Source organism: Saccopteryx leptura, chromosome 2 (assembly GCF_036850995.1).
Source record: "Saccopteryx leptura isolate mSacLep1 chromosome 2, mSacLep1_pri_phased_curated, whole genome shotgun sequence".
NCBI lineage: Eukaryota > Metazoa > Chordata > Mammalia > Chiroptera > Emballonuridae > Saccopteryx > Saccopteryx leptura.
Genome location: NC_089504.1, coordinates 295,056,990 through 295,201,168, shown reverse-complemented (window position 1 = coordinate 295,201,168; position 144,179 = coordinate 295,056,990). Strand labels below are relative to the sequence as shown.

Here is a 144,179-nt window from a genome sequence, read left to right as displayed (position 1 = left end):
CAGGGAGAGACAGTCAGACAGACTCCCGCATGCGCCCGACCGGGATCCACCTGGCACGCCCACCATGGGGCGACGCTCTGCCCACCAGGGGGCGATGCTCTGCCCATCCTGGGCGTCGCCATATTGCGACCAGAGCCACTCTAGCGCCTGAGGCAGAGGCCACAGAGCCATCCCCAGCGCCCGGGCCATCTTTGCTCCAATGGAGCCTTGGCTGCGGGAGGGGAAGAGAGAGACAGAGAGGAAGGCACGGCGGAGGGGTGGAGAAGCAAATGGGTGCTTCTCCTGTGTGCCCTGGCCGGGAATCAAACCCAGGTCCTCCGCACGCTAGGCCGACGCTCTACCGCTGAGCCAACCGGCCAGGGTGAAGTAGCTTTTTATACCCATAATTACATAAAGTCACTAACTCAAAATTTGGGCAGAAGGAAATTCTTCTTTATAGAGCTATTTGATCATTTTTTCTGTGTGGAATATGGTGATCTTTTTGTTCTACTTTCTGCCTTTAGGGAATAGAGTAGCTGCTGCCTATAGCCACCAGAAATGAAATACAAGGAGATTAAGACCATAATTGTATGCAATCTATGCTCAGTTTACTTAGTCACTTAAGGGTAGAAGAAGGGAAAAAGAAGAGCAGGTAATAATGCAGCACTGATTTTTGGCATACTATCTGTTTCTCCATCTCCGTTCCCCAATGATATTCAAAGGCCAAGCTCTTGTTGAGAGCAGACTGGAAGTAACCTCTGTGTGTCAGATGGAGATGGGCTTAGACGCTTGAGTGTAGTGGGAGGTATTAGTTCCTTTTCCAAGAGATACTTGGCTGAGAGGCTGCCAATTTATGTGTTATGAAGCTTTTAAGATAAGAAAATTAAATGATTTAACTTTGGCTTTAAGGAATAAGCATCCATCTCCATGCTTTCTAGCCCTGTGTGCCTGCTGCCATTATACATATCTTTCTAAGTTTTCTTTCCAGCATCACTTGATAAATACTTGATTTTTTATTGTCAGAGTGAGTTTTACTTCTCTAGAGTTTATGGACTTACCCAGCATAAGTGGAGTAAAATAGTATTATGAAGATGTAGTAACGTAATTCAAATCACCATCAAAAGTTTACTGAGAACAATATCTTCTTCATGTGCACTGTCCGGTTTATCATGCTAATGATTTTCACCAGAAAACTCCTCTAACACTTGAAGCACAGCAAAACTAAACTGTAATGGACACACTGTAAGGGGACCCCTGCCCCCCAGTCAGTCCTCTCTTTTTGAATGAAAGTAGAACCTGTGACTTTCTCCTACCCAATAAAATACGGCAAGGGTGAGGGGATTTCACTCCCTCAGTTAGGTTATACTGTATGGCAAAGATGATGGAATACCACTGCTTTTGTTAAATGATGCTGTGCAAGACTGCAGTTAGAGCTCCTCCCATTGGCCCTGAAGAAGTAAACGGGCACAGTTGGAACTCACTATGGGGAGGGCCACATGACAAGAAACTCTCCTAAGGTCTGAGGGTAGCATCCACCCCACAACCAGTGAGAGAAACTGAGACCCTCAGTCATTCAGCTGCAAAGAAATAAATTCTACCAGAAACCTGAAAAAGCTTAGAAAAGTGGATGTTCCCAGTCAGGCCTCCTGATGAGAATGCAGCCCCGTCGACTCCCTGACTGCAGTCTGGTGAAATCCTGAGCTGAGCTTCCAGTTTAGCTATGCCCGGACTGCTGATCCACGAAACTGTGAGATAACAAAGGTTTTTAAACTGATGTTTGAGGAATTTGTTACATATAAACATATAAACATATAAAACAAATATATAAACCTAAACATATTACTCCCTTTCTCAAGCTTCTTATATTTTCTTTTCATCATTTAACTATGTTTCGGTGATATTCATCTTTGATTTCCAAAATCAAGCAGCTAGCAAATCCTGGTGATTTTATATTTAAACCATCTCATGTGTAATTTTACTCTTCTACTTCCTTTTCCATTTTTCGGATTTATAGCATCCTTTCTTCCTACCTAGACCACTGAAAATCTTTTCCTTCCCTGAACCTTCACTGCGTCTTGATCCTGTGCATTGCTAGCACAGTTCTCTACCCAAAGCTGCGCTTCAGCCAACATCCTCTGCAGAGATCAGTCCCGTGCCGCATCCACTAGCACAAGCTCAGGGAAGGGGAGGAAGGAGCTGTTTGGTCCACCACAGTAAGCCTGCTGTATGATAAATATGTACTACAGAAATTATAAGCACACAGATCAGAATGTTTCTGGCAGAAAATTAAGAATATAAAAAAATAAAAGCCTGAATTTTTTTTTTTTTTTTGCTTCAGGTTAAAAGGAGTACGATAAATTATTTTCTTACTATAAGAGAGTTTAGAGCCCACCAATGACATGCAACAGACTTGGATATAAGTAGAATGACCATATATCACACTTCTGGTTCTCCTTCACACTGAGATAATTTTAAGTTGGTGGGTGGCCAATGAGGTGCTAGTCCCTGAAAATAGTAGCTACAGTATTACTATATACTAGTCAGATAGTTACATAGTGTTTCTAATTTAGGCCTCCAGCACAGGCCCCTATTTATTTATTTATTTATTTATTTATTTATAAATTTATTTTATTTTTAGTGAGGAGAGAGAGAGAGAGAGAGAGATAGAAAGTGAGAAGGAGGGAGGAGCAGGAAGCATCAACTCCCATATGTGCCTTGACCAGGCAAGCCCAGGATTACAAACCAGCGACCTCAGCGTTCCAGGTCGACACTTGATCCACTGTTGCACCGCAGGTCAGGCTACAGGCTCCCCTTTTAAACATAAATGAATTAGGAAGAAACGTAGAGACTTGTGAAACTGAATATTCTTGATTTGTTGTTGTTGTTGTTGTTGTTGTTAAGCCATTGCAGGTTGCCAAGTTCTTTCACCCTGAATGTGAATCGCAAAGGGAATTCAATCACATGTGCTTCTGATCAGTGTGCTCTTGAATTACCCAAAAGTTTTGTAAGAACCATCTGAAATACAAAAACCTTTGTAAAGCAAAGCTATTTAAAAAAATTAAAATTAAATTATCTATTCATTTATTTACTGGCAGTGTTGGGGAGAGGGAGTTAGGGGCAGAATAAAGAAGAATAATGGAATAGAGAGCTTTTAAATTTTAAAAGCTGACCGACGGACATCTTAGAGACCATATTTGTATTATTACCTTCCAGAAACATCTAGTATTTCTGTTCCTACAGAAATCGTGAGGATGCTTTTCTCCTAGGAAACGTATAATAAGACATTGTAATTATTCCTCACAGATATTTATGGAACCATAATTTGAATATTTCTGTTTTCTCAGGGTACTGAAAGAGAAAATACTGATTATGAAATATTCTGAAAGTCACCCAGTGCATTTAAAGCTAATAAAAAAGCATATTGTGGTCAAAGAAACAAAAAACAAAAACAAATGCACAACAACAATAAAGAGCGAGGAGAACAATGTGTTTTGAATTAGAATCAGGATCATGAGCAAATCTCCCTTAAAGAGTAAAATTCACAGAATAATCAAATTAAGTCTTAAAACATAAAATCTACGTTGTTCATATCAATAATGAGTGTGGCACAGTATAATTGCCTCATTTTTATTTGAAATTAATCTCTGCCAATAACTAGTATCCACATATTTTCATAAGTGTAGCATTTATATTTTATATAATATTAGATTTCAAAATGTCTTCTGTGTTCTACCCAGATTAGAATAGAAATGATTTTAAATGGTTGATTATATGTCATCGAATATTAATATAACTCTTTCTACATACATGAGTCATGAAAATGTCCAAAAGTAAGAGAGCAAGGTGTGTAAAGCACACTGGAGATGACCGGTTCGTCACTCTGTCTAAAGGAATGAAAGGTCCTTTATCAATTCGATGTGTGTGCAGTAATATCATCTCCTGACTACATTTAAAACTTAATGATTTATATAAAAAATAAAAATTTGTAGAATTATGATATTTTTAGAAGCATCGAGAGTGCATTATACCATATATAAATGTACACAGACAGCAACTTAGTCCTTTTGTCCAAATTTTGGCCTAAGTTTTAGTGTCTCAGAGGCACTTAGTATGCCAATGTGCCCGAAACTCAGGAACTGCTCTCCAACCCCATTGGCTCTGTTAATTAAAGGATATATTTGGTCCAGATTTCCTTCCTTGGTTATTGTGTCCAAGTATTATGGCAGATTTAATGTTTAATGACTTTAAATTATGAAATAAAACTGTATTGTGAAACATTATTTCTTAACTTTCTGAAATTTGATGCCAATATGCATCCAAGATCGGAGCATACATCACTTAGTGCGCAGCTCCCTGTCCTTATTTTGAGTCATCGCCCTACTGTATTCAACACCCTTTAATCTGGCACGAAGAACCTCACCACCACCATGGTAGAATTAACTTGCAATAAAATTCATGCTTATCACATTCTATGAACAGCCAGGATTTTAAAGAACATACTTGATTCCTTTGGGAAACATGTATTTTTGGGTTTCTGAGCAGATGCACTTCTGCAGTTGAAGAGCAGCTTGCCAAAAAGTTTCTGGAATCTAGCTGTTTTAATAAGAACAGCTAAAATAGTGGTAGAAATTGTTGACTCTCTTATTAGTGTTCTTATGGAGTATTACTGCCTTGGGTAGGGGGAAAGAATACAGTGAATCTTAGGTGCCATCTACTTCTGAGATTTTACTATTCAAGCACCTCAGATTCCTTTATGATTTCATGCAATTTATTGTAGTTTGTTTTGGGACTAGCTATGCATTGATTTGTGGTCATAAATATACTTCTCAAGGCTACTTCTCTATCTTTAATAACATCTCTTCTTAATCTCTGATGTTCAAATGTGTTTTTATGGGGGGAGAATAATATTTCCCATGTCATATTGTAAACAAGGTTTAAAACAAAAATCCTTTAAGGAAAGAATATACAGGAATTTTAATTTTCACTAAGGTAAGAATACTGATATTTATCAGAGCCCATTCAGTGAAAAAATTGTGATAGCAGACATTGGACACTCCCCCCATAGGGGAAGGGAGCCACGGAGATTAGACGGTGGAGAACTCCACTGTTTGCTTTAGAGTTGGCCTGTCTAGTCTTATGCTTCCTACAGGCAGAGAAGTGTTACATTTACTCAACTTTAGACTTAATAGTTAAGTACCCCGAAGTGTAAAAGATTATCCATAAGTGGCTGGAGTTCATTATTATTTTGCTCTACAAATATTGGAATTCATTTCACTAAGTTAAAAAAAGGGCAATCAGGCTACAAATATTTAAGCTTAGCACCGAATTTCATACTACAAGAATTGTAAAGAACTATGAAAGGTAACAGCCAGTTTTCAATAACACAGAAGAAAAATACAAACTAATCTTGAGACTAAATTGTCATTCAAATGAGTTAAGATGCAAAATTGCATCAAATTAAAAAATGTACTCCTTATTAAAAATTATTTTTCACTACATCTTCATTTATTGACCCAAAGTAGACTATTGTTTAGTTATTAAAAAAACAGTAGTAAATCCTGCTGTTTCATGTACAATGATAATATCACAGCAGAGGGGCAAATGGTTTCTGTTCGTTTCATGACCCTATTAGGAGATGTTTTAACTGCGTTTCTTAGCATTTTGAACAAAATATTTGTACTCCCTACTGAAAATAGCTTAATATGAAGTCCCAAGGGAATCCTGTCTGCCTTATAAAGTTACATTCAAAGTTCTGAGTTTCTTGCCACCTCCTTCCAAGTGCACATTGGGTATATATTCTAACTCCAAATTCAAGATGTAGATACTCTGGTTTCTCTTCAGATTGTATAAGTCTTTCACCTTTTACAAAGTCAAGCTATATAGAATAATATATTTGTCTTTCTAAATAGCAGACTTTGCCCAATTCTTTTAATAAAAGGTAATTTGCTAACTTTGGTGTACTTTGTAAGCATACATTTTTAACTGGTGAAATAAAATGAACTATTCACCCTGTGATCCCTAAGACACTCAACACAACTTCTCTTTTCACATGTGAGGATATACACACACTCTTAACTATCCATATATTTATATTAACCTGAAAGGCTGGGTAATAGGTTGAAACTGTGACCTCAAATTCCAGGCTTAGCCAGCTGAGTAACTTTTGGCAAGTTACTCACTGTAAGGATTCCCTCTTCTGGCCTCTAAAACAGGATCACAGTGGCAAGACCAGGTATCATTGCTGTGGGGAGTAAATGACTAGTGAACTGAGAGTTTGCAGCAGGTCTCTGCACGTAGAATGCTCCCTAGAACTGTTAACCATTTATTTCTCTATCATTAATTCATCATTTTCCTGGATTTTGTGAACTCCATCATATTTTTCTAAAACAGACACTCTCTGTTTTACCTAATAAAGCATAACTCTTGTGTCAGAATTATAAAATGAATGACAACCTGTGACCAAGGGCAGGATATATGAGGCCATTCCCTGATGAATGTAGGGTGCGTAGAGAGCCAGTCTAAACAATTCAGTATCTAATATGCGTATTAAGATTACTTTTTAAAATTCCAAGCATAGAACTGACTATTATGCGATATAATAGGAAATGTGGTCCCTGAAATCTTTGAATAAATGCATGCCTATGGCTTATAGTGGGCAAAGCACTCATTTTGATATTTTAACAATTTATTGAGATAAGAAAAGATAAATTCTGTGGGAAAGTGTTTATGATGTTTAAAGAAAAACCTCAAATTATCTAGTTCAATTATGTCGTTATGCATCAAATTCTGAAAGAGCAAACCAAACATAATTGAAGAAATAGGGATCATCATTTTTAAATCCCTTCCAAAAGGTTGTCTTCCAATCTCCTAGCGTGCTATCGATATACGGCATGTCTTCTTATGTTCTCTTTAATTTCTATCAAAAAACTTTTATACACATATTTTGTTGATTTATCCCTTAGATGTTTTATTATTTTATATTTTCAGTGATTTCTTTTTTTTTTAATTTATTTATTCATTTTAGAAAGGAGAGAGAGAGGGGGAGAGAGACAGAGGAGAGAGAGGAGGGGGGGAGGAGCAGGAAGCATCAACTCCCATATGCACCTTGACCAGGCAAGCCCAGGGTTTCGAACCAGCGACCTCAGCATTTCCAGGTCGACGCTTTATCCACTGTGCCACCACAGGTCAGGCTCAGTGATTTCTTATAAATTGATTTTCTAAATATTTGTTGCTGATAAATATAAAAATGGAGCTAATTTGCATATTGATTTTGTATTCAATAACCATTGTAAAAAGTTTTGTTCTGTTTAACAATAAATGCCTGGTGGATTTTAATTTTCTATATTAATTAAGGTAATTATATGGTTAATCTGCTAATGTGGTAAATTATATCAATTGATATTCTATTGTAAATCAACTTTGCATGGTTGAAATAAACCAATTTGGTCAGGATGTAATAATAACCTTACTATACACTGCAGGATTCATTTGGCTAATATTTGGGTTAGGACTTTCGTGTGTAGGTTAATGAATGTGTTAGCCTGTCATTTCCTTTTCCTTGTTGTCTTCAGATCTTGACATCAAGTTAGAGTATTAGAGAGAGAGTATTTCTTGTTTTATATTCCTTGGGAGAATTTACATGGTAGTGCAAAATATTTTCTCCCCAATGTTTGGTTAGAATTCAGTGGTGAAGTCATCTTTGTCAGGTGCTTTTATTTTGGAAAGAATTAATTTCCTTAACTCATCCACTGGTGTGCCACAACAATTTGTAAAACATGTAACACCTGACTATTTAGTCAGGGACCCTTACCTCTTTTCCTTTTGATTGTAAAATTTAAAAAAAAAATGACAACTACCAACCCAACAATAGCCATCTGGTGTAAACTATACCTATTTTTTGCCGAATTGGCAAAAATATATATATATTGGTGTCTGCAGAATTTTAGTAATTAGTTGAAGTGTACCATGGGGTGAAAAGGTTGAAAATCCCTGCTCTATTGACCATGAGTATTTGTTATTGTCAGTTCTTTTCATGTTAGCCATTGTAATAGTTATACAGTGGTATCCCACTATGGTTTTAATTTGTATTTTCCTTGTAACTGAAGATGCTGAGGCTCTTTTTGTATAATTATTAGTCATTTGAATACCTTCTTTGGTGAATTTAAAAATATTTTCCTTTTTATGTTGGATTATTTATATTCTAATTACTGAGTTTTGAGAGTCCTTTATATATACTCGGTGAAAGTCCTTGTCAGTTACGCGATTTATAAATACTTTTTCCCACTCTGTGGCTTGTCTTTCAAAAACAGAAGATTTTAATTTTGTAGAAGTCCAAATAATCAATTTTTCTTTTCTAAATTATAGCTTTGATGTCATAGCTAAGAAATTTTTTGCCTAACTCAGATTTTCTCATGTGCTTATTTCTAGAAATTTTATAGCTTTAGATTTCACATTAATTATTGACTTATTTTTAGTTCATTTTTGTATGTGAGATATGGCTTTCCTTTCCTTTCCTTTTTCCTTCTTTTTTTTTTCCTTTCCTTTCTCTCACTTCTTCTTGCTCTCTCTCTCTGCATATGGATATCAAATTGTTTCACTACCAGTTGTTTCTACATTGAATTGCTCTTGTATCTTTATTGAGAATCAATTGACCACATATGTGTAGGTCTATTTCTAGACTCTATAAATCTATCCTTTTAATAGTACCACACTACCATGCTCATATGTTTGAAAATTGTGTAGTATAAGTCTCCCAAGTTTGTTCTTCTTTTCAAAATTGTTTGGTTGTTTTAGATTATGGTTGAAATTTTATTGAGTTCGTCCATTTTGGAAGAACTGACATCTTACTAATACTGTTTTCTGATCCATGAAAATGCTATATTTCTCCAATTATTTAGCTTTTTTTTCTTTCATGAGTTTTATCTTACACATTTTGTACATGTTTTGTAGTTTTCCTAAAGATTTCACAGTATTTGGTGTTTTTAGTTTTTGTTTTGGTTTTTTTCAGAGACAGAGAGAGAGTCAGAGAGAGGGATAGTCAGGGACAGACAGACAGGGAGAGATGGAAGCATCAATCATTAGTTTTTCATTGCACATTGCAACACCTTAGTTGTTCATTGATTGCTCTCTCATATGTGCCTTGACTGTGGGCCTTCAGCAGAGTAACCCCTTGCTCAAGCCAGCGACCTTGGGTCCAAGCTGGTGAGCCTTTGCTCAAACCAGATGAGCCCACGCACAAGCTGGTGACCTTGGGGTCTCGAACCTGGGTCTTCCACATCCCAGTCCAACGCTCTATCCACTGTGCCTCCGCCTGGTCAGGTGTATTTGGTGTTTTAAGTGTAAGTAGTGCTGTTTTAAAATTTCAACTTCTAATTTTCCATTAATAGAATATAAAAACATGATTGATACATTTACCCATTGACACTGTAACCTGCCAGCTTGTGTGGAGAGCAGTTAGACAGACAGTAGCAGAGCCAAGACTATTGGTTAGGCACAGAGGGCCACCAGGGCAGAAAGTCCCAGGTGCCTAACAATGGACAAAACTGGGAAAACAAGGACCTTGCCTCCAGAGTAACTTTTCCTCCCCTAGCAAACTGCTGGCCATGCAGGTCAGACCCCCTTAACAGGGGAGTGAACTAAGGGGCCGGAGAACAACACTTAAGCATTAACCTCTAGGGATAACATCTAGGCCTCAGTTGTGTTTCAGCTGTAGGCCCAGAAAAGCAGCAAAATCAAGCATGAACACCAGCTTTCCGGTTTCACTTGCTTATCTCATTTATTGGATTTAATAGCTATTTTGTAGGTTCTTTGGGATTTTCTGTGTAGGCAATCTAAGAACTTGAGTAATAGAAGTGATAAGAGCAGATGTTTTTGCCCTATTTCTGATTTTAGGGAGAAAGATTTAATCTTTCACCATTGAGTGTGATATTAGCTATGTTTTATTTTGTTTTTCTTAAATAGATGCCCTTGTTAGGTTAAGGAAGTACCCTTCTAATCCTAGATTAATGAGAGGTACTTTTTCTAAATGGTCATTGAATTTTGTTGTCAATTGATTTTTCTGCACATACTGAGAAGATTTTATGATTTTTTGTTTTTTTAAGATGATAAATTACATTGATTTTCAGAAGTTTAACCTGCCTAGTACTCCCATGATAAACCCCATTTATCTCTGACATATTACCCATTTTATATATTATTGAATTTGATTTGCTAAAATTTTCTTAAGGTTTTGGATCTATGTTTATGTAGGGTATTAGTGTGTGGTTATCTTTCTTTGTACTGTGTGGATTTTGGATTAGAGTAATCCAGGACCCATAGATGAGTTGATAAGTATTACCTTGTCTTATATTTTCTGAAAGAATTTGTGTAGAACTGATATAATATCTTTCTTAAATATTTGGTACAAAGGAAATACATTAAAAAATACTAATAAGTTTAACAGTATAAAATTAGAAAAATTTTAAAGTAAAAAATAACTAGTAAATATAAAAGAAAAATTTTAAACTGTTCTTGAAAACTTTAAGTGTATATACAGTATTAAGAATTATATAGCTTTCCAACTTAATAACGCAATAGGGGAGTGGCATACTAAATTTAGAAAGAAAAATACATGGTTAAAAATTTTCTTACTATCATTAGGAGTATACGAAATCAAAACTGTGAAATCTGAGTTCTTTTGTGTCTTAAGTTAAGAAAGACTTTTATAAAGAGAACACTACTAACAAGGGTGTGGTTAAATACTGATACTAGAATTTTAAACTAACACGAATTTTCCTAAGGGCTATTTGGTGATAAGTAAAAAAAAACAAAAAAAAAAAAAACAAAAAAAAATTTATATATTAAGGGGGAAGGGTGTAAAAAGGGACAAATATAAGGTGACAGAATATTATTTTATTTTGAGTGATGACTATACAATATAATCAACAGTTTAAATGCTATAGAAATGTTCACCTGAAATTTATATACTTTTTGATTAATGTCACCCTGTTAAAGTTAATTTTCTAAATAAAATTTAAAAATTAAAAAAAATTCATACGTTAATCTAATTACAGAGATCTTCGGGTTACGGCAGTCTTGACATATGACGTTTTGAGTTTACGACACTCACTCCTATAGAAACTTTAAGAAATTAAGACATGAGTGTTTTGGTTTACGCCGTTAGTGTCATACTTATAGACTATGTGGGCAAACTAGTTCCTGACTAGCCTGGAACAAGTCTTTAAGAAGGTAGAGAGGCCTGCAACAGATCCTGCCAGGTGTCCCCAAACTACGGCCCGTGGGCCACAATGCGGCCCCCTGAGGCCATTTATCCAGCCCCCACTGCACTTCTGGAAGTGGCACCTCTTTCATTGGTGGTCAGTGAGAGGACCACTGTATTTGGCAGCCCTCCAATGGTCTGAGGGACAGTGAACTGGACCCCTGTGTAAAAAGTTTGGAGACCCCTGCATGCTCTACATCAGCTGCTTCTTGAGATGAAACACCTGTAGTACAGGTAGAATCATCTCCAGCATCTCCTGCCTGTTCCTTAGATAATCCTGATTCACCTGACCCAGTATCTCCAGCACCTTCTGCAGGTTCTCCTGCCTCTCCAGCTTCCTCCTTCCAATAGGTCACTCTCTCTCACCTTGCAATGTCCCTTCCAGTATGCAAGCCAACCACAGGAATAAAAGTAAGAAATTTTTTTTGTCATTTTTTCTTTTACTACATACAGTACACTGTACAGTACAGTATATTTATGTTCTTTTCATTTTTTTGTGGCTTAGTTGTGTTTTTATGTTCCAGATTATGATTTTACAACTATGTTAGGATAGATAAGTGACTTAGGCTAGGATATGTTTAGACTTACACCAAAATTTGGGTTACATCACTGTTGTAGGAATGGAACTGTGTCATAACCCGAAAACCCCCGTATTCTTATAGAATATAAGATCAACAAAATAATTTTAAATAAACAAAAATATTGCCTGACCAAGCTGTGGCACAGTGGATAGAGCATCGAACTGGGATACAGAGGACCCAGGTACAAAACTCTGAGGTCACCTGCTTGAGTGCGGGCTCACCAGCTTGAGCACGGGCTCACCAGCTTGAGCACGGGGTTACTGGCTTGAGCATGGCATCATAGGCATGACCCCATAGTTGCTGGTTTGAGTCCAAAGGTCGCTGATTTGAGTCTAAGGTCGCTGGTTTGAGCACAGGGTCACAGGCTCTGCTGTAGCCCCCTGGTCAAAGCACATATGAGAAAGCAATCAATGAACAACTAAAGTACTGCAACAAAGAATTGATGCTTCTCATCTCTCTCCTTTCCTGCCTGTTTGTCCCTATCTGTCCCTCTCTCTATTTCTTTCACTAAAAAAATAAATAAATAAACAGAAATATTTATGCACTAAGAAAGTAATCAAAATAGTAACATAATAAGAAAGAATAAAAACATACTAAATGGTTACTAAATGATTAGCATTGACACTAAATACTTATGTATAGTCACATGATAAAATACTGTATAACAATCACATGTAATATTTCTGACAATATTTGAGACATAAGAAAACGTTCAAAGTATAATGTTAAAAAGTAGGATATAATAAGACATGTACATTAGTCTGAAAATTTATAGAATTCTGGGAGTAGATTAGTGTGTGATTATTCACAGAAAACAAAAAGATTGAAGGAATTGCTGATAGTCTTATAGCAATAAGTGGTACTAAGTATGGGTGAGTTTGGATTTATTTTTAATTGTTATGATTGCTTGTAAATTTGTTTTGTAAAACAATGAAGTTTAACTACATAAGTTTGGGCTCTGAGTTTAGGCTGCTGTGTATTTGACTCCTGCAGTCATTCACTTGTTACTTACATGCCACTGCTCTAAAGCTACGCCATGCTTTGCCTATTATCTTATGCTCCATCTAAGGATGAGTGATTGTTTTTTCTAAAAGAGACAAGAGGCAAGATAGTAAATATTTTAGGCTTTGTAGATCAACAAGAAAAAATAAGGATACTATGCAGGTAAATATGTAAGAAGGGAGAAAACAAATTTCACAAATGTTTGATTGACAAAATTTAAAATATAGTGATAATAATTGAGCATCACTATTTTGTACTATCTGTCCACTAATAAGAATAATGGCATTCTTTTTCCCCTGTTTTTTTTTTTCATATTAGGGTTCAAAGTTAGAATTTTTTGTCATCAATATTGATCATAAATGTACATCCATTAATGTTGATCTGTAATGAGACTTTATGTATTTCACTTTGAAAATGTCTTTTTACACAGATAGGTATTGTCAAAGGCTGATGTCTATTCATGATCATAAAATTTTAATTAAACATAGTTATTGTTTGGAAAGCACTTATAGAATATGTTGGGCAGATAAAATATATTATGCTCACTTTGTTAAAGATGGCGCTGCCCACGTGGAGGCCGTCACCCAGGTGATATTAATGTGTGTTGGGGGCGGGCTGTGGGCAGGCAGAATCCTTGTAGCGTGGGGCTTGGTTTTGGGATTAAGCCTTTCCCACCCTTTTTGATGTGGGGTGGTACAATCCCATCATGCCCCAGATAAGTAACTTTGTATTAGAGACTTCCCTATTTTGTATATTGGATTAAAGGTTTTGATTTCTGCACTATAAAATGGGGACAGAACGGGGAGCTTGCTCTCTTGGTTCCTGAGATTAGCATTAGAGAGCAGAGAGCAGAGAAAGGCCACGTGGAGGAGGCCAGGGGAAAGCAGCCAAGATGGCAGAGTGTTGAGTGAGAAGCCAGTTTGTGCAGAGTTTGTTCAGGAAGAAGGAAGGAGATGGGGAACAGAGGTGAATAAGTCTGGTGAGCTAGAAACCTTTGATTCTAGGAAACTCGGATAAGTCAGTGGCTTTGTGAGCACTGAATGTGAGTGGGTTTTGGAGCCCAGTGTGTGTTTTTTACTTGCCCGCTGGGTGCAAACTAGGATTAAAGCTAATGGCCCACCAGTTTTTGGCTCCATTGTTTCTTTACCGACTGTCCGAATCCAATGCAAACCTGCATGGGCCAGGAGGCTGCTATGATGGTGGCCCTGGCTACTGGCTTTACAGAATACTATTAAATTCTTCACCATATTTGTTTTGTTAAATGTCATTACATTCCATATTAATCTCTTCCAATTTAAAGTTAGGTGGAAGCTACACAGTTGAATAGATTTTGAAATATGGATATTTACTTAACATTTGCATTTGGGTCTGAAAAACACTTCTGTAACTTTAGTCTGAGGCTAGAACCCATATCTGTTGTAAATTCGTATTGAATTTGATGTCTTCCTTTTTTAACTTTCAAGAGCAAAGAGGTATATAAAAGCAGTGTGACATTTCTTGTGATTCAAATAGCATTAGTTGTTATTGAAATTACTGACGTATATGTTTCACATATAAACACTGATTTGCCTTGTAATTTAAAGTAAATTAATTTGGAAATGTACTCAACTCTGCAGCAAATACTAATTTCCAAAACCGTTCAACATTTAATAACAGTGGCTAAGAGTGGTCTTTTTTCATCCACAAAAATTTTAGTCTTGGCCTCGAGCTCCAAATTTGCATAAAATTTTACCACTGGTAAGCCATTGAAATTCTGTCAAGTCAGCTTCTATTTCTGCAAAAATTCATAGAAATAATAATTAAGTCCTTGAAAATGAATGTGGTTTATCATTGATACTACTAAATCAATGACACAATACATTTAACTATTTTCTGCAAAGTACTTGCTGATTAATATTACAATGACAAAACACCTTACAGTTTTACAAATTTAATAATTGTGTCAAATAAGCTTATTTCTGCTTCATACATATGTTTACTATTATCAGTTCTCACATATCTTAGCATATTCTACTTCAGATTGACTTGAATTAGTGTTTTTCAACTTCTTTGAAAATGTTCTTGTCTATAGTTGCTCCAATGAAGATTATCCATACAAACTACCTCTTTAGTCACTCCAAATTTACTATTAACTTGTGAGTTATCAAAAGCCAAGGAAAACCATTTGAAATTATTTTGCCTAGTTTTTCAATTGATGTTAATCTTCATGTCCTTAACTGTTCAAGCAACTGTTCTTGTGAAAAAAACAAGTGTTAGACAAGTTTATTGTCTCTGAAAACTGGTCTTCAGTTACTGCAGTCAAATATGATTTGATTAACTCACCATTGATTAATACTTTTCTTCATCTGACTAACAAATGAACTAACTGTTCAGGAGCTTAATTTGGTTGCATCTTCATTCTTGATTTTTAAACTTTTGTGTGGAAGTTCTGATGTGATAAAATATTCTATTTTAAATCTTAAAATTTTTCTGACTCTTGCTTTCCTGTGAGTTGAGAATATTGTGACAACATCATAATATACAAATATCAGCATGTATTGTATTCTATTAGCATGCCAGTAGTGTCATTGCATTATAAACACGATGCTTTGCCACCAGACTCAATAACAGAATAATCCACACTCTGCTGTACTTTAATGATATGGCCTTGCATTTGAAGCCCACTTTTCTATTCTTGCTTTAACATAAAAAGTGTGCACTAGTAATAATAATGTGATAGGTGGCAGTATGGTGATATGTGTGGCACTCAAAACACTGTCCAGCTGTAACTGCTTCACTGTGATCTGTAGTGCCCCAATCAGACTACAAAGCAGGGAGAAAGCCACATTCAGTCTGTCACAACTACTCCGCTCTGCATTGCAGCGTAAGGCAGCCATAGACACTACTTATGTGTTCCAATAAAAAATTATTTATGGGTAATAAAATTTTAATTTTGGCCTTACCAGGTGGTGGTACAGTGGATAAAGTATCAAACTGGGATGCAGAAGACCCAGATTCAAAACCTGAAGTCCTGGCTTGAGTGCGGGCTCACTACCTTGAGCGTGGGGTTGCTGGCTTGAGCGTGGGACCATAGACATGACCTCATGGTTGCTGGCTTGAGCCCAAAGGTCCTGGCTTGAAGCCCAAGCTCACTGGCTTGAGTCCAAGGTCACTGGCTTGAGCGAGGGATCACTCCTGCTATAACCCCTCTGTCAAGGCACATATGAGAAAGCAATCAATGAACAACTAAGGTGTCGCAACGAAAAATTGATGGTTCTCATCTCTCTCTCTTCCTGTCTGTCTGTCCCTATCTGTCCCTCTCTCTGTCTCTCTCTGTCTCTGTCACAAAAAAAAGAAATTTGAATTTTGTATCATTTTCAAATAAAATACCTGAAATAATATTTTTGTTTTGATTTTTTAAAAAATTAATGCAAAAAGTATTCTTAGCTCATGGGATATTTAAAAACAGGTAACAGCTCAGACTTTGCACACAGACCTTACCTGCCTGCCCCTAGCCTACTTGAGTCAGACTCTTTTTGTTCCTTATATCTCTCATGCTATTTCTTTCTTATTTGCCCTGTTTCGATTTATGCTGTCTCCGCTACCTGGAATGCCTTTCATTCATTTCCCACCCCTACCTCTAACTTTATAAGATTAACTATTTTTACAAGATCAGCTCACTTATCACTTTCCTAAAATTTTCCCTGATCTGTTCTCCTCTCTAAGATTTCCTTCTTTGTTTTCATAACAACCTATATATAACTGTTATTAATCTTTCTCATTTTATAAGAGTTTTCTGTTTATGTAATTCCTTCCCAACAGACTCTACAATTGAAGGCAAGAACTATGTGTCTTTTTACAACAAAAACATGGGATTTACATATATGTGTGCATATTGCATACATATATAATGTGTATATTATAAATGTGTGCATATATTTACATGTGTGTATTGATATTATAGTTGCATGATTATATTACATATATAATTTTATCTATAAACATATATGTAAAATCAGTCTGTTTTTATCATTTCCATAAAATAGAAATCTTCAGCTTTATGATTTATTAATGTCGCTGCCTGAAGTTAACCCTATAAGATTGAGAAAATATTTGGAAAACTTTTTTGAGCCATAAAGTTAACTCTTGTGAGGAAAGCAAGGTTGAGAACAATGCAATTCCACAATTTCTAGGACTTGATTACAAAACTATATACAGATTTGTTTTGAGCTCATTATGATTATTGGGCCACCTATATATTCATGTAAAAATATACAGTTTTCTTCCATCTTTTTATGTGTCTTCTTTGGTATTTTCCTTTCTGAAAAACAGGTCATATGATTGGGCACATTTTAACACCCCAATTAGTCATAGATGTGGTGATTCATAGGTTGGCTTAAAAAGCAAAAGCAGCCTTGCCCTTCCTAAGCATTGACTGTTGGCAACTTTCTTTTTTCCCCTCTGAATCAGACGTGTAATTGTTTGAGTAATCAAGAAAGAACTGTCTGTCTTTTGACCTTAGAGGCTGGTGAAATGGAGCAACTGAGTGTTGTTGGCACAGGAAAGTTAGCAGAACAATGCAAATCTGTAAACCAGAGCGTGCTCTGTGTGGCCACTTACTCTGGGCAGACTTGAATGTCACACAGTCTCTGATTTTCGGCAGCGTTCTGCACCCTTTGCAGTAAACTGTTTTAATATAAGCAAAGTGGATTTCAAGTTTTATAAAAATAATTCTTAAACTGTCTGCATCTTATTGCATTCTCTATCATCTATTAGGACCTGCCGTTTTTCCAAAATGAGCATTCTGAATCCTAGTGTGATAAGAGCCAATAAGAGAGAATTTTACATTATGAGTGCTATTGGGAATAAAGCATATCAAATACCCTTGTTGGGGAATAAATGAATCGACCTAATGCAAATTTAGATGAGACAACTGGACCACACAGAAGGGATGAGTGAGAGAAGTGATCATCTGTGGGACCAAGAATTTTGACTGAATGGACAGGTCTGAGGTCAATAAAGGTAAAATCTGGTAGAAGCAAAGGCTTCACTTCTTATAATAAATTCACTCATTTTATTTGTCCGTTAACCAATAGGTGTTAATCAAAAGATATCAGTTGGAGGGAGTCCAAAATCTGATTTTAAGGACATCTATTAGACTAGTTACAAGAGAGTGTCCCTCTCCTTCTGTATCTCTTTAGGGGTATGCAGGAAGTTATCAGAAAGCCAGATCAAGGGACAAACTCTAATGTAGCAGAGCATCTCAGTGGACTTTTCCCTGCCTTATGTTTAACATTCTTGAAATCTATGTCCCATATCTTGATATTTTTAAACAACGTACAATGTTCTTTTTCTTGCCTCGGAAAACTTATCTTATTATCAAAGTTTTGCTGATTACACATCTCTTTTGACTCATGTTCCCAAGTGGCTTTATTTCAGATATAATTTGGTGATGGTTATGTGTAATATTTTGATATCTTCCTAAAAGGAAATTAACTTGGAAGTAAGGTCATTAATAAAATTAACTCAGGACAATGTACTCCGTAGATGTAAAAATATGAGCATTATTAGAAACCATACTGCAAAAATACCAATTATATTTACTGGAAAGCAGCTACAACAGAACAAAAATATATCTTTAAGGGGAGAGTAAAAGAGCTTCAATTTGAGAAATATGAGGTGGCAAAAGTTTGAAATAGTTATGTTCAAGTAGTTACTTAAAAGACAATTCTTTAGAGTCGCAGTCCGCCGTGCGTACGTTCGCTGCCTGAGACCCTTGAGCCCGCCAGCTGCTGGTGCACAGCCCTCAGCAGCGATGGCACTTAAGGACTACACGCTCGAGAAAGAAAAGGTGAAGAAATTTCTGCAAGAGTTTTTTACCAGGATGATGAGTTTGGCAAGAAGCAGTTCAAATATGGAAACCAGTTGGTTCAGTTGGTTCATCAGGAACAAGTGGCATTGTACATAGACCTAGATGACATGGCCGAGGAGGACCCTGAGTTGGTGGATTCAATTTGTGAAAACACCAAGCGCTATGCAAGGCGTTTTGCTGATCTGTTCAACAGCTGCTGCCCCAGTACAAGGAGTGGGAGCTGGTCAATAAAGATGTTCTGGATGTTTACATTGAGCACCGGCTGATGATGGAGCAGCGGAGCAGAGACCCTGTGGCAGCTTGAAGCCCTCAGAACCAGTACCCTCCTGAACTGATGCGTAGATTTGAACTGTACTTTCAAGGCCCAAGCAGTAATAAGCCACGTGTGATCCGGGAAGTACGGGCTGACTCTGTAGGAAAATTGGTAACTGTGCGTGGAATCTTCACTCGTGTCTCTGAGGTCAAACCAAGAATGGTGGTAGCTACTTACACTTGTGACTAGTGTGGGGCAGAGACCTACCAGCCGATCCAGTCTCCTACTTTCATGCCTCTGATCATGTGCCCAAGCCAAGAGTGCCAAACCAACTGCTCAGGAGGGCGGCTGTATCTGCAGACACATGGGTCCAAATTCATCAAATTCCAGGAGATGAAGATGCAAGAACATAGTGACCAAGTGCCTGTTGGAACTATCTCTCAGAGTATCATGGTGGTGTTGATGGAAGGAGAGAACACACAGATTTCCCAGCCCGGGGACCACGTCAGTGTCACTGGTATCTTCTTGCCAATCTTGCGCTCTGGGTTCCGGCAGGTGGTACAGGGCTTACTTTCGGAAACTTACCTGGAAGCCCATCGGATTGTGAAGATGAACAAGAGTGAAGATGATGAGTCTGGGTCTGGAGAACTGAGCAGGGAGGAGCTGAGGCAAATTGCAGAGGAGGATTTCTATGAAAAGCTGGCAGCTTCCATTGCCCCAGAGATAATATGGACATGAGGATGTAAAGAAGGTGCTACTGCTCCTGCTGGTGGGAGGTGTGGACCAGTCTCCTCGGGCCATGAAAATCAGGGGCAACATCAACATCTGCCTGATGGGGGATCCTGGTGTGGCTAAGTCTCAGCTCCTGTCTTACATCGATCACTTGGCCCCTCGCAGCCAGTACACGACAGGTCGAGGCTCCTCTGGAGTGGGGCTTACAGCAGCTGTGCTGAGAGACCCAGTGACTGGAGAACTGACTTTAGAGGGTAGGGCCCTTGTACTGGCTGACCAGGGTGTGTGCTGCATTGATGAGTTTGACAAGATGGCTGAGGCCGACCGCACAGCCATCCATGAGGTCATGGAGCAACAGACCATCTCCATTGCCAAGGCAGGCATACTAACCACACTCAACGCCCGCTGCTCTATCCTGGCTGCTGTCAATCCTGCATATGGGCGTTACAACCCTCGCCGCAGACTGGAACAGAACATACAGGTTCCTGCTGCACTCCTTTCCAGATTAGACCTCCTCTGGTTGATCCAGGACCGCCCTGACTGAGACAATGACCTATGGTTGGCTCAGCATATCACCTATGTACACCAGCACAGTCGGCAGCCTCCTGCTCAGTTTGAACCTTTGGACATGAAACTTATGAGACGATACATAGCTATGTGCCGGGAGAAGCAGCCTACAGTGCCAGAGTCTCTGGCCAACTATATCACAGCAGCATATGTGGAGATGAGAAGAGAGGTTTGGGCTAGTAAGGATGCTACCTATACTTCTGCCAGGACACTGCGGGCTGTTAGATTCAGGGAGTGCTGATATGCTGTGGCTGCCAGAGTGTAACTATTGAAGGAACAGGGAGTGCTGATAGGGCCCCTGTGAGGCTGAGAACAAAGAAGTTTATGTTTGAAATTCGCCACTAAGCTAAACCCGGCCCCTGTTGCTATGCTGCGTGCGACCTCCCTAGCAAATAGCTAACTGCCACATCTGCTTCTGTATAATGCTTGCTCACTTAGGATATATAAGGACCTAGCTGTAAGTGCCAGGCGCGACTCCCGTTTGCAGCTCCTTGTGAGTACGGTGTCTCCAGACATCTTGGGAGTTCGCCCCTGTGCAGGTTAAACTGGCCAATAAAGTAACATCTAAACTCCTGAAAGTCTCCGATGTTTGTTCTCGTACCCGGTAGATGCAACACTGGCTATTCTGCGACTGTCTACTGCTCTGGCATGCCTGCGAATGGTGGACACAGTGGAAAAGGAAGATGTGAATGAAGCCATAAGGCTAATGAAGATGTCTAAGGACTCACTTCTGAGTGACAAGGGACAAACAGCTAGGACCCAGAGACCAGCAGATGTGGTGTTTGCTACTGTCTAAGAGTTGGTCACAGAAGGCCGAAGTGTCCGGTTTTCTGAGGCAGAGCAGCGCTGCATATCTCGTGGTTTCACACCTGCCCAATTCCAGGCAGCTCTAGATGAGTATGAGGAATTAAATGTCTGGCAGGTCAATACTGCCCGGACTTGGATTACTTTTATCTGATTCCAGTCTACCTGAGACACAAGTCTATTCTGCATACAGTGCTTTAAGCCCTACCTCCTTTTCCTTTAAAGGCCTAACAATGCCCATGAGAAAGGAGGATCCCTTCTGTTTCCTGAGTTGCACTTGTTTTATTCATTTTTTTTTTTTTTTTTTGCTAATAAAGTGTTTGTAGATTGCTGCCTTCTGTTAAAAAAAAAAGACAATTCTTTATAAAAAATGGAACATAAAGGCTTATATGAAGAGAGTAAGAATTAATGTTATAAAAATGATAAACATAAATCGTGGTCTTTTCACAACCCAACATCTCCTTTTCTCCTGTCTTCTGTTTCCCATGTGGGAAACTTCCTTCATCATGCTAGTTCCCACGTTGGTCCCCCTACATGAGGGCTGAGAACTAGGCTCTGTTCCATGGGGATGGTCTAGGGAAGACCCACCATTCTCCAGCTCTTCCTTGGACTTATTGGATCCACCTCTCTGATGCAAGCGCCATGTGTTGGACACTAATTATGGCTACAGATCTAAAGCCAAATCCTTAAAACCGCCTCCCATGGGGCCATTGGACCGACTCCGTCTCCACCTTTCACTTGGTTTTGAATTCAAATGGGAAAGAGTTAAGTTGTTTTTAGACCTGGATAAAGCTCCAATAGTTAATTGAAGAAAAAAATTATGTGAGATGCAAGAGATGTACATAAGTATCACTTCTTAATTCTGGTTAATTTTTCTGAGAAGAAGCAAACTGGACAAAGAGTATAAGCCAGATCCTTTGATATTTATTTGTTATTCTAATGTATGACATCAAATAAGCAAAAGTGTAAAAGAGAACCAGAGGGGCAAAGGCAGCACTTTATGACATTAATTGACCAGAGAAGAACTGGAGCATCAAATAAACTCGAAGGGAGAAAAAAATTATGAAATTTGCTCTTCATTCTTTCTTTCAAAAGAAAGTAATTGCAAATATTTGAGAGAGAAGCATGGCCATACATGCTGGGAGGCCGTGCAGTCAAGTCAGATTCCAGACTAAGGGTATTGATTCCAGGATATAATTAAAGATCAGTCACAATAGGGCACATGCAACGCCATGAGTCTGTGCATGAAAAGCAGCCCAGTGGTCAGAGGCAAGGGGTTTTCTACTGGAAGGAGAGAGCTTCCCTTCAAGAAAGGAGAAAGAACTGAAAGAATAGTTATTACAGGGAAGCTAGAGGCTGGAGTGGAATTAGGGACAAATAATGAGAGTGGAAAATGATTTGGCAAAACACCGGCAGGGCAATTGAAATGCAGATCTCCAGTGGAGTATTATTTTTACTTAGGCTATGAAAGAAAATGGCAATTCCTTAATCATTTGTATTATAAATTGAGTATATCTCATTGAAAACCCTATGTTCATAGTAAAAGAACTCAGTGAATACTTGAAAGTCTTTATATAATTAAATAACAAGTGACTGAAATTCAGTCTTTCCTTAGCTGCTTTCTCTGACAAACAGGTTTTCCCCTCTATCTCCCACCTCTCCTCCTCCTCCCCACCGCACCCCGCAGTGGAGGTGGCCAACTCCTACTCATTCAGTACTCAGTTTAATGGTGTCTCCTCCAGAAGGCTTTTCTCCTCTCCTTCAATTCCCACTGACAGAGCAGCCTTACACAGCCTTCTCTCAGGTTTAGACTGGCTGGGCTAGTATGTATGAACTTGAGCTCTACAAGAGAGAACTGTGTTTGAAAACATCTCTATAGTTTTCCGTATGCATAATTTTGGAACAAGTTATTTAATCTCTGCTAGTCTTATTTTTTTCATCAATAAAATCTGGTAAATGATAGTACATATTCTATAAGGCTGCTGTGAGGACTGAACAAAACAATGTGCACAGAGCACTGAACACAGTGCCTGGCTCACTGAGAGACCCCGAGAGCAGGTGGTTGTGGTCATTGGGCCAGTCCTTCCCATTCTAAGCACAGTGCCTAGACACTGCATTTCAGCTGTCTGCCTGCATGTCTGTCGCATGTCTGTGAACTGGAAGTTGAATCGCCAGTGCCTGCTACATTGTGAGGCCCCGTAAATCAGTGATCCCCAGCCTTTTTTAGGCCATGGACCGATTTAATGTCAGAAAATATTTTCACAGACCAGCCTTTAGGGTGGGACAGATAAATGTATCATGTGACCGAGACAAGCGTCAAGAGTGAGCCTTAGAGAGATGTAACAGAGGAAATCTGGTCATTTTTAAAAAATAAAACATCATTCAGACTTAAATATAAATAAAATGGAAATAATGTAAGTTATTTATTCTTTCTCTGTGGACCAGTACCAAATGGCCCACAGACCGGTACCGGTCCATGGCCCTGGGGTTGGGGACCACTGCCGTAAACGTTTGCTAAATTGATTAAAAGAGTATGCTTACTCCATTCTCTATAATAATTAATTCTGATGTCTCTGGTTATATTTTACAAAAGCCGTGCTAAGCAAAAACCTACCAAAGCCAAACTATATCATTGCCTGTTTTTTCAAAAGATCTAAAAAAGGAAATTTCCTAATCTTCTTTGGTAACACTTTGCAGTCAGCATTGTCTCTAAGTCAAACATACACCTCTACTTTTAAATAAAAGTCTATCACTTAATTTTTTTACATCAGCGAACAAAGAAAACCAGTGCTTTCCTTCTCAATAAAATAGTCTCTCAAAATGTAAACACTCACACTGGCTCTCTTTCTCACTTTCCTCTTAGAAAAGTAAACTTACTTCTTTAAACATTATAAATAGTCTTTTTTTCTCAAGCCCTTTAACAACTATGATCTTGAAAAATAGTGACCACGAAACATAAAAATAGCGAAAAATATATGAAGCCTCAGAAGTGGTACATTTGCCACCTGAAGAAGGGACAGTCACTTAAAAATGAGCTATATTTATTTGGAAATAGTGGTCTTCAAAACATTATTATACCGGTAAATAAAGTCTCAGTAGTTTTAACCACTTGAACTAGTTAACCTTCCTTGCTTTTGTAAAATATATATCCAAGGAGTGGAATTATTAAGTGGTATATTAATAATCTTAAAATACTTAGTTCTTGAGCACATTAACTACATTTCTAAAAATCTGACCCAAATGTAGTCTGATATAGCTACAATGCAAAGCAGTATGTAGAGTCCTCAAAATAGTAAAAATAAAACTAATATATTATTCAGTAGCCCCTTTATGGGTGTATATAAGGTAGGGCAAAAGTTGTTCATATACAAAATAATACAATTATTAATAAATAATAATACAATAATAAACTGTTTTGTACTCACAATTGTAAATCTACTTTTGTCCACCTTATATACAGAGGAAAAAAAAAGGAAAACAGAGTCTAAAAAAGTATTTACAATTTCATGTTCACTGCAACATTATTTGCAATAGCCAAGATATGGAAACAACATAAATGTCTGTTAATGGACAAAAGGATAAAGAAAATGTGGTATATATCCAATGGGATATTCTTTAGTCATGAGAAAGAAGGAAATCATGCCACTTGAGAAATTGATGAACTTGAGGGTATTATGTAAATGAAATAAGTCAGATAAAGAAGGACAAATATTGTAGGATATCACTTATATGTGTCATCCAACAAAGCCAAACTCACAGAAGCAGAGAGTAGTGGTGCTTGATTAGTATTTTAAAGATTGTTTTTAGCCTGACCAGGCGGTGGTGCAGTGGATAGAGCATCGGACTGGGATGCCGAAGACCCAGGTTCGAGACCCCAAGGTCGCCAACTTGAGTGCGGGCTCATCTGGTTTGAGCAAAAGCTCACCAGCTTGGACCCAAGATCGCTGGCTTGAGCAAGAAGTTACTCAGAGTGCTGAAGGCCCACGGTCAAAGCACATATAAGAAAGCAATCAATGAACAACTAAGGTGTCACAATGTGCAACAAAAAATTAATGATTGATGCTTCTCATCTCTCCATCCCTGTCTATCCTCTCTCTGACTCTCTCTCTCTGTCTCTGTAAAAAAAAAAAAAAAAAAAAAAAAAAATTTAAAAAAAAGATTGTTTTTGACATTTGACAATGTTCAGGATACAATGTAAAATCTAAAAAAAAAAACCTTATCACCTGACCAGGCAGTGGTGCAGTGGATAGAGCGTCGAACTGGGACGTGGAGGACCCAGGTTCAAGATCCTGAGGTCGCCAGCTTGAGCGCGGGCTCATCTGGTTTGAACAAGGCTCACCACCTTGAGCCCAAGGAGGTCGCTGGCTCGAGCAGGTGGTCACTCAGTCTATTGTAGCCCCCCGGTCAAAGCACATATGAGAAAGCAATCAATGAACAACTAAGGTGCCGCAACTAAGAATTAATGCTTCTCATCTCTCTCCCTTCCCATCTATCTGTTCCTATCTGTTCCTTTCTCTAACTCTCTCTGTCTCTGTCATACAAAAAACCCACCAAGAAAAAACCACATACAAAAAAAAACAAAAACAAATCAGCTTATCAAATTGAATACTCAATATGAAAATTTTGCTTAAAACATTTTGTTTAATCATTTGTCACATATTTGGCCACCTATGGGATATGGCTTGAAATTAGGCTCAATATTATGAGCTGTCTTGATATCTGGTAAAATAAGGAGGACCTTGAATGGCATAACTGCGAGTTCCCCTCCTCACTTTGCTCCCATGGATAAATTCCTTTAGCCAACCTTAAGAGAGGTCAGTAATCCTTCTTATCACAAGGGCCAGGCATAGTTCCTGTTTATTCCTGAGTAGCAGAGTTCAGTTCCTTGTTATTGCATAGAATTATTTAAACAAGCCAATCACATCCTCAGCTGAATGGAAAGATCACTCTGCCTTGATTTTACCAAGTTTGCATCTTATGGTCCTGACTTGTTCACTTTGTTTCTGAGTGCAACTTCCATGTGGCCTTCCATGGCATGTAGTGTGCCCCTCCCCTAGGATGTGAGTATACGTAATTAGTAAACTGCTGTCAATCGCATCTGTCCATTGACAGTCTTCCTTGTAGCTAGGACATGTGTGTATGATGAGGTTTCCACTCTCTCTCGGCTACGTGAGACATTGACTTGGAATATGAGTGATTAGTAAGGTGGATCAATCGTCCTCCTTTAGGGACGATTCCTTCTTTTGTAAGTTCTGTCCTCCCTTGAAAAGTGTCCTCCTATATGTCCTTCTTTTTGATATTGGAAGACTAATCTGTCAATGTTCGTATTCAATTGATGCAGAGTTGATCCATTGTGTGTGATGTGATGTATTTGTATTTGACATGACGATTAATCAAGGATTAGTACAGTGAGGTGAGATGCTATTATGAGATGCATGCTCTCTGCATGGGAGACCTTGAGAGAGTGTACGATATACTGATTGTGCAAATGGCTTTGTGTTCTTCTTACTGAAACACGACACAGCACATATACAACGTTGTAGACTCACGATTATTTCTTTCTCAGTGAATATTCAATCATAGACAGGTAAGCACAATTCACGTTTTATTAATTCATTATCTATTTAATAATTTCCAAATACATATAATTTTATTTACAAGTATTTTCCCAAAATTCAAGTTTTAAAGTGGAAGTGTAACCTCAAACTATATCTATTAATAATGCATTTTGATTAAATAGTTGCATAAAACAGACGTTTTTTAATTAGAAAATGATAATTCCACCTGAATATCACTCCAAATTAGTGGTTTTGTTTGATATTTAGATTTACTAGATGAGTACTTTTTTCTTACAATTATTATTAAATATTAATAGTCATGTAAGCATAATTATAATATAAACTATTACAAATGTTTTTATTATGCATTTATCATATTATAGTGTATTATTGTTGCAATAAATGTTTCTTTTATTCATGATATTGTTTTCATCTATTTATTTTAGTCCTCCTTTTCATTGTAAAAATGTTGGTCACCTTAGTGATTAGGCACTCAGGGAAACGTGTTCTTAATGAGTGTGGCAGTGGTAGTATTTGATAGTATATTTACAGTGTGATGAGGTTCTCTTATTTAGTCCCAAACATCACAGTGGGAAGTTGTAGTGGTTGTGAATGTTGTAGTGCAATCAAAATGTGGTGAGATGGATGTGCTTAGATAGGATTCCAGACTGGGTGTCTTACAATATGGGGCCTCTGACTCTCCCATATCCTGTGAGGACCCAATATCTTTTTATATACTCCTTCACTACTTAACATTTTTTAAATTAAATGTATTGGGGTAACATTTGTTAATAAAATTATACAGGTTTCAAGCGTACAAATCTATAATCATCTGTGTATTGCATTGTGTGTTTACTACCCAAAGTCAAATCTCTTCCTGTCACCATATATGTGACTCCTTTTACTCCCTACCAACTTCTCCTTACTCCCCTTTCCTTTTGGTAACCACCATACTGTTGTCTGTGTCTATGAGTTTTTGTTTGTTTTTCTTGTTTGTTCATTTGTTAATTTCAGTTTTTTTAATATCCTGCATGTGAGTGAAAGCATTTGGTTCTTGATTTTTTTCTTTTTGACTTATTTTGCTTAGTGTGATATTCTCAAGGTTCATTATATTGTAGCAAATGGAATTATTTCATTCTTTCTTATGGCTAAGTAGTATTCCATTGAATATATATGTACCATATCTTCTTTATCCAATCGTCTATCAAAAGGTACTTCCCTTGCCTTTGAAGTCAAATTTATATAATCTTCTCTAAGACTAAGGTCCATAAATTTAGGACCTATGTTTTCTTCTAGGTAATTTATTATTTTAGATTGTATATTTAGGTCTTTGATCCATTTTACATTAAATTTTGTGTATGGTGGAAAATGGCAGTCTAATTTCATTCTTTTGCATGTGGCTTTCCAATTTTTCCCAGGACCATATATGTTATTCACAGCATAGTACTCTGACCAAAATAATAAATGGTGTTGGGAAAAGGAATTCAGATCCTAAAGAAAATGGAAATCTGAGACCATATGACCTGCTTATTTCTGAAGGACCTCAGTTAAAATTGTTATCAAATAATGAGATTTCCCTCTATGGCAAACAGTGGCAAAACAGCTAATTAATTCTTTACCCATGATTACTTGGAATGGCAGACTAAACATCCAGTGATCTGGAACAGTGGGATGTAGATGAGAAATACATGGAGTGCAGATTAAGCTTGCTGTTTCTAAGTGCATTGGAGAACTTATGGAAATTAAATAACACGTTCAACATCCAAAATTCTCGTCTTGATGCATTCAGTAGTAGAGAACTTCCTTGATCATACAAAATGATCTTTTAAAAATTTTAGTAATGGAACAGTTGTCGCTGAAAATAAAATTCAAACTTTTATCCTAAGAGTCACCAAATTACAAACTCAGTTTAACTTGTGGTGTGTCCTCATGTAAAAGTGAGGGCATTTCTTGAGTAAGATGGTAAATTATGTATTAAAATAGGGTTACATGATAAGAATCAGATTATGAGAGTATATAAATTCCTAAGTTCCACATAATCTTCTCTGTATGCAGGAGTTCACTTTCCTGCTTTCTGTCATGTGATTTTCCCTGGCTTGCTTGGAGACTTATAACAATCTTGCCCCAGATAGCAGCCTTGCAAAAGAAAGCTGCATTTCTTCAAGCCTGCCTGCACAACCTGTCACTGATGTTAGTATAACTAGAGTCATATATCAGCATGTTCTAGGAATAAACTTTCAAATAAAACAAGGAGCAGAAAATTTATATACCAGATAATTACAAATACTTTATTAGACTTCTGGTCAAGATGGCAGAACAAGTCAATGCTATTCTTGCCTTCTCTCATAACCACATCAAAATTACAACTAAATTACAAAACAACAACCCTTGAGAACCATTTGGAGTCTAGCTTAACAGAATTCCTATAACTAAAGATATAATGAAGAAGCCGTGGATCTAGTGGAGACTAGTAGGAGAGGCAGAGACCCAAACAGGCTAGGCTGGTCCCACACCCACATGGGCAGTTAAGAATCCAGAGGGGTATCTCAGTTGTGTAGATCTCTATTGAAGAGAAAAGAGTACTGGCCTCACACTGGGCTGCCCAGCCCTAAGGAGCAATACCAGGAAGAAGAGTCCCCTCAGTATATCCTGGTGAGATAGAGGGCTGCTGTAGACCCAGGCTTTCTAAAGGACATGAACACAGACTCACTCACTCACAAACACTTGCCCTAAGCTTCAATAAAGGGACAGTGGCTTGAAAAGCACCAGGGGCATATGGAGAGAAAGTGAATTGCCTGAACTCAGGACAAGGCTGGAGGGGCAGCTCTCTCCAGGACAGAAGTGTGGGCAAGCACCACTGTTCCCTGGCTGAGCCCTCACTCCACCTAACATGCAGGCACAGGCAGGCCCCAAATCTAAGTCTCTATCAAACATACTCGCCCAACCCTGATGATTCCATTGAATCTTACCCCTGTTGACTTGAACACCAGCCCAAACCTCTTTCAGTGGCTGTTCTTCAAAAGTAGCCAGACTCAATTGTTCTGAAGAATTTTCTAAAATCTCTGAAAAGTCCACAACAAGCCCTGGCCGGTTGGCTCAGCGGTAGAGCGTCGGCCTAGCGTGCGGAGGACCCGGGTTCGATTCCCGGCCAGGGCACACAGGAGAAGCGCCCATTTGCTTCTCCACCCCTCCGCCGCACTTTCCTCTCTGTCTCTCTCTTCCCCTCCCGCAGCCAAGGCTCCATTGGAGCAAAGATGGCCCGGGCGCTGGGGATGGCTCCTTGGCCTCTGCCCCAGGCGCTAGAGTGGCTCTGGTCGCAATATGGCGACGCCCAGGATGGGCAGAGCATCGCCCCCTGGTGGGAAGAGCGTCGCCCCATGGTGGGCGTGCCGGGTGGATCCCGGTCGGGCGCATGCGGGAGTCTGTCTGACTGTCTCTCCCCGTTTCCAGCTTCAGAAAAATGAAAAAAAAAAAAAAAAAAAAAAAAAAAAAAAAGTCCACAACAAGCAGCAATTGGCCTTGGCATGCCCTGTACCTCTGGCTAAGCAGCCCCAAGCCCAACTCTAGTGGCAGGTGACCTTAGTTCACAGCATAACTGCCCCAGGGGCCTCCAAGCACTACATAGGTAGCTACCAACTGCATATCACTTTGTAGCTCTTTCCAGGTGGCCTCAGGCCAGACACAGAAAGTGTCTGACTTTGGCCTTTACTAGAGCCCCTTGCAAGAGGCCTCAGATGCACTGCCAGTGGCTGGCTTCAGAACACACCAGAGTACCACCCAATTAGCTCCACAAATAAAACATCAAAAGTATAAACTCAGTAGGCATTAGAGTCCTGATAAAGCAAATTCCACTCTGTGGGGTCAGACCCCATACAAAAGCTCTCTGCTGTGGTCATGTCCATTCTTCCCAGTCAGTTGTTCTGAGTGTCAATGCCACCCACTGACATACCAACAGAAATCACATCTTAATGATAATAAGATGGTAGACAAAACTCACACAAGGGATATCCCTTGAGCAGTCAGCTAATGTGACAGGGAAGACTTCACCCCTGGGCCACACAGGACACCTGCTGCATAAGGTAACTCTGTCAAGGCTGGGGGACAAGATATATCTATATCATACATAGAAACAAACACAGGTAAGCAGTAAAAATAAGGAGACAAAAAAACATGTTTCAAATCAAAGAACAGGATAAAACTCCTGAAAAAGAACAAAACTATATGGAGGCAAGCATCTACTAGATACAGCATTCACAATACTGGTTATAAGGATGTACAGTGAACTTAAGGGAAAAGATAGATAAACTCAGTGTAAATGCATACCAAGAAATAAAAATCCATAAAAAAATTCTGAAATATAGAATACATTACAACAGAATTAGAAGAAGCAGAAGATTGAATCAGTGATTTGGAAGACATATATTTGAAAATATAAAGATAGAAAGCTTCTATAATCTGGTGAAGAAAATAGACACACAAACCCAGGAAGTGCTGAGAATGCCAAACAAGATAAGCTCAAGGAAGCCCACACCAAGGCACACCATGATTAAAATGCCAAAATTAAAGACAAAGAGAGAATCTTAAAAGCAGCAAGAGAAAAACAGTTAACTTATTTACAAGAGAGCTCCCTTAAGACTGACAGCTGATTTCTAATAGAAACTTTGCAGGCCAGAAGAGATTGGCAGAAAATATTCAATGTGATCAAAAGCAAGAACCTAAAACCAAAATTACTCTACACACTGAAGCTGTAGTTTAGAATCTAAGGATAGATAAAGAGCTTTCCAGAGAAGAAAAATCTAAAGGACTTCATCACTACAGAAATCATATTACAAGAAATATTAAAGAGGCTTATTTAAGAAGAAATTTTTTAATAATCAGATACATGGCCTGATCAGGCGGTGGCGCAGTGGATAGAGCATAGGACTGGGATGCAGAGGACCCAGGTCTGAAACTCCAAGGTTTCAGACTTGAGCACAGGCTTACCAGCTAGAGCATGGGATCATAGACATGACACCATGGTCACTGGCTAGAGTCTAAAGGTCCCTGGTTTGAAGCCCATGGTCACTGGCTTGAGTCTAAAGGTCCCTGGTTTGAAGCCCAAGGTCACTGGCTTGAGTCCAAAGTCACTGGCTTGAGCAAGGGGTCACTTGTTTTGGTGTAGCCCACCCCACTCCCCGTCAGGGTACATATGAGAAAGCAATCAATGAATAACTAAGGAGCAGCAACAAAGAATTGATGCTTTTCATCTATCTCCCTTCCTGTCTGTCTGTCCTTATCTGTCTCTGTCACAAAAAAACCATAAATAATAAAATGGCAATACCTATATACACCTACCAATAATTACTTTAAATGTAAATAGATTAAATATTTCAAACAAAAGACAGTATCAGTGAATAAATAAGAAAACAAAACTCACAGATATGTTATCTGCAAGAGACTCACTTCAGATCAAAAGATACAGACTGAAAGTAAAGGGATGAAAAATGTTTTATGTAAGTGGAAACAAACAAGAAAAAGATGAGGTACCAATACTTATGTTAGACAACTATACTTATATTTGACAACATAGACTTTAAAATAAGAGACAGAAAAGGACATTTCATATTAATAAAAGGGTCAATTCAATAAGAGGATATAACTCGTGTAAAAATATACACACTCAACATAGGAGCAACTAAATACATTAAGCAAATATTGACAGGGAGAGATTATTGAGATTCATGCAGTAATAGTAGAGGACTTTAATAGCCCATTGATATCAATGGATAGAGCATCTGGAGAGAAAATCAATAAGGAAACGGCCATTTAATGATATATTAGAGAAGATGACTTTAATTAATATTTTTAAAACATTTCACCCCAAAGCAGCAGAATATAAATTTCTTACAAGTTTACATGGAATGGTTTTATTTTGGGATAGACCACATGTTATCCCACAAAACAAGTCTCAATAAATTTATAAAGATTTTAATTATGCTAAATATCTTTTCTGATCACAATATTATGAAGCTAGAAATTAATTACAGAGAGAAAACAAAAACAAAACAAAAACACAAACAAATAGAGGCCAACTAACATATTACTAAACAATGAATGGGTTAACAACAAAATCTAAGAAATCAGAAGATACTTTGAAACAATTGAAAAGGAAAACCTTATAACCCCAAATCTATGGGGTACATAGAAAGCAGTTATAAGAGTTAAATTTATAGTAGCACATGCTTACCCCAAGAGACAAGAAAAATCTCAAATAAACAATCTAACCATATACTTGCTGGAACTGGATATAGAAAAGAAAATGACACCCAATGTGAATGGAAGGAAGAAAATAATACAGATCAGAGCAAAAACAAACAGAATACAGTCTTCTCATTTGGGACATTGAGAATATTTACATGGTAAATATTCATGATGTATGAAAAACATGATGCATAACTGTATAATCTTAATTACATAAAAATGGAAGCTTAGTTTTATAGATATACAAGGGACTTAGAAGGACATGCCAGACTGTAGACTGCTTGTGATTATGAATGCTTTGTTCTTTGCTTCCTGTGTTTTTCAGTTTCTTATTATATACACACACTAACTTAAAAAATGTTATTTAAAAATTTTTTAAAAATAAAGAAATTAAAAACAATAGAAAATGTCAATAAACTCATTAGCTGGTTCTTTGAAAAGATTAACAAAATTGATAAACCTTTAACTAGACTCATGAAGAAAAAAGAAAACACAAATAAAATAAAAAATAATAAAGAAGTGATAACTCACACCACAAAAATACAAAAAATTAAGAAAATACTATGAATAACTATATGGCAACAAACTGAACAACTCTGAAGAAATAGATAAATTCCTAGAAACATACAATTTTTCAAGAAGGAATTTAGAAGAAAAAAAGAATCTGAACACACCAGAAATTCCCTAGAAAAACTGAATCAGTAATTAAAACAAACAAAAAAACTTCCAATAAACAAAAATCTTAGAACAGATGGCCTCACAGCTAAATTTTGCTCATCATTAAAAGACAAATTCACATCTTTCAAATCACATATTCCAAAGAATCAAATAAGAAGGAAGACATCTAAGCTCAGGTTTGGTTGTTGTTTTTTTACCATTCTTTTGGTTTTTTACAGACATTACAAAAAAATAAAAATTATAAGTCAATATCCCCAATAAATATAGGTGCAAAATCCTTAACAAAAAATGAGAAAGCCAAATTTAACAATACATTAAAAAGATTACACACCATGATCAAGTAGGATTTGTTCCTGGGATAAAAGTTTGGTTCACTTTCTGCAAATCAACTAACACGGTACACCTCATAAACAAACAAACAAAAATAAAGCATAAAAATTATATGATTATATCAATGAAAGCAGAAAAAGCATTTGACAAAAATCTAGCATTTATCTATGGAAAAAAAAACTCTAAGCAAAGTGGGAATAGAGGAACATACCTCAACATAATAAAAACCATGTATGACAAACCTATAGCTAATATAATATGCTCAACTGGGGAAAGCTAAAATTGTTTTTTTTTTAATATTAGGAGCAATTAAAGGATGCCCACTTTTATTATTTTTATTCAACATAGTATCAGAATTCTTAGTCACAGCAATCAGAGAAGAAAAAAGTCATGCAAATTAAAAGGAAGAAATAAAACTGTCACTATTTGTAAATGATATAATATTGTATATAGAAAACTGAAGATTCCATCAGAAAGCTATTAGAACTGATAACTAAATTCAGTAAAGTGGCAGCACACAGAATTAATATTCATAAATGGGTTGCATTTTACACACCAATAACAAATATCACAATGAGAACATAAGAAAATAATTTCATTTACAGTTGCATAAAACAGTAAAATACTTAGAAGTAAATTTAACCAAGTATGCTAAAGAAATCTGTATTTGAAAAATTATAAGATGTTGAAGAAGGAAATTGAAGAAGATATTAATAAGTGGTAGCATATACTATGTTTATGGATAGGAAGACAATATCATTAAAATGTCCATACTACCCAAAGCAATCTATAGTTTCAATACAATCCCTATCAAAATACCAAAGACATTTTTTATAGAACTAGAACAAATAATCCTAAAATTTATATGGAACCAAAAAAGACCCCATATAGACAAAGCAATCTTGAGGGGAAAAATCCACTAAATTTAAGGTATCATGGTTCCCTATGATATATTATAATACAAGCCTATAGTAATCAAAACACAATTATCCTGGCATAGAAACAGATATAAACATTAATGGAACAGAACAGAGAGCTCAGAAATAAACCCACACCTTTATGGTCAATTAATATTTGACAAAGGAAGGAAGAATATATAAGTGGGTAAAGGCAGTTTATTTAATAGTGTCAGATAGGGAAGATACATGCAAAAAAAAAAAAAAAAAAACCCTGAAAACTAGACAACTGTTTTACAACATGCACAAGAATAAACTCAAAGTGGGTTAAAGACATAAATGTAAGAACCAGCCTGACCAGGAAGTGGAGCAGTGGATAGAGTGTCAGACTGGGATGCAGAGGACCCAGGTTTGAAACTCCAAGGTCTCCAGCTTGAGCGGGGGCTCACCAGCTTGAGTGCGGAGTCACTGGCTTGAGCATGGGATTATAGACATGACCCTCTCTCCCTTTCTGTCTGTCCCTCTCTCTGTATTTTTCTGTCTTTGTCACACACAAAAAACGTAAGAACCAAAAACATAAAACCTCCAGAAGAAAATGTAGGTAGTAAATTATTTGACATTGGTCTTAGTAATTCCTCTATTTTTGAATATATCTACTCAGGCCAAGAAACACACACACACACACACACACACACACTAACAAAGGGTACTATGTGAACTTAAAGTTTTTGCACAGTCTGACCTGTGCTGGCACAGTGGATAAAACATAAACCTGAATGCTGAGTTCTCCACTCAGGTTCAGAACCCTGGGCTTGCCCGGTCAAGACACATACAGGAAGCAACTACTATGAGTTGATGCATCCTGCTTCTTCTTCTCTCTCTCTCTCTCTCTCTCTCTCTCTTTTCTCTATCTAAAAATCAATAAACTAAAAATATTTTTAAAACCTTTTTGCACAGCAAAGAAAACCATCAACAAAACAAAACAAAAAAACCCTACTGAATGGGAGAAGATATTTGCCAGTCATATATCTGAATATCTGATTAGGGATTTTTATCCAAAACATATAAAGAACCCAAGCAATTTAATACCTACCCCCAAAAAGAATCCAAATGAAATTCAGTTAAAAAATGAGGACCTGAATAGACCTTTTTCCAAAAAAGCCCCCAAAACATACTGATGGCTAAAAGACATTTAAAAAAATCCTCAATGTCATTAATTATCATAGAAATTCTACTTAAAACCACAATGATATATTGCCTCATACCTGTAAAAATGGCTATCATCAACAAATCAACAAACATGAAAAACATTATGGATGTTCCTCAAAAAATTAAAAATAAAACTCCCATATGACCCACCAATCCAAATTCTGGATGAGAAGGAACCCAAAACACTAATTTGAAAAAAATATATGCATTTCTACGTTCATTGTAACATAATTTACAATAACCAAATATGGTACCAACCTAAGTGTCTATCGATAGACAATTGGATAAAGAAAAGGTTGTATATATGTATAATGAAATAGTACACAGCCATAAAAAAGAATAAAATATTACTATTTGCAACAATATGTATGGACCTAGACTAGATTATATTATGCTAACTAAAATAAGTCAGACAGAAAACGACAAATACCTTATATTTCACTTATATGTGGATATAAACCATATATAGAACCAAAATAAACAAACAAAACAGAAATAAACTCATAGATGCGGAGAACAAGCTGATAGTTGTCAGCTGAGAGGAGGTTGGGGGGGTGGATGAAGAAGGTGAAGGGACTAAGAAATAAACACTGGTAGTTCCAGACGAGTCACAGGGCTGTAAAGTACAGAATAGGGAATGTAGTCAATAATACTGTCATGATTATATATGGTGCCTGGTGGGCACTAGACTCAGCGGTGGGATCACTTTGTAATTTATATAAATGTATAACCACTATGTTGTACACCTAAAACTAATATGATATTGAATGTCAATTGTAATTAAAAAAGAACACTTTTTAAAGAAATACTTTATTAATTTGTGTTGGCAAAAACCTGGGGTGAATGTGGGAATAAATTCTGAAGGGGCTAGACTGGGATGGTGCTCGTTTCATGTGAGTTCATTTTTCAAAAATTCATTGTGTTGTTCATTACTTATCCCCTTTCTTTTCTGCATACTTTATTTCAATAAAGTTTTTAAACATCAATAAATCTGTATGTTCAATTAAATCTGAACATGATGCTAACCCAACTAAAGCTTTGTCTTACCATTTTCCCCCCTGAAAATTGCTCTTTGGTGACTTGAGTTTAGCTTTTATGCATATCTGAACCATTTATGATAAACACTCATTAAATTTATCTCCTTTTAATAGGTGCTGGTTTTCATAATTAAAACAAAGCAGTTCTTTTTATGATTTGAGCAGAAAAGGTTCCAGATATCTGGGGAGCGTCTGACTCTCTCCCCGGGTTTCCCTCCTTCTTGGGAGTCTGGTACATGAGGTGCTGATAGCACTATGACATCCCAACTTCTTACCACCTGCCTCCAGCACACGAGAGCCCTTTCTGTTGCTTCCACTTACAAAAATTAGACAGGATTATATTTTCAAAATAAATTCTACTAAATAGAAATGAAGTACAACCAGGTCATGGCCGGGTAGCTTAGTTGGTTAAGAGTCATCCTCGTATGCCAAGGTTGCAGGTTCGATTTCCGCTCAGGGCACATACAAGAAGTACCCCCTGAATATACAACTAAGTGGAAAAACAAGTCAACGCTTCTCTTTCTCTCTAAAAAAGAAATAAATAATAATAAAAAAAAAAGCACAAATATAAATCTAGAAAAAAAATGAAGCCTGCATTGAAGTTGTTGGGTTTCCAGTAGAGATTTGTCATCCTTTTATAACTAGCCTAATCACCCTCTCCGTCATTCCCTACAATTTTATATAGGAAGGGGAGGTAGTAGCTAACCTTAGTGTTTACAAAATATCCAAACAATCACGATGGAACTAAAAGGAGAGGAGGATGAGATTTGGACTGTCTCATATTAATTATTAATAGAGTGAGAGTGTTTTATTCACCTTATAACTAGTGTATAATGTTGTATGAGAAAACAGCATTTTGGAAGTTAATTAAGGAGGGGTAAGTGTTGGCATTGGCCAGCAAAGGCTAGTTAACATTAGCATGCCTCATATTTGTGGTTAACCTGTATGTTTTGAATACGCTTGTACACTTAAGGAAGTGGTAACTGTATTTCCCAGTCTCCTTCACATCTAGGATTTAGGCATGTGATTCAATCAGAAGCATTTATAAAAGTAATTAGGTGATTAAAAGCATCACTTTAAGGCAAAAACAATGGAGTTATGAAGCTTTTATTTTCTCCTGAAATACACTGGTTCTGTTTTGAGAGTGTGTTCTCAAGCTGGGATCTTTTTAAACCAAAAGAAAAGTATGGAAGTAGCAGGAAAAAAAGCTACATTTTATCAATTTCTGAAGCTGCATCAACAAATGAAAAACTTATATGGGCACAAATTCTGCTTTCTCTATACACCTATAGCACTTACTGTTTTAGGGTTACTAGAGTTCAGCAAAGAGTGTACATATCAGTATTTAAAATTCACTCAAGGACATTGGAGGACAATCCATGGCAATGCTAGTTTAACAGGATATATGTTATGTTTGTGTAGGTTAAACCATGCACTAACGAACTGAGTAGCATTTGTACTTTTAGTTTCACAATAGTCAGGTACAGAGAGGAAATGTAGGGGGAAAGAAAACATCCAACCCTGGATCTGGGAAATATTTTGAATCTGGCATGACAATTAATATGAGAGAAAAATAAAAATTTTCTAAAGCCTGAATTCAAAATTCCATAGGTTCTTGCCAGGCAGGGGCAAAGCTTGGTCCAGGTGCAATAGTTATGTGTGAGTCAAATGCTAAGATAGAGGAGATAAGAGTAACATAGGAGCCAAATATGTCATTTAAGAAAAGTAGAGACTTTTTCATGGAAAATTATGAAGTGCCCAAGAAGTCATGTTCATTATCAGAATGAAACTTGGTGCTCTGATAAATTAAACTTTTATCTGACTCCATGTCATAAAGATCACGCTATTTTAAAAGCTGTGCCCTTTCTAGTAAACCATAAATCAAAATCTCCAAATGGACACACATCATTTCAATGTATTTTCAATATGTTTAATTAGTAAAAGATTTGGGGGGCAGGAATCCACTTTAACCACTCATTTTTACTTTTCTGCAGATCAAAGGACAGTATTGGCCTCATAGTTGGTAAGAATTGGAGGAAAGTCTTTCTATGAAATGGTATATTTTTATGGGAGTCAAAAGAGTTAGTAAAGGGCCCTGGCTGGGTAGCTAAGTTGGTTAGAGCATTGTCCCCATTCACCAAGGTTGCAGGTTCGATCTCCAGTCAGGGCACAAACAAGAGTCAACCAAAATGCATATGTAAATGGAACAGGAAATTAATATCTCTCTCTCCCTTTCTCTCTCTCTAAAACCAGTCAATAAATAAAAAATTTTAAATAGTTGGTGAAAAACACCATTATCTCCAGTTGGCCCATGCAATCTCTTCAGTATACTTACGGTTTAGTTACTTGGCAAGAATGTCAGAAAAATAGCCTATTGCTACCCCTTTGTTCATCATCCATCAAAGGAGGCTTCTTAGATCCTCAGTAGTGGGTGAGTGTGTAAGTCAACTGCTTAACCAGAAAGAGTGCACCGTGTCATTATCAGTTCTACCTCCAGACTTTCCTAAAAAGGTGTAAAGCATCACAAAGCCCTTTGAGTTTTGAGTTGTTGCTGGTAGTAAAGGAGTAACCCATTTTGCCCCATTAGTTGTTTAAGGTTAGACCCAAGCATGGTAGTCTATCTATCCAGTCCCAGTTTGGGCTTTGCTATTATGTGTTCAGAATACTAAAGTCATGTTTGCAGTTGAATTTTATTATTCTGAAATTCTTTCTCACTGTCTGTTCCAATTGCCCAATCACCTCTTGATCTGGCCTGTGACTGCTAACAGGACACCTGGCAGCCCCGGGGTGGCATGCTCCAGGTCTGAATCACTCAGCAAATATTTATGAGCAACTGCAAGAAGCCAGACTCTGTGCTGGTTGCTAAGGATGCAGAATTAAATAACATCAACCTCCTCCCTTTTTGAATTGCCCATAGTCTAGTGGTGTGGAAACAATTTCTCTTGACAAATTCCTTGATATCTAAACGGGTTTGAACACTAAAATGAATAAATATTTCATAGAATTTACCTGGAGAGTTTCCCCAGTGTATATGAACTCTGATGCTAGAAATATGAAAAATTAGTCCAGCTGGCTGTTTACTTATTTACTAATGTGTAAACTGCTTAAGTTTCTCAATGTCTGTCAGCCTCCATTTTCTTATCTGCAGAATGGGGATGAAATTATTATCATTATAATAAGAGTTTTGGGCCCTGGCCAGTTGGCTCAGTGGTAGAACATTGGTCCGGCATGTGGATGTCCTGGGTTCAATTCCTGGTCAGGGCACACAGAAGAAGTGCCCATCTGCTATTCCCCCTCTCCCCCCTCATTTCTCTCTCTCTCTCTCTCTCTCTCTTTCTCTCTCTCTCTCTTCTCCTGCAGCCATGGCTTAATTGGAGCAAGTTGGCCCCTGGAGGTAAGGATGGCTCCATGGCCTCTAACTCAGGCATTAAAAAATGGCTTCAGTTGCAAAAGAGAAAGGGCCCCAGATGGGCAGAGCATCACTTCTTAGTGGGCATACTGGGTGGATCCCCGTCAGGGCGCCTGCAGGAATCTATCTCTGTTACCCCTCCTCTCACTATTAAAATTTTTTTTTTTAATTAAGAAATAAATATAATAAGATTTTTGTGAGGATTAAATTAAATAACATGCAAATGAGATATTATATTTTAAGGGCTTCTTAGTGCCTGGCTTTTGGGTGAACACACTAAAAATACTGGTCATTGTTAGTAGTAGCATGGTTAAGAATGGTATTATCAACACCATTTTATAATCAAGTCTACCTCCACTACCATTTTGTTACATCTTTCTTATATTGTGGCACACCTTGTTCCCAGCCACCTGCAGCTAGTGATGGGCCCCTGGGTCAGCTCTCTCCCTGTGTCCATACTCCAAAATTACCTTTGTTCATTATTCCAACCCTCCAATCACATGGTGGGGTCCTCTGGCAAACTCAGGTATGGTTGAAAGGGACTTGTTAGGAATAACTACACCTTTAATTCTCTCATTCCTTAGGAAAGTCCAAGGGTTTTAGAATCTGTGTCATGAACACTCACTGTTGTATGTCACTTACACTCCTGTTAATGACCCAGTTCAAACGTCGCCTTACTCTCTGAAGTCTCCTGTGCTCTTTTTTTTTTTTTTTTTTTTTTACAGAGACAGAGAGAGTCAGAGAGAGGAATAGATAAGGACAGACAGACAGGAACAGAGAGAGATGAAAAGCATCGATTATCAGTTTTTCGTTGTGACATCTTAGTTGTTCATTGATTGCTTTCTCATATGTGCCTTGACTGCGGGCCTTCAGCAGACCGAGTAACCCCTTGCTTGAGCCAGCGACCTTGAGTTCAAGCTGGTGAGCTTTTGCTCAAACCAGATGAGCCCGTGCTCAAGCTGGCGACCTGGGGGTCTTGAACCTGGGTCTTCTGCATCCCAGTCCGACGCTCTATCCACTGCGCCACCACCTGGTCAGGCTCCTCTGCTCTTTTTATCACTGCTGGTCTATCACACTGTATGAGAAGTACTTGTTTGCATGTCTGCCTCTCTCTCCCCACAGGTGAGCTTGCTGAGGCCCTGGGCTCTTGTACCCCTTGTAAACATCACAGTTTTGGTAAACTGGAAGTGACTGTTGAATAGGTGAATAATCGCAAGCTTGATATCTCTACAGGAAACTCTTCTCTGGTTGACTTGCTGCCATCAACTGTACCTAGTGACCATATCAGCTTATAGATACTGAAGGGACTTTTGTATCAAGACAAATTGTAAGTATTCACATAGATTACTGATCTTTCATGCCCCTTTTCTCATCACTCACCATATTTGGAAATACATTTTACGAGGTGTGTAAGGTAAATACTCTTACTTGTTTTTATAAATATTAATCAAAATCAGCAAGTGTTTTAATTCATTTTGCCAGATAAGTGCCTATTACTGATAAGAAAACCCATGTTTTCAACTTACTGTAAACAAATGAAGAAACGCGGTGGGAAACAGTCTTCTCACACCGGTTCTGACTGTGATAAACACTCCTGTCTTGCCATATTCTTTAGCCTTCTTCTTGCCATTAAAAATGAGATGCATTAGATTTTACATTTGTTCAACAGAATTGATAAAAAAACAAACAAACCCAGAAACAACAAACCTTTGTCTACGGCCACCGTGCATTTTAACCACACTTCTTTTCACGTCAGCTCACCAGTGGAAGGACTGCTTTTATGACCCAAACAGGAAGGCTGGGCCATCTAAGAGGGTCATGAAACAGACTTTCCTAATCAGAGACCTCAGCGCCCGAACCTGTTCAACTCGGTTCCTATCCCTTGGAGGCAATCTGATGGGAGTAAATTTTTCCACAGCAGGAGAGACACTGCAATTTTTCCTTATTTTACTCCAATTTCTTGAGAATGTGCATGAAGTCAGATGTTGAACTAAACTTGAGATTTCTGTCTTCTATTTCAAATACATTCCATCCAGATTATGGCACAACTGTAGGTTATACCACTCAGCCTCCCCACGCACTATGATTCATAAGGAAACCCCTTTTACTGGCTGCCAACACATCAAGAGCTTGGGACAGCAGGCTTGAGTGTGTGTATTCAGAGTGAGCTGGGCTGGGCAGGAACACAGTGTGCATTCCTGTTTGGCAAAAGTGTACCGATTACAACTGCGAGGCAAGGCGGGGCTGTCGCTGAAAAAAAGAGTCAAGGAAGCTGTAAATACTTAGTATATGAGCCCCAAAAGTGAATAAGGTCATCATTCTCTCTGTCTCTGTCTCTGTCTCTGTCTCTGTGTCTTTCCCTGTCTTTCTCATGTCTCTAAAGTGCTTTCAAAGCTGAGACATTGATTGGAAATTTCCCAGCGTTCCTTATTCTCTGTGTAACGGGCAAGCCACAGTGTCACACTTAGCTATTTCTGCAGCTGCATGCTGGCCCATCCCTGGAATCACCGCTGAACTTGTAATGTTGAAGGAGGTGCTAGTTTGAATCAGCATTACCATACAAGGCAGCTTTGAATTCCTCATGTTAACCTTTTATTACGCTTTCCAAGTTTCCCAAGCATTGCCAAACATCTTGAACTTTGTGGAGTGACTGTAAAATTCATAAACGTAAACCTCTGACTCCACTTTGAAACCTGTGAAAGAATGCCAAAATTATATTAACAATGCCCATTTCAAATCAAAGACCTGGAGTACCATTTTGATTACTTTGACCCTAGAAAACATTTGTTGCTATCGTGGGCAATTGAGAAATGGGCACTGTAACAGCTTTGCTGGTTTTCAAGATTATACAACCCAGAAGCAATGCTTGGGTTGCAAGCTGGCCTGTGTCTGGGTTGTTTGCAAATACCTCGGATATTTAGAAAGCTGCCCCTTTAAAATCTCCAAAACATTTGTTAGGAACACTTCATAATGTAAGTATGTTTCCTTTGGCACCTCAACAGGGCAGTTCTTATTTTCATCTCAGAACATGAGCGATTTGGTTGAGAAGTGGAAGGGTTTGTCTGGCAGCTGAGCTGGGGCTGCCTCGGGCCGCGTGGCTGGGAATCACTGCGGTGTGGAGGGAGACTTTCTCTTAAATGTGAGCGAAGGTGCCAGAAGATGCCCAGGTGCATGGAGGAATCTCTGTAGAGGGGCAAACAAACAGAAGAAAACTATTCTATGTGGTTCTGACATAGTTTGTGTGAAAGGGAAGAGACCTGTGCCCAGCATGGCAGTCTGGGGAAACGAAGAACTCAGACTTCAGGACCAAATCGCCAGAGTTCGAATCCCAGGTCTCACGCTTCTTCGCTGAGTGGCTTTGGTCATCAAATTACATAAACCCACTATTTTCAGTTCCCTTATCTATTCTATAGAATGATCTAATGAAAGCACCTGCCTCTGAGGATTCTTGTGAGGATGAAATGTGTGTGAATTCATAAAGCATGTAGAACAGTGACTAGCTCTGCTCTTCAGAAGAATGTTGAGGCAATTTTAAAAAGGAAGGAGTGACTAAGAATGAATTTTGTTTTTAAAAAACATTTCAGCCAAAATTCCTCTCACACGATCATGCTTGTCCTAGACATACACATACAGGGAAGGACATTCTAAAGCCATAAGCTCTTCCTTTGGGAAAACCCATAGTCAGTATTCTGATAAGGGCTCTGTGATTATCCCCCAAAGATCTTTTGGCTAGAGATATGGAATGGAAATTCTCATGCTCCTTTTATAAGAAGCAAGAATTACCCCGGCCTTTGATGGGAACACTGAACACCCTCCTCCCAGCTGGGGGGGGGGGGTAGGATGAGGGTGAGCTTTTCCCGCCTGCTCTCATCTCATGCAGCCATTGGAGTGGGCAGAGGGAACCTTAATAACTATTCAGTAACGATGATGCTTTCACAGTAGTGCCTTCAAGTTAGCAGGAGATTTTGTGAAACCCTCCAGGGTATTACCGGCCATTGGAAGACCTCGGGTGCCCAGCAGTATGGCGGGAAATCAGGGCGAAGCTCCGCAGGTCGCATGTCGCTGTGGTCCTGTTGTCCTCCAGCCTCTCTCTCCCCCTCCCCAACCCCCACTCCCTGCCCGTGGGCAGAGCTTCCCCAGGAACAGGGAGGTGGAAGACGTGTGGGAACAAGTAACGGACCACCTGCCTCCGTCAAGCAGCACTGCCAGACTAGCCACACTCCCTCCCTGCTCACTCCTACCTACACCCACGGACTTTGAAGGCATGATCCATAAATTATATAAGTTGCAATTCAAAGGAAGTAATTCATTTAAAAAATTATTTTAAAAAGCCATTTCAAGAAATAGGGTAAACCACTGATTATGAATACTATCATACACCATCATTCTTGGCAGACTATGAACACTGTTTGGGGATTCTCTCTGTTTGGCCACCACCGTGGGCTGCTCATTGGTTTCAATGCCTGTCTTCTTCATGAAACACGAGGTTGTAAACTTCTTGAGGGCGAGGCGTATGGTGTATTTAGGTTTATACCCACAGGACTTGGGAACTTGCAGGTGATGGGTAGACCCCCCCCACAATTTTTCTTAATATTTTATGTCTTGGAATTTTGAGAGGAAACATGGCCCTGTAGTCTAAGTTCTCTCCCCTGGAGTCTTCAACAGCACTAAAGGTGTTTCTCGCCTTGGCAACTGAAATGTTGAGGATTCCATATGGCCAGAAACAATTCAAAAAACTAAGGACTCCCCCATGGGCATGTAAGTCTCCTGCTTGCTTCCTGATCATGATTCTAAACGTTGGAATTGACTGCGTTGAACACAGGTGCTCGTCAGTGCTCGTTTCGCATCACGCATACTGAAATAGGGAAATAGTGCTCACCGGGTCTGCAGTGTCTAGATTATTATGAATGTTCCTGATGTTTATAAACTCTACAGATACAGATTATGGACTTATGTTTACTAAAATGCCACATCGGTATAAACCCTTAAGCAAAGGGAGAGGATGAGTGGATAAAAAAATAAAAGCACTTTTGTACAAATAGCACTTTGTTTCATGGAAGGTAAATTCATGTTTTGCAGAAATTCTCTTTTAGGTATCGAATAATTCTGTTAAATAGGTGTCACAGATACTATGACTGCATAGCAAGTTACCAAAAATTTTGTGGCATAAAGCAACCATTCATGTAAGTGGATGGAATCTATGGTTTGAGAATTTGGGCAGGACACAGTGGGTTCAGATTGTCTCAACTGATGTCAGGGCTTTCGACCGGAAAACACGGGGCTGGGGAATGGAATCACTTGAAGAGTCACTCACTCACCTGTCTGGTAGCAGATGCTGGTATTGGGCATGGAGCCTCAGTTCCTCTCCCTGTGGATCTCTCCACACGGACCCTCCAAATGAGCTGCTTTGGGCCTCTTCACAGGGTGATAACTGGGTTTCATGCCTTAAGACAGAGAGCCTGGACAGGCTGTACGCTAGTTATGACCTAGTCCTAGGCTAAGAAGGCACGCGGGCAGTTCTGTCCATTCACGTAGTCACAAAGCCCTTCTCAGGCTCAAGGGGACGGAAGGTAGACTCCAGACAGTGAGTGGCAAGGTTCTGGAAGAGCGTATGGGACCAGAAATAATACCATGGCTATTTTGAAAATGCTATCTGCCACACAGGAATTGATATTCCCATTTTATGAATGAGATATCGAGACAGAAGTTAAGTGGTTGTCCAGAAATTTCCATGTCTATTGTGGAAGCATTATTAAGCTGCCAGTAAAAGTTTTATTTCTCCAGAAAAGAGAAAGTGTACTGAACTTGTCTTAATTTTACCCTGGTGAAAAAATGGAGTAACATGAAAATCATTTCAAAAGTGTCATTGACATATAGGCACATTTCATAAGAAGAACAGGACCCTTTCTTGGAAGTTGGTATGAGATGCTAAGATGATTTTTATTCACTGACTTCTTTATATACATTTCCAATCAAAGGTTTATTATTATTATTTGAGATTTGGATTATAGGTTCCAAAATATAACCTTCCATCTGTCTTAAGCTTAGCATATCCTAAAGCAAATTCATCATTTCCTTCTCAACCCAGCTCCTTCATAAATAGATTTCCTGTGTTCAGTGCTCTGTTGGATCCCAGGGAAAAAAACAAACAAGACTGTATTTCTGTATTCAGATAGAGCAATGAGATAGACTAGTAATACAAGGCAAGTCCTTTCTGAGCGCAGAGGGTGGGCACAGACTTGGTGGGGCTGACAAGTGTAGTGGATCTGCTTCTCTGAGGTAGCTACCTTTGCCAGGTCAAGAAGGTATGAAAGAATTTACTCACTTCCAGCAACTGCAAGCATCTGGGTATGGCTAATAACAATGTGTAGGTACGGAGGAGTGGAAAGAGCCTACATCATTGTTAAATTTTTAGAAAAACAGAGAATGGAACAGAGCAATGTTTCTCAAAGTGGACCTAGACATCAGTATCAGCATTACTTGGGAACTGGATAGAAATACAAATAATTAGGTCCCACCTAAAACATGCTGAATCGGTAACACAGAGGGGTGGGGGCCAGTAGACTGTATTTAGCAAACCTTCCAGGTGATTTTGTTGCAGACTAAAGTTTGAGAACCATTGAATTAGAATGAGGTTGAGAGGATGAGACTATAGACAGTAAAGCCTGACAGGAACTTAAATATCCCTGGTGGGAAACAACAGGTTATCGACTAAAGTTTTGGTTATGGTATTGGAGAGGCAGGCAGGAGTGTGTCAGATAGCCAGATAAGTCAGCGTGGTGGGAGCAGCAGGGAGTAAGTTACAGGGTTTTTTTTGGCAGGTGGGGGGGGGGGAGTAGGAGAAGAGAGAGAGAAGTAATCTGTGTTTGAAAATGGATCAGATAAGAATGAGAATGAGATGGTGGGGGGAGCAAGCCAAGCAAAATCCAGAACCAGTCACCCAACAGACTTCATAGTGTCCCTTGCTCTGACTCCACATCATCCCTGGCTCTGTAAGCAGCATCCTGGCTAAGAAAGAGGTGCCCAAATGATGCCCATCTCATCTTACAAGCCAACATAGGCCCCAAACTTCAGAACTAACATCCGCCTGGTGATCCCATATTTTCCAGTTCAAGACTGAACTCTAAATGATTGATTGTGCAGAATGGTGGTCCCAGTCATTTTCCAATTCAACAGCCATTTTTTCTCTTCTTCCTACATTAGAAAATTATTGTTCTGGGTAGCCATATGCACAGGCCTCAGGGTATGAATTATGATTGGATAAGTCAACCATAGCTACAGTTTCTCTTTTCTTCTGAGCATGTGACCTAGTTCTAGCCAATGGAATGGAACACTAGGTAAGTCTGTTGGGGGCTCCGGAGAAAGATTTTTCTCCTTCGAGAGTAAAATACCCTTTTGTCCTCTCTCTGCTTTATACTTGGGGTGTTGTTATGTGAGGGAGTGGTGCTTGACTATAAGGACAAACCTGAGAATGAAGGCACACATTCAGGAGGGCAGAGCAGAGAGTTAAGGATTTTTCTGAGCCAAATTTGTGCTAGTGTATGTCTTGTCTCTAAGGCACTTAGCTGTGTTTTTAGTTACTTATAGCCAAAAGCATTCCTGATTACTCATCCTTCTCTAGGGAATTGTCAGGGCTAACCTTGGTGTGCCTCTCAGTCCTGTTTACCCCAGGCATCCATATTTTTTGGCCTCATTTGGAAACCTGATATCCATTCTGCTGCGTACATCCCCTAATCTGGCCCTGTCCCTTCCAACACTCCCTAACTTTGCCTCTGTGCCCTTGAAGTCCACCTTCTGTGAACTCATGCTGTGCTCCCAGCTGCTTCACCCCTTCACTCCAGCTGGTGCGTGGTTATCCTGTACGCTCTGTTTTGCCTGTGTTTCTGAGACCAGTCATTTTTCTCCCATGTGGGCATTTCACAGTGCTTGTCTAGTGGGGTGCGTGTCTTCCTCATTCTCCATTGTTATTTCCACTCATTCCCTTTTGTTTTCTAATAATTAAAGCTCTTTATACTACAGTATATGCCTCAGACTTTACCACTCATTTCTACCCTTAGTTGATAGCTTTTGTCAAATTCCAGGACATTCCATGTCCTTGATAACTTTAGCCTCTGGCTCACTCTTCTCTCCACCATTTTCCCAGCTGTTATTCTTGGTGACTTCAACAGCTTGATAGATGTCTATCCCACACTTGGGCCTGTTATTCCATAGACTCCTCGAATCTAATAATTTTTTCCTCCATACTTCTCTGCGGTGACTGAAGAGGGAAAACCGATGGGACTTGGCAGGTCCCTAGACTCCTAAACCCCACCCTCCTTTTTTGAACTATACCATATACCTTCACAATCAGTATTTCTGGGGACATAAACTCAAAGTGTCTCTGCCTTTGATAATGGCAGACTAGTAAAGATAACTGGGCATAAGTTGTTTTGTTGTTATTGGCTGAAGGTAAAGATACCTTTGGCAAAATTATCACTGAAGAACATTTATAGCAGCCTTCATAAATTTCAGTGTGAAATGCCATTCAAAACAAGTATAAAAGGTTAATATCTTGTTTTGATTGTTTCAAAATACATTATCAGATTAAAACTAGAAGCTACAATGGCATATTGTTTCCCATGAAGGCATGGTAATTAGCTAAAGCCTTTTAAGCATATAGTAAATATATGAAAAACAGATTCTATTAGTCAAGCAAGAATGTGTTGTAGGTTGTATATTCAAAATGCACAGGTAAACCCCAACACAATGAGTCCTTTTCATATATGTGACTATTCAGCATAATCAGTAAAGTTGTCATTGAACACTTAAATCAGGAGAGGTCAGAGAGGGGCAGGGAGCATCTAGTGAGAATTTGTGGCAAAGTGTTATTTTATGGAGACATTACTAGAGTCATTAATTTTCTAAGGAAGTAAGTGAACACCCAGAGGCAAGTTCAGATTTGCCAGGGCATCTTCAGATAAAGGCATAAGTAAGACTGATCATGAGTGGTGGTGTCTCTTTGGTAACCATGGTGAAGTTGGATGAGCTTAAACACTGTCTGTTGGAAATTCCTTAAGAATGAATCAATAATAAATCTTTTGCCTTTGGTGAAATTGGGCTGGAATACATCAAAGTTAGATTTGGAAATCTATGCTTGAAGACTTCAATCATAGAATTTCACCTAACCTTGATTAAAGAAACACAAATTCTTAGCTACTCTTGCCCCCCTCCACAAAAGGTTATCATTAAACAAATATGAAGGCGAGTGAGTCTCTTGAGCAACTGGTATTTCTTAATGGGATTAAATAATCCCAGTCCAATGATTTCTCAAAACTATCACTATAATTCAAGAGTTACAAGCAAAATTCTTCTGCTTAGAGATATGTACATTATGTGAATGAGTTCATGATTAATCATTCTAATATGGACTGTTCCAAATGTATCACCTCAATACACTTTAGCAACTGATATGTCAAAATCTTTTTTTTTTTTAACTTCCTGGGTCTCAGGAAAGAAATATCTCTACCCCTTTTGCTCATCGAACCCCTCGGTTCTTGAATACCCACTGCTGACTTGGGGATAAGGGAATTAGAAGTCATCACCATACTTTCCAATATCCCAGATGGTGGCTTCCGCAGCAGGGAAGACACAACTCTCTTCTAACTCTCTGTGGCCTTTATCATGTCTCATATTCTGGTACTCTCTCCCTCTTAAATGGGAATTGGGTAGAGAATTCCATTTACTGACCAATAGGAAATAAGAACAAAAGGTTATCCTTCATTATCACATTTGAAGAAAAATATGCATAAATCCAGATAAAAAAACTTTTCTTTCTTCCCTATCTTCCTCACTGCAAGAAAAGGATTTAACTTATTAACTATCTTATTCTCTTAAGTATTCACAGGAAAAGGTATTTGAAATAATCTTTTTTTTTTTTTTTTTTTTTTTTTACCTGTTTAACAATTTAACATGGCAGGGATCTTGGGAACCTCTCATATAGAATTCATTCTCTTATATTACAAGACCACACTAAAACTAAATCAGGGTAAGAGTCAAACCTAGTGGTTCTGTATCTTCCAAAGTAGTTTATTCTTCTAGGAAATTACTAATATATATATATGCATTGCGTCTTTGGTAATGAATCTAGTGAATCTTGGCTTTGGTCAAACTTCTTGGGCCTTTACACCCCCAACCAGTCTGATTCTACCTCAGCCCCAGAAGAATGGAGGCGAGGCAGGCAGACATATGAAGAGTGGTCATGTTCGTGTGCAGGAAAATTGTTTCAAGTTAGTTCCACTTAACCATGTCTGGGGATGGGGGAGTTGAATTTAGAGAGAACTATCAGCCAAACAAACAGAAACCGAAAACAAGCCCTAGTCAGATAGCTTGGTTAGAGCATCGTCTGGAAGAACAGAGGCTGCCGGTTCAATCCCAGTCAGGGCACACACAGGAACAGATTGATGTTCCTGTCTCTCTCTCTTTCTCTCTTTAAAATCAATAAATAAATAAAAAAAAAAGAGAGTCAAAAACAAATTATCCTGGGCATATGTCAGAGAAAATTGCTACTTCCTCCATGAGAGAAATACACACTGAGGAAGTACAATCTCATGACTTGCTAACAGGAGGAAGAATGAATCTATTGCTAGTCCACATGTGTTTTCTTTTCACAATAGGTCGCCATGAAAAAATTCTTAGAAGACCTAATAGATTGCAATTCGAGATTAAGAGTAATCCTTGCTAAAGTTACCTCGAGTAGTTTGCCCAACCTTCAATTAAAAAGACACTACTTATCTTTCTAAAACACTCCCATATAACTTAAAAACTAACAAAAAGACCTTGATTTAGTTTCACAAAACGTATCCCTTTATTATAAATGAATAGCCTAGTTTCTATTCTGTTTTGTCAGAAGCAGCCGGCTGGGTAATTTTGAATCCTTGGAGACAGCGCCCCCTGCTGTAACAAGTACTTAATAGCAGAAGAGTTGTTTTGCTCTGCAATGAACATAATATAAATAAAGGTACAATTATTAAACTGAAAGATTTTATTTTGAATAATACACGTATCATTAATTTCACTTAATTTTAATAGTGCATAGTGTATGTAAGTATATGGGGGAAAATAAACATTAGTAATACCTAAGCATGGAAGTATATGAGTGAAGAAGATATTTGATACACTTATGAACAGGCTGAGAAACATCAGGAAAGACTAAAAACCATGCAAAACATATATCCAGCTCACGGCAGGCAAGTGCAGTCAGTAAATTACAGTCTCTTAGTTATAAAAAGTATACATGTTCTTTGGGTTGAAAATATAATATAAATGAGTGGCGTGGCCTTTAAGTCCACGCGGAAAATTCTCTATAGAAGTAAAAAGTGTGGATGCCACATGTGACAACAAAATATTCAAGGCCACATATGGAGGTCACCAGCTTACAAAGAGGTGGGGGAAATTTTTGTTTTTAAAAAAGAGAGATGCAATAAAGCCACCTCTGCCTAAATTAGGAAGCAGCAGATGCCTCGGTATTGAAATGATAACAGCTCTCCACACTGCTGCACGTCCACTTCCTGTCAGAAGAATCCACTGTGCATCAGGACAGAGCTCAGCGAATATGACGAGGTGATGACTGTAGAGCTTCGGCGTTAGGGCAAGTTTAATTTCCTTTCCATTGTACATTAGCAGGAAACACGAATGCAGGACTAAAAATGCTCATCTCCATTCAGCACACTCACTTTCAAGTGTTTCACACACAGGGGATGGGAATATAAAGATTAATCAGACCCAAACTTTCAACTCCAAAGATTTTGCATCTGGAAAGCTAAATAAAGATAACCTTCCCCACCATTTTAAAGTCAAGTGCATAAAGCAGGCTTTAAATGTTGAGATGGAAAAAAAGATGGTAAGGCAAAAACAAAAAAGAAAGATACTTAAAATCTTCTGATTTCCTTTATAGTTTCGTTTTTTTGGTTAATTTTTCCAAATTGCATGGGACAGTAGAAATGCGGACCACGCTGGATTACTATGGCTCAGTACTGCTTGCTGCTCTCCTCCTAAGACATCCTCTTCTTACACTCCACAGAACAGAAGACCATGCCTTCCACAGGCATGAACTTCTGCCCAATGAGACACTTGCTACAGCAGGAGCACAGAAAGCACTCCGTGGACGCATGCCAGCTGAAGCTGTTGTAGGTCACCCGCTGCACTTCGGGATCAATGGCATTGTGGCATCCTTGACATACCTGTTATGTTAATGATACAAATAGGAGAATGAGCATGACCTTCCAGTTAATCTTTTTAGCCAACAACTGTTAATGGGATCTACATGCTGAGCATTGTGAGAAATAACAGCTGATGGCGAAGCAGGTGATTTTATGCTTGTAAAATGTTCCCAATGTATTCAAGGCAGGGTCTGGATGGCAAGTTCCAAAGTGGTGTACAGTGGTACCTTGAGATACGAACAGACCAACATACAAATTTCTTTTTTTAAAATATGAGCTGCGACTCGGTCCATATTTTTGTTTGAGATCCAAGCGAAATTCCGAAATTGTGATTCCGAGTTGTGATTCGGGAAGCTGCCGCTAGTTGGCACACGGGTACAGTACTGGCAATTTGATATACAAGTTGACTAACTTACGAGCTCAGTTACAGAACGAATTAGATTCGTATCTCAAGGTACCACTGTATTTGGTTTTGGAGTATTCTAACAAATTGTACATCAATGATAACATAAAAGTTTTTCATTTTTCCTACAACACCAAATTCTAGGGAGGATGTGGGACAATAGGAATGCTGTCACTGACAGTGGGAGTGCAAAGTGATGCAGTTTGGAAGACAGATTGGCAGTTTCTTACAAAACCAAACACACTCTTGTCACACAACCAGTAATTGTGTCCTTGGTATTTATTCAAAGAAGTTGATAACTTATGTTTACTCAAAATCCCGTACCTGGAATGTTGCCTTATTCTTAATTGCCAAAACTTGGAAGCAATATATTTTTCCTTCACAGCTGAGTGGATAAACTGTGCTACATCCAGACAATGAAATATTATTCAGTGCTAAAAAGAAATGAGCTATTGAGTCATAAAAAGACATATAGGAAAGGTAAATGCAAATTACTAAGTGAAAGAAACCCATATGGAAAGGCTACACCTTTATGATTCCATCTATAGCTTCCTAGCAAAGGGAAAAGTATGGCTGCAATACAAAGACCTGTGGTTGCCAGGGTGAGGCATGTGGCGGGGAGCGGGGGATAGAGACAGGAGGGCGTTCAGGGCAGTGAAAACACCTCATGACAGTACAAGGTTGTGTGTGTGTGTGTATTTGTCCATTCTATACATGGTCCAAACCCACAGGACGTACAGCAGCAAGAGTGAACGCTAAGGTAAATACGGGCTCTGTGTGTCGGTGCAGGTTCGTCCTTGGTTAAAATAAAAAGGGCCATTCCATTCTGATGAGTAATGTTGATAATGGGCGCACATGTGAGGATAACAGGTACGTGGGAGAGTGTGATCTTCCTTTCAATTTCATTGTAAACCTTAAAACTGCTTTTTAAAAAGTCTTAGTAGAAGACTTTTCTGCCCTCATTAAAGCTTTGAAGTAGTAATTTCAACAGTACTACTCATGACACATGACATTAAGAGCACTAATTTCTAGACAGTAGTAAATGAAAATCATGTTCAAAGTAATTAAGGACTTCATTAAAAATACAGTGTTTGAGATTAATGTTTGCACTAAATATATAACTTATAGTTAATTGGCTTCTGTTCTGTCATACGTCATAATTTATGAATAATCTAATATTATAGAATATTAGTAATTATATCCCCTGTACCAGTTTTGTTTTGTTTTCATTTTTTGTGACAGAGACAAAAAGAGAGACAGAGAGGAGAGATAGGGACAGAAAGACAGGAAGGGAGAGATGAGAAGCATAAATCTTTTGTTGCAGCTCCTTAGTTGTTCATTGATTGCTTTTTCATATATGCCCTGACCAAGGGGCTAGAGCAGAGTGAGTGACCCCTTGCTCAAGCCAGAGACCTTGGGCTTCAAGCCAGCAACCTTTGGGCTCAAGCCAGTGACCATGGTTCATGTCTATGATCCCATCCTCAAGCCAGAGACCCCACGCTCAAGCTGGTGAGCCCATGCTCAAGCTGGTGAGCCTGCACTCAAGCTGGCGACCTACGGGTTTTGAACCTGGGTCCTCTGCATCACAGTCCAATGCTCTATCCACTGTGCCACCCCCTGGTCAGGCTTTTAACTGCCTGTCTGTGGACTGGTCCAACAGTTAGTTCGTCCTGGTCTGGAAAAGAGTTAACCACCCAGATACTGTATGAAGATTAAAGACCCAATGATCTTAGTCAAATTTCCCTATGCTCAAAGTGATTTCTGCCTTAGTGGTCCCTGAATAATTCTATTTTCACCGGTCCCCAAGTGTAAAAAGGTTGTAAACCACTGCCCTGTACTATTTTAGTGTGTATGTATGTTACACAAATATATACATCCAAACCCACAAACACACATAATTTTCTTTTTTAGCTGAATATGTATGTAAAGAAAATAAATGAATTACCCTCCTTACACCAGAAGGCAAACTACACAGCTGAGACCTCCAAAACTGTTCATATGCCTTCTTGTTTGTGCATGTCCTGAATATGACTCCAGTTTTTGTTTTAAATATTTTATAACAAGTGAAGAAACCAACAAGACTGTGCAGTATTACATGAAAGTGAAACTTCAGCACTCTCGGTTTCTTCATATGGTTGTCAGGAATTCCTGAGATGAGGGGTGGGTGGGTGGAGAAGGGCCATCTAGCCTGAGCCTCCTTACTTGAAAAGACCTGACACGTGACCGCTGCTCCGCCCGTGGATGGCTCAGGGCATGAAGTGAGGCCTTGGTACAGATGCCCGTTCCAGGCCTGCAACGCACTTCCCACACCTTGTTTAGAGCAGTGGTAGTCAACCTGGTCCCTCCCACCCACTAGTGGGCGTTCAAGCTTTCATGGTATGCAGTAGCAGAGCAACCAAAGTATAAATAAAAAGATAGATTTAACTACAGTAAGTTGTTTTATAAAGATTTATTCTGCCAAACTTAGCAAAAATCCAACATAAAGTACTTAGTAATTATTAGTATATGCTTTAACTTGCTGTAACTCTGCTTTATAAATTTTATAAAGTAAAGTTACTTCCCTACTTTATAAATCATCATTACTGTAAAACCAGTGGGCGGTTAGAAAATTTTACTACTAACAGAGATACAAACGTGGGCGGTAGGTATAAAAAGGTTGACTACCCCTGGCTTAGAGCTTTCAATTACAGAGATTATAGCTGCTTAATTCACACATTACGTCGACCCAGTCTTCCCTGAGAAGGGAGAGTCTCTCTCTCTGCATAATCAATGCAGTAGTGTGAATATAACAAAAATGAATGTTGTAATTAGAACCACCCTCCTATTTTATAGCTGTACTATGCTTTTGTATATATTCATTTTCATAGCTTTTTAACTCATTTAGAATGTTCTCCTTTGTGGTTTTCTATATTTTATATTAATTTTCATTATTTTTACACTTATTTATGTAAGATAGAAGTACTTCACACTCATTTTTTTGTTCTCTTGCTTTTAGACCATGAACTATGGTCTTTATCTCAGGCTTCTAGTATTTGTGGAACTTTTTAATGATCTTTTAAAACACACATTTTAATCTGCAGTTTATAAAAGAGATCACTACTATTCAATTATACATAAAATTAATTACTTAAAGTATAACTAAGGGATACACTGAATTTAGGCTTTATGGCTTCATAAAATTTAACTGTACTAATAATTTGATTGACATTCAGCCCAAGGTCTGATTTATATTGATGTTAATTCCCTAATCCTTCCTAACCCTGGGAGCAGCCCAGCCCTCACCCTGAGTTTGGGTACCACAGAATCCTGAAAGGGGATGATGTGTTTCCTGTGTTCTAAAACCACAAATATTTCAGAATTCTTATTTCCCTCAAGCCCTCCTACCACTTTAGTTTATATCCACAGTGTAAAACAGCTAATGGCAGTGCTGTGAAGAGCTCTCTGGCAGCAGGTGAAACCTGGCAGGGGTGAATTCCAGAGGTGGTCATTTTATCTGGAAGCACAGAGACCGAGCATTTCCCATTATCTGCCTGATGGGTTATTTTTCCTTAGAAATGCCTTATTTTGAGTGGAGTTCTTGGATTTAGGTTAAAAATACTTTGTATCTCTCTCCTTTATATAAAAAACTAAAATATCTAAGTAAATCAATGCCCTAAACTAGATCAGCATCTTCAAAACTGTGTGTCATTTATCATGCTGCATGCTTTCTCTGCCGTCAGCTGGAATTTGTTTAGGTGATGGTATGTTCATTTTGATGTCAGGAAAGGACAATAATATATCTTACAGACGAGTACACCTTTAAAAGAAATCACACATTATAAAGCAAAATAATTTAGAGATTATCTGTTTTTTAAAAATCGTAACTGTGGTTATAATCCTCCCCACTGATCTGATACAATGTAATGGAGGGAAACTTGTAGGAGATTAAGAAAGCTTCATTATTTACTGACCATCTACTGTGTTGTTCTAGTGTTTTAAACAGAGCAGGAAACAAAGCAGACAAAATCTTCTGTCCTTGCCGAGTTTGCATTCTAGTCCTGAGACCAAGATCACACACCCTGCAACAGCACACACACTGTGATGGCCCTCTGCTGCAGAGAGACTGTTGCAACAATATTCAGAGAAGCAGTTTTCTGACTAAATTATGTATCGGGTCACACGGTGATTCAGCACCTTTCTTCCATGTTGACACCAAAACAAAAATAAATCTCATAGCACAAGTCCGTCACCGAAATGTTTCCCAGGCATAGACAGGAAGGATATGGAAATTGAAAGGCAAGCTCTATCCTCCAGCTGCTTACTATCTAGTGGAGACACAGATGAGTGACATTAACAATCACACACCGGGAACAGAGAGGCATCCAGTCTAGCCAGGGAGGAAGGGTGGAGCTTGGGGCAGGGAACTGGGAAAGGTGTTCTGAAAAATATGTAGCCTAAACTGAGTCTGGAGGGATGTGTAGGCAGGCAGGTGAAACAGGAACAGGAGAGTGTATCACACAAAGGAGTAAGTGTGAGCAGAAGACAAAGAACAGTTTATAAACTAGAAAATACTGGTAACTTGTGGGTTGGAAAACTAGTAGAGGCAACTAGACAGGCAAATGTTTATAAGCAAATGTTTAAGAATCAGATGTGCATTTTGAAAGAACATCTTCCATCATTATGGAAGGTAGCTTTGAACAAGATCAAGAATGGACATGGGAGCCCTGGCTGGTTGGCTCAGTGGTAGAGCGTCAGCCTGGCATGCAGGAGTCCCGGGTTCGATTCCCGGCCAGGGCACACAGGAGAAGCGCCCATCTGCTTCTCCACCCCTCCCCCTCTCCTTCCTCTCTGTCTCTCTCTTCCCCTCCCGCAGCCAAGGCTCCACTAGAGCAAAATTGGCCTGGGTGCTGAGGATGGCTCTGTGGCCTCTGCCTCAGGCGCTAGAATGGCTCTGGTTGCAACAGAGCAACGCCCCACATGGGCAGAGCATCGCCCACCAGCATGCCAGGTGGATCCTGGTTGGGCGCATGCGGGAGTCTGACTGCCTCCCCGTTTCCAACTTCAGAAAAATACAAAACAAAACAAAACAAAAGAATGGACGTGGGGAAACCAAATTTGAGGCCACTGCAATAATCCAAATAGCAAAAAATTAAGGTCTGAAGTAGAGTAGCTATAAATGTGAGGATCTGAGATATACTGATGAGGCAGAGTTGATAAAAAAAAAAAAACTAATTCTATCTGGGGACAATGGGACAAGGTTGAAAATTGGCATTGACAGAAAAACTTGTTATCTCATTTTCATAGTACCATATTCCTAGAACTGTATAAATATGTCATTTTACTTCTTAGCCAGAGTCTCCTCTACTCGACGGGATCTTCAGCTAGAGTGTATTTTTCTGTGTATGAAGAATTAAATGTCTATCCTTTTAATATCCTCTGGCTTAGATTGACCATGGGTACCCAACTTTTTAAGTTTACTAAATTACTAAATTATCTCTTGGTCATCATGCAATAGCAGCTCTTTGTAAGTAGTGTAGATCCAAGAAACAAATATATTCTCACATTGAATACTTCAATGTCTGGCCCATGCAAATAAATCATTAAGATTTACATAGGTAAATAGTAAATCATTTACATTTACCATATCCAAACCAAAATTTGCAGGTCAAATTTTATTACACTAAATCAATCCATGAGCATTTAATAAATAGTCACTGTATATAGCCTCCAAGCAGCAAAAAACAAAGTGCTAGTGGATGGTCTAGTAACGTGGACAGAAATCATACACATCAACATAGAGCTAAGAATGTGAATGGCCCCTAGAATCTGTAATTTAAATGCAATCTGTATGATCAGAATCAATCACTTAATCTCATTCCCATTAAGAACTATTTTTTACATGAGGATTTGATAATCGGCAGCATTTATAATCTACAGTGTTAACTGCACTCAACACATGCACTGCTTTTGAATTATCTGTGATGGGAATCTCGTTTCCTGTTTGAGTAAGCACTGTCTATTTCTCACTTGTGAGAGGCTTAAGTAAAGGCATTCAGTCAGTCGATAACAGGGCGAGTGGTGGCGTCCCCAGAGCGTGCCTTACCACGGCATGATTCTTCACATAGCATGGCTTGCACACGGGCTTGTCGCTGACCATCACATAGATTTCCCCAGCGAGGATGTTGTCACAGTCGAAGCAGCAGAAGTGTTTCAGGTGCCAGTTCTGGTTTTCTGCCTGGGTATACTCATTGCTGAATATCAGCTGGGAAGGAGGTAAAAATAAAGATGAGTCATGTATTTTTGCTACAAATAACAAAGCTGGGTTCTTTAAACAATAAGGGATTTAGATCCACAAGTATATTAACTTACTTTCTTGTCTGCAAATAACCTAAAGTTTAAATTTAGGTTTTCATTTTTAGTCCAAATCAATCCTTAGTCAACATGATTAACATAAAACTCAGAATGACTAAAACTAAGGTATTTTTCATTATTTACCTCCTTGGATGTAAATAATAAAGCAAGTGATCTTGGCTAATTCATGCTGCCTCCTGAAGGCAGCCTTAGGAGGTCAGGGACCATATGTGGGCACAGAGATGCGCCTGCGCGTGGGGACCCCAGAGAACACACCTCGTCACAGCCCGCACACCGGGGTTTCTCACTGTCGCAGTAATGTCTGCCGCAGTACAGCTTTCCGCTCTTCCAGAAATAAATCATGTCAACAAGGAGTTCGCGGCAGGTGCTGCACATGAAGCAAGCGGGGTGCCACAGCTTGTCGTAGCCAGCCCTTTCCGCATAGACGGCGGGGTCTCCTTCCTTCATACTCTGTTTGCAGCAGTAGCAGGACTGAAAGGGAATCCACCCCAAACAACCTCGTCACCAGCAGGCCGGCATCTCTCATCATCAGCTTTAGTAGAAATGCAGGGAAACAACTTTCAAGAGAACTTGTTTCTCCTGAAATGAGTAGCATGTCTGTGAGGAGTTAAGTGGTCAGGGCTTCTGGGGAGCAGTCTCTCGGCTCTCCAGCTGCTGAGACCCATCCCTGCACAGTGTACAACCGAGCACTGCTTCCTGCGTTCAAGTCACTATAGAAAAGGTGTACAGTAATTTTCACCAACACTTTAAGTGGGTCTCTAAAAATGATTACCTTAGAGCTTATTAGTCCCTTTAAAAAGAAGATTTTAAAAAGGACTAATAAGCCTTATTGGTTGGCGTGTTGATAGAATCTAGGAGAAATATGTTACATTAAGTTAGGTCTCATTTTTTGTTCACCTGTGTCACTTTTTTTTCAAGCCATGAAATATGACTTCAATTTTCCTCTCCAGGAGAGATTTTAAAAAACATGATTGAACATGTATCTGCATAAATTTAGGTATGAATTTTAGCTACAATGGCACAAGGAAAACGGAATTAAGCTAACCGTGTATAATTTTTATTTAAGGGAGAGCTAAACAACACGAAAATTATGTTTAGAAACAGTGCCTAGATTAATGTGCTGTATGCCAGCATGACACCAGTGCTAACTATGATTACCTAACACTCACAATTATCCTTGGCAACAAGTGATCAGAAAACCTGGCTTTAAGCAGAGGTGTCAAACATGATGATTGTCCAAAATCAGCATAAACTGAATTTTAATTCAATTTATTTTCCTCACCTACGCCTTTCTGGAAACAGAATAGCCTCCAAAAAGGTTTAAAGAAAGGGAAAGAAGTTGTAAACCACACATCTGGGGCCAGCGGTGTGACCCCTCTACTCACATACTGCGTCCTTCCGAGTTCGGCTGCCCTATCCTCCAAGGTCCCCACAGCGGCCGCGGTGCCTTGGTCTCCGCCGGGGGCGTGCATTCTGTTGGGGCCTTGCGTGACCATCTCCCGGGGAAGTTTGACATCGCCCACTCCCAGAGCCTCGCTCTTGTATTTCTTCACAAACTGCTCCATCTCCTTCACCTCTTTGGGAGACAACTCGTGGCACTTGGATGGGTCTTGGTCGTGCGCGGGGAGCTGCTTTGCCAGCTGCTTCTTTCGGTACTGGGCGCCCTCGGAGCCCGCAACAGGCTGTTTGGCCTTGGGCAACAGCTGCATGTACTGGCGGGCCTGCAGGTTGGACAGGAGCGGTCACCGTGCGCGCCCCCTGCAGGCCAACCACTGTATAGCATGCGTCAGGAGCAACCCACTCAGCAAAGGAGCTGGTTTTATCTATTACCGACAAATTATCTTCATCACCTAGCTATCTTGAGATAGTGACATATTAAAAACGGTACACCAAATAGATTTAGATCAGTAAAAATAAATACACTTTATGAAATTTAAAGCTTTTTTTCTTCAATTTATCAAGATTTAGGTTTTTATGCTAAACAGACAAAGTTGAAATTGTTAGAGAACACAAAATTTAGGCAGCATGTTTAAGAATGGCCTCTAGATCAGCAGCATTTTCACTGTAAAGAATGTCATCACAAGACTGACTCTAATGATTTAACTAACCTTAAAAGATTCCCACATGGCTCATCTAGTTATAATAGGAATGTCACACAAAATAACTTTTGCCTTACATAGTAAAATAAATAACGACAGAAAATTTATTCTTTATATATTATTTACTATCTTAAAAGAAATATTCTTAAAAGGTAAAAGAGTCACTAGAGAGCCCTGGCTGGTTAGCTCAGTGGTAGAGCATCAGCCCGGTGTGTGGAAGTCCCAGGTTCAATTCCTGGCCAGGGCACACAGGAGAAGTGCCCATCTGTATCTCTACCCTTTCTCCTCTCCTTTCTCTCTCTCTCTCTCTTCCCCTCCCACAGACAAGGCTCCACTGGAGCAATGTTGGCCCAGGCACTGAGGATGGCTCCATGGCCTCAGCCTCAGGCACTAGAATGACTCCAGTTGCAATGGAGGAACGCCCCAGATGGGCAGAGCATTGCTCCCTAGTGGGCGTGCCAAGTGGATCCTGGTCAGGCACATGTAAGAGTCTCTGCCTCCCCGCTTTTCAATTCAGAAAAATACAAAAAACAAAACAAAACAAAAAGTCACTAGATTTGTACAAAATATCTATTTTCCATCTAGTTATTAAGAATTTCAGACCATTCCTTCAAAAAAAGTAAACAGCCCTGGCCAGTTGGCTCAGTGGTAGAGCGTCGGCCTGGTGTGCAGAAGTCCTGGGTTCGATTCCCGGCCAGGGAACACAGGAGAAGCACCATCTGCTTCTCCACCCCTGCCCCTCTCCTTCCTGTCTCTCTCTTCCCCTCCCGCAGCCAAGGCTCCATTGGAGCAAAGTTGGCCCGGGTGCTGAGGATGGCTCTGTGGCCTCAGCCTCAGGCGCTAGAATGGCTCTGGTTGCAACAGAGCAACGCCCCAAATGGGCAGAGCATCGCCCCCTGGTGGGCATGCCAGGTGGATCCGGGTCAGGCGCATGCAGGAGTCTGTCTGACTGCCTCCCCATTTCCAACTTCAGAAAAATACAAAAAAAAAAAAAAAAAAAAAGTAAACATATTTTATAGTCAGGAAAATTCTATGAGATATCTAATCTTACTTTCAAAAGACTGGATAGGAATTGAAAGTCAAAGTAGTCATGGGAACCCCAGAAAAATAACAGACCTGAGGTTGATCAGGAAACTAAAGGAACTGCCCTAAGGAGCTCTGGAGTTTTAACAAAGGGACTCCCATTTACCAATGCCTGGTTCTGCACAGGAGGGGCCCATTCGTAGGTAACCGTATTGATGGAGACATCCTTCTTGGCAGCAACTGGATTGGTCAGTATCATAACATTGCGTTTATACATGGGAATTCCATCTGATTTTAGCTTTGCGATCAAGGTGGTGTACTTGGTGTCTTCAAAAAGTTTCCCCACTTTTCGATCCTCTTCATTGCTCAATAGGACATCATGTTCTTCTTGGCCGCATTTGCAGTTACGACATATTTTTCTATAATTTTGGAGAAAAGTAGGCAATGATTCATTACACCTAATCAGTAATAATGTGCATACATTTTATAATTCATAAAATAACACATATTCCACGTAATAGCAAAGAAAAAAAATTTTTTTGTGGGAGAAATAGTATGTATTCATAAATTTAAGTAAGGAAACAAAAATGTACATTTACTTTTTAAGACTTAAAAAGTTAAGTTTTGATTTAAAAATGCATGCTCAAGGGGGGCCTTCTTAGAGTAATCCTATCTAGTGTTCTTTGTTCTCTCAAATGAATGAATGAATGAGGTGAATGAATAAGTACAACCAGTAAAAAAACTATCACAGCAAGTGGTTTCATATTACTTTTGTATAATCACATTTCATAACCGTTATTCAAGGTGTTTTTGTTGTTGCATTTTTAAAGTAAGAGAGAGGAAAACTGATATAACAACTTTTCTTATGAAGAACCATAATCCTAGATTTAGGCTTCCCTTTCTTGTCTCCTTTCCAATTTCCTTTCCTTTCCTATTTTCCATTGTCTATTTCTTTCCTCCTTTCTCTGCTCCCTTCTTTTATTTCTCTCAACCCTTAGTGATTACCTACCATGTGCTCCATTATGTGTAACAAGAGATAAATATAAGTTTCTGCTCTTCTTATAGTTGAAGTAGACCACCAGCTCCCCCAATCTGGCATAGCACAGTCACATATTTATTCATGCACATATGAGTGTCCTTGTGCCTATAATTACATTTGTGACAGAGAAGAAAAGTACAGGACACCTTGAGAAGGTATAATCTTGACTTGAAAATGATGAGGAAAGAACTCTAAAACATCACTCCATTAAGAAAGTGATGTTTAGGTGGAGATTTTAAGGATGTGGAAAATATAGGTGTGACTGCATATGTGTGTGTACATTGAGGAAGGGGAAAAGAGAAGAGAAGAAAAGCCTCTGAACCTTCCGGCTAGAAAGAATATTTAGTGGTCCTACAATACATTAGGAAAGGATTGTGCCTTTGGGTTCCATGATCAGAGAAGGCTGGTATGACAGTAGTGAAGTGAGAAATGGGGCAGTGACAAGGATGGGAGGCAGCCAGGAGGTTATGCAGACTTGTCTGACAATTTAAGGAACCTGGCCTTCATTATAACAGCTGTCAGGAGGCACTACAGGCTTTTAGGTAACGGAATTAGATTATTAGATCTATCATTTTCTTTCTTTTTTTTTTTTATCATTTTTAAAAACTGTAATACCTGCCATGTGGGGAGAAGATGGGGATACACATTATTGGAAGTAGGAAGACCAGTTAACATGTCAATGGTGCATCGAGTTTGCAGTGGCATGATTCTAGGCAACAGGGATGCTACTGCTACTTCACAAGTGTAATGAATTTGTTGTGGTCCAGGTAAGATGTACTAGAGTTTGGACTAGAGTATTTGACAGTAGAAATATAATTAAAGGAACAAACGTAAGATATCTTTGAATGTAAAACTGACTAAATTTTGTGACTAATTTGGATGTAGTGATGGTGAAAGAAAGGCCTAGTTTGTCAAAAATTGATGAGGCCATAAAATGAATCCAGGTTTCTGAAATGAATAAGTTGCTAGGAGAAATATAATTTATTCAGATAGTAAATGCAAAAGAAGAGATCTGTGATTTGGGAAAGAAAGAGGTTGATGAAAGAACTCCAAAACTGAATTATTGTTAATTTTGAGATGCCTAAGAGACTGGGTAAAGGGTCTCAAATAGATAGCAGGCTACATAAATCTAGTGTTAAAAACTAGCCTGGTAGAAAATATAAACTCAAGAGCCAGGGAATGATACATATGCACGATGAGTTGAACAGACCACCTTCACTTTCCAGGGAAGAGTGGAGGGAAAAGCTAGGACACAGGGAGGAGTCTGGCAGAGGGCAGAGGCTGGAAAAGGTGACAAGGAAACTGGAAGTAAGAGACTGGTGCTAAAAACAAACTAGATGCCCAAGGGAACAACAGCATTTAAATCACAGGGAATCAGAGAGTTTTATCATCATTCTCATATCCTTCATTATCAGGAAGATAGTAAAGACAACAGATTAGCATTAGATGTTAAGTATGTGTGTTAAAATATCTAGATTACTAAAGAGAGAAATATTGGTTAGTTTCTAAACTAACAGAGAAAATAAAATAGATATGTAAAATGCAGTTAGTCAATAAGGAGTTAAACAGGAAATCAGGACATGTAGAAAGCACTAATTAAGATGGTTGTTATAATCCAACTATATCAGTAGTCACAATAAATGGACTCAATTCTCCAGTTAAAAGCTAATGGTTTTCAATGGATAATACAACAAAATTAAACTATATGCTATTGTGAAAGATAGTTAAAATTTAAGGACACAAAATGAATGCAAGTATAAAGATGCAAAAATATAATACAGGCAGTCTGACCAGGCGATGGCGCAGTGGATAGAGCATCGGACTGGGATGCAGAGGACCCAGTTTCAAGACCCCAAGGTCGCCAGTTTGAGCGCGGGCTCATCTGGTTTGAGCAAAAGCTTACCAGCTTGGACCCAAGGCCACTGGCTCGAGCAAGGGGTTACTCGGTCTGATGTAGCCCCATGGTCAAGGCACATATGAGAAAGCAATCAATGAACTAAGGTATTGCAACGAAAAACTAATGATTGATGCTTCTCATCATTCTCTGTTCCTGTCTGTCTGTCCCTATCTACCCTTCTCTCTCTCTGTCTCTGTAAAAAATAAAAAAAAAAAAAAATATATATGTATATGGTCTACCGGAAAGTTCTGTCCATTTTTGGAATAAAATACAAATTTTTCTTAGTCAATAAACTTTATTAAATAATATAATTGCCATTATTATTAATGATTTTTTGCCAGCGTGAGGGCAATTTGTATATCCCATTTTTTGAAAAATGTTTTATCCTTTGATGAGAAAAATTGATGCTTCTCATCTCTCTCCCTTCCTGTCTGTCTCTATCTGTCCCTGTTTCTGACTCTGTCAAAAAAAACCCTTAATGTTGAAAGAAATAATCACAATAGAAATTAAAACAAAAATATTTTCAGAAAAAAACTTCTTGAAACTTGTAGAACAAATCTAAAGGAATGCTTAGAAGGAAATGTACAGCTTAAATGCTCTAATTAGAAAGAAGCAATGATAAGCTACATGTTCAAGTCAAGACAATAGGAAAATGCAAAATAAGTCTAAAATACAAGGATAAAAGACAAAAATAACAGCAAAACTAATAAAGTAAATGTTAAAGAAGAGAACTTGAAAGAATTTTAAAAACACTTTCTGGGAAAAAAACCCAACAAACAGCATTCATCATACTTAGTACATTCATTTTAGGACCTGAAGAAAGCAACCTTGCTATTAGCACTTCATTCATATTGTCCTGTGGGTATTAATCAGAGCATTAAAAAAATTGAGGAAATAGAAGTTACAAGGAGTCATTAGAAAGAAACTATCATTATTCACAGATGCTGTGACTAATCATATCCAACTGCAATGTATTAGCATCAATAAGAATTTAATAAATTTTCTAGATTTAAAATTCATAAAAATTGGATTTCTCTACACCAGAAAGTTAGAACAAACAAAAACTCTTAAATATCTCTGAAAAATAAAAAAAAATAATTATAGATTTTTGTGTTCTGATATTTCTTGAGGTGAGTTTTGCAAACTTGAAGTTATTCGATCTGACTTGTACAGTTCCAGAAGGTGAGAGACAGAAATGGACAGAAACAGAGACACAGATGCAGATATATGGGGGGTGGGGCTGCCTCTCTTGAACACACCTTGGTCAGAATCTTTATTGGGAAAAAAGCTGCTGAAAGTCTGCATACTCCCTGAAAGACTCTTCAGTCCGATTATCTCACACCCCCACCTAGTGGAAATGAGCACACTATTCTGTCACAGTATGTTCTCCTCATTCTCATTCTTTGGTTCACAGAAATATAATTAGTCATAAAATGATCACACTGCTTTTGGAGTGTTTAAAATCATACAATCCTCAGGGGAAAGAGGTGGGATGGGAATTTGGTTCTTAATATAAAGAGATTCTTATGTGGCTGTGAATTATGGTATGCATCATAGTATTATAATTAGTGAAGTGTCTAATTAAAGAATAATGTTACAAGAATATGTGATGAATACCAGGCTTCCTTTGGAATGTTTATCGTGTAGTTCTACAGCTGTATAACATGTATGTACACCACCAAATATGGGGAGTTGGATTTTTAGAAATCCTAAGATAAACAGTAAAAGAGTAAGTGAAATAAAGCTTGCTGGTTTCTAAAGCAGGAACTGTGACAAACTGTGGCATGGTTAAATAAATCATATTTACAAGTGTTTTATATAAAAAGGTATATTTACCAGTGATGGCAGGGCCACCTGTATACTTTCTTATTATTTGTCTCGGCCATTATTGGAAGACTTTCACTCTCAGGAATTCTGTCTTCCCTGCCGACCCCCTTCACCCACCCAGCATGCCTCTATTATGCAAGTACAAATCAGGTGGACATAGAGCTCCGATAGCAGCAGTGATGAGGGACAAGAAGTAGCTAAAGAAGTCACACTATGCTTCATGATCAGTATTCTGAGTGGAGAAATGCATGATTGATTAGTTCTAGTATGTAACATCACAAATATATTATAAAGCTCATCTGCACCCTCGCTCTAACAGGTGACCCGCAGGAACAGAACACCCGGCAGGAACGGGACTCAGGAAGGTTAGAAGGGTTTTTCTGGCCGGAGCTGTCATCACTGAAGCCGCTGGAGTGACCACATGACTTCCAGACCTGGACACTAAAGCTTCATGTATGAAATAAAAAGGGACAGCTACAACCTGTTATGCAAGAAAGAAACCTATAAAATGTGAGCCGGGGCCAAGAGCTAAACATTGTGCAAATCTGTGGTATTACTCCTAATCTAGTTTTAAAACTTATTTTAAATCCTTTACAACAGTGTTTTATATTTGAATCTCCCATATTTAAATTGGGAAGTGTTATTTTTAGAAATAAAAGCTATCCAATATACTTATTAAAAGGAAAACCTTACTGAGGAACTGGGGAAAAAAAGGATACTGTGATCTTAGTGTCCAAAAGGCATGAGAAAGTACAGCATTTACCACATACTTAATTCCTGTCTATATAACTCAGATTTCATCCTTCTTAAGAAAATGAAGGCGTTTTAAAAGGTGAGTTTATGCCAAATGGAAACAAAGCAGAAACAGGACATGGGAGCACACAGTTCTCATACACTAGAGGCTGTCTGTAAGGTTGGTATAGGATCTTTCCTCATATGAGTCACAGATAATTTTTTATTGATTTATGTAAACTTACATAGTACATGTTTATTAAATTCAGTTGAGTTACAATAATTTGAGAGCCGGTTTTCAGTAGCATATGAATCAACTCCCATACTCAAGCACAGTTGCCAAATCTCTTAAATCTTCTGAATTGTCCTGTAGAGCAATTCTCTCCAAACTCTCCATGGGATGTTAATAAAAGTTACAGAGGGGAAAACAGAAGGGTGGGGGGAGATTCAGGATATAGTAGAAAGTAGCCTTTTCTATAACTTTATTCACTTTACAGAGGAGAGAAAGAGAAAGAGAGAGCAAGAGAAAGAGAAGGGGGGAGGAGCAGGAAGCATCAACCCCCATAACTGCCTTGACCAGGCAAGCCTGGGGTTTTGAACTGGTGACCTCAGCATTCCAGATCGACGCTTTATCCAATGTGCCACTACAGATTAGTTTGTTTGTTTGTTTTTTGACAGAGAGAGAGAGAGTCAGAGAGAGGGATAGATAGAGACAGACAGACAGGAAGGGTGAGAGATGAGAAGCATCAATTTTTGTTTGTTTGTTGCAACACCTTAGTTGTTCATTGATTGCTTTCTCATATGTGCCTTGACCGTGGGGCTACGGCAGACCGAGTAACCTCTATGACTTTAAAAGATGCAAAGGAAGACTGGTAGACTGGGAAGCTCTAAGGTGTTAGGCAAGGAGGGTTATTTGTACTAAAAGGTTTATCATACCAAAAAGTGCAGCACATTAACACAGACACATACGCAAGACAAGTCAAAACTGTATACTCACAGTTTTACATTACAACTTCAGTTTTTGTAAGAGTTTCAAAATTTACAAAAGCATTGCTTCAAAAAATAGAGTTTCAAACTGAAGGCATTCAAACTACCCCCACATTCTCCACCCAAAAAGAAATGATTTTTATATCCCAAGTTTTGTAAAATTTAATATTATACCAAGGCAAGCAGTGGCAACTGGAGTGCTCTGACATGCTGCCAGCATTCACAGTGGTTTAAAGAGATGTTCATGGCTCTGCTACAAACCATAACTTCAGAAGGCCTGGAAGCTGCCCTTTTATAACAGGGATACACATATATGGACTTAAGCGTGGGCCTCTGTTGTAGAATTCAACACAGGCATTAGTCCACTTATGGTAGGGAATTTTTAGTTTCAGCCAGCTCTACACCAATCAGAAATTCTCTGAACAGATGTATGCTATATTCAAATGAAAACACAACTGTTTAATTGGAAGAATTTATCAATGATAAGACAGAAGAATAATTCTGTTATGCATATGATAAATGATCTATGGTTTAAATGATGTCACTGTGCTTTCAATATAAAATAACTTGCTACAAACTTCCTGAAATCTTGCATTTATGTCTTACATTTCATAAATATTTGTTATGTCTAAATATTACTTGAAAGTGTGCCCAGAAGGTCACAGTTCTCATTTAGTGTCAGGCATTGTCAATCTTTTCCTCTCTTCTCATCTTGTAATCACTGGTGCACTGAAGACGGGAGAGCCCCTGTCCACGGAGATGTCTATGTCACACAAGTGGCACACATCAGAGAAGACAGCCTGGCCTCGTCTGACAGGCACTACTCATGAGAGCTTAAGCTGGGTTCTAACTTCCGCTCTGCCATATACAAAGGTGGTGGTGATAAGGAAGTTTTCAGCAAGCTTTGGGTCCAAATTCCAGCTTTGCCATCTTTAAACCATGTCTTTGGCAAATTATGTGACTTTCCTATGTCCTTGATTTCTCACATATAAAACGGGAAAACTACCACTTATCTCAAAGGTACAATCAGGTACATAAAATGTACCATAAAAAGGTACATAAAATGTTATGGTAAGCTGAATTTTAAGATGGTCCCTATCACCTTTAACCCCTGGTGTTACTTCCATTGCTATTTACTTTATATGGCAAAAGGGAGATTATTCATGCCAATCTAATCTAATCACATGAACCCTAAAAAGCAATGAGCTTTCTCGGCTGAGAGAAGAGGAAGTCAAAGAGGCTTGAGGGGCAGGAAGGACCCTAAGCACTGCTGTTGGCTGAGGATGGAGGTGGCTCTGGACAGAGGAAAGTGAGTGGCTTCTAAACCTGAGAGCAGCCCCTGGCTGGCAGCCAGCAGAAAACAGGAACCTCACCTACAACCACGCGGTAATCACTCCGCCAACATCAGCACTGAGTCTGGGGGCAGATTCTTCTCCCAGAGTTTCCAAATAAGGCCCAACCTGGCCAACACTTTGATTTTAGCCTTTTGAGACCCTAGCAGAGAATCCAGATAAGCCTGACTAGACTTCTGATGTTGAATTAAAAGTAAGTGTTGTTTTAACCTGTTAAATTTGTACAAGTTGTTGTGCAGCAATAGAAAGTTATTACATGTGCTTACTGGTGTGCAGCACATAGGAAATGTTCATAAATTATATTTTTTATTAATAACTCATAGCTCAAATAAGTCATTTTAACAGCCTTGGAGTTTAGTTCTTTGATACATAAAATGAGGTGTGGCTCGTAGTTATGTGACAGGTTCCACTAAACTTCCATGAACTAAGAATTCACTTTTAGCTCTTTACAACCGTGCTCAGGCCGGCTGGCTTTCTTCCATGCACTCCACAGATCCAGTCCACACCCTTCATTACCCTGCGCTGTGTCCCTGGAGGCAGTGGGCTACCTTCTCCCCGCAATGGAAGGGGCCAGCAGGATATGTGAGTGATGAATGGTTAGGTGTATTTTGCTCCTGGCTTCCTACAAGTGTACAACATACTAAGGGGAAAAATGATCCCTTATGGGGGGGGGGGGTGAAGTCAGGGGAAGAGGGTGCTACAGACTGAACTGCATACCTCAAATTCTTATGTTCAGGTCCTACCCCCCAATGTGACTGGATTTGGAGATTAAAGTTATATGAGGTCATAAGGGTAGGGGGTTAATCTAACAGAACTGGTGGCCTTCTAACAAGGACACACACTGAAGAAAGGCCATATGAGGACACAGCAAGAAGCTGGCCGTCTACAAACCAGGAAGAGGATCCTCACCAGACCCATGCTGGCATCCTCAGCCTGGACTTCTAGCCTCCAGAATTAAAGAAAAGAAATATCTGTTCTTTAAACCACACCATCTATTGTACTTTGTTACGGAAGCCTGAGCAGACTAACACTGGGGCAAGAAGGGCTTCTCAGAGGCGGTGTTTGAGCTGAACGTGAAGAACAGGAAGCACTTTTGTTTTCTGGTGGTGAGATGTAGGGTCTTTCCAGGCAAAGGAGACATGCTACAAGGCCCAGGAACTTCAGGGAGCAGCAGCTGTCCAAGCTGCTGGGGCACAGGGCTTGGAAGGGAAGCGGGAGAGGAGGCTGAGAGAGCAAGCCGAGGCCGACACTGAAGTTTAGCATCAAACGCCAAGGGCTTGGCCTCAAGGATCAAGTTCAGCAGGATAGCACCAAAGGTTCTCAAGCTATTGGGAAGTATAAAATAGCACTCCCTTCAGAAGACCATCTCTGTCACTGTGTGGAAGAACAGATGGTGAAAAGTGGAGAATAATTTAGATCTAACTTTCGCATTGTGCCTCATGAAGCCCCAAGGGTCCTGGAAGTCAAGGGTCACCATGGAAATGGAGAAGGAGGCTCAGGAGGCAGGGTTCTGGGACCCCACGCCACCTTAATCACAGCAGTTCTGTGGCCTCAGACTAGACCTGGAATCCTCGCTACACTCAGAACAGCCAGCCTAGAATATTTTACTTCAGAGACTACTGAACAATGCCTCATCTGGAGGTCAAAGGCACTGCCCTCAAAGCCTTTTAGTTGTGGTGGCAAAGTCAGAGAATTATCAAGAATTCTAAGAAAAAAAGTGCCTGGACCCCTGCCAGGAAGAAGACAGAATGAGTACCACGTGGACGGGCCATGCTGACTGCAGGTCATGCCAAAGCCCTGGTCTTCATGGCTCTTAACTTTCTCAGGCTCCACCCAGACAAGTAAACAATTGTGCAGGGAAACAAATTTTTCTTAATTTTCATACCACAGAAATCTACTATGGTCTGACGTATTTTTATCTCAAAATATCAGATAATAGTGATGTGCAATAGAAAACTAATATAAAGCAAACAAAAACTACTATAAACGAATCTTCTGGTTTAGAGAAAAAAATGCTAGTGCTTAGAAATGAGCTTGTAAAATCTCATGGCAGTTTTGACAACTGTACAGCAGAAGTAAAGACTATTTTAAGATTCTAAGGTAAGAACTATGCCCAGCAGAGGGCAGTGCAGCTCTCCACAAAACCTTATCAGCACACCCGAGATGGTGCGCATAGACTGAGCTGAAATGTTCTAATCCAGGAAAACTACGTGGTGTCTAGTGAGTTTACATTTCTGAAACATGTCAGACATATTGCCTAACTTCTTTGTCCCTTGAAAAGGTAATATGAGAGTGAGCTATTAAAGTCTTATAATTAAAAAACTCCCTAGAAAATCTTAACTCCTTACAAATAAAGAACTGTTTCATCATTTCTGGGAGGAATGGGGTTTCTGTTGTCTTCACTATTTAAAACAACTGCCTTTGTTTCCTATAACTTACTAAATAAGCTAGATTATAAAAGAGCCTAATATCCCAACTATTTTTTTTACATTCTTCTTTAATTTATGCTGTACACAGCCCCAATAGCTGATGAAATTTTTACTCTAGATAGTTTCCTATAGAAATAGGCAATACAGAAGTAGTTTCCAAGTATGATTCATTCTAACAGGCAGCTGCATCCTAATAATGTAAAATGATTATTTTTATTTTTTCCTTCTAATAATACTGTGCTGATTCTAGCTTTGAACAGACTTATGAACTACCATTATGGTCCAGACAGTCATTAATGAACAACACTTATGTTCTTCATAAGAACAGGTTTTAAATACAATTTGGGGTTTATATGTACACAACATTACTTTTAAAAACATGCAAGTCAGGCCTGACCAGGCGATAGTGCAGTAGATAGAGCATCGGATTGGGACGCGGAGGACCCAGGTTCAAACCCCTGAGGTCACCAGCTTGAGCACGGGCTCATCTGGTTTGAGCAAAGCTCACCAGCTTGAGCCCAATGTTGCTGGTTTGAGCAAAGGGTCACTCGATCTGCTGTAGCCCCCTGGTCAAGGCACATATGAGAAAGCAATCAATGAACAACTAAGGTGCCGCATCAAAGAATTGATGGCTTCTCATCTCCTTCCTGTTTGACCCTCTCTCTGTCTTTCTCTGTCTCTGTTGCAAAACAAACAAAAACATCCAAGTCAAATCTACATTTTTGACCTACTAACATTTGTCCTCCATAAATAGGCATTTGGTTCCAATCAAGAAATGGCAATGATTTATTTTATTATCATAAATTCAAGTGCTTCCAAGTTCTTCAGCAGTGAATTTGTAACTGAAAATTTTGAAGAGGCCTGGATTCAAGTTTCCTGACAACCTGAACCTGGATACTCAATTATCGTGCATCTTTATTGTTTATTGCAAATATACGAACAAAATGTGCAAAGTTAGCAATAATTATAGAAAGACTAATAATTAAATTAATAAACAGTCCTTGGAGACTACCACCAACTTATTTGTTACTCAGAGAAGAGACACACTCAGTATTCTAGACTCCCAGGGAGACTGAAGGACAGCAAATAAATCAAACAATTGTAATTATAGTCACTATGGCCCAATTAGCTCAAACTTAAGACAGGAAGACAGGATAGTTTTATTTTTATTCACTTCTTAGAAAAGAATGTAACAGATCTGCAGTTCTGCAACGAGGACAGAGCACTTGTACGAGGCCCACTGTCTGAGGAAGCACTGCCAGCGACCGAAATTCCTAATGTGGTTGTTGTTTTGAAAATATTACCTCCAGAAGTGCAGTTCAAATCCTTCACATTTTTCTTTGCATTTTAAACAGGGGGCTCCAAATCCTTGCTCATGACCCAAGCCCATCTGTTAAAAAGAAAACAATGTGGATTTATTATTCCATATTTTAAAAACCTAAAAATTTCAACAAAACACTCTTTTAATTCCACTTACCACTCCTGCTTATAAAACTTTCAAACAAATCTTTTACGAGTATCACGTTGTTTAGTCGACAATGACACCCAGGCATGTATATGGTGACTCTAAGCACAAACATAACATTCCAATTGCTTTTTTCATGAAAAGCAAAGCACCAGAATAAAACTATGTAGAAGACTACAAATACTGCAATTTACAAAAAGTCATGAATTGATACCTTTGGCCACTACGCGCCCTGTATATAACAGGTACAAGGAGTTAAAAAGTAAGCCTGGTCCCAGATGACATATTTTCCAGCAAATAAGAAATGTGTGAAAGGTTTTAGGCATTGCAATAAAAATAGAATTTTATATTATGATAAAAACAGTAACAAACATATTGAATGCCAAGGAACTGAGATAAGCACTTAGCTCATAACCTCGTAAAATGCTTATAAAGTAGGTGACATTATTGTCCATATTAGAGATGAACAAAAGAAATTCAGAGAGGTTATGGAACTTGCTTAGGATCAAATGCGATTAAGTCCGGGTCTGGACAACCCTGAGGTCTGTGGTTTTAGACTCAGGTGGTGGTGGGCAATTACTATTGCCCGTATTATGTTTTTCTTTACCAAATTAAATACCGATTCTCAGGAACTTGCTCATACATGACCTGAGGGCGGGGGAGGACATGAGGGAAGGACACAGGAAAGCAGCATAAGCTCTTTTACCAACTCCTGATATTACAGTAAAAATGATCAGCCAGCTTTGCATCAGCACATTTGAAAAGAAATAGCTTATTTTGTGTTTTAACTATCACATCAGTGACTACTGAAACATTCACTATCTGCTAGTGCCTGGAATAAGTGACAGCTGCTTCTCACAGGCCCTCCTGTAACCTTACCAAGCTGGGTTGTCACCAAGCATTCAAAACCACACTTTAACTTGTTCCTTGAAAGATCAGCTTGACCACAACCTGAAGTTGAATAATTAAATTAACAGGAAACCCCTCTTTCTTTTTTTAAATACAGAAAAGCCTTCCTTGTTTTTCTGAAGAAACTCACCACATCCTCTGACCATAACTAAGGGTATATTCAAAACAGGCTGGTCCACTCAGCTGCTTAGAAGAGGCCATGCCATTTACGCCATTTGAAGTCAGACTATCTCAAGCATGCTTTCTAATGGTGACAAGAACTGAGCAACAGTAAGTGAACTGCACCCTTTCAGCCATATCTATGTTACCAATGTTCAAAAGAATTATAATTCTCCAAATTGTATATTTAACTTTAACACTAGAATACACTTTTTTTTCTTTTGAGGAATCAAACTGCTTCCCAGATGACCACAGTGCACAGTGCACAGATAAAAGGGGCTGAGCAAGACCCAGAGCTGGCCATTTGAGTTTTCAGGTCTTCTGTAAAGAGCTGTGCAGTTAGAGTTTCATTCATTGTGACACCCACAGTAAAATGAACAGCACATCTAAATGGGTGTATTCTTCTCCAAGCCTTTCCTAGTCTTGCAATAAGAAGCTTTACCAATCCTGGACTCACCTGGAGTGCGGATTTGCTTCCTGCTGTGTTCCCTGCCTCTCCTGCTAAACTATGACCCCAAATGAAAATTAGGATTATATTATTAAGGCTCAATCACATAATCAGTTTAAATCAATTGCTTTTATATTCTCTTACATGGAATTCACATTAAGAAATGTTCTATCTTGCAACATAGTACACATACACATACACACACACACACACACACACACACACACAAACTTATATGTGTGTAAGCATGTGTAAATCCTGAAACAAAGACTTACTGGCCTGTCCTAGACAATACTGGGACTGGGTGACTTCTGCCTCTAAATTAAGTGGCCACCTAAATAAATTCTTGCCTGCTTTTAAATCTGACTTTAGAGTACTGAGCAACATTGGGCTCAGTACTCTAGTACCACAAACATACTGGAACACCATCGCGCTTCTGTTTCTGAATAAAACTTGGAAGCTCAGCTAATATCACCAGACCCTCCAACAGTCAGCAGACACTTAACACGAAGGCCTTGGCACAACTCACTGCTGATTTACAGTCAGTCAGCCTTGGAAAGGAGTAAATCGTTCCTTTCCTACCATTTTAGCTTCTTAAAAATGTTGCCGAATTATTTATTAGAATTATTAAAAGTGGTCGTGTTCCATGAACATGTGCTTGTTCAGGTGCCCACCACTTCCCAGTGCTGTGCAGGCCGAGGCGCCCTGGGGTGAGAGATCGGGAAGCTTAAGTCCAGAGGACGGGACCTGCTCCTGGTCACCAGTCAATGGCAGGCTGACCGAAACTGGGCGCCTGACTCCCGCTCGCCCGGGCTGGCTGACCGAAACTGGGCGCCTGACTCCCGCTCACCCGGGCTGCAGCGGGAGACCTCACATCATCCGATGGGAGCCCGTCAGTCTTCCAAGCAGACACCCTGTCAACTCTGCTTCCAGAAGAAGGACCACAGGCCTCCCCATGTATTAGACCTTCAGAGAACTTTACAGAGGGAAGACCTGAATCTGGCAGGAGGTTGGGAAAGCTCTTCTAAACAAGTGATGCTTGAACTGTGATCAAAAGGAGGGGCCAGCGAGGTCAGCAGAGGAGGAGAGCAGACTCAGGGCAGAGCGGACAGGCTGTGGCGAGGGTGGTGTGGTAGGAGCCACCGACATCTCAGGACGCCTGAAAGTGGAGAGTGGCCTTGTCACAGGCAGAGTGGGCCTTTCCTCCCTTTTCCTTTTCCCAAGGAAGAAATACATTTCAAACATCTGGCACCATGTCCTGTGCCACCGGGTTTAACAGGAAAAGGTATTTATTTCCAGAGACAGGATGAGACTGTAAAGGAGAAAGTGCTAGAAAACAGCCAGGCAGTAGCCTGACCTGTGGTGGCGCAGTGGATAAAGCCTCGACCTAGAATGCTGAGGTCACTGGTTTGAAACCCTGGGCTTGCCTGGTCAAGGCACATATGGGAGTTGATGCTTCCTTCTCTTCCCCCTTCCTTTCTCTCTCTCTCTTTCTCTCTCTCTCTCTCTCTCTCTCCCTCCCTCCTCTCTAAAATGAATAAAAATTTAATAAAAAAAATTAAAAAAATTAAAAAAAAAAAAAGAAAACAGCCAGGCAGTGGAACTGAGTGTCAGAGGACAAGAGCCCCTCTCACGGCTGTGCTGGAGCCTCAGAGGGCCCAGGAAGATGGGAGACCTGACTGAGGAAAGCAGACGTTTGAGAAATGGCTCTATCTCCAACCCTGGGAAGCTCAGAAACCTCGCTCAGTGTTGTTCCAGCCCCGCTGGCTTGCCCGGAGGGCCAACTCAATCTCCACACGGGCTCCTTCCGGCTCTGCTGTGACCCCTAAGAAAAGCACACATCCCTCCCTTTCATCTTCTTCAAATCCTCGGACATAAGGCGCGAGGGCACTCTGAATATATCTGTCCCAAAGAGGGAACAAGCAAATGAAAGAGTGAAATGAGGTCATGACAATATGGTACCCTCTCTCCTGTGATATCCTGATGGACATAGTTCTAATTAAAAATAAATACACACAAACAAAAAAGACACCTAGTTTCCAAAGCCACTGTCAGTAGCTAAAGCAACTAGAGTATCAGACTGGTAATATACTTACTTCCCTTGGGGAGTTTCATTTAGAGAAATTATTTTATCCCTATAGGCACACAGCTGTAACACTTCAACCTGACGCCCACCACTGAGGGTCTCTAATGCCACATCACTGCAGCACTGGGTGGGAACTTCTTCAACATTCTTACCCTCTTTATCAACCTGTTAGGATAAAAAAAAGCACAAAGCCACTCAACAAAGACATGTGGTTCATGTCTTCTGTTTACTACAGTACATGTTCCAGACTGAATTATAATCTAGATTACTATTGTGTTCTCTCTCTCTCTCTCTCTCTCTCTTTATTTTTTTTAATTAAGTGAGAGGCAGGAAGGCAGACAGACTCTCACATGCATCCAAACAGGATTCATACAGCAAGTCCCCTACCAGGCAATGCTCTGCCCATCTGGGGCTGCTGGTGCATTGCTCGGCAACTGAGCTATTTTAGCGCCTGAGGCGAGGCCATGGAGCCATCACCAGTGGCTGGGGCCAACTTGCTCAAACCTTTCGAGCCATGGCTGCAGGAAGGGAAGAGAGGGAAAGGGGGAAGAGAGATGGGGAGAGAAGCAGATGGTCACTTCTGCTGTGTGCCCTGACTGGGAATTGAATCCGGGACTTCCACATACCGGGCCAACACTTGACTGCTGAGCCAACCAGCCAGGGCGCTATTGTGTTCTCTAATCCTGTTAAATCCAATTTCTGTTATAAAACTGCACCAGAGCAAACATCTCTATTAGGGTGAAGCAAATTTCTTCTGCTTCTGTTCCCACCCCAATTTAGGCATCTAGGCATCTGCCATTCTCCCCTTCACATCACACACATGAGATAAAGGGAAACACTAATTCTACTTCACAATACAGTGGGTTTCAGAGCCAGAGCTGCCCCAGGCACATTTTCTTCAGGCTGATCCCCAGACCTTTGGGGGCAGGGGTTCCCAGGAGCTGGGATTTACTCACTTTTCCCAGCCTCATCTCGCCTGCCCCAAAAGCTCAGCCAATTTCCCTCCCACCTTCACTTTGCGGTCAGGATTCCCTCCAGTTCAGGACTCAGAATTCTTCTCACTGTGTGTCCTCCCTTCTCTTTATCCTCAACATAAACCACCCCTCTGGTCACGGTCCTTCGCCTTTCCTCAAGAGCCAGGACTGTTCCTGGACATCTAGAACTCCTAAGTGAGACTCTGCCAGGTGTCTGGGCTCACGAATTCTGGATGAGGGGGAAGAACAGGGAAGGTACATGGGTGGGCTGGTGGGGAGGAAGGGGAGCCGGGAAGGCTCCTCAGCCACAGCATCCTGACTGTTAGGATGTGGCATGACAATCACATGGCAGCATGCCAATCATGTCTTAATTAAAGTATCACATGGTTATAGATACTAGAGAACAAATCCGAGAACTGGGGAAATATAGACGGGTCCTTGTAGGAGATTCAGAAAAACCGGGACCCGGTCCCAAAATGCCATTGCCAAGTGCAGTGATTTTATAAGTCATTTTCTTCTTCTCTGGGCTTCATCTAGATGATGAATTAACAAGATCAACTCCAAGACAACTCTTAATTCTGTAATTATGACTGCAAACCATGTTTCAAATAACTTCACCTTAGTTTGTTATTCAACATGGCCATCTGCTCAATGTTTTAAACACTAAATAGAAAATAATTATTCGAGAAAGCAAATATATTGTTGGCTCTTACCTTCTAAAGTTAGCTTGGAAGAATAGTTTATGAAATACACAAAGGAAACAAAAACAATTTAATTTCTGAGGGATAAGATTCCCTTCTGTTGAATGTATTGAATAATTATTTCAACAGCAAGTGTGATACAGTATCTCCTGTAGAGTTAACACTTGGTACCCAAAAACACAGGTTTTTTCCTAACACCACAAGTACCAAAGCTGTCTACTTCATTTACTTTTAGTAACACACTCTGGCCACCATCAATACAAGGACATACTGATCAGTTTTTCTTTTTCAGTGTCAAAAAAAAAAAAAAAGAGATCCTTTGGATCAACTTTATTTGGAAAACCTACAGTCAGGCTTTGGGAATACTTATCAAGGTTCTTTGAAAAAATTATCATAATATTTATCCTGAAACACTAGCCACAAAAAAATAAGTTTTTAAATATCCTTAACTATAGGCTCCAGAGACAGAACTTACACCCACCTTCTTTTGCCAGCTTATTTTGGGACAGGAAATGGGAATGGAATCAGTTTCTCCATAGTCATAATTTTTACTCAACCAGATAGGCTGGCAACATTTCAAGTGACCCTTCTGACCCAGAAAAGGGTATTGCATATCAGATACTTTAAAGAAAAGAAGGGTAGGGTACATATGGTATTTCAAAGGTGGTCTGAGTTGATCTGCAGACAGTTTGGATCTGGAAGATATTATGCAGCAATTCAGGGTGAGATCATTCGATCATGCTGTTTTCATAACCAAATTTCTTTCTGGAGCAAGGAGTCATATGTTGTTACTAAGCAAGCTAGTGTTACTAAGACTTCTTTAATCATCTTGGAATGAAGATGACCAAAGTAGATTAAATATACATATATAATTTATATATATTACCCTTCTCTCTCTTTGTGTGTGTACATCTCTATTTATCTGCCTATCATATACATACACTTAATTATGTATGTATATATATTTTCATATTATTATACTCTTAAAGAGCATTTTAGACCCTGTTCACATGAATGAACATTCTGCACTATGGAACTACATTTCTAAAGAAATAATTCCTCTCAGCACACGGTTCTTAGAAATCTAGTAGAATTAATGAAATCCCCTCCCATGAATCAATATATTTTGATTAATCATCTCTGACTCAAGATTTCAAATTGTTTTAGATTTTTACTTCATTGCCTGTTTTCCAATCTTTACCAAGACTTACAGTGCCAAAGCAGGAAAGGTTGTAGAGAAAACCACACTTAAACAAAGAGGTACCCTTTAAGTTTTATACAATTTGGCAACTTTCCTAAGCAAAAATAAAAACTATTGTGATTAAGAACTCCTATTAGCCCTGGCGGGTTGGCTCAGCGGTAGAGTGTCGGCCTGGCATGCGGGGGACCCGGGTTCGATTCCCGGCCAGGGCACATAGGAGAAGCGCCCATTTGCTTCTCCACCCCCCCTCCTTCCTGTCTCTCTCTTCCCCTCCTGCAGCCAAGGCTCCATTGGAGCAAAGATGGCCCGGGCGCTGGGGATGGCTCCTTGGCCTCTGCCCCAGGCGCTAGAGTGGCTCTGGTCGCGGCAGAGCGACACCCCAGAGGGGCAGAGCATCGCCCCCTGGTGGGCAGAGCGTTGCCCCTGGTGGGCGTGCCGGGTGGATCCCGGTCAGGCGCATGCAGGAGTCTGTCTGACTATCTCTCCCCGTTTCCAGCTTCAGAAAAATACAAAACAAAACAAAACAAAACAAAAAAAAGAACTCCTATTAATTATTCTTAATAAAATTACTATATCCTTTGCTTATAAGAATAAAATTCACCATTGCCCCCTCCCATACTCAAGTCTGAAACTCATGAGGAAGAATGGAGAACGAGCCCAGGCCGGGAGGCCTCCTCATGCTGTGTGGCCGGGCTATGTTCCCATGCTGCTGGTCTCTTCTCTAAAAATGACACAGTGTGTTAATGAGCGCCATTCTGACTGGTGTGAGGTGTTATCTAATTGTGGTTTTAATTTGCATTTCTCTGATGATTAGTGATGTTGAACATTTTTCATATGCCTATTGCCCTATGTTCTCTTTGGAGAAGTGTATGTTCTGTTCTTTTGCTCATTTTTTAAATTGGATTGTTTACCTTCCTGGTGTTGAATTTTAGAAGTTCTTTATAAATTTTAGTTATTAACCTCTTATCAGACGTACTGGTGAATATATTCTCCCATTGTGTGGGTTGTATTTTTATTTTGTTCATATTGTCTTTAGCTGTGCAAAAGCTTTTTAGTTTCATATAGTCCCATTTGTTTATCCCGTCCTTTATATTTCACTAGCCTATGGAGCTAGGGTGTGGAGAAAGGGAACTCTCCTGCACTGCTGGTGGGAATGCAGCCTGGTGCAGCCACTGTGGAAAACAGTATGGCCTTTCCTCAAAATATTAAAAATGGAACTGCCTTTTGACCCAGCTATCCCACTATTAGGAATATATCCCAAGAACACCAAATTACTGATTCAAAAGAAGATGTGCACCCCCATGTTTATGGCAGCATTGTTTACAATAGCCAAGATCTGGAAACAGCCCAGGTGTCCCTCAGTGGATGAGTGGATTAAAAAGCTATGGTACATATACACAATGGAATACTATGCGGCCATGACAAGAAGGAAATCTTACCTTTTACGATGGCATGGATGGAGCCAGAGACTATTATGCTAAGTGAAATAAGCCAGGCAGAAAAAGACATATCATGTGATCTCACTTATACAGTATGTGGAATCTAAGGAACAAAATAAACTGAAGAATGAAATAGAGGCAGAGGTGGGGTCACAAGGACCAGAGGGACAGCTGTCAGAGGGGATGGGATCAGAGAAGGTGAAGGAATTAGTGCAATTATATATACATGACACATAGATAGAAATAACAGGACAGCAGGTCCCAGAGGGAAGGGGGGTGGGAGTTGGGGGAGGCAGACAAAGGGGATATAGGTAGGGACATGGGGGAGGGGGGAAGGGTGTTGTATTCAGTGGGATGCTTGAATCCATGTTAACACAATAAATTAAAATTAATTAAAAAAATGGCAGTTTGGTCCCTCCTGTCCACTACACTGTTCATGTTCAAACTTCTGTCATGTCAACCTGGGACCACTGCCTCCTAATTGACTACTCCCTTTGTATGAAGTCATATTGCTGCACCCAAAATACTTCAGTAAAACCTAAAGATAATCACAACAATCTCCTTGTTAGGTATTTTAATGAGCTCGTGAATTTCAGGTCAGCACAGCCACGAAAGGGCCTTTCAAGCTGGCATCATCCTGGCACCCACCACACCTTCCTCACGCCCCCTCCAGCAGGCTCTGCTTCCAGGGGCTCCCCCTGCCTGGACCTCCCTCCCTCGTCCCACATCTGGCAAAATTCCACTCTCTACAGAACCGATCTGAAAGTCAGTTACTCTGTGATACCTTTCTTCATCTATTCACCAAAATGTTCTTCTGAATTCTTATTTGGTCTTGATACAAATTCTATTTCTATAGAGCCTGAGATTTATAGAAATAATGAATTTTATTTATTAGCTGTTTTAATTACAAATGATCTTTAACATAGCACACCTTTATCCCAAGGAATCCCCGCTTCCAAGCACACACACAAAGGCTCTGGGCAGGGATGGTGATAATAATAAATGCAGCAGAAAACATTTATTTTTCTTTTATTAAATTGAAGTATAATTGGCATATAATATCAGACTAGTTTAAAATATAAAACAATGATTCAATATTTGTATACACTGAGAAATGAGCACCACAATAAACCTACTTACCATCTGTCACCTTAAATATACACAAATGTTTTTCCTGTGATGAGAACTTTTAAAATCTACTCTCTTAAGCAATTTTCAAATATGCAAAACAATATTATTTATTGAGCACTTATACTGCCAGGCATGGTTCTAAGTTTTTTACGCGGACCATCATATTTTACCCTCATAATAATCCTATGATAGTCTGAGGTATTATTATCCGCATTCATCCAGATGAAGAAATTACAGCAAAGCCTTTTTAGCTTGCCTAAGGTGACTGTACTGCAAATACCTATGCTTAACTACTAGTGCCTAAACACAGGCCATGAACATGGAAACACCCTGGTTTAGAAAAACATTTAATAAATCAGTCTTTTTAAAAATAGAAAAAAACAGAATTTTTAACTTAAGAATAATCACTTAAGGCCCTGGCCGGTTGGCTCAGCGGTAGAGCGTCGGCCTGGCGTGCGGGGGACCCGGGTTCGATTCCCGGCCAGGGCACACAGGAGAAGTGCCCATTTGCTTCTCCACCCCCCCCACCTCCTTCCTCTCTGTCTCTCTCTTCCCCTCCCGCAGCCAAGGCTCCATTGGAGCAAAGATGGCCCGGGCACTGGGGATGGCTCCTTGGCCTCTGCCCCAGGCGCTAGAGTGGCTCTGGTCGCGGCAGAGCAACGCCCCGGAGGGGTAGAGCATCGCTCCCTGGTGGGCAGAGCGTCACCCCTGGTGGGTGTGCCGGTGGATCCCGGTCGGGCGCATGCGGGAGTCTGTCTCCCCGTTTCCAGCTTCAGAAAAATACAAAAAAAAAAAAAAAAGAATAATCACTTAAGATCTTTAGTTGTCAATACCACTTATTCAGAAACAAATGGGAACAAAACTTCATTGCAGATTCCAGGGTTCATTTCCACCTCCCTCCAGCTTTTCAGTGTGTGAAGTATTGTACAAAGCCAGAACCTAATAGGAATCTATGTCACCAAATCCACAGTGAGCCAAATGAACTGACATCTTTTTGTTCACACACACTAGTAGATAGACTATTCTGTTATGGAGGAAAAGGAAATAGTGATCTTTCATTCTTAATAGTACTTTATAAAAATTCTATTCTGAAGGCACTGGGTCAGCCTTTCTGGAATGTTAACAAATGAAATAGACGACTCCCACCCCGTCTTCCCCTAAATCTCTTAAGGCTGTGTAGTGACACAAGGACCATCACAAAGGCAAACTGTCTATACTACAATCTGAGACATAAGCAGGTTAGCTAAGACATCTAAGCAACCTCAGTAAATATGATGATGATAATATATCTGACAAAGATCAGAGTATGCCTGACCTGTGGTGGCGCAGTGGATAAAGTGTCGACCTGGAATGCTGAGGTCGCCGGTTCAAAACCCTGGGCTTGCCTGGTCAAGGCACATATGGGAGTTGATGCTTCCTGCTCCTCCCCCTGTTCTCTATCTCTCCCACTCTCTCTCTCTCTAATGAAAATGAATAAAATCTAAAAAAGTAAAAAAAAAAAAAAAAAAAAAGATCAGAGTAGATCCTGGTGTGAATTTCTTCATAGGGAACATTAATTAATTTTAGTTTGGTAGAATATTTTTAAGCACTTCTGATTATACTTTTTTTATTTTTATTTTATTGATGTTAGAGAGAGAAAGGGAGAGAGCAGGAGAGAGACAACATCTGTTCCTGTCTGTGCCCTGACCAGGGATCGAACAGGCAACCTCGGTGCTTTAAGATGACACTCTTATCCAACCAAGCTATCTGGCCAGGGCATGATTATACTTTTTCTTAATGAGTACTGGTGGCTTTGAGGGTGCAGGTAGTAGTAGAAATACCTCAACCACCATCTGTTAAGCTGTTACTACCTGCCAGGCACTATATCTATATATCTATATCTATATCTATATCTATCATCTCATTCACTTCTCAAAGCAACCTGTGGGAAACTGTTATCCGTATTCACAAACAAGGAAACTTAGACAGGTACACATTAAGTAATTGTGCAAGACTGCCCATCAGGCAAGAAGCAGAGCTGAGATCTGAATCCAGGCATTTCTAACTCCTAATCCAGGGTTCTTAACTATAAAGTCATAGTGTCTTTTTATACAAAATGAGACTATGAAGCTAAGTAATAATTTAACGGAGTGATATTTCTCATCTGTACCTTTCCTGGAACAATAGGTTTTGATCTGAAAGACTATCTGTTTGTCACTATCTAGGAGTTCCTCCTTCCCAGAAAAATCTGAGAACTGATTATTATTATAAGAAACCAGAATGTCTGCATACCAGCTGTACTAACACTGAAGACCTGGAGTGATTAATTCACACACACACACACTCACACACACGGGCCTTCAAAATAATGGGGTGTGAGTCAAGGAAGATCCAGGGTCCTGATGCAAAACAAGTCTCATCCAATGTTATAGTAAGAGAAAAAGAAATACTCAAATATGAACAAATTAAATCTCGAGTTAAAAGATCTATTCAAAATATAGACTTGGCCCTGGCCGGTTGGCTCAGTGGTAGAGCGTCGGCCTGGCGTGCAGAAGTCCCGGGTTTGATTCCCAGCCAGGGCACACAGGAGAAGTGCCCATCTGCTTCTCCACCCCTCCCCCTCTCCTTCCTCTCTGTCTCTCTCTTCCCCTCCCGCAGCGAGGCTCCACTGGAGCAAAGATGGCCCGGGCGCTGGGGATGGCTCCTTGGCTTCTGCCCCAGGCGCTAGAGTGGCTCTGGTCGCAGCAGAGCGATGTCCCGGAGGGGCAGAGCATCGCCCCCTGGTGGGCAGAGCATCGCCCCATGGTGGGCGTGCCGGTGGATCCCGGTCGGGCGCATGCGGGAGTCTGACTGTCTGTCTCTCCCGGTTTCCAGCTTCAGAAAAAAAAAGAAATATAGACTTATCACTAGTACTGAGAACAATTTGTGATATTATATATACAGCTAACAAAGTAGGGAATATTTCAAAATGAAAATGAAGTTATAAATATCCCCTAATTTTTGTGAGCAGTGGCCAGGGATAATATAATGAGGCAAACACTGAAATATCAGTATTTCCAGTTTTTAAAAATCATTAATTTCTACATTTACAATGCAAAACTTCTGTATTAGTTACAAATCACCCCAAAACTTGGTGGCTGAAAATAACAATTATCATCTCACAGCGTCTGTGGGTCAGGCAGATGGGAGTGGCTTCACTAAGTGGGCTGGCTCAGGGTGTCTTGCAAGGCTGCAATAAGGGGTCAGCTAGGACTGCAATCATTGCAAGGCTCAACCACGAGGGAGACCCACTTTTAAGCTCCCTTGCATGGTATCTCATAAGGCCACTGGTTAGCCCAGGAGAGTGACCTCGGAGACTGAGAGCACCCAAGAGGGAAGCCAATGTCTTCAATGTCAGAAGTGACATCCCATCACTTCTGCTATGTTACACTCTGGTAGCAACTGCCCAGGTCTCGCCCTCATTCAGGGCAGGGAAACACACAGGAATGAAATCTAGCAGGTGGGAACCAGTGGGGCATCTCAGAGGCTGCCTACTACAACTTCTTTACCATTTGACTTCAAACCCAAAGACCAAGGGATTTGTTATGAGACATATTACAAAGGGAGGAGGAAGTGCAAGGGGTGATTTTCTATCACCATTGCCAGAGGCGGATTAAGGCCAGTTGAGGCCCCAGGTGCAGAAGAAAATATTGGGCCCCTTAAAAAAAAAGAGAGACAGGTAAAGAAAAATACATGTTAACCACATTTTTAAATAAATAAAAAATATTATGAACTATTAATGTTAAAATTGCACATTTGAAACTGAACTTGATGTCATTAGAAAAAAGTGTAAAGCCCTGGCCGGTTGGCTCAGCGGTAGAGCGTCGGCCTAGCGTGCGGAGGACCCGGGTTCGATTCCCGGCCAGGGCACACAGGAGAAGCGCCCATTTGCTTCTCCACCCCTCCGCCGCGCCTTCCTCTCTGTCTCTCTCTTCCCCTCCCGCAGCCAAGGCTCCATTGGAGCAAAGATGGCCCAAAGGCGCTGGGGATGGCTCTGTGGCCTCTGCCCCAGGCGCTAGAGTGGCTCTGGTCGCAACATGGCGACGCCCAGGATGGGCAGAGCATCGCCCCCTGGTGGGCATAGCGTCGCCCATGGTGGGCGTGCCGGGTGGATCCCGGTCGGGCGCATGCGGGAGTCTGTCTGACTGTCTCTCCCTGTTTCCAGCTTCAGAAAAATGAAAAAAAAAAAAAAAAAAAAGTGGAAAAAAAAAAGAAAAAAGTGTAAAGTTGGGGTTTTGCGGGGCCCTTCAGAAGTCGGGGCCCAGGGCGCGTGCCTGGTGATCCCGCCATGAAATCCGCTCCTGACCGTTGCGCCTTTATTTTTCCATTTCAAATATTAATATAGCTCTTCATCCAAACGGGCATAGTAAAACAGAATTTTCCACTTTTCTTATAAATATCCCTACTCCCTTCAATTTGGTAGTCACTCAGGACCAGGAAACTGCCTTCCAGAAGACAGGGTAGAATGTGATTTTTAGTCTCTAAGCCTTATACTCATACATGACAATACATATATATATTATACATATATAATATATATACACACACACTTGTGCGTACACTTATATACAAACATACCTGTGTTATAGAACTCAATCACAAGTCAGAATGCAAAATATCAGGTTTAACTAGTAAGAAATTTCTAGAAATATATTTAAGAGAAAAATGTCACAATTTTTATAATATAGAATACATTCCTAGTCCTCCTTAATGAACACATAATAAAAGTAAAATGGAAAAAACTGACATAAACTTTACGCTATTACACACATCTAGCTGGTGACAGAATTAAGTAAAATAAAATATAGCTCCACTCAGTGATATCCAGATGCAAATTACTTGACTCAAGACTGTCAGCAGTTCATAACTACTTTTCTTCTACTGCCTACTTATAATGTATCTTTACAGTATTATTAGGGGCAAAATCATTTCAATTTTTTTTAAAAGATCTGCACTTTGGGTAACCAAATGATAAAAAGAAATGTATACTATCTGTTCAGTTTATGGTGGTTCCTTATAATCAAGTTCCAGATTGAGTACTATCAAATTATTTTTAAACTATTGCTTAACCTGACCAGGCGGTAGTGCAGTGGTGCAGTGGATAGAGCGTCGGTCTTGGACTCAGAGGACCCAGGTTCGCCAGCTTGCTTAACCTGACCAGGCGGTGGTGCAGTGGTGCAGTGGATAGAGCGTCGGTCTTGGACTCAGAGGACCCAGGTTCGCCAGCTTGAGTGCAGGCTCATCTGCTTTGAGCAAGGCTCACCAGCTTGAGCCCAAGGTCGCTGGCTCGAGCAAGGGGTTACTCGGTCTGCTGTAGCCCCTTGGTCAAGGCACATATGAGAAATCAATCAATGAACAACTAAGGAACCTCAACGAAGAAGAATTGATGTTTCTCATCTCTCTCCCTTCTTGTCCATCTGTCTTTCTCTCTGACTCTGTCTCTGCCACACACACACACAAAATAAATAAATAAAAATAAACTATTGCTTAAAGGAAATTGCTTGTAATGTTCAACAAACACCCCTCCTGTGCTGAAACTGCTGCTCAGTGAGGACTGGCCAGCTCTGGCCCCACGGAAGGACGGCTGCAGCACAGACAAGCCCTCCAAACCTACCATTATTAGCTATAAAAGGGGTATTAAAGAACTGATTACAAAAGGCATCTGTAGGAGTCCTTTAGAAGACTTTAATCGTGACAAACAATCCTAATTTCATCTTGTGTCATTACCTCCAACTGGCTCCACAGAGAAGACCTAACAGCTGAATACTGAGAGGCCAGTATTAGAATTCTGCGTATCCCAAACTTGAATATTTGCATCATTTGTGCCAGACCTAAGGGCTGTAGTGTCATTAGGAGTAACCTGTTATAACAGGTGAGTGAGGGCAAGGGGTGGGTGACTGTTCAATTATGTGACTTATTGCCACTAATTCTCTATCGAATAAAAGCACATGCAAGAAAAGAGGACAGCACAGGTGTGGTTTTCACAGAGCAAAGAATGAAGACAAGGGCTCGGGCCCTGGCTGAGAGAGCCACCCAAAGAGGCTGCGGGGGGCGGGAGGGGTTAGGAGGACCCAAGGGAACCTGGAGAATAAAACCCCATGCAAAGAAGGCACAGGAAACAAGGACTGGAGGAGGGGTGTGGTATGCAAAAATACAGTCCTGTTTCCCACTTTTGCCTCGGATTGGCATCAGGGGCATTTAGAACAAAAACGAAATCTTACAGCACAGATAGGGGGGGTCTTGTACAAGGAGAGAAAGAGGGGAAGCCTCAGGGACTCTCCTGAGCGACGCCTTAGCTCTTACTTCCTGCCTAGCCTTTCACACATCCCCTCCTGCAAAAATTTGAATTGCGTTTGCACGGTGTGGTGTGTAAGCATAAGCACTTTAATTACTTTTTGACCATGTTTTGATTTTTCACCTATTAGAGAAATGGTATGATTTCACATACTTTTCGTTAGATGTTTAGACTATAGCCCACAGACTTCCCCACCACAAAAGGTACATAGATGTCATTTTATTTTTTTTAATTTATTTATTTTTTATTTTTTATTTTTATTTTTTTAAATATTTTATTTATTGATTTTTAGAGAGAGGGGAGAGAGAGAGAGAGAGAGAGAGAGAGAGAGAGAGAGAAGTGGAGGAGCAGGAAGCATCAACTCCCATTTATTGCCTTGACCAGGCAAGCCCAGGGTTTTGAACCAGCAACCTCAGTGTTCCAGGTTGATGCTTTATCCCACTGCGCCACCACAGGTCAGGCTAGATGTCATTTTAGATTTGTCAAAATTTAGGGAAAATAAACAACTTTCAAAACATGCCTACACCACCTTTTTACAACTAGGATCAAATTTCAGTTGCATGTTAATTTAATTTTCCTTCATCTTGAGGAACAACAAGCAAATAAATCAAAATTCAATTTGACTAGATTAGAAAGTGGGCCCATTCTCAAGTGACCAATGATGTCATAGAAGCTACAGTGCCCTGATTCTTGATTCTTTCATATGCACAGAGGGCTATGAGCATATTTCAGAATGGAAAAACCCTTTCTACAGCTCATTGTGAGAGGTTGAGAAGACTTGCGTGCTAGTATAGAACAGGTATGAAGTTATGATTTTTTTGCTTAAAAAATCATCTTTAAACATAGTGGCTTGTTTCAGCTGTTTATTCTGTAGTCTCAGATCATGATATTCCACTCCTGCTTTTGCTGTTTGGAGCCTTGGGCTGAGTTCAGCGGACTCACTGCAGGTGCAGTGGACTTGGGACAGCTGACCCAGAGGAGCCTAGCCCGAGGTGTTGCATCTATTCCTGTGGCCTGCCATCCTTCAATATGGTGCACGAGGCTGCTTCACATGGCAGCCGCAGGGCTCCAAGAAAGTAGTTAGAAGCAAAAGGTCTCCTGAGGTCCAAGCTTGCAGTGCACATAACATCACTTCCACCATGTCTATTAGCAGTCCCAATTCAAAGGGTAGGAAAATAGACTTCATTTCTCAATGGGAGGTCCTGTAAAGAATTGTGGCCATTTTTGCAATTTAGCATAAAAACTCTGAGGAAGATTCTGTTCAGAAAAATGTACCTGTTCCCAATACTGGACCAGAATACCTGGTAATGTTAAATTAGATGCCCCTACTCCAGAGAACCTAATTAATACTTTGGTATGCACTCAGACAAGTACTGGAAACAATTACTTATAAATGATTTAAAAACTAAAATCAAAATAATTTGCAAATTATAAAAAGGGAAAAAGTTAAATCCAGTAATTGAATACATCCAAACCATTCAACTTTAAAAAAACATTTCTTTATGCTCCACAAAGCACCAAGTATCAATAGTTTCCTGGAAAACATGTTGTCATGAAATGCTTGATAATATATTCACATGCCCTACTAAATGGTTTGGAGATCTACGACGGATTTTCCTCTCTCTACCTAGGATTTCCTGATAATGATTATGATGTGTCTATTTACTGTCAATATGCAGACACTGTACTTGGTACTTTAAAACCTTCACCTCTGTAAGGCCAGTAGTCACGACCATCACAGCCAGGCACGTGCAGGTTCCCATTAGATTCGGACAGACGGTAGAGAAAAGCAGAACAAAAACTGGTGGGCCACACCTTCTATTCTAGCCTTACATCCAGCCAGCGAGTAAACACAAACACACTGCGCACCAAAACCCACTCATTCAGTGCTCACAAAGCTACTGACACATCCGAGTTTTCCTAGAATCAAAGGCCCCCACTAGTTCAGTCACTTCTAGTTCCCCATCTCCTTTTCTCTGCACAAACTGGCTTCTCCTTCATCACCCCACAATCTTGGCTGCCTTCTCTCACTCTGAAAATAGGATCTCCGGCCTCCTCTTTCTTCCTTCTTCTTAAAACATTTTGGTGTGGCCTGACCTGTGGTGGTGCAGTGGATAAAGCATCGACTTGGAAATGCTGAGGTCGCCGGTTCAAAACCCCGGGCTTGCCTGGTCAAGGCACATATGGGAGTTGATGCTTCCAGCTCCTCCCCCCTTCTCTCTCTCTGTCTCTCCCTCTCCTCTCTAAAATGAATAAGTTAAAAAAAAATTAAAAAAAAAAACATTTTGGTGTGAAAATCCCTCCTCCAGCACACATTAGCATAACAAAACCCCCTCCCAAGCAGGAAGGTAATTAGCAGTATCACCTGGGCAGCATCATTCATGCAGGCAGCGCCATTTTTAACAATAAAAGTGAGCAAAATCAAATAACACAAATTTTACAAATTTATTTGTCCAACAATCTCCATTACCTTTATCCCTCTGGTAAGACAGATTTTCAGATAAGAATCCTGTGATTTCGAGAGTTAAGTAACTTTGCTAAATTCACAAAGCCAGTAAGTTCCAGGACTGAGAACTGAGCCCAGGATTGTAGAGCTGACAATCAACCTTCCTGCAATGCCCTCTAGTGCTCCAACCTGTAGCTTAAGGTGACCAATGCTCTAAGGGGGATGGAAGATATGTTGAGTCAACGGGATCCCAACTCACAAGGGGAGCCATGCACAGCCTGCATTAGCTAAACCCGGTGTGATATTCCCCCTTCTACCTCAAGAGATGACATAGTGCAGGGGTAGGGAACCTATGGCTCATGAGCCAGATGAGGCTCTTTTGATGGCTGCATCTGGCTTGCAGACAAATCTTTAATAAAAAAAAATAATAACATTAAAAATAGAATATGTTCTCATGTATTATAATCCATTCATTTCCTACCGCTCATGTTCATGGTTGCAGGTGGCTGGAACCAATCACAGCTGTCCTCCGGGACAACACCAAATTTTTATTGGATAATGCGTAATGTACACGGGTCATAGTATGGCTCTCACAGAATTACATTTTAAAATATGTGGCGTTCATGGTTCTCTCAGTCAAAAAGGTTCCCCACCCCTGACATAGTGTATTAAACAAGAATCAAAATTAGGAGAGAGGTATAGACCCTCAACTGTAGGCCCAGCTCCTGTACTAGCTGTGACACACTTCCTTTTTTCAAACCTGTGACCTGGAAAAATGACAAAGTACTGCTGATCATGGATCTCGGCTTTTAGAAGAGTCAAAACTGCAAATATAACAGTAAGAAGAGCAACAGTTGACTGACTTTTCGCAGCCATGTTCTTTGGCTCATGCTATTGCTTTTTCCTGGAATGCCTTTTCTTTTTTTTTTTTTTTTGCCTAATGAAACTGAATTTATCTTATAGGAGTTAGTTTGATTGTTGTTTCCTCCATAAAATACTCCCAAACTACACAAGTAAAGTTAATTACTCCTGCTTCTGAGACTCCTAACAGTAGTCTGCATTCCTGTTATGGCAGCACTACTCGAAGTGGGGCAATCCAGATGGGACACGAAGGAATGAGAGTAAGCAGTTAGGAATGATTAGGCAATGTGATGCACTTAATATATTCTTTTAATTAGCCTTGTATTTGTCTTTTTTAGTAAATTATTTCTTATTGTTTTTAAAAATACAGGCCTATGACAGATTCGGGTTTTTTAAAATGATTACGTACCACAGATAGTTTGAGAAACACCATATTACAGCATCTATCTCTGTCTATCCAGCATTGTGATTAGTTTACATGTCTGTCTTGCCCACCAGCTAGCTTCTACCCTGCTTTTTTTCTTTTACTCTGCCAAAGCTGATACCACAGTCTCTTGGGGGGATAAAAGCTCAACAGGCGACGTTGATAGAAACTGAATTGAGATTCCTCTCTGGTCTTACTTTTAAACTGTCCGTCTTAATATTCTTTATGAAAAACAAAGGCTACCTTTCTTCTGTTAAGCCCACAGCTATCTCTATTGTAGGCCAGCACCCCATAAGGAAATGGACAAAAAAAAAAAATCCAACAGATTTTTTACCTTTACTTTGTGACTCACTCTGTCAGGCTTTTATGATGTTACTCATAGCAACACAAAATCCACCCAGCATCTGCATGATCATTTAGCAATGAAACATGATATCACTTTATCTTCAAACAAAGCAAGGGAAAGTTTACTGCGGCTACAAACTTACAGACTCAGCACCAAGGCATCTGTCTGAGGCCAGCCTGTGTTTTGCTAGACTCATTGGTCAGATAAAAAGCTATGCAATGGACATACAAAACCCCTTTTTACAATCCTGCCAGTGGTCAGAATGCCACTGTAATAAACACAAGCTAAATCATTCATGATTCAGAGATTAACTCTATGTACATAGCAGTAGCCTTGCTGTCATTTAGCGATGAGATCTCAGCAGTTCTCACTGCCTGGCTCCTCATACAGCGCCTCCTTCACACTTTGCTCAAACCTGAGCAGTCTCCCATTCTTAGCAGACTCCCTGATACATCTAAAATAAAGGCAGTGATTCCAGGAATCAACCAATTTGTAAAACTATGTACTCAGTGTGACAGAAGCAGAAATACTTCCACAGCACTGTCCTGATTACACCTAGTGAGTTTCTTGTGGCTTTTTCCTCTACCACCTTCTGTTCTTTCCTAATATTTTTGGTAATAAACAGTTATTATACTGGCTGGTTGAGAAAGAAGAAAGAGAAAAGCAATTAAAAAGTCATTTTAGGATCATGGCATAAACTTGCCTTAGAAAATTATATAATATTTATACATACCCTTACTTCTTTAATTCAGCAGTACATAAGTAGAGAGCTGCATAGAACGGGCGCTTAGAAATATTTAAAACAAACAAGTCAAACTACTATAAATCTCCGCAGCCCATCCCAGTCCGGGGCTCTATCCACTGCACCACTCCCTGTTCAGAAAACTACTATAAATCTGATTGGAACTCTCTTACAGAAGAGTCAAAGACTGGAGCTGGAGAGCTGAAAAGCATAACCTCTAAATTTAATTCTCAACTAACAGTGCTTAAGAAAACATTTAATACACGAATATTCATTCAAAGAACAGGGGTGAACTATCAATGACCAAATTATTGTTCCTAATATCTTGAAAATCTATGATATTTTGAAACCTGTTTTCAACTTGGTTAGTCTTTTTTCTATTTTCCTCTCGTCAAAAAGGTTGATTTCATAATTTGTAATTTACATAATATCTTCTGAACATCACCATTTGTTAAAAGCAAAATAATTTCCTATATGTACTGTATATGAATGATCTAAAAAGTTTTTTAAAAATCATAGTTTCAGTTAATAAGGCAGTGAATACCAAACAAAAATTAGTAATGACTGCAAACAGGAAACACAACTCAAGAAAGACTCTTCCATACATATTTAATCAGGAAGAAGACTTACTTGTATACATATAGCTGTAAGTTTGTAATTAATGTAGTCTTATTCATTTATGAGCTTTTTCTGCATTTTAGTATATAAAAGCTGCTTTCTCATTTCTTTTACATTTGCCATTGTTTAACATAAACAGAATAAGAATCCCTAATTACAAAGCTTGCAAAACCAGTAACCGATGATAAGAATCACCATTAAACTACCCGTGCTCTCTCTGTGTTGGAGTCTAGTACACTCTGACATGTGAAGAGTTCAAGTTGTGCTTACTTTCTACCATTTACTCTCATTTACTCTTTTGCTCTAGCATTCCTCTCAGCATTAAGTTCTGTGTTACAAGGTATTATGTCCTTTGTGTTCACACCATACCCAAGAGTCTACACCAGTGCTTGCCACACAGTATGCACATAGTTTTTAAATGAATCATTGTATTTGGACAGCAATAACTTTTAAAGAAAAAATTCCCTCCATTATTGTTCATTTTCCTGTAAGTAAATATCAAGGAAAGTAATTTATCACTTACAGGCTTATCTGACCTGGGCTAATGGATCCGTCTATATATAAGGTCTACCGGAAAGTTCTGTCCATTTTTGGAATAAAACAAAATACAAATTTTTCTTACCATCAATAAACTTTATTAAATAATACAATTGCCATTATTATTAATAATTTCTTGCCAGCGTGAGGGCAATTTGTATATCCCATTTTTGAAAAATGTTTTATCTTTTGATGCAAAAAATTGAACCAGTGCTTGTTTGATATCTTCTTCATTTTTGAATTTTTTGCCCTTCAAAAAATTTTGTAAGGACAAAAATAAGTGATAGTCGGAGGGTGCTAAGTCCGGGAAATATGGTGGATGCAACAGACATGCTTCTGTAGCATTTCTTCCTTGTTGAAATTCATAAAAATTACAGTGGCGTAAATGAACTTTATCAGTAGCCATGGGTACACTATGGCTTCACAAATAAGACTAACGTGAATCAACTTTGTTTTAGTTAATTTGCTACGTCAGTATGTATACATTAAGTGATAAAAATAGAGAGGCACACATGTGCCAAATAAACATGTACTTACGTGTCGAAACTTGTTATGATAGAAACGGACAGAACTTTCCGGTAGACCTTATACCTTTGAAGCTTAACGGGACAGATTTATATTAAACTTATCATCTTCAAATACCCTATAAATATTAAAAAGGTGAACTAATTAAGTAAAAACAAGTTGAAAAAATAGCTAAGATTTATGAAAAAATATTAAGTTCAGTACACTATGACATTTCATTAAAATCACACATTTTATATATCCTTGGCTTGTGTGATTTCTAAGCACTGTGGAACTTTATTATTTTCAGAGATGACTGATAATATTTTCCACAGTGAAAAAGTCATAGGATATGGAGAAACTTTAGAAATCACTTGGTTCTCCTAGTAATTTTTTTTTATTAAGTGAGAAGTGGGGAGGTAGGGAGGCAGAGAGACTCCCGCAAGCGCCCCAACCAAGATCCACCCAACAAACCCATCTGAGGTCACTGCTCCATTGCTCTGCAACTGAGCTATTTCAGCACCAAGGCTATGGAGCCACTCAGTGCCTGGGGCCAATATTCGAACCACTCAAGCTGCAGGAGAAGAGAGAGTGAGTGAGAGAGGGAGAGAGAGAGAGAGAAGAGGAGGGGTGGAGAAGTATATGGTTGCTTCTCCCGTGTGCCCTGACTTGGAAACCGGAGACTTCCACACAATGGGCTGATGTTCTACCGCTGAACCAACGGCCAGGGTTGATTTTTATAGATATGGAAACAGATCTAAAATAGCCAACATTACACCAGACATATCAATTCTCAGTCCAGAGTGATTTGAACAATATGTTGGTAAACAGAAGTGAGAAAACTGATGTACCACAGAACTCTCCATATTCACAGCTCTTTACATATACTGGGCACTTTCTGGCCTTTTCTAATTTAACACATTGTGGTGATTTGGTTTATAAAAACTTATACTCAAATTAGCATCAGGCCACATTGTATTCCTACTTCTAGTTCTCAGAAAAAGAACAAAGAAAACAGTCATCTTTTATAGTTTACCACTCAATAAGAATTTGTGGAGAATGGCCACCAACTTCTTAACCTCTTCCTACTAAGTAGACTCCTCAGAGTACCCCTGTTGCTCTCTGGTGGTCCGCAGTGTGAGCTCCATACTTACAATGTGGTGGAATCCTAGAGCTCCGTGAGAGCCTCGGGCTAGAACTGACCATGTTGTTTCCACTGATTCTCAACAGATGCTTTTGTATAAAGAGTGAGAAATTTAAAACCATGACAACACCACAAACCAGTACTCCTCCCACCCAGCATGGAATTCTTTTTTTAACTAGTCTTGGCTGTGTGGTCTGCCACTCCAGTGGTGCACTGAGCACTATGCTGCTAGAGACAGGAGAGGTGTTGCGTACGAGCCCATGTGAAAGGCTTTCTGTCAACTGTGGAGTTCAGCAGGTAGAACAGACTCTTCTGCAGCCCAACCATGAGTGCCTATACACAGTTTCGGTGTCACTGGTTAAAATCCCAAAGTGGAGAGCCAAATGCAGGGTCACTACTATTCAAGACCATATTGAGTACGTAGAAGTCGTCAACACTACTACAGCTCCCAACAAAAGTTGGGAGAATCTTAGAAGATGTGGTCCAGAATATTATTAAAGCTTACAAAATTTCTTTGCCTGTAAAACTCTCCCCAAACTTCCTTTTAATAATACTTTTACTTTATTTAGACTGTCTCTGTCCAAAGAGGTCAATGGCAACTCATTCAAAAGGGTATGGGTAAAGTATCAATATAAATAAAATAGAAAACACCAGTAGGGTGGTAACTGTTGGAATAAAAACCACTTCCTCTAATATAATTCTTTTAAACAAATAAAAATGTTAAAATGTATCTTATGCTATTTCTCTTTTTATATTAAGATAATTCATCTACCATATATTTAGTGAACAAGGCAGGGTCAGAGAGGACTGAGATTAAGGCTAGGTGGTATGATGGAAGGAGAATTCTAAAGACTATGGTTCAAGTTCATAGGTGCTGTGGGTTTTGGATGAACCAATCTAAGCCTGTTCCCTTATCCTTAAAATGAGAATAAAGTTTACTTCATAAGATTGCTTTGAACAGCAAACAAAGTAACTATGCAAGTATAAATAGGATATGAATCCACTTCTCAATAAGGTTATAACCTAGGAAGAAGAAAACTATAAAGAGGCAATTTTCAACAGTTGTACCACAGAAGTTTTAAAATGTGCAATATCTGACTATGTAGTCAGGGACACCGACCTCTTTTCCCTTACATTATCCAATAAAAAAAAAATGACAACAGCCAACACAAAAATAGCCACTTGGCGTCAATGAATCAAAATTATATGTATCTTTTTGTCAGATCGGCCAAAAATGTATTTGTTGGTGTGCCACAGAATTTTAGTAATTACTTTTTTGTTTTTTCTTTTTTTAAATGAGAGGAGGGGAGATACTGAGACAGAGGAGGGAGACAGTGAGACAGAGGAGGGAGATAGTGACACATTCGTCCAGACCATGATCCACCCAGGAATCTTCATCTGAGGCTGATGCAAATGAGCCACTGGCTGCGGGAGGGAAAGAGAGAGAGAGAGAAATGGGAGAAGGAGAGGGAAAGAAGCAGATGGTCACTTCTCCTGTGTGCCCTGAATGGGAATCAAACCTGGGATGTCCATACGCTAGGCTGACGCTCCATTTACTGAGCAAACCAGCCAGGCCCAGTAATTAGTTTACTTGTATCATGAGATGGAAAGAGGTTGAAAATCGCTGATCTAGAGAAAGAAAGTGTAAGTGTACTAAGAGTTACAGGTAACACGTTTGGGAATCAGTAGAAGAAGATTTTGCATCTAACTTAGAAATAAGAAGAAAGATTTCATGAAAAATAGTGTATGGTGGAGGTGTGTCTTGAAGGATGAGTATGATTAGTAGTGTAGATGGGCAAGCAAAGTCAAGAGGTGAGGTGATGGTAAACAACTAATAGCCAAATGAGACATAAATCCTCAATTCTACATCACAGTACAGTATAATGGAATAAAATCAATAGCAAACCTACTACACTTCTATTTAAAAATAATATTCAGGGCAAGTTAGAGAAAGTGACTTTTCATATCCAATTAATGGAATGAATCACATCATTGATCAGAACAGAGAAAAGCTGAGTATCACTTTATTTTCTCCTGTACTTGCTCTGTGTGACAAAGTAACCACCTCCAAGGCCCTAGAAGTACTTTGCCCTGCCTTCCCATCCCCACCCCCAGCCTTGCCAATGATGCTCACCCCAATAATGGCTTCGAGCTGAAATCTTTACATTTGATCATCAAGGTCACTATACACTTGCCTTTTTCACTTCAGTCCAGATCCACGTAAGAGAAAATGTTTACTCTGATTTCTAATAGAAATAATATCTATGGTTCCTTCTCTTTCCAACTGCAATCCTTTGTTTTCCCTATGTGTGTTTTTTGCTTATTTGTTTGGTTTTTGGCTAATGACAGAAGCTTGTAAACAAGTTTGGATGCTGAGCCAAGGGTCTTTTTAGTGACCTGTAATCTTTAAAATGCATTTCATCTTTTAAAAATAAGAGTAAAAGAATCAAAGAGTATCAGACAGAAATGCAATAAGTTAGAAAGAATCAAAAGACAGAAGTTAGAAGGCAGAATGAATAAGGCAAGAAATTAAAAGCCTTGCAGCTATTTCAGGCAGCATATGGAAATTACTGAGGTTCTCTTTCTGCTATGGTTCTCCTTCTTCCTTGGTATATTTTTAAAGAAAAAAAAAAGTGGTTCTCATGGGAGAGTAACACAGAAACGAAAGAGAACAGCTGGCTGTGGGCAATGATTTATCATTCCCCCCAAAATGAGACTGTTTCTGTTTTTCAAAGGCCACTATTTTTCTTCAAGTAGACACAGGCTCTACTTACATAATGTCAATTATAATGAAGAGACTGAAGACATAAGGAAGAGATCTACATGCATAATTCAGAAGACAGTGCAAAGACATAAAAGTCAAGTTCTAGTCTAAAATATTATTAAAACAAAAACTCTGTATAACCAAACTAGCTCTCATATCCTAGCAACAGCTCACTTACTTCAAACAAAACAAAATATAGTAAAATCTAACTATAAAAACCCCTTGTCTTTGTGACAGTGGGTTTTTACTGGGAATTAATCTAAATGTGTGCAAATGATGTGGACACCAACCTCACCTTTTAGAAACCAAGAATCCTATAATAAGATCATCCACCTATATTGTTGTGGAATAAAGACAACTCTAATTCTTCTTACACAAAATGCTAATGGAAACAAAAATAATTTATTTTATCCACCTGGGGAAAATTCCTTATGAAATCAACAATATATGTGTTATAGAAGAAAAAAATGCCACATATCTTTAAACAGAAGTCAAATTTAGTTTTATTTAAATGATTGGCTGTGTCTTTGTTCCAACGTCCGACTTGGCTTTCTAAAAGTGACATTCAAACTATATTTCTTGTATATCCCAGTCAAAAAGAAGGGAGACATGAAACCTATCGAGGTACCAACACAGGGAGAGAAGGTTCTGCCCAGTAGATCAGATATAATCTTGTAATGCTTCCTTCCTCTAATGTGTTAAAGAACAACTTCTAAGGGGAACAGAAAGTTTTCTTTTGTTGTTGTGTTTGTTTTTAGTTACAGCTAAGGCTATAAAATGTGTTCCTGCAATTTTCAACCTGTGGGCTGGGAAACTTTTTGTGGAATCCACAGAGCACCAGACTTTTCAAGGGTCCCACAAAGGAAGAGAGAGGGCATGTTTAGCAGTCAGATGGGACATCTTTGGGGTCAACATCTACTGGTTGAGGACAAGGTAGTGAAACAAGGATTTGTTATTGTCATGGGATTATCTGTAAAAGTTTTAAATTTATGGGATCTTTTTTCTTATGGAAGGAAAGGAGGAGGATTAGACAGAAGGATCACATTCTCAGTCAAAAAGATAACCTTTTAAAGTAAAGGAGAGATGGAGAATAATTATACCATACAGCAAGGGCATTATTTACCATAATCCACATTTTGAAAATAAGGAAATTGTTTATACGAAATGTCTGTGTTTTTCCATTGTAAGTGCAAAGTTAATTCTTAATTTAACTTTGGAATCCCCCCTAGGAATTACTTCTTGTCTCAAATACTTTTTTTTCTTTTTAAATTGTTTATTGAAGTGACACTGCTTAACCAAATTATGTACCTGTCAAGTGTACAATTCTACAACACATCATCTGTACACTGCATTGTGTGCCCACCACCCAAAGTGAAATCTTCTTCCATCACCATATTCAAACATACTTTCAAAATCACTTTTGGAAGTTGACTTTTTTTTTTAAGTAGATTTTATTGTTCAGAGCAGGAAAATTGAGCAGAAGTCACAGAGCTGCCATACATCTGTCGTCCCATACTCAGCTTTCCCGGGTACCAATATCCTGCCCCAGAGTGGCACAACTGATGAGCCTACATTGACACAAACTTATCCACCAAGGTCCACTGCTTTTCTTAGGGTTCATTCTTGGTGTTATTTAGTCTACGGGTTTTGACAAATATACAACATGTACCGAAACCATTATCAGCTGCATACAAAATAATTTCACTAACCTAGTAAAAATTCTTTGCTTCCTCCACCAAAGGATGCTGACTTTTAAAAGTAGTTTTTGAATCCATATATTATAAGCATGAAGAAGACCCCACCCCCCAAATTTTGGACTACTAAATTCGGTAACTGTCACTCACTTAAAAAATAGTGTTCATCAACAGAAGGTTTTAAGCAACCAAAACGTTTTCTTAGGGACAAGCAAGATTAACAAAAAAATCAGTGTCATTTAAATGCAAATAAAAAAAATTAAGCAACCAAGTAGAAAAAGACTAAACTGCAATCACAATACTATTAAAATTTACATGATCTTTTCCTGCCCTTGGATTCCCTCTGAGCGCTGCTTCTAATAAAAAGATGAACTGTGTTTCCACTATAAGTTTTTGTTTTTCAACAGCTTCTTAACCTAATATTTTGTATTTTTGTACATTTTCAAAAATACAACTTGGGGCTTGAACAGAATTTATGTTCAGGTCACGCATTCTGTCTTTAGGAGATAAAAATAATAGCAACGTTGGCAACTAGAGTGGGCAAGAGAAGAAAATTAGGTTCTCTTCTTTCTGCAAAACTTTCTTCCCTGTTTGACAAAGCGCAGCTGGCTTAAATTTACTGCAAAATAACCATGAGCAATGCTTTGGACTGAGACCTCACACACAGAACAGTACCAGAATGTAACATCAGAGTTCCTCTGGAGTCACAGTCTGGTCCCCACCCCTTTCTCCCGGGAGACGAGAGCCTCAGGTGACTGGGGCGCAGCTCGGGCTGCGGGCGCCGTGCGTCCTGACGCCCCGGGCAGCCGGACGAGAGTGCCTGCGGCGCTAACCGCACCGGGGACACGGCCGTCTGGGGCTAGCTGCCCACCAGGGAGTACGTCCGATGAGGGAGGCAGTGCTTTGGGGAAAAAAGAAATGAATGGCAAAGGGGGAAAAAAATCACATTTCACGTTACGGGCAGCCGCGAGTGTGCAGGACGCGCACTCGATCAGCACGGGCTCCGGGGCCGGCGGCCGCCCAGCGGGGAGGGGCCGCTCTGCGCTGTCAAAGCCGCACCGCGCGCGGCCCAGGGCGGAACCCGCCGGACTTCCCGGGACAGGAAGAAGTGGCGTCGCGGTCCGCCCGAGCTGTCCCGAACCTCGTCCACTGCTTTCCGGAAGGCCAGGCCCACTGGACACCTTAAGGAAAGTTTCCGGCGCTTCCAACCGTCGGACGTGGGCAGAGGCCCCGCGCCCGCCCCGCTCGCGCTGCCGACGCCGCGCCGCTCCCGGAGTTCAGGAGTTAACGGGGCGTCGGGCATCCCGCCCCCGGGGCCGGTCGCCGTGCCCGCGACGCCGCTGCCCGGGTGGCTCGCGCCGGACGCCCGTGCGCCCCTCCCACTGCCGGCGGCCAGGTGAAGCGGCCGCCTCCCGCGCCCCTACCTTCTTCACTTTCGGCTCCAGCTCCATGTCTGCGTGTCCGAGCGGCTCCCTCTCCCGTCCAGGGTCTCACGCCTGGGCTCGCCTGGCCTCCGGCTGCGCCGCGGGGAGTGATGGGCGACCTGCGGGACCAGCGCCACTGCGCGGCCACTCGCCCAGTGCCGTCAAACTTCCGCCGCCCCGTCCGCGGCAGCGGTCCTGCGGATGGGACGGGAACAAAGAGGCCCCGGCAGCCAATGGCAGCAGCGCAGCGCCGGGCGGCCGCCAATCACCGCGCGCCGCACGCACCTTAGCGGCCCGATTGCGGTGCCGTCAAGGTGAGGGGCGGGGCCGCGTTCGGGGCGGGGCCCGAGGGAAGCGCTGCCTTTGGAGGGGCTGGCGCCTCCGCGGAGGCGTTGGCGGTCTGCCCGCCCACTTGTAACGTCTAGGGGCCCAGCCGGCCTCCGATGAGCATCCGGAGGAGCCTTTTCCGTTCTGGCGGCTTGTACTTGTGTTTGCCGTCTACCTGTGGCCTGAAGAGTATTTACCTCATGTCTAGCTTCTTGGTTTATTTTTAGGGCAAAGAGAAAGTACAAGATATTGCCGAGATTCTTAGGGATCCTGTGATGGGCACTGCACCCCAATTCCACCTTTGAATTGTAGATATAGCCTTTTTTCAAAAGCTTTTGTCCATAGTCTCAAACACTTGCAAGGTATCTATTAAAGAATTACCGTATACACCTGAAACCTATATAATTTTATTAACCAATGTCACCTCCAATAAGTTCAATAAATGAACATAAGGACTTGGGATTTGATTCTAGGGTGGTTTGAGAGCCTTAGAGTTCTAAGTGGGAACCTGGAAGTATGGTAAAAAAAAAAAAAAAAGAAAGAAAGAAATTGTTCCAAAGTGAGTATAGTGTGAATCACTTCAGGGACAGGTTGTGCCGTTCCTTTGGAAGTAGAAGCTTGTTCTTTGTCCCTGCTCTGGGACATGTGAGGCTGCTCATTTGTCTCATGCTTTGATGAAGCAGTGCCACGGGTCTAAAAAGCAGCACTTGAAGCACCAGCTCAGGATCCCTTTCACGGCCTCATTCAGGAACAATTGAGTGAATACCATCTGATTGGTGGGTCTGAAAGGGATCCTAGAGATTATTGAGTCTGGATTTCTCATTTTACAGGAAACTAAGGGCACCAGAGGTGCAGAGACCTGTTCGATTTCTGAGTCTCTTGGGGCAGAGTTAATGAGTTAATGCTCTTAAGTCTTTGAAGAGTGTCTCCAGCATGTCTGGGAATGTAAACACAGCATTCTCACTCAGTAGAAGAGGAAAGTCCAGTTTTTTTTTTTCAGTTTGATGCTATGAGCAAACAAACAAACAAAAAGAGTGGGTGGATAGCAGGTGATTTCCTAATCTGGCACCTACTTTTAAAATGGAAAAGTCCAAATAAAGTAGATGCTTGGGTCCAGGGTTTTTCCTCTTTGCCTCTGGAAATTTGGCAACTGAAAATATCCAAAATTTATTATAGCCAATACTTTCAACCCTTTGCTTACTTGGCTATTCGTTAACATTATTCAACATAATATTGATTTATGATACACGTTTTTCTTATCCTACTAATAAACTAAAAGTGGAATGACCAAAATGGATCATGATTTTTTTTTTTTTTTTCACTCAGTTGAAGAAAAATTTTCCAATCTCATTTCTCCAAACCATCCTAACACTTTGGACTCCTCTAAAGTTCATCCAATGAACATGAGGTTTATGACAAGGCAATCTGTTCTCTTTCAGGGAGATTAGTAGATAGAAACTGTCTAGTAAAACAGTTTAAATAAGGCATCCAACAAATGTTGTAACATAAATTTTAGGTTTGGTTGGTGGGATTACATGAAGAAAAAGATCTGGATACATTTTAACCATCAAATTCTGCCATTCCTCTCTTCCCCGCCCACTCTCTCATCATCATCACACTGTGTGTGTGTGTGTGTGTGTGTCACTGGCAAGGATGGAAGTTGAAATTCAGTTTTTTCTCTCTGGATCATTACTATACCAATTATATAGAAACTAAAATTGAGGTAAATAAGTGCTCTATTAGGAGGCTTAGCTATTCAAGTGTTAAGCTAGATATTATGGAATTAGAACTGGCACTACTTGGTGATTAGATATAGTTGATGAGAGGGGAGTGAATAGATGGTGGCAAACTGTTTCTGGCTTGATCCCATATGTAGATACTGACCTGCATAAGAAAATAAAATAATATAAGATGAGGGACAAGATTTTGTTTAGTTTTGCTTTTGGGGGGGAGATGGTAGAGATAAAGAGTACATACAGTTTTAAAACTATTGGGTTTCAGGTTGGGGTATTGAAGTGAAGAATCTAAGTATCAGTCTTAGAGATGGAATCTGACTGTAATGGACAGTTAGGAGTCAACAATCTACATAGTTAAATTTTATTTATTTATTTATTTATTTGGAGGGGGGAACAGGAAGCATCAATTTCCATATGTGCCTTGACCAGACAAGCCCAGGGTTTCAAACCAGCGACTTCAGCGTTCTAGATGGACATTTTATACACTGCGCCACCACAGGTCAGGCTTACATAGTTAAATAATTGAAAACCATGGGTGAAATACGATGAGCATGGGAGATTGCAAAATAAGAGAATATCAGAACTACAACTGAGTAAAACAGCCGGAGAAGCACAGAATGGAGATGAGGCTAGTCAGAGGGTAAGAAAAAAAGAAAAAGAAAAACTGGAATAGAGTCCCAGAGAACAAGAGAGGAAATTCAAAAAGTAATCAACAATGTCAAACTATGGAGGAGGATCAAGTACCCACTGGATTTAACAAAACGGAAGTCATTGGTAAACTTGAGAAATGCTAGCTAGTATATCCCACATGTAATAGGATGATGGCCAAAGTAAGGTAGTAGCAATGGGTATGGAGAGTTAGAAGGAGTAACAAGTGATATTAAAGAGATAGAAAAATATTGGAGTTTATTGGTCTGAAGGGAGGGAAGGTAAGAAATCTAGAATGACTTTCAGGAATCTATCAGGGAGACTGATAGAGTAGATATATCATCTCACTCAAGGTATGAAACAGAAAAGAAGGAAGATTGAGAAAGATTAGTGGGTCTAGTGTTGGCGTATGTATCAATTTTGCTAGGGCAATTGGACCTGCGCTTGGTAATCATGAGAAAGATCTGGACTAGAGACAGATAGTTGATTATAAATACAAACTGACATACATATAGACACAAATGTATATGTACATGTGTACGCAGACACAGGAAACACACTAAAAACACAAGGGAAAGGAAACACCAACAGGAAAGTTTCCTACACCAGGCAAGGTAAATTTTTGGGATAGACACCATTACACCTGTCTCATTTATTAATGTGGTCCCAAGAGTCCTCTTTAAAGCTGTTATTCATTTATTATTTTCCTGTTGAAGGAACACTTATGCTACTAATATAGCTATTATTACTTATTAGCAGCTTGTATAGGATTACACATTGCTCTATAGAGATACACCAACATATCTTAGAGCAAACTACCTGTAATTTTTTTAATTAACCAAACATTAGAAATTGACTAAGTAAATAATGGATGATCTGTATGCTAGACTTACAATAAAGTTTTAACAATAATACTTAAGAATTTTTGTTGTAATAAACAATTCTAATGTTATGGGAAGAAAATAGAATATAGAATTTTACATGCATTATGCTCACCACGCTGCAAAATGCCTTGCATAGAAGAAGAACATGAGAAAATACACTAAAATGTCACCCTTTGATTAGTGGGTTGATGGGGATTCCTTCCTTCTTTTAAAAAAAATTCTATGATGAGCATGACATATTTTTAATGGAAAAAAACTTATCTAAAAATATATTATTCAAAGCTTAGTAGGAAGATGAGACAATGGCAGTATAATTTTCAATCTCTTTCAAAATCCACATGAAAATTAAAAACAAAAAACAAGACAAAACAGAAAACAGATCAGCTAGTTAACAAAACCAAAAACCCACAGACAACCTTTACAATAAAACTAGGTGACAGAACACAAGGCATGAGGACAAAACACCAAAAGCCACACGACACATATGTATAAACAAGTTCATGCGGGCGGGGGGGGGGGGAGGGGGGAGAAAACAATAAGGCAGTGTCTGATGGATAGGAGAACTCAAGATGTTTTCTAAAACTGAAACAATAAGAATGATTGAAGGATTACACCAATCCTATCCTTGTGATATCTAAAAACTAACACTCCAGAGCTCCCTCCTAGGAGAGGGTCCCACAGCAAGGAACTGCATGGAGGGAAATCAAAATGGAGTAGGAAGGGGCAGAAGAGGCGGTGGAAAGTGAGTAGCTAGAGCAGGGGTCGGGAACCTATGGCTCGCGAGCCAGATGTGGCTCTTTTGATGGCTGCATCTGGCTCGCAGACAAATCTTTAATAGAAAAAAACACGTTAAAAATATAAAACATTCTCATGTATTACAATTCATTCATTTCCTACTGCTCATGTTCATGGCTGCGGGTGGCTGGAACCAATCACAGCTGTCCTCTGGGACAACACCAAATTTTTATTGGATAATGCATAATGTACACGGGTCGTTGTATGGCTCTCATGGAATTACATTTTAAAATATGTGGCGTTCATGGCTCTCTGAGCCGAAAAGGTTCCTGAGCCCTGAGCTAAAGAAACACTCTTTAATATGGTAGCCAGTAATAACATGCAGTTATTTAAATTTTAATGAATTAATTAAATTTAATAACATTAATTAAAATTTAAAATTTAGCTGCTCAGCCACTCTAGCCATATTTCAAGTGCTCACAGCCAGAAAGGAGAAGAGAGAAAAATCCCCCAAATACGCTATATTCTTTAATACTTTATAAAAACAAGGGAAGATGGAGCTCTCTGAATTGGCACATGATTTTCTGAAACCTGCCTTGTTGTAAAAGTTCAGGAAACTAATATCACATAAAAGTGGGGGCAACATTAAATTGTCCAGGTCAAATTCAATACAAAATTATCATAAGAAAAAAGAGAAAATAGAACAGAATAAGTTCCCTACAGACGCCGAAAGAACACCTGAAAGATGTGCCCATAAAACAGAACAAAACTGTAAGCTAGTATTTTTAAACAAGCTAAAAGACATTAAAAAGATAATACATGCCAGAAAGGAACCATACAAAGCAGAATATTAAAAACTTAGCAGTGAGATGATAGACTTCAAGTAAAAGACTTTAGAAATGAAGAAACATATTACATAAATAGATAAATAAACTAAAAAGAGCACAAGTGTGAATACCGGTAATGCTTAAGAAAAATGAAAGGCAAAAAAGAAGAAATTTTTAAAAAAATGAAGAAAAGAAGATAAAGTAACAAATATTGCCAATAGGATGACTCGCGCTGAGGCAGGAGCCAATGGCCTGGCTGCTTACCCAGGAAGCACAGAGTTTGCAGGTTTGCAAGCAGGAAGTCCTGGCTTTAAAACAGCACCAGGCCTGACCTGTGGTGGCACAGTGGGCCAGCGATCCAGCGTCAACCTGGAACGCTGAGATCACCTGTTCGGTACCCTGGGCTTGCCTGGACAAGGCACATATGGGAGTTGATGCTTCCTGCTCCTCCCCTTTCTCTCTCTCTCTCTCTCCTCTCTGAAAATTGGAATAAATAAAATCTTTAAAAAAATAAAATAAAATAAAACAGCACCAGATGTGTGCAACACCCATTATTTTCAGGTGGTCATTGATGGCCCCCAGAAGTCCCCCTTTGAGAGAGGGACTTTTAAACTTGAACTATTCCTTCCAAAAAATACCTGCACCTAAAGTGTGGTTCATGACCAAAATTTATTCCCTTAATGTAGGCAGCTGGGAAGAACGTGTTTAGATATTTTGAAAGACAAGAGGTCCCCAGCACTTCAGATCCGCATGGTTCTGCTACCCATCCAGGTTTTGTTAAGTGCTCCCAGTCTAGATAATCCATTAGCAAATGATGTAGTGAGGCTGGAAGACCAATGCAACCCAAGCCTAGAAGCAGCTAGAGCATGGGTGAGGCTATATGCCGTGAATGATGTTTACATTGATCTGATCTATATTGCTATGACTGCTTCCTTTTTTGTTTACATTTAATGGACACAATCTGAGAAACATGGCAGGATAAAAGCCCAAATATCTTCAGTTCTTTGGTGATTATATACACATCAGCAAATATGTATCTTGTCCTGATTCACTCTTACAAAGCATGAGCAGTGACAAGAAGCATCACTTGGAATGCTGTGAAACTCCTACAAGCAGTGGACCCTCTGCTTTATTCATTCCCCATCATGATTAAGTATATAGCTCTGTGAATGAAGGTGGTTGTCAGGGTTAGCTGCAGGGGTGTGGGTGTTTTTCTTTATTGTTTCTTTTGAGAGGGGAGGTATATTTATTTTAATGTTATAGGCTCCTTCTCCCCTTTTATGGAGATCTAATTGCATTGGTTAAAAGCAGCTGACCAGTTCTTTAGAATATGTTTCCTTGCCAATTCTAACTTTATTTGTATGTTGTAGATGGACAAGCTTGCTTGATTGAACCAAAATGGGAACTAAAGCATATGTCATGACCCTGACTAATAACACTGTGACTTTTCTGTCAAATGTAGGAATCCTTCCCTCAAGAAAAAGCTTGTGACCATTTTCTATGGCTTGTCTGGAAAATTCTGTAAAGCTTATGTTTTAGTAAAATATTTTTGTTATTCTTTAAAAAAATGATAAATAGATGAAAAAATATGGATGACAGGGGTCCCTGAAGACAAAAATCAAACCAAAAGAACAAATAAATACTAAAACTGTCAGTCAAGACAACGTTCCTGAATTTAAGAAAGTTATATGAAACTTCGTATTGAAAGATCACACCGCATACTTGAGAATATTGACTCAAAATAACCAATGGAAGACATATTCTCATAAAATTACTAAACTCTGAAGAATAGGGGGAAAAATCCTTTGGACATTCCTCCAGCTTCAGGGAGGAATATGACTTATAAGGGAAAGAAAATTATATTATCATCAGACTTTTTCTACAGTAATCCTTTAGATCAGAAGAAAGAAGAGTAACATATTAAGGATATTCAAGAAAGCTAGTGTGAGCCTAGGATTTTATACAAAGTGACTTTCAAGAAAAAAGGCACAGGCAAAGTTTCATCAAGTCAGAACTCAGGAAATACAGTTCTCATGAGCCCTTCACGGGGCTATTTTATGTGTGTGTGTCTGTGTCTGAATCTTTCTTTCCATTTTCTCATAAAGATACCAGTCATTGGATTTAGACACCACCCATAATCCAGTATGACCTCATCTTAACTAATTATATATGCAAAACCCCTATTTCCAAATAAGGTCATATTCTGAGGCTCTGGGTGGATATGAATTTGTAAGGGACACTTGTCAACCTACTATAGTGGAGGAATAAAAGCAACATAGCGCAATAAAGCTCCTACTTTGAGAAACAGAAGCAGTAAGTGGCCATCGTTCCACAGCAAACTGTATCTTGCAGAATCTGAAATAGCAGAACTAACTTCATTGTTAGGGAGTTAGTTTCTTCTTCCATTGTAGATGCACTGGATCAGGGGTCCCCAAATTTTTTACACAGGGGGCCAGTTCACTGTCCCTCAGACCGTTGGAGGGCCAGACTATAAAAAAAAACTATGAACAAATACCTGTGCACACTGCACATATTTTATTTTAAAGTAAAAAAACAAAATGGGAACAAATACAATATTTAAAATAAAGAACAAGTAAATTTAAATCAACAAACTGACCAGTATTTCAATGGGAACTATGGACCTGCTTTTGGCTAATGAGTTGGTGGTGCCCCTTCTGGAAGTGTGGTGGGGGGGGGGGGAGGGGGCAGGGGGGGAGGGGCGGGATAAATGGCCTCAGGGGGCTGCATGCGGCCTGCAGGCTGTAGTTTGGGGACCCCTGCACTGGATTGTTAATTTTGAGAGGGTCCTCCTTATCCATTGTACTCTAAGGTGAATACCAAGAAAGGCGTTGTTTGAGATTTTTCTTCTGGAAAGTTGTGCTCTCATAAATGCACCTTTTAAAGGATTTGAAATATTTGAGATAACATAAGGAAATAAACTGTAGGCTGCCTTACAAAGGCTTGAAACTTAAGGTAACCATATGCCTGTCATTCGTATTTCAGGGAAACTTTAAATCAGTATTTCTCAACCATGATACCAATGACATATTGAGTCAGATGATTCTTTGTTGTAGGGGGCTGTTCTGCATATTGTGGGATGTTTAACAGCATTCCTAGTCTTGACTTACTAGGTGCCAGTAGCACGCTGTGCCAGTTGTGACAAACAAAACTGTGTGCAGATTGTCTTCTAAAGAGCAAAATTGTCCACAGTTGAGAACTATTGCTTTCAATGATCCAAGAAATCTATTATTTAGTGCTGTGTAACAAACCACCTCAAAATTTAGTAGCTTTAAACAACAACAACAAAAAAAAAATTTTTTTTTTTTTACTCACAAATTTGTAGTTTGAGCAGGAAAGGCAAGGGCCCTTTGTCCCTGTTGCATACATCAGCTGAGATGGCTGAACTAGAATGCTGTGAGAAAGCTTCACATGACTGTAATGTTGGTGCTATTAGATGGCACCTTAGTGACATTTGCCAATGGGAGGACCCAGTTGCTGTCTATCATGGCCCCTCTGAGCTGCATGGGCTTCTTTACAGCATGGTGACTGGGTTGCAAAAGCAAGGTTTCTAAGACCGTGAAGTGGAACTCATGGCACTGTAATGATTTGGCTATAACAGTCATATAGAGTCACTCCCATCATGCTCTCTTGCTTTAGATCATCACAAAGATCTGCTCAAGTTTAGGAGGAGAAGACCTTGACCCCACCTGGAGAGGGGTGTCAAGATCACAATTTAAGAAGAGTACATATCTAGAACGGAAGATACTGTAGCAATCTTCTTTGGAAAATATTATACTCTACTACATGATCTATTGTAACAAAAAATTACATCTTTTCTACATGCCAAGTATAATTAATTCATCTTATAAGATCTTCAAGTCTCCCCAGATCAAAGTCTAGTATTTGTCATCTAAATCAAGTCCAGGTGTGGATAATGCTCCTTAGATGTAGTTAATTGGTTACAGCTCTTTGAGTACCACTTCTTTTGATCTGAAAAACCCTGAGATGAAGAAACAAGATACCTGTCCCTTACAAACATGCAACATACAGTGGAAGAGTCCTGTAATATCAGATATAGACAATCTCTTTTGAAAATGGGTAAAACCGTAAGCACATAACAGTCACTTGTTTCACAGCGATTCAGAAATCCAGAGAGAAGCATGTCTCTCTCTTGATTAGGACTCACACTCACGCCCTAGACCAGGGGTCCCCAAACTACGGCCCATGGGCCGCATGCAGCCCCCTGAGGCCATTTATCCGGCCCCCACTGCACTTCTGGAAGGGGCACCTCTTTCATTGGTGGTCAGTGAGAGGAGCATAGTTCCCATTGAAATATTGGTCAGTTTGTTGATTTAAATTTATTTGTTCTTTATTTTAAATATTGTATTTGTTCCCATTTTGTTTTTTTACTTTAAAATAAGATATGTGCAGTGTGCACAGGTATTTGTTCATAGTTTTTTTTTATAGTCTGGCCCTCCAACAGTCTGAGGGACAGTGAACTGGCCCCCTGTGTAAAATGTTTGGGGACCCCTGCCCTAGACTTTGTTCTTCATGGATCTTGGCTGCACTCTCTGCAATCTTGGTTCTGCTTTCTGGGGCATTCTTTTCTTCCTATCAAAAGTACTCTATGTTTACATCTGAGTCATTTTCTCAATCTGCCTCCTCCATGCAAAAGTTGGGAATCCAAAGGCCTTTTTCCATTTTGTACTGACTGTTACTTTCTGTCTAAGCATTTATAATTATTTTTAAAAGCTTGTGTGTTTCTTATGTATCAATGTATAATTCATTTGGTTAAGCCAAAGTCAAGTCCACAAATCTCTTAGATATTAATTTTCTTTTATTGTATGTCCATGGGGTAGCACATTTAGTATTCTTTTGTATTCTTAGAAACTCTTTTAAATGCAGACATGTGGTTTTGAGTCTAACATTTAAGTCTTTAATCTGTTTTGAGTTTATTCTTGTGTATGGTTTAAGAAGATGGTCTAGTATTATTTCTTTACAGGTACCTGTCCAATATTCCCAACACCATTTATTAAATAAACTCTCTTTACCTAATTGTATGTTTTTTGCTTCATTTGTCAAATATTAATTGACTATGAGCCCTAGCTGGTTGGCTCAGTGGTAGAGCATCAACTTGGCTTGTGGAAGTCCCAGGTTTGATTTCTGGTCAGGGCACACAGGAAAAGTGACCATCTTCTCCATTCTTCCCCCCTCTATCTTGCACTCTCTCTTCTCTTCCCGCAGCCATGGCTCAGATGTTTAAAGCAAAGTTGGCCCCAGGCACTGAGGATGGCTCCATGGCCTTACTTCAGACACTAAAATAGTTTAGTTACTGAGCAATGGAGCAGTGGCCTAGACAGGCAGAGTATTGCCTGGTAGGGGGCTTGCCCAGTGGATCTAGGTCTGGGTGTATGAAGAAGTCTGTCTCTGTCTCCCCGCCTCTCAGTTAATAAATATATATTAATTGACTATGAAGGTGTGGGCTTATTTCTAGGCTCTCTGTTCTGTTCCATTGATATATATGTCTTTTATTATGCCAGTACTGTGCTGTTTTGATCACTAGGGCCCTGTAGTATAGTTTTATAACAGGTAGCATGATTTTTCCAAATTTTTTTTTCTTTCTCAAGATGGCTATTGCTATTTGGGATCTTTTGTAGTAACCATAAAAATCCTAAAAGCAAACATGGGAAGTAAAATCTCAGACATTTCTTGTAGCAGTATTTTCTCTTATATATTTCTTCAGGAAAGAAAAACAAAATAAAAAATAAACAAATGGGATACGTCAAACTATAAAGATTTACACAGTAAAGAAACCATCAACAAAATGAAAAGATAACCCACTGATTAAGAGAATATTTTTGCTAAACATACATCTAGTAAGGGGTCAATTTCCAAAATTTATAAAAAACTTCTACTACTCAACACACACACACATATATACACATACACAATCCAATTTAAAAAATGAGCAGGGGAGGACTTGAATAGACACCTCTTCAAAGAGGACACAGAAATGGTTAATAGACATATGAAAAGATGCTCAATGTTACTAATTATCAGAAAAATGGAAATTAAAACCACAATGAGATATCACCTCACACCTGTCAGAATGGCTATCATCAGTAAATCAACACACAAGTGCTGGCGAGGGTGTGGAGAAAAAGGAACCAGCATACACTCATGGTGAGAATGCAAATTGGTATAGGCACTATGGAAAGCGGTAGGGAATATTCTTTAAAAAAAAAAAAGAAAAGAAAATGGAAATGCCTTATGATCCAGTGATTCCACTTTTGGAAATTTACCCAAAGACACCTGAAACACTAACTCAAAAGAATAAATACACTCCTATGTTCATTGCAGTGATATTTATAATAGCCAAGATCTGGAAGTAACCCAAGTACCCATCTTTAGATGAGTGGATAAAAAAGCTGTGGTACATTTACACAATGGAATGCTACTTGGCTGTAAAACAGAAAAAGGAAATATCAACCTTTACAACAGCATGATTGAACCTGGACAGCATTGCACTAAATAAAATAAGCTAGTGAGAGAATGATAAGTACCATATGATCATATGATTTTACTCATATGTGGAATCTGATGAACAAAATGAACTAACAAGCAAAATAGAAACAAACTCATAAAGAGCAGGCTGACAGCTGTTGGGGATGGGGGTCACTAAAAGGGATGTGTGGATAGGGATTAAGCAAGAGATTTAAAAATAGTCCTGGACATGGACAACAGTGTGGTGATTTCTGGGGTAAGGGTAGTGGGGGAAGTTGAGGAGGATATGGGGGGATAAATGGTGATGGAAGGAAACTTGACTTGGGGTGGTGAACGCAGAATACAGATGTCTTGGGGCGGTGAATAGAGGGTACAGATGGTGTGTTGTAGAACTGTGCATTTGAAACCTGTATAATTCTGTTAACCACAATAGATTTAAATAAATTAAATAAATAAATAAATAAATAAATAAATAAATAAATAAATGCAGACTTACTTTTAGGATCTGTAAGGAGCCTCTGTTTGTCCAAAAGATTATGCATGAATTACTACGTTAGGTATTTCTGAAGTGTTAACAAAGGCTATTACACATTATTTTGGATTTTATTTTTACCCAGAAATATTTCTTAATTGTAAAAAAAATTTGCCATATGGAAATGCGTGGCACCAGAAACAGGTACTTTGAAACCAGAAAGTACCAATCCATTTTTACTTAACAGCACATGCTCTAGTTCATCTGTCTTCTCACATTTCTTTATACATCATAAATTCAGACAGTAAAGAAAGGTGGCTTTTTTAATAATCTGCAATTATTAAGTTCTAGGTATTTTCTATTTTCCACATTACTACAGACAATAGTCTTGGTGAACTTTCTGTTACTGCATAGCAATCGCTTTCCTTCCTTCATATTCTAGTAACATTTCCCTGCTTTCCTATAGAGCCTTCACTACCAGACCTGTCTCCTAGAAACCCTTTTGACTTTCAGATAGTATTCTCAAGACCTCTTGAGTTTCTTCTGTTGCTCAAAACCAATGCCACACATCCTAGATTTTTTTAAGTGAGAGTTAGAGAGGGAGAGAGAGAGAGATGAAGGGAGAAAGATAAGAAACATCAAGTTGTAGTCTCATAACTGTGTCACTTTAGTTGTTCATTGATTGCTTCTCACTCTTGCCTTGACTGTGGAGCTCCAGTAGAGCCAGTGACCCCTTGCTTAAGCCAGCAACCATGGGATCATGTCGATGATCCCATGCTCAAGCTAGTGAGACTGCACTCAAGCCAGATTTGTCCACTCAAGTCAGCAACTTTGGGGCCTTGAACCTGCGAACTCAACATCCCAGGTCGATTTGATGCTCTATCCACTGCATCACCATAGATTAGGCTCATGTCTTACTTTTCCTTTCTTTCTTTCTTTTTTTTTTTTTGGTCAAGACTCTACTTCCAGAATCCAAAATCTGGTGTGGTATTTATTGCTTTGTAACAAAGCACTACAAAGTTATTTACCTAAAATAGTCATTTTAGTAGTCTTAGAAATTGTGTAGGCCAGTAATTTGGACAGACAAGAATGGGAAAGTCATGTTCCATGATGTCTTGGGCTTTAGCTGGAAGTCTTGGAGGTTGGGGATGACACAATGGCTGGAAGCCAAAATCATATGGAGGCACCTTCACATGCCTGGTTGATGCTGGCTGTTGACCAGGACAATCAGCAAGAATATCTACTTATGATCTCACCATGTGTTCTTTATGCATGGCTAGTTTGAACTTCTTCACCACAAAGTGGCTGGATTCCAAGAGTAAGTGTCCCAGAGAGCAAGGTGGAAGGGCGTGGCATCTTTCTGAACAGCTGGTGTATAGCAGAGAGTTAACTCAGCAGATGAGTTGTTCAAACCCTGCACATTCTAAATAAAGACTGGCCTCACTGTATCTAGGAGATAAACTTTAAACTCTTGGAATATTCTACCTGGTAAGAATGTTATTGTCTACCCGGAGACTTAGGGCACACCAAAAATGTGACTTGTGGTAAGGGCAGTGGGCCTTGCTATATCAATTTGATATCTTGAGGAGCTATAGACTGAATAACTAAGGACAGCCAAGCAATTACTCAATACTGATGTGAATGACTGTCAGTAACACTAGACACCAGGGCTCAGATGAGCATCCCTGGTTGACAGCACTTCATGAGTTTTGTCCCCATCATAATTGGGAGAATTTAGTGCTGTACTTAAATTGCACTGAGAGAAGACAGCTAGAAACTCATGCTGATCTCTCTCACTTTCTGCTCCATGTTCTTCTTCCTTTGCTGATTTTGAATATTATCACTATTTAATTTAATTATCATTTCACTTTAATAAACCAAAGCAGGTTTGTTAAATAGCTATTCTGAGTTCTGTGACTCCTACTGAACTATTGAAACTGAGAGTGGTCTTGGAGCTCCCAGACATAGAAAAGGCTTGATTCTGTCCCATGTGTCTGGAACTTCAGCTGGAAGCCATGGGATATGGTTGAGGACAAGATTATCTGAAGGTGCTATTATGTGTCTCATTGAAGATGGCTGTTGACTAAGACTATCAGCCAGAACATGGACAATGGTCTCTGTGTGTTTTCTCTGCATGGGCTACTTTGAACTTTTTCACACTGGGTGGCTGGGTTCTCAGAACAAATATCCTAAGAAAGCAAGGTGGGAGTACATGGTACATGGAATATTTCTTTTTTTTTGTATTTTTCTGAAGATGGAAATGCGGAGGCAGTCAGACTCCCACATGCACCCGACCGGGATCCACCCGGCATGCCCACCAGGAGGCGATGCTCTGCCCATTTGGGGCATTGCTCTGTTGCAACCAGAGCTATTCTAGTGCCTGAGGCAGAGGCCATGAAGCCATCCTCAGCACCCGGGCCAACCTTGCTCCAATGGAGCTCTGGCTGCAGGAGGGGAAGAAAGAGACAGAGAGGAAGGAGAGGGGGAGGGGTGGAGAAACAGATGGGCACTTCTCCTGTGTGCCCTGGCCGGGAATCGAACCTGCAACTCCTGCACGCCAGGCCGACGCTCTACCACTGAGCCAACCAGCCAGGGCCATTTTTTTTCTAAAGATTTTATTTATTCATTTTTGTTTAGAAAAGGGAGAGAGAGAGAGAGAAAGAAAGAGAGACAGAGAATGGGGGGAAGAACAGGAAGCATCAACTCCCATATGTGCCTTAACTGGGCCAGCCCTGGGTCTCAAACTGGCAACCTCGGCATTCCAGGTTGACATTTTATCCACTGCGGCATGGCATATTTCTAAACTAGCCTCATACATCTCATGCATCACTTTCACCAAATTCTATTGATTGAGACAGTCACAAAAGTCCACTCAGGATCAAGGAGACATATATATGATATATAGTACAACAGGGAAAATGTCAATATCACATAATAAGAATGTGGTATGGGAGATATTTTTGTGGCCATCTTTGGAAAATACAATGTGCTATACTTGTCAAGTAAAATCTTAGTATCTCTAGCTTATAACCATAGATTATATATATATATTATCAATGATTTAGAGTCTCTGTCTACCCCTTCTATCTTGAATTTAATTGCCTGCTCTCAGCCACCGTCTTAGAACAGCCAGAGATAAATCTTTACCTTGCTATGGGATGATCTCAGGTTACTGTATTTTGAAATGATGGTTTAGAGAGGGAGTTAGGCAAGGAGTACACAGGAAGTAATTTAGTGAATCATGGGAGCTTAAGCTTCCCCCATTTCTCTGACTTCTTTTAAAAACACCACTCCAATCCAACACATTATGTTGGATATAAGACAAAGTGTTCAGTCTTTGTAATTCAGCAAGACATATGATATTTTGACCTTCCACTACTTTGGATTTCAAGTAACAGGTGGAAAAGTCTTCTTTTGACAAAACTGTTGATTGATCCCAATAGTCTGTTTCTTCTTTCTGATGAGTCAGCTTGGATCCTAGCTTGTCTCTTGTTTGCAATTATTGAAGATCGCAAGGAATCACCAGCACCCTCCTCCTCTGACATTTGTTATGAAACCCTATTAAGAAACAGCTCTTGTCCTAACAGAAAAACTGGGAAGAAGTTTAACTAACACTCTAAATATGGTTTACAAAGCATCGCTATCCCACCGTGGCCTCTCTCTGTCAACAGAATCACATCTTCCTTTGCAGTACCCCACTTCCTTTAAAGTCTTGGCTGTTATCTAATTTCATATGACAAAAACACAATTTGAACTTGCTTAAGCCAATTGGGATGTATTGGTTATATCAGAATGCTCTCTCCCTCCTCCCACCAGTCTCTCTTTCTCTTCCTTTTGCTCTTTTCTTCATAGCATTTCAGATTATTTCTCTCAGACAGCTCCTTCATGTCATGAGGGACATGGCTGCGGATACTAGCAGGTCACATTGTCCAAAACCAGACAGAAGCAGGTGGCTCTTTACAAGTTCAAGTTTGAAAAGTCCTTGGAAGGATCTGTGAACATCAGATTGTCTCTTCTCATTAAAATGAGGAGTCACAAGGTGTTATTATCCACTCTGTCCCTTATAATCTTAAGACAAATACTGGCACAAAATACTCATTTTTCTACTCTAGGAACAACAACAAAAAGTTTTGGTTGAGGAAAGTCCACACTATTGCACCAAAAATATAGTAAGATTTATTTTTAAACTAAATCCAGGGCAATGACAAATACCCTTTGAATCACTGGGTGTTTTTAGAAATGGTCTAAAAGTAGATAGGAAAGATATCATCTACTTCTTCCCCAAGTCAATATTAAATGTTAGCAATGATGCCAAACATATGCTTACTACTTTGCTAGGCAAACAAGAAGAATGTGATGTAGAAGGGTCATAAAGTAAAAGCATGAGACATTAGAGTTTGTTGAGGTAACTAGTGAGGAATCCCTGTGTGTCTTGGAATGGAGAATTCTACATCATTTTGAAAATAAATATTTCCCATGGGCAAAGGCAGGGAGTACTGAGTGGAATTTATGGAATTACTGTCTGTGGCAACAGGCTCCCTGGGTAAAATTATACTTTTTAGCCATAAGCAATGAGGGCATTTTTATTACTGAGTTTTACTCAGTAATGAAAACAGCTGTGGAAACGTTCTGGGACTAAGGAACCATGAGCGCTGTGGTAGACCGATTGTTCTGTTCACGTCCGCCCCAAAATTCGTATGTTCAAACCTAATCCCTACAGTGGTATTTGTAGGAGCTAGAGCCTTTGGGAGATGATTAGGTCATGAGAGAAGCACCTTCAAGATTAGGATTCATATGCTTATAAAGAGATCTCAGATACCTCCTGTGTTCCTGTACCATATGTCACACAGTTTATGGTGTTTTTGTTATAGCAGCTGAACAGACTCAGACAAGAACCTTGCAACAGTTGAACAAATATCATTCACTGTCTCACATTCCTTTAGCCATTGTAGCAGTTTATTTTCCAAAGAATGTAATTGTGCCTTTCCTAGTGGGCAGCCAGTACAGTGTTTTCGTGCAGAAAAAGAGGAGTGGGCTTGCTTGCGCATGAAATAGAGTGCTGAGTGGGCTCAGAGCTCACACACATTTTAATTTCACAATAATTATAACACAGCACTTGACCTTGATGGGGTTTAATTACTACTTAATAAAAAATTATAATTGTACTTTACAGGAAACATTCTTTTAGCTAACACATTGTCACTTTATATATATATATGTATGTATATATATATATTTTTTTAAACTTAAAAAATTTGTATAAAATCCCATTTTTAAAACTACTTTTCCTTGGGTATACCATATCCTAAGAGCTCAGTATGTTATGGCTAATGGAAATGAGTAATTTTAAGACTGCCTCTTAACTGTAATATAAATATGAGTTTCTGGTAAGCCTCATTGTGAACAAAAGCTACCAATTTTTTTTCATAAGTTGAAGCAGTCCTAAAAAGGGACAGCATCAGCCTATTGGTGACTATTTTAGTGTACAGCTGCTATAATAGCTGGATAAGGAAGAAAATCAATCATAGTTCTGAAAGAGATGTAGATTTTGTTCATTTAATGCTCAGGCTTCTAAGCCCTGGATAAAGCCCTAGTCTGGAGTGCATTCTGAAAGGCTTCTACCACAAGAGAATGTAATAACAACTCTCTACGCCCATCAGTTAAACAAATGGATTAGTCAAAATAATGATGTGAGAGATATGCCAAATAAGGTCAACTTACTCTTTTTGGACAAGTGAAGAATAAATTGTGCAATGAAATTTCCATCATATTTCATCTGTTTTTGATAGATCACAGAAGCTGTGTCGGTATTCATGTGCACATGAGAAATTCCAAGAGTATCAAACTGGAATGCATTAACTGACTTATATCCTTCTTAAGATTTAATTTCTCTGTAGCTTTAAAAAATAAAGACTTATGTAGAGTTTATTCTTTCCTGTTGCTTCTGCTTTTGGTAAATTAATAGGAAATAAACTATTTCATGTTACATTTCACTGCCTACAGAAGGCTACTAATTACAGTTAATGTCATTGAAATCAATTCATTTCCTGCTGAGAGCTCATTCCTCTCCTAGTCAATATGGCATACAGCTCAAATTGTAAGATTATCTTCTTTTTATCAAGCACTAGTGTGCATTTGATTTTTTTTTATTAAACTAGAACATTAGAAAAGCAAATGACAAGTCAAAGAAAGTTGTTTGATTATGCAAATGAGATGCAAAACTAACTTTTATTTCATTGGTGAAAATGCATTATACAAAAGGCTAAAAGTACTGAAGTATTCATTTTGGAATATCTCCTAATTTTTGTGAGCAGTGTATGTATAAGCATGTTTACAACAGCTCTATTCATAATTGCAAAACACTGGAAATACCCAAAATGTTCATCATCACTGGAAAAGTTAAATATGTAGTTTATAGTCACAATGGAATTTAACACTTTATATGAATGAACTGTAGCCATATGCATCAGCAATGATGAATCTTCTACACATGTTGTGTTGGAATAACTAGGTAGCTTCACTTAGAAAAGGACAGTTAAATCCAGGCCTTATACAACACACCTATAAAACCCAAGGATTTAAATGAAATCACTTAAGTACTGAAAGGAAACAAAACAGAATTTCTTTATCAAGTAGGATTAGGAAAACACATTCTAACTCTAATTAAAGATTCAGAGCTAGCCCTGGCCAGATAGTTTGGTCAGGTGGAGCGTGCTCCCAAAGTGCGGAGGTTGCTGGTTCGGGTCCGGGCACATACAAGAGCAGCTCCATGCTTCTGTCTCTCTCTCCCTGCCTCTCTCTCTCCCCAAAAAAGTCAGAGTTATTTTAAAATGTACATTAAATAACTCTTCTCTGCAGTAAAGCTTATCATATGCAAAAATCAAAAGACAAATAAATCAGAGAAAACTTCCTGTGTAATTCTAAGAATTAATATGCAAGGAATTGATTTTTAAAAAGTATCAATAACCTAAGAGAAAAATGTGCAAAGGAAATGAAAAGTTAGCTCACAGAAAAAAAACAAAAATATGACCATAAACATAAAAAAGTATACATTACTCCTAATAAAAACAATTGCAAATTAAACTACAATGAGATTTATTAGATTAGCAAAAATCTAAATTTAATGAAGCACGGGGGGTATAGTCACTTATGTATCATTGGTCTGAGTATAAAAATGTACACCCTTTATGAAGTACAATTTGGTAATGCATATCATAGTTACATAGTTACAAATGTATTTCCCTTTTGACTCTGGAAACCCACTTACAAGAATTTATTCTGCAGAAATACATGCACATGTAAAAATGACATGCTATTATCTGTAACATTGTATTAGGAAAAGATTAGAGAATATCCAAGTGTCCATTATAAAACTATGATAGATGTACTTCATAGACTGTTATGCAAATATAAAGAATGTGAAAGTGGTCTGTATACAGATGTGGAAAGAGCTACATGTGAGAATTTAAATACTTTTTTAATTTAAAAATTAGGCAGTAAGAATACAGGTGTGTTTGCTTATATTGGAAATAGTCCAAAGAAATTAGTAAGATTGAATACCTTTGGGGAGAAAGAAAGAAGAAGGGGGTGTAGGGTTTCTGCAACAGGAGAGGAAGTAACACTTTTCAGTGCATTGTATTGTAGTGTTTTGATTTTTAAACCATGTGTATAATACCTACTCAAATGAACTAACAGATCCATGATGACATGAAGAAACAAAATACATAGGAATATAGTATAATTGCTTTTATGTGAAGTTGAAAAAATGCAAAATATAACAATTTGCTATTTCAGGATATATACATGAATGACAAATACTGTGACACAAACCAGGAAGTGAACACAAATGCAGAATAGTGGTTACCAGGTATGGAAAGTGGCGGATGGAAGTATAGAGCAAGGAGAATACAATATTAGAAGAAAGGAAAGAAGAAAGGAAGGGAGAGAAGGAGAGAGACAGTGAGGGAGGAAGGGAAGGAGGGAGAAAAGGAGAGAGGGTAAGAGAGAGGGAGGGAAGGAAGGAAGAAAGGAAGGAAGGAAGGAATGAAGGAAGGAAGGAAGGAAGGAAGGAAGGAAGGAAGGAAGGAAGGAAGGAAGAAAGGAAGGAAGGAAGGAAGAAAGGAAGGAAAAAAGATGGGAAAGAAAAAAACCTATAAGTGGTAGTGGGGTTTAGTAAAGATTCTTGGAAGGAGGAGGGCTTAAACAGGTTCTTGAAAGGTGTAAATCTCAGTAAATGTAGTTAAAATTTACATACTGTTTTATAGTTTACAAAATGTAGCATCTCCATGGTGTTATATTGAGTCTTCATAGGCAGAGAGAAATGAAAGCAGACATTCAAAATGTGGAAAATAGCATAGCCAAGGCACAGAGGGTGTGAAGGCACATCTTGCAGCACAAGACCTTGGGGATCAACTCAGATGGGCAGTTAGTTTGGGCAGTAATGAATAATAAATAGATCCATAGGTTTTATTATAATGGTGTTGGGACCTTATCTGGGAAACCACTAAAATATATGTATGCTTGTTTACAGACAAAAACAAGCCCAAGAAATATTTGTCTATAATCCAGCCTATAGTTTTAACTTCCAGAGTGTAGAAAGTATGGAGGATAGAGGATTAATTGAAAAGGTACCATAGGAAATGGGCCAGACAAATCAAAGATATGTAATATTATATAAGACAATTTATCTCTTTGAAAAATCTAAATTATAAAAGAAAAGAAAGACAGAGTGGAAATTGCTTTAGATTAAGGGAGACATAACAACCAAAGACAATGCATGGCCCTTGATTAGATCTTGGTCTGGAAATTAATACAGGGGCCCTGACTGGTGTGCTCTGTGGGTAGAGCATTGGCCTGGAGTATGGATGTCCTGGGTTTGACCCCAGTCAGGACACATATAAGAAGTGACCACCATCTTCTCTTCTCCTCCCTCTTCCCTTTCTCTTTCTCTTCCCATCTCAGACAGTGGCTCCATTGGTTTGAAGTATCAGCCTCAGGCACTGAGAATAACTTGGTTGATTCGAGTATTGGCCCAAAATGGGAGTTTTTAGGTGCATCCCAGTAGGGAGTATGTGGGAATCTGTCTCTCTATCTCCCCTCCTTTCACTTAAAAGAAAAAAAAAAAGGAAAAGACAAACAGCCAGAAAATATGTTTTGTAGACAACTGGAAATATATAGATATAGACTTAGATGACATTAATAAATTTTCTAAATTTGTTAGATGTGATGGCAGTACTGTCAGAAAATAGAAAAATGTCCTTATTTTCTGGAAATGCATGCTAATGTAGTTTGATTGAAGCATTATAATGTTTATAATGTGTTTTAAAATGGTCCAGGAAAAAAGATATATAGAAGAAACAAATATGGCAAAATGTGAATGATCTAGGAATTATGTGGCTGACATTGTGCTATTTCTACTTTTCTGTGTTATAATTTTCATTTTAGTAGAACTTTAAAAATCCAGGCCCTGCATGACCAGGCGGTGATGCAGTGGATAGAGTGTCAGACTGGGACACAGAGGACCCAGGTTCGATATCCCAAGGTCACCACCTTGAGCATGGGCTCATCTGGATCGAGCACAGTCTCACTAGCTTGAGCATGAGGTTGCTGGTTTGAGTGTGAGGTCATAGACATGACCCCATGGTCACTATCTTGAGCCCCAAGGTCACTGGCTTGAAGCCCAAGGTCAATGGCTTGAACAAGGAGTCACTCACTCTGCTGTAGCCCCCATCAAGGCACATATGAGACAGCAATCAATGAACAACTAAGGTGCTGCAATGAAGAATTGATGCTATTCATCTCTCTCTCTTCTTGCCTGTCCTTGTCTTCCCTCTCTCTAACTCTGTCTCTCTAGATAAAAAAAAAAAAAATCCAGGCCTTGGTTGGTGGTTCAATAGAGCTTTGGCCCAGTGTATGGACATCTCGGGTTCAAATCCTGGTCAGGGCACACAGCAAAGTGACCATCTGCTTCTCTCTTTCTCCCTCACCCCCTTCTCACCTTCTTCTCCTCCCACAGCCAGTAGCTCAGTTGGTTCCAGCGTGACCCTGGCATTGAGGATATGTTGGTTTGTCTCAGTGTGTCAACCATAGGTGCTAAAAATAGCTTACTACTTGAGCATTGTACCTAGATGGGGTTGCCAGGTGGATCCCAGTCCAGGCATATGCAGGAGTCTGCCTCACTATCTCCCCTCTTCTCACCTAAAAAAAAATCCAATAAAAAGTACATATTTACATAAATTAATTGCATTATAACCTGTTGGAGATAATGAAGTTGTCATTATAGAAATGTTATCTGCAGAAATAATTTAGAAAAGGAAAAAAGTTTAAGAAATAAACATTTGTCAGGTTTATCTAGTCTCTCTTATTTTTAGAAGAAGGAGTTTCTAAAGTCACAATATCATGATGGAATTTAAAAAAAGGCATTCAGTTCTTTTTATTCTGCTTATATGGAGCTTCAGGATGTTCCAAACAGATAACCAATCTCAATTCTTGAAACAGGCAGAGTGTGTCTCATTCATGTATTATGTGACAAAGTTGTCAATACAAGAGGTAACATGGAGGTTAATAAATCACAGACTATGAGTCACTTGAACTTCTGAACTTCAGCTCAGTCAAGAGTGTCAGTCATCCAATAAACCATCATTGTTGAGGCACCTGGTCTTCTTGCCCAGTGGATGTCACTGTTGGAAAAGCTCTTGAAACAAAAACCAAAAGATGCTTGTTGAAGGCCCTGCCTAACAGACATTACAGCAGTTGTTAGAGACCCCTGGTGGCAACATAATGGAAACACAGCTTACCACAAAATTCAGGCTTTCTGATAAGTCAACAGTCAACATTCTCTACCACTCAGTATCCTTCACTTCTCGAGCCTATTCACTTAATTTTTCTTTCTCCCACTCTTAAAACACTTCGTCATTCCTCAATGGTTTTTCCATACCAATTTTGTCATTTACATGTTCCCTCTCAATTTTCACATGCAGTCACCAAATCATATATTTGGCACGATTTTCTCTATTGAACCCATGTCTGTATTTCCAACTCCCTGCTGGTTATTTCTTTATAGATAATTCTTTAACTTAAAAACTCAAAAGAAAAATTATTGCTCATGGTTGCTAATCCTATATTTCCTACCTCAAGAAATGAAATGGTATCACAATAAACCTAAAAGTACAAAGAGTCTTGCACACTTAGCATGTAACAGGCACAGTGACACATTCTTGAATAAGGAAAATAAAGACACACCTTATGGTATGAAGAAAACGGACCCTTTAATGGGACAGAGGAATGTGTATCTTGCTTTGGGAATTCTGGGGAAGAGACCTAACCCAGCCTGAGATGTAAAGACTCAAGATGAAGTTTTCCTAGAAGAAATTACTATCAATATTGTACACAGTAAGAATGTGTCTTGTTATGAGCTAAATTGAGTTCCCTCCAACATTCAGTAGTTGAAGTCCTCACCTCCAGGACTTGAGAATGTGACTGTATTTGGAGATGGATTCTTTAAAGAGGCAATTAAGTTAATACGGGGTCATTAGGGTGAGATTTAATCCAATATGACCAGTGTCCTTGTCCACAGAGGAAATTTGCACACAGGGAAGACAGTGGGAAGACACCAGGAGGAGCAAGCTGTGTAAGAACCATCAAATTGTCAACATTTTGAGTTTAGATTTTTAGCCTCCAGAATGTGAGAAAATACATTTGTGTTTTTTTTTCTCCACTGAGGCTGTGATACTTTGTTATAGCCACCTTAGCAAACTAGTATATTTTCATTTATTTTTCAAGTAAAGGGAAAATTTTCCAAGCAGAAGGACAAGAAATGCAAAACAAGTAACCATGAAAGATCATAGTGTACTTGGGGCACTATAAGTAATTCAGTGTGACCAGGTAGCTGGGAGTACTGTGGGGAAAATATGGGGAATTGAGGGAAATGAGACTCGAGAAATAGGAAAAGGTCAGGTTATGAAAAGAACTCCAGTGTACCAAATTAAATAGTGGAAATCAGGGCAAACACATTATGGAAGTAATGGAAGTAGTATTATAGGAGATCTTGCATTGTAGTTCAGTCCCTCAAAACAAAGTTAATCATTGGTGTGAAATCCTTAGGACTTTGTCTACTTGTTTTTCATGTTAACAACTATTATTTCATAATGACACTTACCAATTATCCACTTGATAGGATAATAGTTCTTCAACTACATTAATCTTGTCTCTCACAAGACATTTATCCCTCCTGAGTAATTTAAGTACTCATTCACTGAATTTTATGTGAATATTCTCTTCTACACTTCCTTATTTCAAGCTTCAATGATTTCTTCTCTCCAATGTTGATGTTTTAACAATGTCTGGAATTTGTGATAGCATATCTGTTGGGTCAGTGCTTATATAAACTGGTTTTAGCTAGAATATCATTACTTTTTAAAGTAATATCTCTATTCCTCAAGTCTTAACATTTATTTTGCTGCTTTTTAATTAAGATTAATTTTCAAAATATCCAAGGCTTGGGTAATTTATCTTTGTTGTCTTCTCTGCAATCTTTCGATTACCTTTTAAAAATTTTTTATTATTGGACCTGGCCGGTTGGCTCAGTGGTAGAACGTCGGCCTGGCGTGCAGGAATCCCGGGTTCGATTCCCAGCCAGGGCACACAGGAGAAGTGCCCATCTGCTTCTCCACCTCTCCCCCTCTCCTTCCTCTCTGTCTCTCTCTTCCCCTCCAACAGCTAAGGCTCCATTGGAGCAAAGTTGGCCCGGGCGCTGAGGATGGCTCCATGGCCTCTGCCTCAGGCACTAGAATGGCTCTGGTCATAACAGAGCAATGCCCCAGATGGGCAGAGCATCGCCCTCTGGTGGGCATGCTGGGTGGATCCCAGTCAGGCGCATGCAGGAGTCTGTCTGACTGCATCCCCGTTTCCAACTTCAGAAAAATACAAAAAAAAAATTATTATTTTTATGAAATGCAAAGTGGGAGGCAGAGAGACAGACTCCCACATGTGCCCGACTAGGATGCTATGCCCATCTGGGGCGTTGATCCGTTGTAACTGGAGCCATTCTAGCACCTGAGGCTGAGGCCATGGAACCATGCTCAGCACCTGGGCCAACTTTGCTCTAATGGAACGTTGGCCGCAGGAGGGGAAGAGAGAGACAGAGAGAAAGGAAAGGGGGAAATGGTGGAGAAGCAGATGGGCGCTTCTTCTGTGAGCCCTGGCAGAATCAAACCTGGGACTTCCACATGCTGGACCGATGCTCTACCACTGAGCCAACCACCAGTGCTCTATTACCTTTTAATCCTTGATTTTCCCATGGATAGAACAGAATGAATTGTTATGTTCTAATAAATTAAGTTGTAAGCTCCATGAAAGCAGTGGTTGCAACCCACTTTTTTATCAGTATGTTACCAGTGCCTCATATAGTGCCTGAGACACAATTGAAAATAAATATAAGTATTTTTAACTTTATTTTTTAATTACAACTTTCATTCCAGTTGTTTCAGATGTACAGGAGCATTTAGACAATCATATACCTTATAAAGTTTTCCATTCAATATTTCAAACACTCATGTGGAAACATAGCTATGTCAATATTATCAACTATATTCCCTATTCTTTACTTTATATACCCATGACTATTTTGTAACTATAAATTAGTGCTTCTTAATCCTTTTACCTTTTTCACCTGTTCCCTCTAATTCCTGGCCCCTCGGGCATCCATCAGTCTGTCCTCTGAATCCATAAGTCTGTTTCTGTTTTGTTTGTTTATTCTTTAGATTTCACATGTAAGTGAAATCATATGGCATTTGTCCTTCTTTGTCTGGCTTATTTTGCTTAGTGTAATGCCTTCTAGGTACATCCATGCTGTTGCAAATGGTAAGATTTTATTTTTTTATGGCCAAGTAAAATTCCTTTGTATTTATGTACCACATCTTATTTAGACAGCTGTCTATTGATTGGCACTTGGGCTGCTTCTATATCTTGCCTATTGTAAATAATGCTGCAATAAACATAGAGACGCATATATTCTTTTCAATTAGTAGTTGGGTAGATGTATACCCAGAAGTGGAATTGCTGGGTCATAAGGCAGTTTCATTTTTAATTTTTAAAAGAAATTCCATGTTGTTTTCCACAGTGGCTGCACCAATCTGCATTACCACTAACAGTGCAAGAGTGTTCCCTTTTCTCCACATCCTCACTTGTACTTGTTTTTTGATTTATCCATGGTAGCCCTTCTGACAAGTGTGAGGTGACATCTCACTGTGGTTTTAATTTTCATATTTCTGATAGTTAGTGATGTTGAGCATCTTTTCATATGTCTATTGGCCCTCTGTATTTCCTTTTTGGAGAAGTGTCTATTTAGTTCCCTCCCCACTTTTTATTTTGGGTTGTTTGTTTTGTTGGTGTTGAGATGTTTGAGTTCTTTATTAATTCTGTATGTATCATTGATGAATATCTTCTCCCATTTAGTAGGTTGTCTTGTTGATGGATTCATTTGCTATGCAAATCTTTTTAGTTTGATGTAGGCCTATTTGTTTATTTTACTTTTTGTTTATCTTTTCCAAGTACATATGTCAGAAAAAAAATATTGCTACGAGAAATATCTGAGATTTGCTGCCTATGTTTTCCTCTAGGATTTTTATGGTTTCAAATTGTACATGTAAGTATTTAATCCATTTTGAGTTTATTCTTATATATGATTTAAGTTGGATGTCTGATTTCATTTTCTCTTACACGTTCGTCAATTCTCTCAACACCATTTATTGATTAGACTATTTTTACCCCATTGTATGTTCTGGCCTCCTTTGACATAGATTAATTGATCATGTAGGCATGGCTTTATTCCTCAGTTCTCTCTTCTGTTCCATTGATTTTTATCATTTTTTTTTTTACATCAGTATCATGCTGTTTTTATTACTATAGCCTTGTAGTATTGTTTGCTTTCAGGTAGCTTCATACCTTTACCTTTGTTCTATATTTTCAAGATTGCTGTTACTATTTGGGCTTTTTTGTGTGTTTGCATAAAAAATTTTGGATTATTTGTTCTAGTTCTGTGAAACATGCTGTTGGTAGCTTGATAGGAATTGCATTGAATCTATAGATTGCTTTGGGTAGTATGGACATTTTAATGATGTTAGTTCTTCCTATTCATGAACACTATATATGCTTCTACTTATTTGTATCTTCTTCAATTTCTCTCTTCAGTGTTATATAATTTTCTGAGTACAGGTATTTTACCTCCTGGGTTAAATTTATTCTTAAGTTTTTTTAATGCATTATAATGGAATTGTATTCTTAGTTTCCCTTTCTTTTAGTTAATTACTGATTTATAAAATGCAATTGATTTCTGAATATTAATTTTGTATCCTGCTACTTTAATTAATTAATTTATTAGATTAGAGTTTCATTAGTAGAATCACTAAAATTCTGAATGTGTAGTAACATGTTATCTTTAAATAATGACAGTTATTTTTATATTTTATTTAAAAAATTAAATTTAATGGGGTGACATTGATCAATAAGAGTACATAGGTTTCAGGTAAACATTTCTATAACATGTGAACTGTTGATTATGTTGTGTACCCACAACCCAAAGTCAAATCATTTTCTGTCACTGTATATTGGTCCCTCTTTACTCCCTTCCCTCCAACCCTTCCCCACTTCCCCCTCAACCTGGTAACCACTTCAATTTTACTATGTCTATAAGTCTCCGTTTTATATAACACCTATGTGTGAAATTATATAGTTCTTAGCTTTTTCTGATTTACTTATTTTGTTTATGCATAATGTTCTCAAGGTCCATCTATGTTGTCATAAATGGCAATAGGTTATCATTTCTTATGGCTGAGTACTACTCCATTGTATATATGTACCACATCTTCTTTATCCAATCCTCTATCTAAGGACACTTTGGTTGTTTCCATGTCTTGGCCACTGTGAATAATGCTGAGATGAACATGGGGGTGCATGTGTCTTTACGTACCAATATTTTCAAGTTTTAGGGGTAGATATCTATTAGATGAATTGCTGGGTCTTATGGTAGTTCTGTTCTTAATTTTTTTGAGGAAACACCATATTTTCTCCCATAATGGTTGTACTAGCTTAAATTCCCTCCAGCAATGAATAAAGGTTACTTTTTCTCCCCAGCCTCTCCAACCCTTGTTATTACCTGTCTTCTTGATAATAGCCAATCGAACAGGTGTGAGGTGGTATCTCACTGATTTGCATTTCTCTAGCAGCTAGTGAAGATGAACATTTTTTCATATTATCTGTTGGCTATTTGTATGTCTTCTTGGGAGGACTACATAATGACAGTTTTAAATCTTCCTTTTCAATATAGATACTTTTTATATCCTTTTCTTGTCTGATTGCTGGGGCTAAAACTACCAATACTATCTTAAACGAGAGAGGCAAAAATGAACATCCTTGTCTTATTCTGGATCTTAAGGAAAACACTTTTAATGTTTTCTTGTTGAGTATGGTGTTAACTGTGGGTTACATATGGCCATGTGTCATATATGGCCTTTATTATATGTAGTTTTACTTACACTATTCCCAGTTTGCGTTGAATAGTTTTTATTTAATATTTTCTGTATCTATTAATATGCTCATATAAACTTTATCTTTCACTTTGTTATATGGTATATCACATTTATTGATTTGTATATATTGAACCATTTTTGCATCTCAGAAGTAAATCCCACTTAATCAAGATATATCATCTTTTTAGCGTATTGCTGAATTTAGTCTGCTCATATTTTGTCAAGGATTTTTGCATCTTTGTTCATCAAAGATACTGGCTTATAATTTTATTTCTTTGTAATTTCTTTATCTGGTTTTGAAATTAGCATAACTTTGGCTTCATAAAATGATTTTGTGTCTTTCTTTTTCTAGAATTTTTTGAAATAGTATGAGAAGAATACAGTCTTTTTTTAATGTTTGGTAAAATTTACCTGTGAAGCCATCTAGTCCAGGACTTTTGTTAGTTGGAACTTTTTTGATTACTACTTCAGTTTCATTAGTTATAATTTGTCTATTCAGATTTTCTAAATCTTCATGGTTCAGTTTTAAAAGATTGTTTTTTTCTAGGAATCTACTTCTTCCAGATTATTTGTTGGCATATTATATAATTTTTATAGCATTTTTTTTCTTTTTTTAAAATAAATTTTTATTAATTTTAATGGGGTGACATCAATAAATCAGAGTACATATGTTCAAAGAAAACATGTTCAGGTTGTCTTGTCATTCAATTATGTTGCACACACATCACCCAAAGTCAGATTGTCCTCCATCACCTTCTATCTAGTTTTCTTTGAGCCCCTCCCCCTCCCCCTTCCCTCTCTCTCCCTCTCCTCCCCGTAACCACCACACGGTGGTTGTCCATGTCTCTTAGTCTCGTTTTTATGTCTCACCAATGTATGGAATCATGCAGCTCTTAGTTTTTTCTGATTTACTTATTTCACTCCGTATAATGTTATCAAGATCCAACTATTTTGTTGTAAATGATCTGATGTCATCATTTCTTATGGCTGAGTAGTATTCCATAGTGTATATGTGCCACATCTTCTTTATCCAATCATCTATTGAAGGGCATTTTGGTTGTTTCCATGTCTTGGCCACTGTGAACAATGCTGCAACCAACATGGGGCTACATGTGTCTTTAAGTATCAATGTCTCTGAGTTTTTGGGGTATATACCCAGTAGAGGGATTGCTGGGTCATAAGGTAGTTCTATTTTCAGTTTTTTGAGGAATCACCATACTTCTTCCATAATGGTTGTACTACTTTACATTCCCACCAACAGTGGATGAGTGTTCCTTTTTCTCCACAACCTCTCCAAACACTTGCTATTACCTGTCTTGTTGATAATAGCTAATCTAACAAGTGTGAGGTGGTATTTCATTGTAGTTTTGATTTGCATTTCTCTAATAACTAATGAAGATGAGCATCTTTTCATATATCTGCTGGCCATTTGTATTTTTTCCTGGGAGAAGTGTTTGTTCATGTAGCATTTTTCTAATAATACTTTGTATTTCTGTAGTGTTAGTTGTTACTTCTCCTCTTCATTCCTGATTTATTTGGGTCTACTTGGTTTTTATATTTTTTTCGATGAGTCTGGTTATAGGATTATCAATCTTCTTTGTCTTTCAAAAAACCAGCTCTTGGATTCATTGATCTTTGTGTTTTGGTTTTTACTCTGTTTTGTTTATTTTTGTCTGATCTTTATTACTTCCTTCCTAACACTCACTTTGGGTTTTGTTTTTTCTTTTTTTAGCGACTTTAGTTGTAAGATTATACAGTGATACCTTGAGATATGAATTTAATTCATTCTGTAACTGAGTTTGATATGTAAGTCAGTCAACTTGTATATCAAAATGCTGATACTGGACCCATGAGCCAGTGTGCCAACTAGCAACAGCTTCTCAAATCACGACTCATATCTCGGAATTTCACTCGTATCTCAAACAAAAATATGGATCAAACCATAGCTCATATCTTTTTTTTTAACTTAATTTTTTAAAATTAATTTTAATGGAGTGACATTGATAAATCAGGTACATATGTTCAGAAAAAACATCTCTGTTATTTTGACATTTGATTATGCTGCATTCTCATCACCCAAAGTCCAATTGTCTTCTGTCACCTTCTAACTGGTTTTCTTTGTGCCTCTCTCTACCCCTATCCCCCTCCCTCTCCCCACCCCCACCCCGTAACCCCCACACTCTTGTCCATGTCTCTGAGTCTCATTTTTATGTCCCACCTATGTATGGAATTATATAGTTCTTTGTTATTTCTGATTGACTTATTTCACTCAGTATAATGTTATTAATGTCCATCCATGTTGTTGTAAATGATCCGATGTCATCATTTCTTATGGCTGAGTAGTATTCCATAGTATATATGTACCAAAGCTTTTTCATCCACTTGCCCACTGACGGACACTTGGGCTGTTTCCAGATCTTCACTATTGTGAACAATGCTGCCATAAACATGGGAGTACATTTCTTCTTTTGAAACAGTGCTATGGTGTTCTTGGGTATATTCCTAAAAGTGGGATTGCTGGGTCAAAAGGCAGTTCAATTTTTAATTTTTTGAGGAATCTCCATACTGTTTTCCACAGTGGCTGCACCAGTGTGCATTCCAACCAGCAGTGCAGGAGGGTTCCCTTTTCTCCACATCCTTGCCAGCACTTATTCTGTGTTGTTTTGTTGATGAGCGCCATTCTGACTGGTGTGAGGTGATATCTCATTGTGGTTTTAATTTGCATTTCTCTAATGATTAGTGATGTTGAGCATTTTTTCATATGCCTATTGGTCATCTGTATGTCCTCTTTGGAGAAGTGTCTATTCATTTCTTTCGTCCATTTTTTTATTGGATTTTTTGTCTTCCTGGTATTGAGTTTTACAAGTTCTTCAAAAATTTTGGTTATTAACCCCTTATCAGATGTACTGTCAAATATGTTCTCCCATTGTGTAGTTTGTCTTTTTATTCTGTTCTTATTGTCTTTAGCTGTGCAAAAGCTTTTTAGTTTGATATAGTCCCATTTGTTTATCCTGTCTTTTATTTCACTTGCCCATGGAGATAAATCAGCAAATATTTATATATTGCTGCGAGAGATGTCAGAGAGCTTACTGCCTATGTTTTCTTTTAAGATACTTATGGTTTTATGGCTTACATTTAAGTCTTTTATCAATTTTGAGTTTATTTTTGTGAATGGTGTAAGTTGGTGGTCAGTTTCATTTTTTTGCAGGTAGCTGTCCAACTTTCCCAACACCATTTGTTGAAGAGGCTGTCTTTACTCCATTGTATGCTCTTACCTCCTTTGTCAAATATCAGTTGTCCATAAAGGTGTGGATTTATTTCTGGGTTCTCTATTCTGTTCCACTGATCTATATGCCTGTTTTTATGCCAGTACCAGGCTGTTTTGAGTACAGTAGCATTGTAGTATAACTTGATATCCGGAAGTGTGATATTGCCCACTTTATTCTTCCTTTTCAAGATTGCTGAGGCTATTCGTGTTCTCTTTTGGTTCCATTAAAGTTTTTGGAATATGTGTTATATATCTTTGAAGTAAGTCATTGGTATTTTAATCGGTATTGCATTGAATTTATAAATTGCTTTGGGTAATATAAACATTTTAATGATGTTTATTCTTTCTAATCATGAGCATGGTATAATGCTTCCACTTGTTTGTATCTTCCCTGATTTCTTTTATCAATGTTTTATAATTTTCCAAGTACAAGTCTTTAATTTCCCTGGTTAAATTTATTCCTAGGTACTTTATTTTTTTGGTTGCAATGGTGAAGGGGATTGCTTCCTTAATTTCTCTTTCAGACAGTTCATTGTTGGTGTATAAAAATGCCTCTGATTTCTGAGTATTAATTTTATATCCTGCCACCTTGCTGAATTCATTTATCAAGTCCAGTAGTTTTTTACTGAGACTTTAGGGTTTTCTCTATACAATATCATTTCATCTGCAAATAGTGATAGTTTTACTTCGTCTTTTCCAATTTGGATGCCTTTTATTTCTTCTTCTTGTCTGATTGCTGTGGCTAGGACTTCCAGGACCATGTTGAATAAGAGTGGTGAAAGGGGGCACCCGTGCCTTGTTCCTGATCTTAAGGGTATTGCTTTTAATTTTTGCCTATTGAGTATGATGTTGGCTGTGGGTTTGTCATAGATGGCCTTTATCATGTTGAAGTATGTTCCCTGTATTCCCCCTTTGCTGAGAGTTTTGATCATGAATGGGTGCTGGATTTTATAAAATGCTTTTTCTGCATCTGTTGAAATTATCATGTGGTTTGCTTCCTTCCATTTGTTTATGTGATTAATCACATTGATTGATTTGCGAATATTGTACCATCCTTGCCTCCCAAGAATAAATCCCACTTGATTCTGGTGTATGATTTTTTTCATATGTTGCTTGATCCGGTTTGCTAATATTTTGTTGAGGAATTGAGCATCTAAATTCATCAGGGATATTGGCCTATAATTTTCTTTCTTTGTGTTGTCTTCGCCTGTTTTTGGAATCAGAATTATGCTCGTCTCATAAAAGAAGCTTGGAAGTCTTCCTTCCTCTTGAATTTTTTGAAATAGCTTGAGAAGGATAGGAGTTAATTCTTTGAATATTTGGTAGAATTCACTTGTGAAGCCATGAGGCCCAAGACTTTTCTTTGTTGAGTTTTTTTATAACTGTTTCGATCTCATTTGTTGTAATTGGTCTGTTTAGGTTTTCTGATTCTTCCAGATTAATTTTTGGAAGATTATATGTTTCAAGGAATTTGTCCATTTCATCTAGGTTGTCTAGATTTTTGGCATACAGTTCTTCATAGTATTTTCTTACAATATTTTGTATTTCTGTTGTGTCAGTTGTTATTTCTCCACTCTCATTTCTAATTTTATTTATTTGAGTCCTCTCTCTTTTTTTCTTGATGAGTCTGACTAAAGGTTCATCAATCTTGTTTACCTTTTCAAAGAACCAGCTCCTGGTTGCATTGATCCTCTGTATTGTTTTTTTAGCCTCTATATCATTTATTTCTGCTATGATCTTTATTATTTCCTTCCTTCTACTACCTCTGGGCTTTACTTGCTGTTCTTTTTCTAGTTCTTTTAGATGCAGGGTCAAGTTGTTTATTTGAACTTTCTCTGGCTTCTTAAGGTATGCCTGTAATGCTATGAACTTCTTTCTCAGTACTGCTTTTGCTGTGTCCCATATATTTTGAGTTGATATATTCTCATTATCGTTCGTTTCTAGAAATTTTTTAATTTCTTCTTTGATCTCATTGTTAACCCATTCGTTATTTAATAACATGCTATTTTGTTTCCAAGTGTTTGAGTATTTTTTAGTTTTTCTGTTGTGGTTGATTTATAGTTTCATGCCATTGTGATCAGAGAAGGTGCTCGATATGATTTCATGCTTCTTAAATATTTTGAGACTGCTTTTCTGTCCTAATATGTGGTCTATCCTAGAGAATGTACCATGAGCACTTGAAAAGAATGTATATTCTGCTGCTTTAGTGTTAAAGATTCTGCAGATATCTATTAAATCGAGTTGATCTAGTGTTTCCTTTAAGTCTGCTGTTTCTTTGTTAATTTTCTTTCTTGAGGATCTATCTAGTGATGTTAGTGGGGTATTGAAATCCTCTACTATTATAGAATTCCTGTTGATCTCACCCTTTAAATCCATAAGAGTCTGCTTTATATATTTAGGTGCTCCTATATTAGGTGTGTAGACATTTATAACAGTTATATATTCCTGTTGGATTACTTCCTTTATCATTATGTAATGACCTTCTTTATCTCTTACTATAGCCTTTGTTTTAAAGTTCATTTTGTCTGATATAAGTATTGCTACCCCAGCTTTTTTTTCATTTCCATTTGCATGAAATATTTTTTTTCATCTTTTTACTTTCGGTCTATGTGCATCTTTTGTTTTAAGCTGTGTCTCTTGTAGACAGCATATGTATGGGTCCTGTTTTCTTATCCATGCAGCTACCTTATGTCTTTTGATCAGATCATTTAATCCATTTACATTTAAGGTTATTATTGATATGTAGTTGTTTATTGCCATTTTATTCTTTAAAACTGTATTTTTCTTTTGCTATATTCTTTTTCTCTTTTGATCTGTTTACAACAGGTCCCTTAGCATTTCTTGAAGCCTTGGTTTGGTTGTAGTAAATTCCTTGAGTTTTTTTTTTTTGGAAAGCTTTCTATTTCTCCTTCAATTTTATATGATAGTCTTGCTGGATAAAGTAGTCTTGGTTATAGGCTCTTGTTCTGCATTACTTTGAATATTTCTTGCCATTCCCTTCTGGCCTCAATTGTTTCTGTTGAAAAGTCAGAAGTCATCCTTATGGGGACTCCTTTGTAGGTAATAGCCTTTTTTTCTCTAGCAGTTTTTAATATTTTCTCTTTATCACTAAGCTTTGGTATTTTAATTATGATGTGTCTTGGTGTAGATTTCTTTTGATTTCTCTTTAAGGGAGTTGTCTGTGCTTCTTGAACTTGTGAGATGGTTCCCTGCCTTAATTTAGGGAAGTTTTCAGCTATGATATGTTTGAACAAAGTCTCTATCCCTTGTTCTTTCTCTTCGTCTTCAGAAACCCCTATTATGTGTATGTTATTTCTCTACATGTTGTCAGAGAGCTCTCTTAGAGTTTCCTCAGACTTTTGAGTCTCTTTTCTTTTTTCTGCTCTGCTTCCATGCCTTCATTTATCTTGTCCTCTAACTCGATGATTCAATTCTCAGATTCATTCGTCCTGCTTTTAATTCCTTCCATTGTGTTCTTTATTTCTGATACTGTATTTGTCATTTCTGACTGACTCTTTTTTATTATTTCAATGTCCTTTTTTATATTTGCTATCTCTTTATTTAGGTGTTCATAATGACCATCTATTGTTGTTCTAAGATCTTTAAGCATCCTAACAATTGTTATTTTAAACTCTGCATCTGGTAATTTGGTTATATGTGACTCATTCAGGTCCTTTTTGGGAGATTTCTCTTGATTCATTTGTGTTGCATTTCTCTGCCTTCTCATTTTGTCTGTGTAAAATAAGGTTTTGGCCACTGGGGTCCACTGGGTGTGGCCTCTGTGTTTCCTAGGTGTGGTCTATCTGCAGGCCCACCACCCCCTCTGCTGCTGCTGCCTAGGGCATTCAGGTATGGGTATTGCTGGTGCCTGCCCACTGGGGCTTTTGCTGTGGTTTCCACCTCTCCCTCACGGGAGTGGCTTTGATCACATGCTCGGGTGTACAAGCCTTGGTGGCGTTGGTCTTTGCCCTGCCCCCACGGGTGGCGTTATGCTCAGCCCTGAGGGCAGAGGTGAGCACCTTTGTTCAGCTGCGGGTCTCCGCCCGCAGCTCATATCTTAAAAAATTCATATGTTGATCTGTTCATATTTCAAGGTAACACTGTATTGTTTATTTGAGATTTTTCTTGTTTTTTGTAGGCTGGTATTGTTATAAAGTTTCCTTAAGTTTGCTTTTGCTCTGACCCATAGATTTTGTACTCTTTGTTTTCATTTTTTTTAATTTTTATTTTGTTTATTCATTTTAGAGAGGAGAGAAAGAGATAGAGAGAGAAAAAGAGAGAGAGAGAGGAGAGAGAGGAGAGAGAGACAGGGGGGAGGAGCTGGAAGCATCAACTCCCATATGTGCCTTGACCAGGCAAGCCCAAGGTTTCGAACTGGCAACCTCAGCATTTCTAGGTTGACGCTTTATCCACTGCGCCACCACAGGTCAGCCTGTTTTCATTTTCATTTGTCTTAAGATATCTTTAATTTCTTTCTAGGTCTCATTTTTAACCCATTCATAATTTAGTAACATTTTATTTAGCCTCTGTGTATTTGAGTGTTTTTGTTCTTTTCGTGTAATTGATTTCTAGTTTTATACCATTGTGTTTTAAATGGATGCCTGAAATGAGTCCATTCTTTATAAATTTACTGAGACTTGTTTTGTACCTAACATGAGTTCTATCCTAAAAAAATATTTTGTATACTCTTGAAAAGAATGTATATTCTCTAGTTTTGGGTAAAATGCTTTGAAGATATTGTTTAAATTCATTTGGTCTAGTGTGTTAAGGTTGTTGTTTTCTTGTTGATCTTTTGTCTGGAAGATCTACCTATTGATTCCCTACTACAACTGTAATATTGTTGATCTCTCTCCTGATGTCTTTCAAGATTTGTTTTACATATTTAGGTGCTCCTATGTTGGGTGCATATAGGTTTTATAAGGGTTATATTCCATTATTGAATTGCTTTCTTTATCATTATGTAGTGTCTTTCTTTGTATCTTATTATAACCTTTGTTTTAAAGTCTATTTTTTTTTTTTTTGATAAATACTGCTACCCCAGCTTTTTTTCTTTTCCGGTTGCATGAAATATCTTTTCCATCCCTTTACTTTTAGTCTGTGTGTATCTTTTATTCTTTGATAGTTTTTTTGCAGATAGCATATATATAGGTCTATTTTTTAATCCATTCTGCTATCCTATGTTTTTTTATTAGAGCACTTAAGCCATTTACATTTAAAGTAATTATTGATAGGTACATAAATATTGTCATTTTATTCTTTATAATTATATTTCTCTGAGGTCTTCTTCTTCTTCCCTTTCTCTTCCTTCTCCTCCTTTTTTTTCTTCTCCTCTTCTTTCCTTTTATTTTTTAAAGTTTTTTGTAAAACTGGTTTGGTGGTAATGAACACCTTTAAATTTTTCTTTTCTGAGAAGCTCTTTATTTCTTTTTCAATTTTAAATGATAACTTTCCTGGGAAAAGTACTCTTAGCTTTTTATCACTTCAAATATTTCATGCCAATCTCTTTTGGCATGAAACTTTTCTGTTGAGAAATCACCTGATAGTCTTATGGGAGCTCCCTTATATATAACTGACTGTCTTTCTCTTGCTTCTTTTAAGATTCTTTCTTTGTCCTTAACCTCTGACATTTTAGTTTTGAGGTGTCTTGATATGGGCCTCTTTGGGTTCATCTTTTTTGGGATTTTCTGTGCTTCTTGGACTTGTGTGTCTTTTACTGTCTCCAGGTTAAGAAAGTTTTTAGTCATTATTTTTTCAAAGAAGTTCTCAATTTCTTGTTCTCTTTCTTCTTCTTGTACCCTTATAATGTGGACATTGTTACACTTCATGTTGTCCCAGTGGTCCCTTAAAATATCTTCATTTTTTAAAATTTCTTTTTGATACTCTGATAGATGTTTTCGGCTATGCTGTCTTTCAAATTTCTGATTCAGTCCTCTGCTTCATCTAACCTACTGTTATTCCTTCTGGTGCATTCATCATTTCAGATATTTTATTCCTCATTTCTGATTGGCTCCTTTTAATGGTTCATATGTCCTTTATCCTGCTGTTGAAGTTCTCAGTAAGTTCCTTGAGTTACCTAATAACCCTCTTTTTGAACTCTATATCTGGTAAATTGCTTGCCATAATTTCATTTAGCTCTTTTTCTAAAGATTTCTCTTGTTCTGTCATTTGGTGTCTGTTTCTATTTCACCCTATTTTGGCTGCCTCTTTGTGTTTGTTTCTTTGTATTGGGTAGATCTGCTATATCTCTCAATCTTGGTAGGGTAGTCTTATGTAGTAAGTGTCCTGTGGGACCCAATGCTGCAGTCTTGATCACTTGAGCTGGGTGCTCCAGGAATGTCCCTTGTACATGTTATGTAAGCCGGAATATAATTGACTTTTGATTTCTATTGGTCTATTCATGTGTGAGATCAACTCTCATGCTGGCTAACTGTGTGGATCTACCCCTACTACAGTGTACAAGCTTCTGTGTAGGTGCTGACCACATGAAGCAGAATTTGCCTCAGTAATATTTGGGGCCTACAGCATCTCCCTTCATATAACTATAGTGAAGTTAATTACTCTAGTTTTGTCTGAAGCTGGCCACTGGGTATCTCAGTTATTGGGTCTCTTAGAAGGGAATCTAGTGCAGTTTAATTACAGACACTGCCTATGACTATTCCTGGGCAACTTGTTTGGAGCTATGAGTGATCCACATTTTGTGGTTGTCTCTGTTGCTCCTGGGTGTGGATGGGAAGGACCAAGCTGTACACCATGACCAGCTTCCATCAACATTGAACCTGAGGGCTGGTCAGCAAAAGGCTCAAGGCAGCTCAAGATCCACTTACACCTGGCTCTGCCTGCCAGCTCACTGTTAAACTCAGTCACTGAATGAGCCTGGTAGTACTAGAGTTGAATGAGGTAGGTTCTCAGTGAGTTACCAGGTAGTGGTGAGTAGTGTCTGCCATATTGATGCAGGTTCAGACTCAGTGCCAAAGTTGAGTCTGTGGCCACTCAGAAAAAGTCTTATGGTATAGCAAGTCTAGCTTCCCTTCACAGGTTGGAGAGGCTCTCAGGAAGTCATCAGGGGGAGGCCAAGATTTGGCCATTTGAAGGAAAGCCTCTGCACAGGTTGGGTGTGTGAAAGGAAAATGGCCTACCCATCATAGAGCTACACAACTTATTCTTTCGCAGATTCTGCCAGGCAAGCTCAGCAGGGTGAGGGCCACAGGAGTTGGGAGAGTTGGGCTAGTGAAGCTTCTGTTAGGGGAAGGCATTGGTCAGGCTTGTAAAAAGGTTGGGGGAGTGGCCTCTGCCCCAGATCCACACAACTGTCTGTCTTAGATTCTTCTCAGGCTTCTGATTGGACCTTCAGAAGTCTGATTGGATCCAAGAAGAATTTTCTTGAATTCTTCCCAGTGGTAGGGCTACTGAGAGTGGTGGGGCTAGTGCAGGGATAGGGAACCTATGGCTCACGAGCCAGATGTGGCTCTTTTGATGGCTGCATCTGGCTTGCAGACAAATCTTTATTAAACAAAATAATAATGTTAAAAATATAAAACATTCTCATGTATTACAACTCATTCATTTCCTACTGCTCATGTAATGGTTGTGGGTGGCTGGAGCCAATCCCAGCTGTCCTCTGGGACAACACCAAATTTTTATTGGACAATGCGTAACGTATATGGGTCATTGTATGGCTCTCACAGAATTACATTTTAAAATATGTGGCATTTATGGCTCTTTCAGTCAAAAAGGTTCCTGACCCTTGGGTTGGTGGGTCTCCTGTGAGTGGGAGACTCTGGTCATGTTTACAGAAAAGTAGGGGAATGGGCCCCCAGTCCAAAACCACACAAATTAGTCTGTGACATCTCCTTACTCTGCCCAGACCTCTATACCCCAGTCCAGGCAGCTGATTCCTCAGCAGGGTGTGAGCCCCACAGAGTAGGATGACAAGGAGATCAGAGGGTAGGACTATTGTTTTCCCCCAGGCTAATGCTGCATGGAGCAGAGTGCTCCACCAGAGAAAGATGACATCAGTGGTGTGGGAGAGGAACTTCGCACAGGGATCCCGGTGGCTGTACTTTAGGTCTCTCCCCAGAGCCACAAACCCATCTCTCCTCACAGGACTCTAGTCCACTCTGTCTCTCTCTGCAGGAGTTGTGAACAAGATTTTGTTTGTTATCTCTTTAAAAGGGAACCTGTGTCTTTAGCAGACTTCTATCTTCTCTGGCAGACAGAATCTCTGCTGATGTACATGGCCAGATGTTATGTGGGTACTGCCTCTTCCTGGCTGTGATATTCTGGTCTGGGGAGCTTGGCATGGGATTGAGACCTTAAGTTCTTCAGGGGAATCCTTTGAAGCTGGATAGCCCTCTAGAATCTTAGCCACTGCCCGTTGGAGTCAGGTCGACCCCTTTTGCACCTCCATACTTCCTACCAATTCCAATGTTGCTTTTCTGTAAATCTTTGCTTATAACACTTCTATTCAGTTAGTTATTCAGGTTGATTGCTCTATATTTTAGTTGTAATTCCAGTTTGTCCTGAAAGGAGATGTGTGTACCTTCCACCTACTCTACTGATATCTTGAATACTTGTTTAGGCCATTTTCTGTCACATCCCAGGATATTGATAAGGAGAAGAGCAAGACATACGGGGATCCCACGCCTAAACCTTGAGACTAGACTTGAGCACTCTAGTACACCTGAAATTGGGAATGTGGAGAGAAGATATCTACTTCTCTAGAAAATCTTAGACAAGTAGAGTGATTTGATGATGTATGTGATGGAGATTTTTCTAGCTTGAATTTCTAGTCAAGATGTAACTTTGTAGAAAGAAGGAGATTTTTCTCAGATGACAGGAAACTGGTGGGAAAGAAGATGAAGGTTGCAGCCTGGCATTTTTTTTTTAATGTTGATGGTGTTTATTAATTCCTATACATTGAAGCCAACTTTGTAAAAACAGAAAACTTATAGCATATTACTAGCACATATAATGGACACACATTTTTATTAAATTAAAAAATAAAATAATTCTGTTTGCTTTTAAGAAAATTGAAGGATTATTTACTCTAACCAGTAAGCCTTTAAATTCAGTGTCACATGAATCTTGATGTTTATGGAACTCTATCCTCTGAAAGGTAACCATTGAACATTTTTCTCTCTCTCTGTGTAGGATAATCTGTCAAACCTGGTAGGAAGGCCTGGAAGATGAGGCTTTAAATTTTT

At 39.1% G+C, this 144,179-nt stretch overlaps 1 protein-coding gene and 1 pseudogene across 1 annotated transcript; one reads left to right on the top strand and one right to left on the bottom strand.

Annotated features, from left to right (window-relative positions):
* The first annotated feature begins 18,553 nt into the window (after positions 1-18,553).
* On the top strand, positions 18,554-21,216 carry LOC136393514 (DNA replication licensing factor MCM7-like; annotated as a pseudogene).
* A 30,169-nt stretch (positions 21,217-51,385) lies between these two features.
* TES (testin LIM domain protein) lies at positions 51,386-103,264 on the bottom strand. Its single transcript, XM_066362529.1, has 7 exons — positions 103,050-103,264; positions 74,024-74,109; positions 62,623-62,875; positions 60,720-61,055; positions 59,590-59,805; positions 59,066-59,224; positions 51,386-52,601 (listed from the first exon to the last, which is right to left on the bottom strand). The coding sequence occupies exons 1-7, from the start codon at positions 103,074-103,076 to the stop codon at positions 52,413-52,415; spliced, it is 1,266 nt and encodes a 421-aa protein (XP_066218626.1). The 5' UTR covers positions 103,077-103,264; the 3' UTR covers positions 51,386-52,412.
* Between the last annotated feature and the right edge of the window lie 40,915 nt (positions 103,265-144,179).

Bases quoted from the DNA above. Each gene is read 5' to 3' on its own strand.
- TES (XM_066362529.1), bottom strand. From the start codon at position 103,076: ATGGAGCTGGAGCCGAAAGTGAAGAAG. The intron at 61,056-62,622 runs GTAAATGGGAGT...TCCAACCTGCAG, and splicing joins CTGTGCAGAACCAGGCATTG to GCCCGCCAGTACATGCAGCT. The intron at 52,602-59,065 runs GTAAGGCACGCT...TTAACATAACAG, and splicing joins ATGTGAAGAATCATGCCGTG to GTATGTCAAGGATGCCACAA.